The following is a 144,179-nucleotide window of genomic DNA, read 5'->3' on the forward strand; positions in this document are numbered from 1 at the left end:
GCGTGGACGCGACACGGCGGGCACGCCTTTTAATCGAGAGCGAAAGTACAGCAAAGGGAATCCGTCACCATGACGGCTTTTCCCGTAACGAAACTAGGAATTGACGGACTTCGTCCTCGGTCCCGGGCGGCGGTCTCGGGCGCCTTTCCGTGCATCGCGCCGCGGCATCGTGGCGTCCCAGATCCGGCAAACGGGCCTGCCGTCTCGTTTCCGGACGGCGAAACTCTGTTGAGCTTTAAGGGGGCGCCCGCGTCCTAAGCGGCGTCAGGCGACCCGACAACGGTCGGTCGGTCGATCGTTCGAGAGCGAAAGTACCTACGCGGGCGCCGAGAACGGCGGCGCCGGTGTCGGAGGTAGCCGACACCCTGGTCCCCGCCCAGGGGCGGACCTCGCAGTGCGCGAGATATATCATTCAAGTGTCCACTAAGGTCTAAGATGGCTTACAAAACGGCCGCAGCAGTCCGCCGCCTGAAACCAGTCCTCACGCCCTGCCGGTCGTACGAACTGAACACGGACTCCTAATCATATGCGTAACAAAAGCTGGAGCGAGCGTGGCTGGAAACGGGTCCGAACGCCTCTAGGGCCCGGTCATCAGCCGCGGCGAACGAAACAGAATGCGCGGCGGCCTTAAGCAAGTCGCCGACGCGATGCGGTGCGCGAGCGGGGAACGGGTCCGAACGCCTCTAGGGCCCGGTCTTCAGCCGCGACGAACGAAACAGAATGCGCGGCGGCCTTGAGCAAGTTGCCGATCGCAGAGAACGTTTTCATTGAGAGACTGTGGCGAAAAAAATCGTTGAATTCCTTGCGGTGGAGTCGGTGTGACGCAGCCGGTCAGGATTGGCCGTTAAGGTGTAGCGAAAGTCGTCAATTGCCACGTCAGAATGCGCGGCGGTCTTGAGCAAATCGCCGACCAAAAGCGATGCGGGGCGCAAGCGTTCGTACGACTCTGGCTTCGTGTTGGGAACCGCGGGTGCGATCGGCCCGTGAGTCCCGCATGTTGTCGGGACAGTCCGTTCGCCTTGCGCAGTAAAGGAGAGTGCGTTCTCTCGTTAGTCTCCAAGGTACAACGCCGGTCGAGGGCGAGGCCGGCGCGGAAAACGATCTTGCGGGGTTTGGCAACCCTGGCCTCCTCCGCGTCGGAGGACGCGGTAGCGCGACGAGCGAGCCACCGGTAGAGCTAGCGGCGGACTGTGGTCGGTTTGTATCGCCTTCGGGCGGCAATGGTGACCCTACCTCACCCTAACCCTGCCGGGAAACGACCTCGTCCCGCGAACAGTGCGGGTTTTCCACACTGAGAAAGTGTCTCTGGGTAATGCAGGCTCTGCCCAGTGCTCTGAATGTCAAAGTGAAGAAATTCAGCCGCGAAACCGTGGCGAGACTGTGGCGAAAAAAATCGTTGAATTCCTTGCACTGGAGTCGGTGTGACGCAGCCGGTCAGGATTGGCCGTTAAGGTGTAGCGAAAGTCGTCAATTGCCACGTCAGAATGCGCGGCGGTCTTGAGCAAATCGCCGACCAAAAGCGATGCGGGGCGCAAGCGTTCGTACGACTCTGGCTTCGTGTTGGGAACCGCGGGTGCGATCGGCCCGTGAGTCCCTCATGTTGTCGGGACAGTCCGTTCGCCTTGCGCAGTAAAGGAGAGTGCGTTCTCTCGTTAGTCTCCAAGGTACAACGCCGGTCGAGGGCGAGGCCGGCGCGGAAAACGAACTTTGCGGGCCGTGGCAACCCTGGCCTCCCCCGCGTCGAAGGACGCGGTAGCGCGACGAGCGAGCAGTGCTCTAAATGTCAAAGTGAAGAAATTCAGCCGCGAAACCGAAATACGGTTAACAGTACGGGTTCTCCGCACTGAGAAAATGACCCTGGGTAATGCGAGCTCTGCCCAGTGCTCTGAATGTCAAAGTGAAGAAATTCAGTCGAGCAAGCGAAGGATGGGGCCGTTCATCAGCCCGGAATGGTGAGCAAAAGTAGATGCAGTTAAGTAGAAGTGGGAGACGGTCGCTGATCTTGACGGGATGCAGGCAGCGTTCCCCACTCCACTGCGCGCTGTCGCGGTCGTCTATCCGGAAGGGCCCCCGGATAGACGGACGCAAGCCCGCGGCGGAGTCGGGCGAACACACCTATTCAAAACGGTGCTGCCTGCGCCCGCCTTGATCAGCAGCCGTTGGTTTAAGTAGCAAATATTTTCGTTTTTGATTTCGTGCTTGAAAGTGTGTCCCCGCGCACGCCCCGTTAATTTGGGGCGCGCGCGGGGACTTTTTTTTCGTCAGAGTCCGAAAAAGATCGCCACGGTTCTTGGGTGGTTTTCGGTCGGCGATCGGGCCTCGCTGCGCGCTCATTGTTTTCGTTGGAGTCCGAAAAAAAATCACCGGGGTTTGGCTCGGTCTTCGTCGGCCGAACTTCAATTATTTTTCGATCTCGACCCTGGCTTAAAGTGGAGAGATCTCGGACTTGGAAAATATTCGACAGAAAAACTTCAACTTTTTCGAGGTGGGTAGGACTTAACTGTTTTATACGCGTGTCTGATTTTTTTTTTCGATTTCAGGGGTGGAAATAATGTCAACACCTATCCTCAAAGTGAAAATTTCCTTCCACGAAACGATAAAACAAACAGCAGCTTCGTTCACCCGTATTTATTTCTAATCAGACAATTTTTGATAAATTTAATTTTTTCGCGCATCTGCTGAAAACTCAGGCAACACTCGCTCTTGTAGTCGTGTACAATTTTGCTCAGCAGACGACCATCTTTTTCGTAAAATGCACGCAGCCGAACCTCGTTAAGCAGTCTTCTGACTTGCTGCTCTGTTAAACGTGACTTGGCACCTCTCTGGCGTTTGCAAATGGTGCTCGCGAGACCTTCAAGTTCACCGCCTGCGCGATTGAATATTCAGACGGTAATAGCGTTTCGAGATTGAAGATATCACTTTGTCGTTCATTCACCTTCATTACAATCAATGCCGTGAGCACAATTCGCGGCCGTCGTACTTGGATCGCTCGCCGCAAACTTGCCGCCCTCTGGTTTCGGAGTATTTGCAATACCGGTCGCTGATTCACACGAATCTTGATGCGTAACTGATTTCGAATCGATTGCGTATTACTTTTAGTCGACTGCACATACCTTGAGCTGATCCGCGTTTTGACGCGGCCAAATCCGAATATATGCTCTCGAGTCGGCTGGACATGGCATTCGAGAGTAATTGTCTGATAAGGATCGATCCAGCGACCGCTTTTCGAGCTCTCCCGATCCCATCGTAATGTAGACAGGCCACTTCCGTGCTGTGCGAAGAGGAGATCGATACCTGACTTTGACCAAGCTCGTCGGCCGAGCTCGCCAAAGTCGCGACGATTTTACGTAAGTGCTGGTACGTCAGTGCCACTTGGTTGCGAAGAAGATATTCGATAACGAGCACCGAAAGATTTTTGTACGGCTCGCCGTTTGAGTTTCTGAGCGCGACTGTGTCTTCTTCGTAATCGAAACTCGGGTTGCTTTGCTGGCAAATCTGAATGGACAACAGGTCGTAGATCTTTTTGTAACACGTCGGCGACATTGTAACGCTTACGTTCTTAAATCGGTCGTAGTCGCGTTGGCTCATTACGAACAGGCCCTGCTGCGAGCTGGATTTGTTCTGGTCGACTTGCACCACTAAACTTGTGGTGTCGTCGACCGAAGCGAGCGGGCGACTTAGCTCTCGCGCGGTTACTCTTCTGAAATACGACAGTCGTGTCCCTGACGCCATTCCTATGCTGATTACCGTCGCTGCCAAACAATCGCGGATATTTTCTTTTGTGATCGGTCGGGTAAGGTCGTCGTTAAACGCCTCGGAGTTTATCATTCTGAAAATAATCAAACGGTAAACTTTGAACCGTTTAATATCACCATGACAGTACGAACCTTTTCAAATTTCCCCAATTTCTGTCAATAGCGTCCATGTCGAGCGACAGACGCTTTTCGTTTTGTCGTTTTCGTCTCTTGTTCGTGGCTCGCGAATATGTGGCGATGATCCGCAAGACTCTGACCACGTTCTCCGGCGACACTATTTTGTCCAGTATCGCGGGAAAATGCAAACGCGCGAACTCCAAAAATCCTTTCAGTGACGTTAACGTGTTGAAAATGGTGCTGGCAGACAGCTCCTCGTCCTGGTTGCCGATAAATTTCAACAGTCGGTCGGGCTCATCAGCAACAAACTTCCTGAACGTCGATTTGACTTTGCTCACCACCATATTCGTAATAAATTCGTCCAGCAGTTGTAGTTTGCGATGCCTACGATACGCGGAGAGCAGCTGAAGGAAACGAATCGCAATTATTTTATAAATCGAAGCGACCCGGTTCGCGGAGATACTCACGGTTGCAAAGTCCGTTTCAAACGATAACTTTTTAAAATTATTTCTGTAAGCGTCTCCACCTACGGTGAAACCGTCACGTATTTTATCCAGGTGTGCGTTTCTCCAGTGCCCCGACACGTAAGCTCGGCTTATCGATCGCGAGCAAATAGTACACCACGATCGTGAGCGATGTCGCTTCGTCGGTACCGCGCAACGTGCTGACCTGAAAAAAGTAGCGATCGTTCGCCCCTGTTCACGGTAATTGTACCGTTTACAATCTCACTCTTTTGCGATTTGAGCTGCCGTCAGCTTGTGTACTGTTCGCAAGTGTCTAGATAAATATCCTTTTGTCCATTTTTGGCAAATGCGGCACCTGTCTTTTCTTACGCGTTTTACTGGACCAATCTTTATGGGACTGCTCGCGATACATGACAATATTAGCGGAGTTGTATGTGATAAATGACGAAAGACTCACCTGATCGCTTCGAAATTCGCAGTGTCCATACCCTTTATCACTGAATCGCCGATTTCATGCGAGAGAATCGTAACAGAGCAGCGTTACACGCCAAGGTTCACCAGGAAATGCGCGCCGCTACGAAAATGAGGCCAATAAATTTTCCAGTGGCATTGTTACGTCACACAGATGGCTAGATTCATTATTTTGCGAAAACTGACTTGTAGCCGATCACTGTAGCGTAGCGCGCAAGCGCCGAAGATTGGATACAGCCTCTTGAAGGATCGGTATTGCCTGGGTATGGTTTTAGTGGTTTCATGGCGACACCCACGTCACAGCGTATTTCTAGTTCGAATAAAGTCTACCGCCTCGTACGAAGATCACAATAGATTTGTACACGAGCAGCGAATGCGACCGGCATACGACAGAGCATGGATACTGCCTCTTGAAGGATCAGTCTTGCCTGGGTATGGTTTTAGTGGTTTCATGGCGACACCCACGTCACGGCGTATTTCTAGTTCGATTAAAGTCTACCGCCTCGTACGAAGATCACAATAGATTTGTACACGAGCAGCGAATGCGACCGGCATACGACAGAGCATGGATACTGCCTCTTGAAGGATCAGTCTTGCCTGGGTTTGGTTTTAGTGGTCCGTTGGCGACACTGCAATTACAGTTCCAGGTTCCAATCTACAGTGCTGAATTGAGTTTGAGCGTGATTAGAAGGTGTGCAGCGCGTGAAGGATTGTCTTTTTCGTGATGTGACGTCATCAGAGGCGACGGCGACAAATGGCGACACTTCAATTTATAATGGCGACACTACAATTACAGTTCCAGGTTCCAAACTTCAGTGCCGAATTGGGTTTGGGCGTGATCAGAAGGTGTACAGCGCGTGTGGGATTCTCTTCCCGTCATGTGACGTCATCAGAGGCGACGCATGGCGACATTTTATGTCATAAAGGCGAAACTGCAGGTACATTTCCAGGTTCCAATCTACAGAAATACAGCTCCAGGCTAAGGGATGTGGCTGATATGGACACCAGTCAGCTTTCTATTTACTGTACGGCTTTTTTCACAACCTAAAGTGGAACTATGAGCGACACAGATCAAATCGCGCGGCGCCAACCATATGATAAAGTCTCGCCCATACGTACCTATCCCATAAGACAACTCTGCAACATTTGCGGGTGAAAAAATTTAATGTCAGCCAAAATATAAAAAACGATATCGAAAACAATATCAATTACAGCTCCCGTGTCCTAATAAAATTTGTTTGATGAATCTTAGTTTTGTTCTCATCTGATCAAACGTCAGGTAGCACACCATCATGAAATGTTTGACTACGCAGCTTTTTAGCGGGCCGGTGTCGCGGAAAAAATCTTTCAAGCGGTCGTCAGTCACGATTGCGGTGATTTGCTCCGTCGAAAGGGTTGACTTGCCTCCCCGCTGCCGTATGCAAATCGTTTCGACAATATTTTTGCTTTCCGTACCTTTAAATATGATTAGATATGAAAAATTCACATGGTAAACGCATGCATGTCACGGGAAAACTTGTAACAGAGATATTACCGCGATCATAGTTCAATCGAAACTTGGGACTCACCCGATTGGAAAATAATTTCTTCCTCGCCGTTCGCGATAATTTCTTGTTGGAGCGGGTCAGCGTGTTGTACAGCGGCGGCGTCTTCCTCCTTCACAACTGGCGAAACGGCATCTTGATGAGTAAATCGAATTAGATGGAGGTAAATATAATTTTATTTGACTTCCGAGGCTAACCTTTATCAGTGCGCAGGTGCGCCAAACGGATTTTCATGGCTTTTCTGCGCGACTCGGTCACCTTATTCCTCCTCTCTTGTCGCTCGAAACGATTAGACCTTGAACAACACGACACAGTTATTTCACGGTGAAAATGCCATCGATAAATAACAGCAGTCTCACTCTAATATCCTCTCTCTCTTCCAATTGTGCACTGTTCTCAAGTGCCGAGAGCGCTGTCCTCCTGTGAAAAAACCGCAGACGAAACAGGTTTCTTGCCTGATTCTCTTCGGCGTACGAACCCTTTAATTATTAGTCTGAATTATTATTTATAGACTGATAAGCTGCATAATAACTCACTTCGTGTCCTCTGTTGGTGTCTGCGCCGAAGATATCGAGGTACTTTGTCTATAAAACAAAAGTTTCGCATCGATACGCGGGTTTTTCTACGCTATTGCAATGCAGGCATTGGATCGTTCCTAATATGTACGCACGCCCCTATATAGCAAATTTATATCTTGTAGACTATAATAAAGTGCTTACCGGCGCATGCAGTATAGTATATTAGGCAGTAACATGAAGAAAAGCTTACCCGATGTCTTGGGAATCCATCACACTCGTTTGATTGACGGTATTCCTTTCTGCGCGTCCCGCTCAAGCGACTCTTCAATACGATATGAGCGCGCGACAAGAATTCAATGAAAAAAGTTTTTCTCGTGTCATTATTACGTCACAGAGTCCCTCTGGCCGCGCTCGGCTGAGCACGGCTCGCTCAACGCGTTTTTTGCCTATAACTCTTCACGTAGGGGACCCAGCCTCAATATCGACACATGTCCGTGACCGGCGCGACAGGACAAATCCGGCGCAACCGTAGATATCCGGATCAGACAATCCGGAGCACGGCCAGAATCCATTTTGTGCCGAAAAAGGGCGATTTCAGAGGCCGATTGTGAAGAATATCCCGGTTTGAGGTCTTTATTTTCGCTATGCGTGCTCTGAGCCAGTTAGAAATCACAGCCGTACCTCGTTCATGGATACCTGACGCACGCAACTCCGTATCGGCGGACTCTGCCGCTCGGCACTCGGCCTCGCCGAGGTCCGAAAAACGACCAAGTCCAAAATCCTTACGTGCCGGTGAATTCGGCCTCTCGGTTATCGCACAAGCATATCGTGTCGAGCAGGCGCCGAGCAGGCGCCTCTCCTATAGTAGTCATTTTCCAGAAACCCTGGTGAGTTTTTTCGACTTAGTCGTTTTTGAAGGTCGCACCCGGGCCGGCGGGCCGAAAAATTTTTGCCGAAGTAAAAAATTTTTTTTCCCGGAAAAAAAAAAATTTTTTCCAGAAAAATTAAAAAAATTAAAAAAAAAAATTTTCGAAAATGTCTCCCACGGACCCCACACACGAGGTTTGAGGCCGATCCGACCAACTTTGCCCGGTCCGGGCGTAAGGCGCTGTGTTAAGCTATAGGCGAGGTGCCAAAAACGCCTAAGTCCGAACTCCCGTAAGGAATGCATGGGGCGCCTATGCGAAAAACGATCAAGTCCGAAATTTTCTTCGGAAAAAGTTGATATTTTTTGCCGGCCAAAAGTCCCTCAAGAGACCACACACACGAAGTCTGGAGCCGATCCGAGCAAGTCCGGCCGATCTACCGTAAGGCCCCGTGTTAAAGTATAGGCGAGGTGCGAAAAACGACTAAGTCCGAACTCCCGTAAGGAATGCATTAGGCGAAAATCGTAAAAAAGTTAAAGTCCGAATTTTTTTTTTGCCTCTAAACCACCTGGGGCTGTTCTTTAGACTCCGTAGAGACGATCGGTGAAGGAATTATATCGATCCGTCAATTCACGCGGCCTCCAGAGCCGGTCAAAGGTCCGATTTCGGCGCGCTTTAACCGGAGATATCTCTGCTCCGGTAGCTCCAATTTTGACAAACTTTTTTTTTCCGGATTCGTCTCGTGGCGCCGCTTCCAACGAGGGGTTCCGCGTGGGTCTGGCCCCAACAGGGGCCGAGCTATTCGCGAAAAACGCGTATCTTGGCTCCTGAGCGTCCTAGAGCTACGTGCATAGTCGCAATCGACTCGTGATGCCAAAGCGAGGGTGAAATTTTTAATTTTTCTTACGGCCTTGTAGATCCCCGAAAACGGTGTTTTCGTGTTCTACGGGCTCCGTCGAGTCCATCAGTGTGCATGAAATCGAAATCGAAAAAAAAAATTGAAATTTAAATATAATATTTTCCTTCAACCGGACATATCTCAGCTCTGGTAACTCCGATTCAGGAAATTCTTTTTTTCGAGCGTTCTTCTCTTTGCGCTGATTCCAGCGAGGGGTCGTTCGATCGTCTGCCACATTCACGAGTCGAAATATTCGCCCAAACGTACCGAAAAAAATATTAATTTAATTATTTTTCAGTTTATACCGTGTCTAAAATCGTTGGTTTTCGGGCATTACTCGCCTCCCTCTTGTCTGATAGAGACGAAAATGGTACCGTTGCGTTCTGCTTCGGGAGTCGGTCACTCGAACACCGGATTCGACATCGTGGGCCCTCGTGGGGGGACGCTAGGGACCCCCCAATATCAGATTTGTGACGAATTTGACGGTTCCGAAATCGTTGCTTTTCCGCCCATTACTCGCCTCCCGATTGTCATATAGAGCCGAAAAAGGTACCGTTGTGTTCCGGAGCGCGCGCCGCTTCGAACGGTGGCAAAAAATCGGAGATCGAATAAAAAAAATTAAAATTTAATTATATTATTTTCCTTCAACCGAACATATCTCAGCTCTGGTAACTTCGATTCAGGAAATTCCTTTTTTAGAGCTTTCTTCTCTTTGCGCCGATTCCAGCGAGGGGTTTTTCTAGTTTCTGCTGCATTCACGAGGCGAGATATTCGACCAAACGCACCGAAAACAATATTAATGTAATTAAATTTCAATTTTACCGTGTCTAAAATCGCTGATTTTCGGGCTATAACACGCCTTTCGCTTGTCCGATCGAGACGAACGACCCCTCGTTGCGTTCTTCCCTTCGAGACGATGACTCGAACACCAAATTCGACCTCTTGGGACCTCGTTTGGGGTCGCCAGAGCCTCTGCAAGAAATTATAATTCAACCGGAGATATCTCAGCTCTGGTAACTCCGATTCAGGAAATTCTTTTCTTCGAGCATTCTTCTCTTTGCGCTTATTCCGGCGAGGGGTTGTTCAAGTGTCTGCTGCATTCACGAGCCGAGATATCCGACTAAACGTACCGAAAAAAATGCCCATACTTTAACGTGGCGCGGCGAATTTTGTCAAAGTACAAATTCCCGTAAGGAATGCATTGCCTGGTTTTCGGCCAGTACCTCATCTCTGGGACGGCTCAGAATAACGAACGACCCACCGATGTGTTCGTAATCGTGCCCTTATCACGTCGATGTGCGATTTCACACGACCTGACTTAGGGGGGGACCGCTGGCGGCCTCCAAAGTCGGCTTTGTTTCTCTGTGACGTCACATTCGGCGAAAACTCCCATGAGGAATGCATATGCGGCCTTTTCCGGCCATAACTCACCTCCCTCTTGTCTGATAGAGACGAAAATGGTACCGTTGCGTTCTGCTTCGGGAGTCGGTCACTCGAACACCGGATTCGACATCGTGGGCCCTCGTAGGGAGACGCTAGGGACCCCCCAATATCAGATTTGTGACGAATTGGTCGGTTCCGAAATCGTTGCTTTTCCGCCCATTACTCGCCTCCCGATTGTCGGATAGAGCCGAAAAATGTACCGTTGTGTTCCGGAGCGCGCGCCGCTTCGAACGATGGCAAAAAATCGGAGATCGAATAAAAAAATTAAAATTTAATTATATTATTTTCCTTCAACCGAACATATCTCAGCTCTGGTAACTTCGATTCAGGAAATTCTTTTCTTCGAGCGTTCTTCTCTTTGCGCCGATTCCAGCGAGGGGTTGTTCTAGTTTCTGCTGCATTCACGAGCCGAGATATTCGACCAAACGCACCGAAAACAATATTAATGTAATTAAATTTCAATTTTACCGTGTCTAAAATCGCTGATTTTCGGGCTATAACACGTCTTTCGCTTGTCCGATCGAGACGAACGACCCCTCGTTGCGTTCTTCCCTTCGAGACGATGACTCGAACACCAAATTCGACCTCTTGGGATCTCGTTTGGGGTCGCCAGAGCCTCTGCAAGAAATTATATTTCAACCGGAGATATCTCAGCTCTGGTAACTCTGATTCAGGAAATTCTTTTCTTCGAGCATTCTTCTCTTTGCGCTGATTCCGGCGAGGGGTTGTTCCAGTGTCTGCTGCATTTACGAGCCGAGATATTCGACTAAACGTACCGAAAAAAATGCCTATACTTTAACGTGGCGCGATTTCTCCAAGTCCAGAGTCCCGTAAGGGGTCGCCAGAGCCCCCGCAATTAATTATACTTTAACCGGATATATCTCAGCTCTGGTATTTCCGATTCGGAAAATTCTTTTTTTCGAGCGTTCTTCTCTTTGCGCCGATTCCAGCGAGGGGTCGTTCAATCGTCTGCCACATTCACAAGTTGAAATATTCGCCCAAACGTACCGAAAAAAATAATAATTTAATTATTTTTCAGTTTATACCGTGTCTAAAATCGTTGGTTTTCGGGCCATTACTCGCCTCCCTCTTGTCTGATAGAGACGAAAATGGTACCGTTGCGTTCTGCTTCGGGAGTCGGTCACTCGAACACCGGATTCGACATCGTGGGCCCTCGTGGGGGGACGCTAGGGACCCCCCAATATCAGATTTGTGACGAATTTGTCGGTTCCGAAATCGTTGCTTTTCCGCCCATTGCTCGCCTCCCGATTGTCGGATAGAGCCGAAAAAGGTACCGTTGTGTTCCGGAGCGCGCGCCGCTTCGAACGGTGGCAAAAAATCGGAGATCGAATAAAAAAAATTAAAATTTAATTATATTATTTTCCTTCAACCGAACATATCTCAGCTCTGGTAACTTCGATTCAGGAAATTCCTTTTTTAGAGCTTTCTTCTCTTTGCGCCGATTCCGGCGAGGGGTTGTTCTAGTTTCTGCTGCATTCACGAGCCGAGATATTCGACCAAACGCACCGAAAACAATATTAATGTATTTAAATTTCAATTTTACCGTGTCTAAAATCGCTGATTTTCGGGCTATAACACGCCTTTCGCTTGTCCGATCGAGACGAACGACCCCTCGTTGCGTTCTTCCCTTCGAGACGATGACTCGAACACCAAATTCGACCTCTTGGGATCTCGTTTGGGGTCGCCAGAGCCTCTGCAAGAAATTATATTTCAACCGGAGATATCTCAGCTCTGGTAACTCTGATTCAGGAAATTCTTTTCTTCGAGCATTCTTCTCTTTGCGCTTATTCCGGCGAGGGGTTGTTCCAGTGTCTGCTGCATTTACGAGCCGAGATATTCGACTAAACGTACCGAAAAAAATGCCTATACTTTAACGTGGCGCGATTTCTCCAAGTCCAGAGTCCCGTAAGGGGTCGCCAGAGCCCCCGCAATTAATTATACTTTAACCGGATATATCTCAGCTCTGGTAACTTCGATTCAGGAAATTCCTTTTTTAGAGCTTTCTTCTCTTTGCGCCGATTCCGGCGAGGGGTTGTTCTAGTTTCTGCTGCATTCACGAGCCGAGATATTCGACCAAACGCACCGAAAACAATATTAATGTAATTAAATTTCAATTTTACCGTGTCTAAAATCGCTGATTTTCGGGCTATAACACGCCTTTCGCTTGTCCGATCGAGACGAACGACCCCTCGTTGCGTTCTTCCCTTCGAGACGATGACTCGAACACCAAATTCGACCTCTTGGGACCTCGTTTGGGGTCGCCAGAGCCTCTGCAAGAAATTATATTTCAACCGGAGATATCTCAGCTCTGGTAACTCCGATTCAGGAAATTCTTTTCTTCGAGCGTTCTTCTCTTTGCGCCGATTCCAGCGAGGGGTTGTTCCAGTGTCTGCTGCATTCACGAGCCGAGATATCCGACTAAACGTACCGAAAAAAATGCCCATACTTTAACGTGGCGCGGCGAATTTTGTCAAGGTACAAATTCCCGTAAGGAATGCATTGCCTGGTTTTCGGCCAGTATCTCCTCTCTGGGACGGCCCAGAATAACGAACGACCAACCGATGTGTTCGTAATCGCGCCTTGGTCACGTCGATGTGCGATTTCACACGATCCGACTTAGGGGGGGACCGCTGGCGGCCTCCAAAGTCGGCTTTGTTTCTCTGTGACGTCACATTCGGCGAAAAATCCCATAAGGAATGCATATGCGGCCTTTTCCGGCCATAACTCGCCTCCCTCTTGTCTGATCGAGACCAAAATGGTACCGTTGCGTTCTGCTTCGCGAGTCGGTCACTCGAACACCGGATTCGACATCGTGGGCCGTCGTGGGGGGACGCTAGGGACCCCCCAATATCAGATTTGTGACGAATTTGTCGGTTCCGAAATCGTTGCTTTTCCGCCCATTACTCTCCTCCCGATTGTCGGATAGAGCCGAAAAAGGTACCGTTGTGTTTCGGAGCGCGCGCCGCTTCGAACGGTGGCAAAAAATCGGAGATCGAATAAAAAAAAATTAAAATTTAATTATATTATTTTCCTTCAACCGAACATATCTCAGCTCTGGTAACTTCGATTCAGGAAATTCTTTTCTTCGAGCGTTCTTCTCTTTGCGCCGATTCCAGCGAGGGGTTGTTCTAGTTTCTGCTGCATTCACGAGCCGAGATATTCGACCAAACGCACCGAAAACAATATTAATGTAATTAAATTTCAATTTTACCGTGTCTAAAATCGCTGATTTTCGGGCTATAACACGCCTTTCGCTTGTCCGATCGAGACGAACGACCCCTCGTTGCGTTCTTCCCTTCGAGACGATGACTCGAACACCAAATTCGACCTCTTGGGACCTCGTTTGGGGTCGCCAGAGCCTCTGCAAGAAATTATATTTCAACCGGAGATATCTCAGCTCTGGTAACTCCGATTCAGGAAATTCTTTTCTTCGAGCGTTCTTCTCTTTGCGCCGATTCCAGCGAGGGGTTGTTCTAGTTTCTGCTGCATTCACGAGCCGAGATATTCGACCAAACGCACCGAAAACAATATTAATGTAATTAAATTTCAATTTTACCGTGTCTAAAATCGCTGATTTTCGGGCTATAACACGTCTTTCGCTTGTCCGATCGAGACGAACGACCCCTCGTTGCGTTCTTCCCTTCGAGACGATGACTCGAACACCAAATTCGACCTCTTGGGATCTCGTTTGGGGTCGCCAGAGCCTCTGCAAGAAATTATATTTCAACCGGAGATATCTCAGCTCTGGTAACTCTGATTCAGGAAATTCTTTTCTTCGAGCATTCTTCTCTTTGCGCTGATTCCAGCGAAGGGTTGTTCCAGTGTCTGCTGCATTTACGAGCCGAGATGTTCGACTAAACGTACCGAAAAAAATGCCTATACTTTAACGTGGCGCGATTTCTTCAAGTCCAGAGTCCCGTAAGGGGTCGCCAGAGCCCCCGCAATTAATTATACTTTAACCGGATATATCTCAGCTCTGGTATTTCCGATTCGAAAAATTCTTTTTTTCGAGCGTTCTTCTCTTTGCGCTGATTCCAGCGAGGGGTCGTTCATTCGTCTGCCACATTCACGAGTTGAAATATTCGCCCAAACGTACCGAAAAAAATATTAATTTAATTATTTTTCAGTTTATACCGTGTCTAAAATCGTTGGTTTTCGGGCCATTACTCGCCTCCCTCTTGTCTGATAGAGACGAAAATGGTACCGTTGCGTTCTGCTTCGGGAGTCGGTCACTCGAACACCGGATTCGACATCGTGGGCTCTCGTGGGGGGACGCTAGGGACCCCCCAATATCAGATTTGTGGCGGATTTGTCGGTTCCGAAATTGTTGCTTTTCCGCCCATTACTCGCCTCCCGAATGTCGGATAGAGCCGAAAAATGTACCGTTGTGTTCCGGAGCGCGCGCCGCTTCGAACGGTGGCAAAAAATCGGAGATCGAATAAAAAAAATTCAAATTTAATTATATTATTTTCCTTCAACCGGACATATCTCAGCTCTGGTAACTTCGATTCAAGAAATTCTTTTTTTCGAGCGTTCTTCTCTTTGCGCTGATTCCAGCGAGGGGTCGTTTAATTGTCTGCCGCATTCACGAGCCCAGATATTCGACCAAACGTACTGAAAAAAATATTAAATTAATTATTTTTCAATTTATGGCGTGTCTAAAATCGTTGGTTTTCGGGCCATAACACGCCTTTCGCTTGTCCGATCGAGACGAACGACCCATCGTTGCGTTATTCTACTCGAGACGATCACTGGAACACCAAAATCGACCTCTTGGGACCTCGTTTGGGGTCGCCGGAGCCCCCGCAAGAAATTTTATTTAAACGAAAATATCTAAGCTCTGGTAACTCCGATTCGGAAAATTCTTTTTTTCGAGCGTTCTTCTCTTTGCGCTGATTCCAGCGAGGGGTCGTTTATTTGTCTGCCACATTCACGAGCCGAGATATTTGACCAAACGTACCGAAAAAATGCCTATACTTTAACGTGGCGCGATTTCTCCAAGTCCAGAGTCCCGTATGGAATGCATGGGCTGTGTTAAAGGGTCTGCTCCCGCTGTTTAACCATAGAATCACAGTTATCCAACACGCGTCATCAATCTAGGCGCCCATCATGATACTGTCTACACAACAAATCACGACTTCTCCATATAAAATGCTATCATGTCGCAAAAGTGCTAACGAACGGCTCCACGAACTCACGAAGCCACCGAATTGGTTGTGAGACACTGCATGAGCCTTTTAACGATCCCTAGTGTACCGAATACGACCCTAACCCTAACCCTAACCCTAACCCTAACCCTAACCCTAACCCTCAACATCGCAGCTCTAAATGCATTTACCATATTCAGACAAGTATAACCTGATTATACGAGTGGGCAAGGTTCAAAGCAATGAGGTTTGATCGATATCTTGCTAACTGCCTCATTTTACTCCACATGATGAAAAGATAGACAATGCAACCCCACAGAGTCACAGAAGAGGCTTGATGAAATGTGGCATAGCTTTTCGAAGTTCATCCTCGCAATCAACAAACACGTTGCAGAATATGAAGTGGTGTTACTTACTAGGAATGTTGTGATTTGTGGTGACGTTCACGTTCGCATTCTGTGTTTGAACCCCCGAAATTTAGAGTTTCACGCCCACAAACGAACCTTGATAAGTTGTGCACTGTGAATCTTTTTGATAGTTTCTGCACTGTGAACCTTTTTGATGGATTACAATTTTCACTTCGTTCTTTGTATGAAATGTATTGCATTTCACCGGCGGGCCACTCTATGCATGGCGTTGTCGCAGCATAAAACGACTCAACACCATATGTGCATGCACCTTAACAATCTGAAATACTTTTACTTGCTTTGTTCAAAAGTTTGCTCGAAATACCCTGCTTACCGTTTGTGAATATTTAGTGATTCTCTGCTGGGAGCTTGACTTGCAATTATAAAACATCAAGATCCAAATACGCTGCATGTAGGTAGCCACTCCTTATGTCCAGACGCAAGGGATAAGAAAGTTGTGAAATGTTGCTCCAGATGTTGCAGACCGATGTGCCCAGAATACAGCGCGACCATGATCATGAGCAACAAATGCAGTGAATGAATCAGGGTATTATTTGTAGTGTGAACTGTTCTGTACTTTTATTTCATTTTATCATCGACTTCTTTACACTGCTTTTCGTCGGTTTTCACATTAAAATACAGCAGAAACTCTAGACATGTCATCATTACACCAATGACAGATATGAGGAAAAATCGAAAACAAAAATTTTCAATGTATTTGTAATAGCAATACGGGTCAAAATGACCCCTGTTATGCATTATCGTAAGTTTTCTCGTGTATGCATTCTAGGGTTAAGTGACATTGATTCTTGACATTGTTAACTGCACCGCAATTTCTCCAATGGAAATATAAACTGTCAAAAATGTCCTCTAGCAAGCACGCCATCCCAGCCAATACGGCTCCCTGGGATACGATGTGTTGCCTGCAGGTTTATTTTTATGCAATGGGAGTATTGACTGAATATGTTGCCTTACATTGAATCGTGTGCTCAAGATACCTGAGAATCGTATTGCTAAAATATAAATGCACAATCCACCTGTAGATTGAATCCTTGAAATCCATCCGATTATGATCCCAGGTCGTCTACAAAAAGTTCAATTCTGTTTTGTGCAGTGTAATGACGTACCCGCGTGAACAGTCCATCTCCGACTTATAGTCCGAATAGATTGCAGACGTGATTGATGAACTAGGACAGTGGTTCACAACCGTCGGTCCGCGGACCGGTGCCGGTCCGCCAGGCATATAAGAATTTTATACTTTAATTTCAAGATGCCATGTTGAAGGCTTGTTCATTATTAAAATATATAAAACATCAAATTTTAAACTAATTCATAACTCCCTGCGGTAACATTAGGGCTGGAAACATGTTCAATTTTACTTAAAGTTCAAGACGTGTCATTTGACGACAAGAAAGTGACAAGTACACAGAACAGATACGAGCCGACTCATCGCTAAACAGTAGGGATGGCGTGAACCTCTGAAAGGCTCAGGTTTGTGTGAACGTGAACCTTTTTAAAAGGTTCTGTGTGAACGCGAACGTGAACCTCATGACGTCACGTGATGTCATATTGCCCATTCCAACCCTATCTTTCAATGAAATGATAGCCTAAATCAATGCACACGATACCTAGCGACAACTCGGGCCACATGATGCCACAATGCTGAAGTACATATTGGCGTTTCAAACGTCGCTTGATGTATCAACCGCGGTAATCAAAGGATATAATAATCCCATAAAATCAATACATTTCGTCGCTTTGCCAACAATTTCAACGATGACTTACCGGACAATGTATTCGGAGTCTGAGTATTGCTGCATTGATATTCAGCAGAGTGTAAAACTGGTTTCTATACTGGCTACCGACAATCCAAAGAACAAGTTATACAGCAGTAGCCAACACCTTAATCGCACGGATTTGGTTTTAATGATACAATAAAGATATGAAGTCAAGATTGACCCCGTACACCCGCTAGATTTTTTACATCAAAAAAACGATATCAATGTCATTGATTGTTTGAATAAGCATCCTTCGCTGACTACGTATTTCGCTCGAGATGTTGTGTGATTGCGGGTCAAGCTCACAGCAGAGAGTCACTAAATATTCACAAGCGGAAAGGTGGATATTTTGAGAAATTTTTTGTAACAAAGCAAGTAAAACCTTTAAAATTGTCAAGGAGCATGCTCGTTCAGTAATGATTTTCTATGCTGCCAGCGCCATGCATAGAGTGGCCCGCAGTTGAATTGCAATAAATTTGAACCACCGATCTTATAATGAAGTAGAAATTGCTTTTTATCAAAAAGGTTCACAGTGCAGAACCTACCGAGGTTCTATTGTGAACGCGAACCTATAAATTTCAGAGGTTCACACACAGAACGCGAACGTGAACCTGACGTTCACACTATCCCTACAAACAGCACAGTTTGATCATCAGTTTTCGATTCATTCATTTTGTGCAGCACCGTAACGGGGGAACCCGAAGCCGCCCAATTGGAGAGGGGAATAGGGCTCAAAATTATTTAGCAAATGAACATAAATCATAAATCATAGCATATTTGAAATTTTTTCCAGCATTTTTCAATTTCTTTTCGCGCATTGCCCTTCTCTGAGAAATACGGAATGATTTATAGGTATTTAGCCGTCAGCCATTACGACGCCACGACGCACCAACGCATAATGCAGTTTGGGTTAACATGGAACTCCGATAGGTGGGCCAAAATTCAGCCACGAGAAAACCGCTTCACTCGTGAATGATCGATAATTTTCGCTATTGGCGCGATTAACGCTACGTAAACTCTCTGCTTACGCTGAGCAGACTGGATGTGCTCACAAGTACAGGTGAAAACATCCACCCAAGTGTAGGGTCTTGGGGTGAAGCCCCCAGACGTTTGACTTATCGCCCTGTGGGCGCCCCAAGACCAGCGTTTTTGGGTTGGGCTGACGAAGTGCTTTTTCGGCCCGGATTTGCGGATGGCCGGTATAGCTGCTGTAATGTGTTTTCTTGGGGAACGCATTGTGTTTGTATAGGTAGTTGCCAGAGTAGCCTGTTTCTAGTGGCAGTAGGCAATGAGCAATGTAGCACGAAAAGGTGCTTGGTTCGACTCCGATACGATTCTTCTCTCGATATTGTCAAAGAGAAGAATATTATTAGAATTGGCGTGGTCGGTTAAGCCCACGGCGTTCGGCGCGAAAGACTGTATAAAGGTCTCTTGGCGGTTGCAGGACAAGGCAATTTTACCTCCACTCGGCAGACTCACTGCCAAAAATCACACGGATGCCATTATGAATAATAATTAGATACGATCAAAACCCTCTGAATTTCACTCTCTAGCACCATATAATTGCAAAAAACGGTTGCATACTTAACATTTTGGCTTCATTTCAATTTTGAAAGTTCACTGGTCCGCCAGATATTTTTTAAAATTTTACCGGTCCGCGAAGTGAAAAAGGTTGAGAACCACTGAACCGGGATATTGATTTATTCAGAGGTACTTGTTTTTCAGGAAGTCGGGGAGGATAAGGCGTTGCATGCGACTGCGCTAATTGCGTACGGAAGTCTACAATCTTCATCATCAAAATTGAAATTAGAACTGTAGAAATACCGCGTTTCATCTAAATGTTTAATTGATGCAATTTAGCGATGCTATATATATTGTGCATATTGCATTTCACAATTAGGTAACCCAAACAGTTGCAAAAAAATTTCACAACTCGACGAAAACAATGGTAATAACGCAAACGTCACGACCATCCAAAGTATTTCCGGGAATGAAGGTATCTCGGTGATTTGAATGTGCAGATGCTTTGCTACAGTAGAGTTCAAACCGTCATCCGGCTTATCTTGTTGCTGTTATAATGATCGATTCGCAAGGTAGAATTGAATTGCGTGATAAAATAAATGTATTCCATCGTCTTACAGCTAAAAGATAATTGATTATAATAGAAGTTACATAAAAAGCATGAATATCAAAATATGAAAAATAAAATTGTTATAATCGTACGTGTGCATTGTGTACTGTGTAGTGTCTTCACATTTTTTGTGATGGATTATGATAGAATTTAAATACTTCAAAAAACCCTAAAAAACATCAAATGGAAAATTTTGTTGAAAATAAATGTAGTGTAGTGGCTGAAATCCATAGTAATGTCAATTATGTAGGATTCACAATGCTCCATGGTGATTCTGTGATCTTTCTCCATATCTTTAGAACAGTTGACTTCAGGAGAGTCTTGAATGTTAAACTTACCTAGATGAGAACATCCGTTAGCAAGATATTTCATGACCTTGATATTATCCTGTAGAATGGCGGTCGCTATACTTCAAACCAACGATTTGTCTTGCTTCTATGATCAATAACAATGTTTTCTGCTACCTTGGTGTTTCTAAATGCTTTAAGCATAATATAATTGGCTCATCCCTCTAGATGTGCTCGTTTTATGACGTGATCAATTGATTCTAAATGACTTAATGTACCATAGGTAACTGAAAAAGAGGCAAATCGTCAATCCATAACAATCGAAATTTCCGATAATCTTATGAATGTGATTCAGTATTTCCTATTTACTGAGATATTATGATCTGCTGCTTGACATTCCATAAATTACTCTTAATGTCCATTGTGAATAATTTGCGATTTTACTGAAATCATCCACAGCTCATAACTCAAAGTATTGGTAATGACCCCTAATGAGTATTTTCATCTTAGACTTGGAGAGTGGTGGCTGGAATTTCCGTGATTTTATGTTGTATTGGGCTGCATTTTCATGCTATGAAATATATAGAATTGATTTGAAATAAATAATAATCAGGCATTTGAGCCTTGCATTTTTATTTGGGTTATCGGAATATGGAGAGACGATGTACTTTACCCGAATGCGTACAATGCGACAAAAGGTTGTGTAGAGTAGAAATCAGGATACATGCCAGACAATCGTTTCATATGCCAGAACTTAATTCGAGTGTGAAATAGATAGACTTTGTGAAGATGTGAGATGTGTTTTATGCGCGTGTCTATTTTTTTTTTCGATTTCAGGGGTGGAAATAATGTAAACACCTATCTTCAAAGTGAAAAGTTCCTTCCACGAAACGATAAAACAAACAGCAGCTTCGTTCACCCGTATTTATTTTCTCTGCTCTGCGATCGGCGACTTGCTCAAGGCCGCCGCGCATTCTGTTTCGTTCGTCGCGGCCGAAGACCGGGCCCTAGAGGCGTTCGGACCCGTTCCCCGCTCGCGCTCCGCATCGCTTCTGGTCGGCGACTTGCCGTGTCGCCGTGTCGCGTCCACGCCGCGTCTCTATGAGTCCGCTCTCCGATACGCCTCATGGCTGTATGACAGGTGTAGGGTCACTAAGCACCGTATCCCTCCGTCTACGACATATCGGGCAAGCTCGCTCTCTGAGGCGCCGGGGACGTACGTTCGCGCTGACGCGTCCTTCGACGCGCTGGAGGCAAGGGCCGCGAGGCCCAGCGTTGGACGAGGCATTTGGCAACTGTTCTCGACGCCCAACGGCGTTCTTTACGCCGACGGGATGGGAAAGGACTGGTTTCGGGCCTTCGCCGTCAACCTTAGTTAGTCGCCCTACTCGCTCCCCGCCGCGTACTCGCCCGACGCCGGCCTACCCCCTCGACCGACGCCTGAATTTTTGCTGCCATAGCTCATAATTTGGCTCCGCCGGCTCGCCGGAGTGCGACACACCGGTCAGCCGGCTTCTCGACGCCGGATTCTCTCCTCAGCAGCGCCGACAGGCTCCGTGGAAAGGGTCGGGGTTCTAAGCCCGAAGAATAACGTTACGCGCCCGTCGCCAGTCAGGCAGGCGGGACGCGCGCCCTTCCCATATTAGTCTCTTTTCCGAAACCCAGGTGAGTTTTTTCTACTCAGTCGTTTTTAAAAGGTAGGACCCCGGAATAAACCGGGGTCCAAGCCTGCCAAAAACTCTCGCGTGTCGGCGGACTCTGCCGCTCGGCACTCGGCCTCGCCGAGGTCCGAAAAACGACCAAGTCCAAAATCCTTACGTGCCGGTGAATTCGGCCTCCCGGTTATCGCACAAGCATATCGTGTCGAGCAGGCGCCGAGCAGGCGCCTCTCCTATACTAGTCATTTTCCTGAAACCCTGGTGAGTTTTTTCGACTTAGTCGTTTTTGAAGGTCGCACCCGGGCCGGCGGGCCGAAAAATTTTTGCCGGCCCAAAAAAAATTTTTTTCCGGAAAATAAATTTTTTTTTCGGAAAAAATAAAAAAAAATAAAAAAAATATATTTCAGAAATGTCCCCCACGGGACCCCCCACACGAAGTTTGGGGCCGATCCGACCAAGTATAGGCATTTCGCCTATGCTAAGGTATGGGCCCTATGCTAAGGTATAGGCGATGGTCGAAAAACGACTAAGTCCGAAAAATTCCTCGGAAAAAGTCGAAGTTTTTTGCCGGCCAAAAGTACCCCGGGAGACCCCGCACACGAAGTTTGGAATCGATCCAAGCAAGTATAGGCGGTCCGCCTATGCTAAGGTATAGGCACTATGTTAAAGCATAGGCGAGGTCCGAAAAACGACCAAGTCCGAAAAATTCCTCGGAAAAAGTCGAACTTTTTTGCCGGCCAAAAGTATACCGAGAGACCCCTCACACGAAGTTTCGGGCTGATCCGACCAAGTATAGGCAATTTGCCTATGTTGTGGTATGAGCCCTATGCTAAGGTATGGGCGACGGTCGAAAAACGACTAAGTCCGAAATCCCTATACTTTAACACGGGGCGAAGATCGTAAAAAAGGTAAAGTCCGAATTTTTTTTCATCTAAAAACCACACGGGCGCGTTCCCCGCTCTATTTAAAGACGCCTCGCAAAGGAATTATCCCGATCCGACGAACGACTCGACCTCCAGGGCCGGTCAAAGGTCTGATTTTGGCGGGCTTCAACCGAAGATATTTCGGCTCCGGTAAGTCCGATTCCGAAATTTTTTTTTCCCGGATTTGTCTCGCTGCGCCGCTTCCGATAAGGGGTCCCGCGTGGGTCTGGCCCCCACAGGGGCGAAGCTATTCGCGAAAAACTCGTATCTCGGCTCCTGTGCGTCCTAGAGCTACGTGCATAGTCGCAATCGACTCGTGATGCCAAAGCAAAGGTGAAAATTTTACTTTTTGATACGGCCTCCAAGCGCCCGGTAAACGGTGTTTTCGTGTTTTACGGGCTCCCCCGAGTCCGTCGGTGTGCGGGAAATCGAAATCGAAAAAAAAAATTAAAATTAAAATAAAATATTTTCATTCAACCGGACATATCTGAGCTCCGGTAAATCCGATTCGGAAAATTCTTTTTTTCGAGCGTTCTTCTCTTTGCGCTGATTCCAGCGAGGGGCTGTTCCAGTTTCTGCTGCATTCACGAGCCGAGATATTCGACCAAACGCACCGAAAATAATATTAATTTAATTAAATTTCAATTTTACCGTGTCTAAAATCGTTGACTTTCGGGCTATAACACGCCTTTCGCTTGTCCGATCGAGACGAACGACCCCTCGTTGCGTTCTTCCCTTCGAGACGATGACTCGAACACCAAATTCGACCTCTCGGGACCTCGTTTGGGGTCGCCAGAGCCTCTGCAAGAAATTATATTTTAACCGGAGATATCTAAGCTCTGGTAACTTCGATTCGGAAAATTCTTTTTTTCGAGCGTTCTTCTCTTTACGCTGATCCCAGCGAGGGGTTGTTCCAGTGTCTGCTGCATTCACGAACCGAGATATCCGACTCAGCGTACCGAAAAAAATGCCTATACTTTAACGTGGCGCGGTGAATCTTGTCAAAGTACAAATTCCCGTAAGGAATGCATTGCCTGGTTTTCGGCCAGTACCTCCTCTCTGGGACGGCTCAGAATAACGAACGACCCACCGATGTGTTCGTAATCGTGCCCTAATCACGTCGATGTGCGATTTCACACGACCTGACTTAGAGGGGGCCGCTGGCGGCCTCCAAAGTCGGCTTTGTTTCTCTGTGACGTCACATTCGGCGAAAACTCCCATAAGGAATGCATGTGCGGCCTTTTCCGGCCATAACTCACCTCCCTCTTGTCTGATAGAGACGAAAATGGTACCGTTGCGTTCTGCTTCGGGAGTCGGTCACTCGAACACCGGATTCGGCATCGTGGGCCCTCGTGGGGGGACGCTAGGGACACCCCAATATCAGATTTGTTGCGAATTTGTCGGTTTCGAAATCGTTGCTTTTCCGCCCATTACTCGCCTCCCGATTGTCGGATGGAGCCGAAAAAGGTACCGTTGTGTTCCGGAGCGCGCGCCGCTTCGAACGATGGCAAAAAATCGAAGATCGAATAAAAAAAATTAAAATTTAATTATATTATTTTCATTCAACCGGACATATCTGAGCTGTGGTAACTTCGATTCAGGAAATTCCTTTTTTCGAGCATTCTTCTCTTTGCGCTGATTCCAGCGAGGGGCTGTTCTAGTTTCTGCTGCATTCACGAGCCGAGATATTCGACCAAACGCACCGAAAATAATATTAATTTAATTAAATTTCAATTTTACCGTGTCTAAAATCGTTGACTTTCGGGCTATAACACGCCTTTCGCTTGTCTGATCGAGACGAACGACCCCTTGTTGCGTTCTTCCATTCGAGACGATGACTCGAACACCAAATTCGACCTCTCGGGACCTCGTTTGGGGTCGCCAGAGCCTCTGCAAGAAATTATATTTTAACCGGAGATGTCTCAGCTGAGTTCAATGTCCCGTAAGGAATGCATGGGCTGTGTTAAATGGTCTGTTCCCGCTGTTTACCCGTAAATCACAGATATCCAACACGCGTCATCAATCTAGGCGCCCAACGTGATACTGTCTACACATCAAATCACGATTTCTCCATATAAAATGCTATCAAGTCGCAAAAGTGCTAATGAACGGCTCCACGAACTCACGAAGCCACCGAATTGGTTGTGAGAAACTGCATGAGCCTTTTAACGATCCCTAGTGTACCGAATACGACCCTAACCCTAACCCTAACCTAACCCTAACCCTAACCCTAACCCTAACCATTTTCAAGCGACGCAGGAACGAACGATCAATACTCCATGGAAACTCTGAAATCATGTTTGATAGAAGCTGGGAGCCAATATGTTATCATCAGTATCTCGTACGGACTAAAGACTCTAGGCCTACTGAATACACTCAGATGTGAAGCAAAACGCTTTTGAGAACCGTCTCGGCACACCAAACATATCAGGCTAAACGTATCAGGATTCTATTTTCGAGCATATTGATTGAATACATAAACACTTCTTCCCTGCTCAAAGCGATTTTCAGAGTCCGGGCTTACCGGTATTGACTGTCAAGCCATGTTACCATTTCAAAAGATTTCACATCACACCAAACCTTTCGTAATAAACTGATGCAGCCAGAGGCAATCACACACACACCTTACACACCTTAATTGCGTATTTATCCACCTCTGCAAGGAATCAATTGTGTTTAATGTTAAGTTCAAGTTTGAAGCATGGATATCAAAAACAGTAATAAATGAATTTATTTACAACAGCTATCGAATTCAATCAGACATCTATGGTCGCTCAATACTGTCAACTAGTTTTTTAAACTCTGATTGCATGTCATATGCAAAAACCATTAGTGAAGACTGCATGCGATGCGACCATCATTGGAACGCAGCCCTCTTCCTTAATGTTCGTGGCAGTGTTGGGATTAAGTCACTGCCTTCGAATCACAAGTCATCTCGAATCATTGCACATTTTGACTCGAGTCAAGTCAATTCACTTGATTTTCATAGGTGACAAGGGTCAAGTCAGGTCACTCGATTTTTGGAGGTGACCCGAGTCACGTCGGGTCAAGTCACGAGTCAATTAACTGGTGAAGTCAAGTTAAAATGTCAAAGTACTAGACATGATTCAAAGTCATTACACGTCAAAAAAGTTTAAAAAAATAAAAATTACAAAAAAATGTCATTTTCACTCCACCCTAAACGCATGCCTATTGACATTCCAACATTTGACGACAAATGACGATACTTAACCTCACATCTTCACAAAGTCTATCTATTTCACACTCGAATTAAGTTCTGGCATATGAAACGATTGTCTGGCATGTATCCTGATTTCTACTCTACACAACCTTTTGTCGCATTGTACGCATTCGGGTAAAGTACATCGTCTCTCCATATTCCGATAACCCAAATAAAATGCAAGGCTCAAATGCCTGATTATTATTTATTTCAAATCAATTCTATATATTTCATAGCATGAAAATGCAGCCCAATACAACATAAAATCACGGAAATTCCAGCCACCACTCTCCAAGTCTAAGATGAAAATACTCATTAGGGGTCATTACCAATACTTTGAGTTATGAGCTGTGGATGATTTCAGTAAAATCGCTAATTATTCACAATGGACATTAAGAGTAATTTATGGAATGTCAAGCAGCAGATCATAATATCTCAGTAAATAGGAAATACTGAATCACATTCATAAGATTATCGGAAATTTCGATTGTTATGGATTGACGATTTGCCTCTTTTTCAGTTACCTATGGTACATTAAGTCATTTAGAATCAATTGATCACGTCATAAAACGAGCACATCTAGAGGGATGAGCCAATTATATTATGCTTAAAGCATTTAGAAACACCAAGGTAGCAGAAAACATTGTTATTGATCATAGAAGCAAGACAAATCGTTGGTTTGAAGTATAGCGACCGCCATTCTACAGGATAATATCAAGGTCATGAAATATCTTGCTAACGGATGTTCTCATCTAGGTAAGTTTAACATTCAAGACTCTCCTGAAGTCAACTGTTCTAAAGATATGGAGAAAGATCACAGAATCACCATGGAGCATTGTGAATCCTACATAATTGACATTACTATGGATTTCAGCCACTACACTACATTTATTTTCAACAAAATTTTCCATTTGATGTTTTTTAGGGTTTTTTGAAGTATTTAAATTCTATCATAATCCATCACAAAAAATGTGAAGACACTACACAGTACACAATGCACACGTACGATTATAACAATTTTATTTTTCATATTTTGATATTCATGCTTTTTATGTAACTTCTATTATAATCAATTATCTTTTAGCTGTAAGACGATGGAATACATTTATTTTATCACGCAATTCAATTCTACCTTGCGAATCGATCATTATAACAGCAACAAGATAAGCCGGATGACGGTTTGAACTCTACTGTAGCAAAGCATCTGCACATTCAAATCACCGAGATACCTTCATTCCCGGAAATACTTTGGATGGTCGTGACGTTTGCGTTATTACCATTGTTTTCGTCGAGTTGTGAAATTTTTTTGCAACTGTTTGGGTTACCTAATTGTGAAATGCAATATGCACAATATATATAGCATCGCTAAATTGCATCAATTAAACATTTAGATGAAACGCGGTATTTCTACAGTTCTAATTTCAATTTTGATGATGAAGATTGTAGACTTCCGTACGCAATTAGCGCAGTCGCATGCAACGCCTTATCCTCCCCGACTTCCTGAAAAACAAGTACCTCTGAATAAATCAATATCCCGGTTCAGTGGTTCTCAACCTTTTTCACTTCGCGGACCGGTGAAATTTTAAAAAATATCTGGCGGACCAGTGAACTTTCAAAATTGAAATGAAGCCAAAATGTTAAGTATGCAACCGTTTTTTGCAATTATATGGTGCTAGAGAGTGAAATTCAGAGGGTTTTGATCGTATCTAATTATTATTCATAATGGCATCCGTGTGATTTTTGGCAGTGAGTCTGCCGAGTGGAGGTAAAATTGCCTTGTCCTGCAACCGCCAAGAGACCTTTATACAGTCTTTCGCGCCGAACGCCGTGGGCTTAACCGACCACGCCAATTCTAATAATATTCTTCTCTTTGACAATATCGAGAGAAGAATCGTATCGGAGTCGAACCAAGCACCTTTTCGTGCTACATTGCTCATTGCCTACTGCCACTAGAAACAGGCTACTCTGGCAACTACCTATACAAACACAATGCGTTCCCCAAGAAAACACATTACAGCAGCTATACCGGCCATCCGCAAATCCGGGCCGAAAAAGCACTTCGTCAGCCCAACCCAAAAACGCTGGTCTTGGGGCGCCCACAGGGCGATAAGTCAAACGTCTGGGGGCTTCACCCCGAGACCCTACACTTGGGTGGATGTTTTCACCTGTACTTGTGAGCACATCCAGTCTGCTCAGCGTAAGCAGAGAGTTTACGTAGCGTTAATCGCGCCAATAGCGAAAATTATCGATCATTCACGAGTGAAGCGGTTTTCTCGTGGCTGAATTTTGGCCCACCTATCGGAGTTCCATGTTAACCCAAACTGCATTATGCGTTGGTGCGTCGTGGCGTCGTAATGGCTGACGGCTAAATACCTATAAATCATTCCGTATTTCTCAGAGAAGGGCAATGCGCGAAAAGAAATTGAAAAATGCTGGAAAAAATTTCAAATATGCTATGATTTATGATTTATGTTCATTTGCTAAATAATTTTGAGCCCTATTCCCCTCTCCAATTGGGCGGCTTCGGGTTCCCCCGTTACGGTGCTGCACAAAATGAATGAATCGAAAACTGATGATCAAACTGTGCTGTTTGTAGGGATAGTGTGAACGTCAGGTTCACGTTCGCGTTCTGTGTGTGAACCTCTGAAATTTATAGGTTCGCGTTCACAATAGAACCTCGGTAGGTTCTGCACTGTGAACCTTTTTGATAAAAAGCAATTTCTACTTCATTATAAGATCGGTGGTTCAAATTTATTGCAATTCAACTGCGGGCCACTCTATGCATGGCGCTGGCAGCATAGAAAATCATTACTGAACGAGCATGCTCCTTGACAATTTTAAAGGTTTTACTTGCTTTGTTACAAAAAATTTCTCAAAATATCCACCTTTCCGCTTGTGAATATTTAGTGACTCTCTGCTCTGAGCTTGACCCGCAATCACACAACATCTCGAGCGAAATACGTAGAAACCAGTTTTACACTCTGCTGAATATCAATGCAGCAATACTCAGACTCCGAATACATTGTCCGTTAAGTCATCGTTGAAATTGTTGGCAAAGCGACGAAATGTATTGATTTTATGGGATTATTATATCCTTTGATTACCGCGGTTGATACATCAAGCGACGTTTGAAACGCCAATATGTACTTCAGCATTGTGGCATCATGTGGCCCGAGTTGTCGCTAGGTATCGTGTGCATTGATTTAGGCTATCATTTCATTGAAAGATAGGGTTGGAATGGGCAATATGACATCACGTGACGTCATGAGGTTCACGTTCGCGTTCACACAGAACCTTTTAAAAAGGTTCACGTTCACACAAACCTGAGCCTTTCAGAGGTTCACGCCATCCCTACTGTTTAGCGATGAGTCGGCTCGTATCTGTTCTGTGTACTTGTCACTTTCTTGTCGTCAAATGACACGTCTTGAACTTTAAGTAAAATTGAACATGTTTCCAGCCCTAATGTTACCGCAGGGAGTTATGAATTAGTTTAAAATTTGATGTTTTATATATTTTAATAATGAACAAGCCTTCAACATGGCATCTTGAAATTAAAGTATAAAATTCTTATATGCCTGGCGGACCGGCACCGGTCCGCGGACCGACGGTTGTGAACCACTGTCCTAGTTCATCAATCACGTCTGCAATCTATTCGGACTATAAGTCGGAGATGGACTGTTCACGCGGGTACGTCATTACACTGCACAAAACAGAATTGAACTTTTTGTAGACGACCTGGGATCATAATCGGATGGATTTCAAGGATTCAATCTACAGGTGGATTGTGCATTTATATTTTAGCAATACGATTCTCAGGTATCTTGAGCACACGATTCAATGTAAGGCAACATATTCAGTCAATACTCCCATTGCATAAAAATAAACCTGCAGGCAACACATCGTATCCCAGGGAGCCGTATTGGCTGGGATGGCGTGCTTGCTAGAGGACATTTTTGACAGTTTATATTTCCATTAGGGAAATTGCGGTGCAGTTAACAATGTCAAGAATCAATGTCACTTAACCCTAGAATGCATACACGAGAAAACTTACGATAATGCATAACAGGGGTCATTTTGACCCGTATTGCTATTACAAATACATTGAAAATTTTTGTTTTCGATTTTTCCTCATATCTGTCATTGGTGTAATGATGACATGTCTAGAGTTTCTGCTGTATTTTAATGTGAAAACCGACGAAAAGCAGTGTAAAGAAGTCGATGATAAAATGAAATAAAAGTCCAGAACAGTTCACACTACAAATAATACCCTGATTCATTCACTGCATTTGTTGCTCATGATCATGGTCGCGCTGTATTCTGGGCACATCGGTCTGCAACATCTGGAGCAACATTTCACAACTTTCTTATCCCTTGCGTCTGGACATAAGGAGTGGCTACCTACATGCAGCGTATTTGGATCTTGATGTTTTATAATTGCAAGTCAAGCTCCCAGCAGAGAATCACTAAATATTCACAAACGGTAAGCAGGGTATTTCGAGCAAACTTTTGAACAAAGCAACACAGTGCACAACTTATCAAGGTTCGTTTGTGGGCGTGAAACTCTAAATTTCGGGGGTTCAAACACAGAATGCGAACGTGAACGTCACCACAAATCACAACATTCCTAGTAAGTAACACCACTTCATATTCTGCAACGTGTTTGTTGATTGCGAGGATGAACTTCGAAAAGCTATGCCACATTTCATCAAGCCTCTTCTGTGACTCTGTGGGGTTGCATTGCCTATCTTTTCATCATGTGGAGTAAAATGAGGCAGTTAGCAAGATATCGATCAAACCTCATTGCTTTGAACCTTGCCCACTCGTATAATCAGGTTATACTTGTCTGAATATGGTAAATGCATTTAGAGCTGCGATGTTGAGCAGATTGTAAAAGCGGACTACAGGCCATCGACAGGATTTTCGTTTACAAGTATATGTTCAAACCATTTGATCAATCAAGTCAACACAAATCTTTGTCTGTTTATAAAATCTGATGATCTCAGGCCTCTTTTTCGGGTCCATTTCTATTTCAATTTGCTGCGGGTCAAAATGACCCTGTTATGCATTCTCAGGGTACTCAATGAAATATACATTTTTCTTGTCAAAGGTAAAATTTTTCAGAACAACTTTTTTCTCATCATGTATACATATAAAAGACGAACAAAGTCAAGAAAATTCTGGATTCAATTCGCAATATGTGGTTAGCGGTTACAATGAATAACACCGTCTGGGTCATTTTGACCCCTGTTATGTATTCTAGGGTTAAAAAGTATTACTACAGCTTGTTTGATAGAAATTATATTTTATTGGCACTAGGATCATCTCTATGAGTGGAAAATTCATCAAAACCAGGGACTAACGTTTCTTCTTCAAGGTAGCCTAAAATAGGTGACGATAAGTGCACTACTATAAATCTAAGATAATTAGACTAGTTTGAGCGAAATGCCGGTAATCTAATTTGAATCTATTTTGTGAAATGATTCTCTGCTCTAATTCCAACCGAATTTGTTGACGTTTGCTATTATCATGCTCATAAGAATAAATCATGATTTGATAGTAATGGAACTGGATTCAATGACCTAGATTTTGCGGATTCAGTAATTTTGATTCCAATCTAATTTGGAAAAATGTATAATTATACCGGCAATTTTATTGTATTTTAACAGCTTGTTTCATGAAAAGTATATTTTTAATGCCACTAGGATCATCTGTATGAGTGGAAAATTCGTCAAAAATAGGTACATGCGTTTTATCTTCAAGGTTGCCTAAATTAGGTGACGATAAGCGTACTACTACCATGCTTGGATAATTAAATATTTCTAGTTGTCTAATTAGACTAAATAGAGCTAAATGCCAGTAATCTAATTCGAATATAATTTGTGAAATGATTCTTTGCCTTGATTTAGTGAAATTTTTATAAGTTCTCATTTCAACACAAAGCCTATCTCTAGTTTTCCTGTAAATGCCACTGAGAGAATTGTATTGTGCCAAACGAGCCAAGCTTGTTGGACAGACCTTTGTTATTATCATGCTCATGAGATTGAATCATGATTTGATTGTAACAGAACTGGATTCAATGACCTAGTTTTTGCGGATTCAATTCTAATTACAATCTAGTTTGGAAAAATGTATAGCTACTATAGTTTCAATGTATTTTTAGAAAATTACTGTGATAATTATATTTCTACTATAATTTGGAAATAACGGTGTAGCGTAATCTACATTCTAATAAATGTCGGGGAAAAATTGTAACTGTAATTCCAGTTTGAATTCCAATTTGCGAAAGCAGGATATCTTTTAGATGACCGATTCTGACTGGAAATGAATCTGAAATATTATCGATTTGAGGTAAAACTCTCGAGCACATTTGGGTACGTAAGCTGTCACTCGAGATTACCTAATAAAGGATTCGGCAACCAGTCACAGTAATAATATTTGAAATTCACATACTCTGTTGCCTTTCAACCATTCATTTAATCTATTGCTACGTGCCACCCGAGTCAAAAATTGACTGGATCACTCCAACTTCTGTTCGAGTTGATTCAATAAATAATTGGACAGTTAATAGAAAAATTATGCGACAACATATTACGACCATTAACTCTATCTATTTCACCTCCAGCCAGGGCCGTAACAGCACTTCGCCAGCCCCCCCCAAAAACTTTGGTCTTGGGCCCCCATAGGGTTATAGGCCGAACTTCTGGGGGGCTTCGCCCCCCAGACCCCCTCCGGCGATGCACTGTTTAGCGCTGTTTATCATATACATTGGGAGTTAGTTTAGTGAATCAGCTTTTCTCGCCTAAGCGCGCAAAGCGCGCAAAATTTCTAGAATTCATGATTGAATCGGTCAGTATGATCGGGAATTGCATATATTGTTGTTGATTTTTATCTTCTTTCTGCTCACGTAATCAGATTTGCCGGTAGAGCTGAGTGAGGTGTGTTTGAAAAGGTAGGACCACTCAATAATAATTAAACATATTCAGGAACGAAACAACACCTCGTCAGGCCCCCAAAAACGTGGGTCTTGGGATTCCCATAGTGTGAGAGCCCAAGACCCCACGTTGTTCGCATTTGTCACGAAATCATCTGTACTGTATTGTGAGCCAGCGCGAGGCGCGAAAATTTTCGATAATTTATGATAAAATCGGTCAATCAGATCGGCGATTGCATATATATTATGCTATCAATTTATTGTCCTCTCTACTCAAGTAATTATATTTACCGGTAGAGCTGAGTGAAGTGTATTGAAAACGGGAGGGCCCGTAAATAATAATTAAACATCTTTGGGCGGGCGGACCCGTTGATATGACTTCGTTACATGATGTTACTTCGTGACTTCCAGTCTGCTATATCAAAAAATATAGAATCGCCTAAACATAGGCTTCTAAACTAAGAGACGCACACGATTTCAAATTGGTATTTCTTCACTGGCATAAATTTTTTCCCAGCGGGATGGTATTCGTCTTGTGAGCTTCAGATTGCCAAGACAGGAACATTTGACGCCAGTCATTTAGGCGCCTGTGGACAATTAAACCTATGTGTATTTCATATATAGAACGAAGTCTTCGGTCAGCATAAGGCCATAGACCTTTTCGGCCAAGGGTTTCTCGCTGCCGATCGTTCTGGCACACTTCTTGGAGTCGCATGTTATATGGCCTAAAACTTGATGGTATGTCTTGGTGGGTCGTGGCGCGGTAATGGCCCAATAGCCAATAATAAAGCTAAATGGCTACTTGAATTCGCGCGCAGCGCGAAAATTTTTTGAAAAAATTGCAGAAATTTTCAAAAAATGCTAATTAACGAAATAATTTTGGGCCCCCTTCGAGCTTGGGCCCCCACAATTGGGGGGTTTGGGGTGCGGCAGTTACGGTGCTGCCTCCAGCAGCTGATCAATCCAGACCGACTAATTTTCGACCGACGCCGTATTAACATATAAATTCTTCAAGTATCTCATCAAATCTCAATTTTATAATATAACAAATATTTCTCCCAAGAATATGAGATCTGATTGGTCCGAACGCAGGAGGTAATCATGCGTTGAAGTGACGCACTACTGCCTAAGATCAACTTTACTATTGCACATTAGCGGAGGTGGTCAGTAACCAACTACTTCTACTTTATCAAAGTACAAAAGTACGTTTGCTCACTTTCACTACTAACCGAGGTAGTTATTACTTGAGACCACTTTTACTTATACTTGACAATTTTCATTTTTTCAATAAAACTAGGAGTGACGTGACAAGTAAGTTTGGACTCGATCTCGAATTATGCGTGAAAAACGCTATTATATTCTTGCAGAATGAACAGGATATTTTTAACGAACCGCAGTATTATGCCCCGTGTGGCATCGTAATGACGTCACTATACGATATCACATCAATTATTAATCTATATTAATTTAATTGATGCACAGATCGCGTCACAATATTTCTAGACTGTTGTTTGAAACCAGATGTGCATGAGAATGGATCGACGATGTAATAGAAGGATAAATCTCAACTTTCGTTTTAGAACGGTCACACTTTGCAACATCTACTCACCTCCAATAAAAATCTCAAGTCGATTCGCTGCAAGGCATCTCCTTCTGGGTCCACTAAAATGAGAAATAATTTACGAAGTATGAAATAATGTACTTGTTAGTAAAAGATGAATTGTGCTGTGTTGCTGAACCTATTGTGTGATATCCGAAGCGAGTGGAAATAATAAAAAATATATATAACTGAATTGCGTCATACGACACTCGACGGTTTATTTATGGTAAGTAGGCGTACGGAACCTGCGCTTATCTACTATTTCAAAATCAAATTCCTGTTCCGATGAGAGAATAAAATCCAAGTATAAATCCATATTTAATTTTGTAACGTGTCAATATCTACGTCCAATCATTTAAAGGGTCAAACTTGATCAAAAAGTTCCATGAAAATTGAAAGTTATGAGAAATTCTATGTCAAAGTGCACAAGCAAATCGATCTTCGGGTGAACCATCAATGAACATCCCATCAAAAGCCAGGCAGAAGAGATGACCCATGACCTCAATACCATAGAGCTGCATAGAGCGGTGTACTACAATCGTGATCTCATCCATCCTAGTTCCTGTTCGAAAAGGATGTGAAGGGAAAATTGCTGCGGCCAAAATGTTTTTAGCACTCTCTACTTCAATTTCAAACAACATCATATTTAGAGCGTTATAGTTATAGCAGTGGGCAGTAAAATGAGAAATCACACACAATATGATGTCGTGACAGTAGAATGCATATTACGTATATCTAATCCAATTTGATATGTAAATGAGTGAAAGTAACTTTTATCTTCAAAAACAATCCCTGTAATATGCAGGTAATTATTTAAGTATTATCAATCTATTCAAATCACTAAATTTATATTCGATTTATATTCGCACCGGTTCCACGTTCTGTGAGATACTTTCACGGAACGAATATGAACTCGCATATTCGTTTTCGTATCAAAGGTAAATCGAACAAAGTAATCCTGAATTCTATTTTAAGAATTATAGTACTTGATTGATTAGGTTGGACAAAACGATTTCGGAATCAATGCAATGTTGCTGGTTATAATTCATTTCTACCTAAAATAATGCACAATGCACATCAATGATGAAATGATTCGTATCAACACCAATATAAAAAGCGGGATGCTGTATGACATAAAACCTCGAATCCTGCAGAGAGGTGGTTAGTAATAAAGTAGCTCTACTTTATCAGACTACTCAAGTAGTGCTCTCCACTTGCATCGCTTAATCAAGGGGTCACCATTTTACACTACTTCTGTTTCTACTTCTTGTCACAGTTGTTAGTCCAAACTACTTACTTTATACAATATCTGGGTTGTAACCAAGTCACATGGTTCCGAGTCACGAGTTAATCTGACTTTTGTGGTTTTGACTCGAGTCGAGTCGAGTCATTTTCAATTCATCACCGACTCGAGTCCGAGTCCAAGTCACCGTTTTAAGGGTCAAGTACGAGTCATAGTGTTATCACTCGAGTCGACTCCAAGTCACAGTATTGAAGTCATGTTCAACTTATGTTTTCACTCCTGCTTGGGTGATATCGAAATCCTTGCTTGCCAAACATGCTTATTTTGTCCCTATCGTAGTCTTGGCACATGTTTATTAAGGCAGATAACGGACAGTTCCTGGCCTCATTTACCGATGCTACAGATAGACGAGACAGGCTGCCAATACGATACCTTTACTAATCTTAGAACTTTAAATCCAATATCTGTTAGTCTGATATATCACAAATGCAAGCAATCAGTTTATATTACTAGCACATCGACGACCGCTCACAAATAGCTTAATAGATAATTAACGAATTCACGTCTACATACTATCTGATAGAGAGCCTACGAATTCACGTCTAGATACAAGCTGGTAGAGAATCAACAAATAAACGTTTATGTAGAGGTGCGGTTTTGCTTTCACATTAAATCAGGTGGTTGACCAGAAAAATGTCAACTTTCCTGCTCAGCTCCCGAAGTAGTCGCTGGAGCGTTACTTTAGTGCTGATTTACTGTTATCTTAGTCGAATTTTCCCTACATTTACCAAACATTCTCAAAAATGAGGGCAGAATCTTAAAAAGGAGACTTCTTAAAATTGTTAGATTATCTGAAAGAACTTAAATTTGGCTCAATTCCAACCAGTAGAAAGCAATGCTAAGAGAAAATATTTTGAATTAATTACAAAGAGACTTTTGAAACCGGCTACCTCATGATATTGTTAGATTGTGTAAAAGTATGATTCATAGCAAATTTGACTCAATTCCAACTAGAAGAAGCGAAGTTATTAGAGTGGAATATTTTGAATATGAAAAAATAGTCGACTTACTACTAGTATGTAATTATATTATATGAATTCATTTCTCACTAAAAATACTCCATGTATTTTCAAATCCAATATTTTATCCTCTCATATCATTGATTCCACTATTTAAAATTAAGCCAGATTCAGTGTTCTTTTTATGCAACGTAACAATTTATCAAGTAGCCACCATGTAGAATAAAAAAGAAGTTATTTTTGATCGGCCCTAATGTACAAACATCGCACAACATTAGCCATTCATTATTACTCACGTGCACAATGCACATATCTAACAAAACGTCAAATGGACGGAGGGTATTGTGTGTTTATACAGTCAGCAGATCAAATCAATGAGTTACACTTGAAAAATACTAAAATGGAAAGGAGATTCTCATATATGTTGAGGCGGCATGGCCTTAGAATAATCCACATCCACTGGATACACGTTCCACTGGTGCATTAGATGAAGGACTTGAAAAGCAATTTTGAACCACACTGAAGAGCATTAGATACTCATCCATTCTGGTCGCCCCAAAACACAAAGAATCATCGCCTTCAAATCTACACATGAGCTTATCAGTCTCTTCCAAGTAGGCTACTTGACCATCTGAGTCATTTCATTGGCTCTAATTGGACTTTGCTTCGATTGTTTGCTTGTATAATTGAAAAGTCTTGAGTACTATTACCTCTTCACCACGGGATTATTTTGTACAATGCATCGTTCTTTGCTACTATGTACATTTGTCCATTATTTTTACGGCGGCATATCTGATATCAGACGAGTGCAACGAAAGCAGTGGTGACAAATAGCGGTGTCGACAGAATTCGTCACATGCGTTGATCTAACCATTGTAATTCCCAAATTTCTTCACCTTCAAGTCATATAAAATAAGCCGAGTCAATGACTTGAGTCGAGTCATGCGTAATGACTCGAGTACAAATCGAGTCAATCCAAATATTGACTCGAGTCGAATCGAGTCATTTTTCAATTTTAAGAAAATGACTCGAGTCAAGTCGAGTCACAAAAAAATCGTGACTCGAGTCTGACTCGAGTCGAGTCATGACTCGAGTCATTACAACCCTGTACAATATTGACTATGAAAAGTATCGAGTTGTTCCTAGCTTCGTATTCATCATCGTTTTCAGTGATATTCTTATAGGAGCCGCCTCAAATAGCCCATGTATCACGGTGACTGCATGAAAATATCAAAGATTCCACTCACTTGCAGTGTCATTAGTCATTTTGCATTAGCCGCGAAGACATATCTTGCAATTTCGAAAATAGGTATTTCCTATAAACTGCTAAAAGTATGCGGCCCTTCGATCAAATCTAGTTTTTGGAACTACTTACTTCACTACATTCCAGAATAATACATTTTATACTTCCACCTCAAGTCAATTTGTGATTTCTTGGAAATTACTACTTCTACTTGTATATCAGCATCAGCTTACGGCGCTATTTATCGTTCTACATGAGTCTTAACTCTTACTACTTTGACTACCTCTAATCATTCATGAACTCGTGTTAGCAACTTTCAAAACCAATCGGAGTCCGCTTGGTCACCAGATGTCGTAAATAAGCTACATGAAGTATTAAATTTGTTCCAAAGTTATATAAGTATATGAAAGTGGTTTACAAGTTTCTTTGACTTATCGTCCCCTTATCAAGCTCGATATATCTTCATCACACCCCATAATGGTAGAAGTACTATCAGCAGCGGAGTACTTGTGCTTTTCTGTGGTACTTATTATAATATACTTGTTTTGCTTACTCAAGTAGTTTTGTTTGTATAAATCAACAGTCTTTTTTTTATAGTGAAAGCTAATTTTGCATACATTACATTGTCATGTGAAAAGTAGTTTTTGACGTATTTCAACGACGCCTTGCTTCGAAATTGATAAAAGTGATATGCCAGATCACAATCAGCAACGTGTGAGAGATCATGCCTGAATTTCGTACAACAATTAATCTTATTAAGAATGGGATATCGAATTAAACTAAAATTCATGGATAACATTCGTTATCACGTAGCCCTGGAAATGGCGCTACGTCCAGCATGAAAGTGAAGCTTCAAGATTTCTAGCTGAGCTAGTAACGAAGTAGACTTGTTACGAGAATTGACCATTTCGTTCGAAATGATCGCGCATATTTAATATATCCAATAAAACGTATCTGAGATACGATGCTACCAAACAATGACTGACATTTTAAAACTTCCAATTCAGTGTCGAAATCACTTGCAATCTTCTGGGCTTTCCTCAGTTCGTCTCCTGTCAGCATCTCATGATCCCACTTGTATATCAATGTTACATTCTTCAAATTGGAGTTGTTGATGAGCGACGAAATCTGATCGAGTGAAACAGGATCCCATAATATGCATCTGACATATTCGATCTGCAGTGAGAAATTATGACCATTATTATTGCGTGTTACAATGATGCTTACCACTATTGTTGGCCATGTCACTAGAGGCCATCATGTATTGCAATATACTTTGGATCAACAGTTTGGACGGTATAGTCTGGTCCGCTAGGCGATTCCGAAAAATGGCCGTATTATCCGACACATTTCTAATACATGTTGAGATTTTTAGTTGGAAACACTTCCATTCTCTCAAGACAGAAAATGTCGAGCACTTTCTGTTCATCTCAAATTATAACCATCCAACCGTGGTGTTGAGGTTACACTGTAGTCACCATCAGCAACAAGTCACTGCCATGGACACTAGTGTTACCATAGGTCATCTTTTTTGAGTTTTTCAAAGTGTTCTAGGAGCACTAGGGGTGGTCAAAAAAGACTTTTTTCAATAATTTCATCTGCTCAGTTGTCTAATCATCAGGCTACCTAAAAAAAATTACTCACCAAATTTGACTCAGCTCCAACCAGTAGAAGCTGATGTCAGTCAAATTGAAATTCCTATCATTTTTGAAATAATAGTATTTACGGTGACCAATTTCGTCACACAGACACGACCAAAAATCGTGCTCTAGGTATACGCCCGGAGTAGCAGGGATGTCTCTTCCCTTGTTTTGATCTTGATACAGGCCTAGAGTGGGGTTTCGATGAAGACATCGCCAATAAACGAAAAAAATATATATGACAGGGACTACCCGGAAATTGGTCCACTTTATTAAAATAGACCCGTCAGAACGATGGTGAGATAATCTTCAAATAGAGTAGGCCTACTTTACACAATGAAATTAACGACCAGGAAATGAAAATAAACTGACGCAGGTAAAGTCCAGGTAGATATATTTCTCAAGTGATCTATGTTCTTGGTCGGTCCAATGTAAATATCTTCACGATACAATTTGATATTATATATTATTTCATTATTTGCTTTGCACCACTCCTACAGTACTATCACATGCAAATTATAAGACTTATGGGCATGGTAACAGATCTTCTTCCTATAAAAAGTTATCGTCCTCTATTCATGTCATCCTCCTCCTTCATGTTCGGTTACTATGATCTAATTGTATCCATATATCGTGATGAAACACCAATGCCTTTTATAGCTCTATGACAAGGGGGTCCTGGTGATATTGAATAACCAGAAAATAACTAATGTGCTTTATAAGCTCACTGAGTTACCATTTGGTTTCCCCGAATCTCGCATATGTGAAGCATCAGAAATGTTTTTCAACTTATAAATACTATTCAGGGACCTGAAGTGCAATCGGTACTATTTTCAACGCCTGGATCAGTCAATGTCCAACATCAGAGAAATATCCGAACATTGAGCAGCTGAGGAATGCAACTGATGTCTCTGTGGGTGAGGTCGTGGGAATGGCGACATGTAATCTTTAAAAAGCTTGAATCAAGGCAGAGAGTATGCCCTGCATAACCGGGATAGATTTCGTCAAATCTAAATTTGTCGGAAAAAAATACTTCTAGATATGACTATCATTTGAGAAATATATTTACCTGTATTTTAACAGCTTGTCAGTTCATTTTCTTTTCGTGGTCGTTAATTTCAGTGTGTTAAGTAATTTATTTGAAAATTATGCCACCATCGTTTTAACATGTCTCTTTCAATTAAGTGGACCAATTTCCAGGTAATCCACGTCATATATTTTTTTCGTTCACTGGCGATTTCTGCATTCAACCCCCACCCTACGACCTTGTCAAGATCGAAACAAGTGGAAAGACATCCCTCTCACTTCGGGCATATCTGAAACACGATTTTTGGTCATCTCGGTGTGACGAAATTGGTCACCGCAAATACTATTATTTCAGAAATGACTGAAATTTCAAGTTGAGCGACCTCGGCTTCTACTGGTTGGAATTGAGTCAAATTTGGTGTGCAACGTTGTTTTTAGTAACCTGACAACTAGGCCGATGAAATTTGAAAAAAAATGTTTTTTTTCAACACCCCTAAGGAGCACGCTCAAATGACCTCTTTTTTAAAATTAGTCCGCTTTTTTGAAAAGTTTGGTAAAATGTACGTAAAAATTAAACTGAGAAATTTGAAATAAGTACTGATGTAACGCTCCGGCCGCTCTGCCAATTTTTTTTCAAATTTCATTATCGTATTGCAAGTCTGATTTTTTTTTTGAATGGTGTCCTCTTTTCAGATCCCCAAAATATGGTAACCCTAATCGACACTCAACTCTGAGAAGGCGAAAAAGTGCTCAGTGAGTTCACAGTATCATGCAAAAACGGACCATAACGTAGTTATCTGTAGAAGTGGATAATATAATTATGACACCCTAATATCATTAAAATGCCTGTGGTCGCACTCCTTTTGCGCTTATGAGTTAACATCTCCTTGGCTTCCAGAGAAGCCCAAATCACGATATACAAATGATGAGCCAAATTTCAATGTCTACGTTTACGGTTAAATCACTTGTATTCCCCACAACGCTTACACAGGATTGTCGGATTCCGACTAAAACAAAGCAAACATAGCAATTCGCCAACGTATATCTTCGGTCCGGTCATTCATCGTAATTTCGCCAATTCGGTTGTTTGCGAATAATAAAGGTATTGATGGAATATGGAACCGTGATATAAGGTGATTATTATATAGCGCAGGCCTGGGCAAATTGCGGCCCGCTGAGCGACTCTGTGCGGCCCGCGAAAGGCTGCTTGAGATTTATTATATCAAACCTACTTTTCAGTGTGGCTGCGTGGACTAAAACCATACGATGTATCAAATCGACCGGAAATTCGTTTACTATCAAGCCTGTTCATTAACATACCGTGATTACGCAGGCTATACATACCTCACATGCCTAATACAGATTGAAACTAAAGTCAATGTAGCATGTTATGCCTTTAGAATTAAAGTCCTAAGAAGTCACCAAACCTTCTTTGGTGCCATTGTCACATTACGCATTACACGGTCTGTGTTTCAAATAGTTACGCGATGTGTTTCCAAATCAATAATTCATGAAACAAGTGAATCATGACCCATGATTTCTATGAATATATCACCACCCATAAAGGATGTCAAAATAAAGAAAGCCGAAAGTTTAAATTCAAAGGTGGTTAATAACTGCAACCTTGGCTAATCAACAAGGCTATTTCGGTAAGCTGCACACTTCTCAGAAACCAGCTACCAAGACAATAAGCTATATATTATCCTTAGGACCTTAACTACCACACCTCATCCCCCCCCCCCCAATTGCGTGGCGAGCTCGACGGGCGCCCACGTCACGACGCACCAAGATATATGAACTTTAGGTCAACACGGGATTCCGAGAAAGGAATAAAGCTCGACAGCGAGTAAACCTTGGCCGAAAAAGATTGACCTTATGTTGACCGAAACCACAAAGTCCAATTTTCCATAGTCCAAAGTCCAAATATTTGCCAATGAAGAAATGCCAATCGGGGTCGTCTTTTTAGTTTGGTACGCATCGGTGATTTTGATATCTTTTCACATAGCAGACGTGAGGTCACGAAATAACAACATGTAACGAAGTAATTATACCAATGGGCATTCCCGAATATTTCCAAGACTACCACTCAGCTCTAGCGGTAAAACTGAGTAGGCCACTACGTGGGCTGAGAGAGGTTAAAAAGGTTAAAAAATATAGTAATATATTTACAATTACCAATATTACAGACCGATTGAATGATGAATCATGAACAAATTCCGCGCTTGGCGCGGTTTGGGCATGCAAGACGTCTCGGGCATCGTGCATCTCGATGGGAGATGATGTTGATAGATAACCGCGGATACGGGTTTAAAGAAAGTTCAAAATGTATCATTTTTGACATTGCTTCGAAATATGACGGCAAATAAGATATTTTTGGGGTAATTAACCGTCACTTTGTCATTCCTCCATATCAACACATCCACTTAGCACCAATTCGTATAATACACTGCTTGCAATTTGGAAATAAAGTCAATACGCTGGATATTCTAAAATTTCTGACTCGGCCCGCCAACATATTTCTGCTCCTCATTTGGCCCGCAGAGAAAAATAATTGCCCACCCCTAATATAGCGTATAAGCTTTATAATCAAGTATTCAAGCGAAAAACCAGGGCATGGATTTTGAGGAAATATTTTGGAATCATTTGTCTGGTCCGACCCGCGAGTGCTGTGAAGGTTTGAATCGGACCCGCGACGCCAGTTGAGTGTGACACCCCTGCTTTAGATGAACAAATCTCCAGGAGCCACGAACTCCGCAACTGCGGTGGATATCTCAGGCATGGAATATTAAATAATTCGTGTGGAAGGGTCTAGTCCTATGCGGAAGAATTCAATGATAAACGTGCGATGATGGGAGAAGAACGTTCAATATATTCAATGCAACTAATATTGGATGATAAGTACTACCGTCTTTCGCTGACAAGCTTCTAACGTCTTCCTGAATTCATCTGCTTTCCCAACGTAAAACATTGCATGGATATGAAGGGGAACCGAAATTGCTCTCCCGCGCTCCAAAATTAGTTTGTAATCGTCGACGGGTATCTCGCCATTCACGGCAATATCCAGGACATCCAACTAAAATGCGAAAAATTGATTTTTCAGACTTGAAGATAGCCATGGAAGATATCATAGGGTCCGAAGTCACATAATATAATAGGTATATATAAATACGTTTGTAAATACTCTATGAAACGAATCAGGAATCATACTTGATACTTTTTCCAGCAAGTCTCAATCATCGACCAATCGATGTTTTCTTTTGTGCGATCAAGCACGATCTTGCTTATCTGAATACAATATTGGTTTCATTTGATAAGATTACTTGATTGTTGCCATGTTATCCCATTTGAATAATTATTTATATAGTTTCAATACAATAGTAATTAGTATAAATTCTTCGATTCTCCATAATGCATGTACTACATCAGTTTTGGTCTCATCCAAGAACATGCTTTTTCCTAAATCTACTTATGAATATGATATGCATTGTGCAAACGGATGATATAGAAGATGGTGGTCAAAGTAGTCATCGTCGGTAGTCAAATAGACCTAACACCTTCAATTTCTACTCAAGTAGAGGTATAAGAATCAATATGCAGGTACTAAAAAAGTCAGTAGTCAAGGCCTAGTTTTGACTGAAAAATGATAACCGCAAATAGAATTGAAAGTATTCTAAAATCATAACCACTTGAGTAATTAGTTAAGTAGGAATAATCTACTTAAGCATTACGACAAGTGGAAGTACTTTGTTACTGATCACCTCTGGATATAGATAGTAAGGCACTGTGGCTATGTAACGTGGCCACTCGTCTTAACCCGAACTTACCTATATACTTGACACGGAGAAGCATACCTTATTTGAATTGTTAACTGCCAACTTTCCAAAACCATTATATGTTGCATGCATTGTTGATTTTCACCTCCGACAACGCCAAGGCTTGAGCGTACAATTTCAGTTATGAAATAGATTAAAACTCATCCGTGAAGTACTTTATACTTTCCCGAATCAAAATTTATGAAAACTTAACACGAACTACTTTCTCCGTATCAGAATACAAAATACAACAAGCCATTAGTCTTGTAAAATAGGGTTAACATAATCTGGAATCGGGTAAAAATGGTAAAATTTTTCCACTTCGTATTCGGTTGACTATAAACAAGGTCAACTTTCGCTCAGCTCACGAAACACCCGCCTGAGAGTTAGTTCATGTTATTTTATGATATCTCGGTCGAATTTTGCCCCGTGTTTCGAAACCGAAAGACGACCACTTGCGTAAGTACTTAAAGTATGAGAGCTTTATTAACCCCATCCATCAAAAGACTGCTTTTCAGAGTACAAAACAGGTTATGCCTACTCACATTACCAGCCCAATTGGTTTAGATTTTAAGCTACTTCCATTTCTACTCGAACAGCACCTTCACAAATACACGTTCTTCTCACGCATTTGATTTCTAAAAGCAGAAATTCAAAAGTTGCCACCACTGATAAAATGTAAAATATTTGCAAAACAGTGACTAAAGACACCTTTAAAAACTTTTTACCTGAGTACTTTCCAGGCCTTACATTTTCTACTTTGAACAGGTGTTTTAAGAGCTAACTTTACTTGGGATTGTGTTTAAATTCAAACCTATACTTCTGCTTGGACTTGATTCGCGACGCTGACAACATTCACCACTTCTGCGTATACTCCAGACCGACTCGCAATATTGACAGCACAAGTTATAAATTGAAACTTGCATCTTACTGCACTGCGCATTCTGCCTTTACTAAAAATATCAAATTCAATATCTAATAAGATTTTTGCAATATATGCTCTTATTAAAATAAGAACATATCCACTCTACTGAAAGTGAAGCAGCGAGTCATGAAGAGATGCCTTGTACCCCCAAAAGGAATTGGCCACCTGCACACTACCCAGCCGTAACTATTATTTATTCAAGCCCGCACAAGAAATCATTCGGTTACTTATTTTTGTCAGATATTTAAGTACTGATTACTGGATTACCTACTGAAAGATGAAGTATGTCTGAAAGTAGAAGCAAATCGAATAGTCAAATCCGTCTACCGTGATTCAAAATTAAAATCTACAGCAAGCACGAAACCAAATGAATAGCATAAAAAAATATATCTGCAACTGACCTTTTCTACTTTACACTCCAATAACTCCCGCAAATCAGCCAACTCGACATACAGTTCCTTAATCAATTTGACAAATTCTGTATCGAAGAGTTTGATAAAAAATTCTACTGCTGCGAGGGAATGAACGATTTTCAATGATAGAGCGGAATCCTGCGAAAATAAATTGTTTTGAGTTAGGTCACCATCCCCCAACAAGAAGCCCTAAGATATTTGTGTGAATGGAGAATTTTATTAGCAAAATTCAAAATAAATATCAGTGACTTGCAAACTGATAAATCAAAGTCAAGACGAGAAATTACTCCAACACCTCACACCGTAAGGTTTAGAATACGATGCCTTTGAAAATTGTCAATTTGGAGCGCCGCCAAAGAAAAATAACCGTCGTACAGAGCACTCAAACACAAACTCAATTACAAAGCATACATCAGCATGTAGCACAGACTAGGAAATTAAATCAATGGAAAAACAATCAAGGAATCAAGCCAGTCAGATTTTTTTCGGCTTGCGTGTCTTACGATCACTCAAGGTTCGCTTTACTATAGTGACTACTACTGCCTACTCTGCGTGCGTTATGAGAACATATCTTTTCAAACGAGTCGCCTGAAATTACGCACATGAACCACGTAACCGCTACATGCATTATATTGACCGAAACTTCTGAGAAATATATTAGGCCGTCCATATCTATTTTGCACCAAGCATGACGAAATTTTGACTCTGCACCTCAATTTCTCCGTTTCGGTTTCTCTCTTCCTCCCTTATTATTTGGAGTACATAATACTTTCTATTTGATAATTTATAATTATATTATCGAAAAGTAAGTTGGTAAGTCATTGACAGAACAAGCAAAAGCAGAGTGTCGGAAATAGGATTTACTTGTTTAAGTGCTACAAGTACGGAAGTACTGGAGTACTTCGGAAAAGTAGAAGTAATTGGTCATTGACAAATTCTTGGTTTGAATTAACAGAATATTTAAATTCGCTTCAACTCTTAATCACCGTGTCATTGTATTGGTTATTTGAACTGACCAAAGTTGAAAAGCGTTAGATTCAAGGCTATTTGATTTGAATAAAACAAGCAATTCGATTCCAAATCGCATCCCTTACAACGTTTTTTAATATATCGAAGCAGAAGTTTGTCCAGAATATACGTTGAATGCCACTCCCCACCCCCACACACAATGATTCAGGAAGAAGATCTTCAATTATTCAATACCAGACTTCAAAATATAATAAAAAGTTGTCTTGCTTGTTCAAAACAACAAATGGCAAAAACCCCATCCCTCGATTTAAAATGCCCATCAAACACAAAATTGCCTAGGGCTATCCAAGCAGTGTCCGAGTGTCCCAGTGTCAGGTTGGACAGACGTGGGCTAATACTTGGCTATCCACCTTCGAAAATGTCCCGCTCGGATATCCTAGGACATACATACAGAAAAACATTTCGGACAGTCCACTAAAAGTCCTAATTAAATTTTCAATGGATATCATAATTAGGGCTGGGCACAATGATTCGAGTACTCGAATCTGAATCGAGCATTAATTTTAATGATTCGAGTCGAGTAGTAAAAGACGAATTTTTCGAGTACTGGAATTATGCCCTTCTCGCCACTGAAGGTTAATTTGTCAACGAGAATTATAGTTTCGATACTAATTTTCACTGTTGAAGCCTTGAAACCTTGTTTGGTGGTATCGTAGCATACAAAACATATTGTACAAAGCTACGAGGTTACTTGACGCAGCACATTTCCGGAGTCATGATTATCCCACAACATAGTCACCAAGTGGAATGAAATCAATATGGTCACAAAAATACCAAAGTATCAGTTATGAGATGAATAACAGGCATTATATTCTTTGTGGTGACATTAACGAGACATATTTGGACTTTGACATATTCCATTCTGTTATGACGTCACTATGGGTGATACTCGATTACTCGACTCGACTCGAAGCATATTACGTGATTCAGAATCGAATCACTCAAGTACTCGATTTTGCCCAGCCCTAATCATAATCTGACAGTGTGCGGATATTTCCATGTTGTATCAGCTAAAAAGCCAATCACTCAAGTTCTTGCTGATAAGGGCATATTTTTTATCCTTTCAAAATATTTCAAGAGTACAGTTCGAAAGAAAATCGCACATTTGCACACCGATATTCGGGATAGTCCATTGAAATTGCGAATCAGAATTCCAATGGATAACATATTCGGACAGTGTGAGGATAGCTCCATCTTGTTTCAGATATAAAATCAATCTCTCATTAACTCCCGACGCTGATATGCACATATATCAGTCTTTCAAAATATTTCAAGAGAATTTGAAGGAAATTCGTCACTGGACGTGATTCTTCATAGCGACGTCACCTAACCGGATTATGCAAGCTGTCATAGAACGGTCAATATTCACTGTCGATCCTACATTTCAAGCTTTTAAACTTTTTCATTTTTGTGCTCTTTTAGCTGTCGTGTTACTGTTTGTTCCTGCGGTGAACATTCGCAATTCCGAAAGATGTTACGAACTTTCTGCGTGCGTCATGCCATGAGATATTTAGCGTTTTTCACTTGAATGCGCTCAATGGGTCGGCAGAAATGGCGACTGCGCACAGTGAATCTGACTTGATCGCCATATAATTGACAAGGACTATATGCTGGTATATTGGATAATTATTGGTATACTGCAGTGCTTTTCAACCTGTGTGACGGTTCGCACTTGTGCGAATGAAAAAAATTGTAATGCGTATGACGAAGGTGGTGCAAACGGTGCGAATGAAAATCCCAGATGAGTGCGAATGACGAAGGTGGTGCGAATGGTGCGAATGAAAATCCCGGATGAGTGCGAATGGAAATCGCGTATGATAATCGTTAATTTTTCTGACCTGGAATAATTCAAATAAACTTAATAGGAAATTCAAGGGCAGTGTAACTTTTTTGTTGCGACGCAATTGTAAAAACTTGTTTAACTTAAGACCCACCACTAATCAGAGCTCTCACAAGCCGTAGTGAATGAATATTTTCGCTTTATAATTATTACGTAACCAAAAACCTGGTTTGGAAGCTTGTGTAGTTGCAGACATACAGTATATCAGCCCTTCCGAGCCTAAAACAGGCCGGAAAATGACGTCAAATTGACTTCCTGCTTTCTTTAGCTAAACAATCTTTCGTAATAACTGTTCGATTAGTGCAAGGCATGGGGATAGTAATAAATTACAGACTCGCATTTGCAAGTTATTTGAACGCAAATTTTTACCCCTTCAAGGGTTATTAAAGTATGGACCTCAATGGTTTAATTTTGGGTCGACAATGCGCCAGAGCTATCTTTTAATATGTATGTAATATTTGTGGAATTTATTGCAAAAAATCCTGAGATATAGTTTTTATAAATCGAAGGTCACGGTGATTGGTACTGTAGCCAGTAAGCGAGACACGTGGAAACTATGGCTTCATCATGATAAGATTTGTCCGACTGGTAAACATGGTCGATGACCGTTGGGAGAAACTGGTGTAGGGACTAGGGATGTGCAACGAGCAAGTTCAAGTCTATGAGACCTCATTCATTGCAAGGCCAACCCCTTCTGCGTCGGGGTACATGAAGACGTAAAGTTCTGGCCAAAAAACCACTGATTGAAATACGGTGCGTAAACATCAGCGGCGACAAAACCTTGGCCGAAAATGACCGATGCTGGATGGCCAAACCATTCGGTATGGATATGCTTCGTTGTCGGCACGGAATGGTCCCGTTTTTGCAATCTGACAAATTTATTTTACCCCAATTTGAGATTGCGTGCGTGAGTTCATTTGATCTTCCCTCATACTCGCGAGACAGAAAATGGTAAATCGAAAAAAAAGTTGGAGCAACTTATCACAAGGTAGCGAGCTCTACTGTGCCTACTCTCCTTCGTCGTTTAGACCTTATTTTCCCAGACATAATGCAAGAGACTCAACACAAATAAGTGGGTTTTTCACCCTTTCGACATACTGGAGCCTCCAAAACAATTTTGTCAGTTCTCAAAATCGATTTCTTCCAGCGCGCATTTTGTAAATTGTGAAAAAATACCTTGTACTTTGGATAGGAGTGCAGAACAAATTTTAAGACCTGGCCATCCATGCAGTAATAGACGTTCATGTACAAAACCCAACACCTTGTTTGGCCGAGAAGGGTCTTAGTGAAATTGTTGAAATCAAAAGGAGCGAAAATATTAGCCTTTTTAAGGAGACACTTGATAGCTTAAGATACATAGTAGCCAGTTTGTTGGAAATCTGAACAAATAAAATTTGTATTTTCATCTTTTTTTTGTATACCAATTTTCAGTTAGTTTATGCGAATGAAATTTATTTTACAAAAATAGTGCGAATGAAGCTCAAAAAGGCTGAAAACCACTGGTATACTGTATTATCGACTTCGATAATGGTACATCCTCTTTCGTACTTTTATTTCGAGAATGTAATAAACTTTACAATTTTCGTAACGCATGATGTTTTAGCGATGTTACCCCGCTGAATACCACTCAACGATTGACATTCGTGCGTGGCGCGGCACCATGCGTGAAGTGAATGAGATCATAAGCCTTTTTCATCTATATGTGCAGTGGCGCATTGCGCAGCGAGCCCAGCTCACGTGATTGAAATTCCGTCTGGGAAGTTTGAACTATGATTCTATGAAGTGAATCGCTGTCTGCGGCGAAAAGCATTTTCGACATTTGCTGTGTGCCACTTAGCTCAGTGATCACTTAACCATAACCATAACCACTGGTTGTAGCAGTGTAGTCAGACAATGACATGGTTATAGTCAGAAGTGGCGTATCTGAACAACTAAAATGCGCTTGGTTATTGAATCCCTTAAGTTATTGTGATGACATGTTCGGTAGGCCTATTATTGTTCAGAGTCGCTACTGTTATAGTATAGTACGTCCTTTTATTGTAACCAAACCTGATTTCTTGCTCAACATAAGGTAAGAGTTACTGTTTTGTGATTTATGACTGGAAATGGATAGGAAGGTAACATTTGACTGACCACAAGCTATCAGAATTTTTGCATTAGACCCGTAACCCAAATTGAGTGATTGACATCCGTACTCAGTCGTGGTTGCTGGTATTTCAATCATGATATTAATATACTTGGCTTCCGAATTGTAGTATTGAAGTACCGATATTCAATTCTACCCAGCCCTATATATATGGTTATCGTATGAGTACTATATTGTAATATACTAACATGGATAGCTCGGCGTTGGATGCGGGGAAATTACGACGGATACGAAGATCTACCAAATATGATTCTGATTAAAGTTCTCATTCGGGTGGTTACAAGAAGATTCAAAGAAAACGAACATGTTCCACTGATACCAGTGACACGGATCATGCTGAAGCTCACGCGAAACAGTTCGAAAAAAATCTCGGCATCTTGAAGAAAAGTGAAGGAAGAAATCTGCCAGTAATCTCATGATTTTACTGACAGTGCATCACCAATTCACCAAATGCAGGTTAGAGCTTAATTCCTACATGTGGTATCAAAACAGCAAAAAATCTGCAGTTATGACTGTTTGATTTGTAAGAAGATTATTTAACTTCTATAGCCTAAAGCTGAGCCGAGTATACAGAGTAGAACTGAGTACTGTATGTAAGTTATGAATTAATTGAAATTGTTTATGCTCTTGCAATGATTACTGTAGAAATTTCCAATTTGATAACTACACGATAATGTTAGAGCTGGCGATCAGAACACACAATTCAATTACACGGGTCTCAATCGAAAGTTACTTTCGCACAGACTCCATTAAAAAAAAAACTGGTCCGGGCACTGGAACGCCCTCAAAGGGCCAAAGTCGGTATTGTTTCTATCACTGGTATCGTCGGTAGACAATGACCGTTCAATGTCTCATACTGATTATGACATCATTGAGCACCTTGGCAAAGTCGCGTGCCGTGAGTAGTAGTATAGATCGGTCGCATGCGGCCATTGTGGCTTATGGGTGCGGTCGCACATCGTATGGAAAACTCGTGGTGACACATCGTACTTTCTGACCCCCCGCTCGGTCGCACATCGTAATGTGTTCTTATGGGTGCGCTCGCACGTCGTACTTTCAGGTATAGGCTGCGTTGGCATGTCGTATTGGAAACTCGTGTTGGCACATCGTACTTTTAGGTATAGGCATCTGTCGCACGTCGTACTTTCGCATGTCGTATTTCGCGTATAGGCGGTGGTGGTGATTCGCCATGTGTTCTTATGGGTGCGGCCGTGAATCGCCGTTTCGGGTATAGTCAACTCTCGCGCTGTGTTGAAGAAGTATCAGGAATAGTAAATAGTCACGTGATTGATTCTTAGTTAATGTGTATATTACAAATTATTAAATATGACCGATTCGAGTTAATCCCAACGTTTACGGTGAGTACGACAATGATATAACGTTATTCTTATGGCGGTGGTGGCATGCGGCTATTGTATCGTGTTCTAACTCAAGTCTTTTCGCGCTGTGCCTATTGATTCCTACGTAACCTGAATAGCACGCCGACTTTCAGATCGGGTTATTCGCACCTTGTATACCGCTGTTTCGCACCTACAGAATAGTCTGCTGTTCACAGTCTCGACTTCACCGCAATAGCGCGATTTTCGAATCAGTCGCATGGTAATGTTTTGCTATTTAGTATACCACAGAGCGGTGTAGACGACGATTCGAATACCAACAATAACCGCGTTCACATACTAACACTCCAAAAAGGTGTGAAATATTTCCTACGACCACTCACAAGATAGCACATCAGAATAGTCATCTCTCGTGGTTTGATGTTACAAAGATAGGAATCACGCACAAGTAATATTTTGGTAATAAGTTTGTCACATAACCGGCGTAGACGGTGATACCAACAATAGCCGCGTTCACAAACTAACACTTCAAAAAGGAGTGAATTAGGTTGCAAACCCCGCGATCGCTGACAAGATATTGTCTCGGACATAACCATCTTTCGCGACTTGCTGTTACATACATCCCAATCACTCACAAGATATTATTTTGGTACTTAGTTTGTCACAGAACCGGATTTCACTGGTAAAATTTAATAAGTAACGAATAACAGAGCCAGCGTAGACGGTGATTCGAATACCGACAAATTTTCACTTAGTTCTGCCCCAACCTCTGTGAAGTTGACGCTTATTCAAAAAAGGTGTGAGATAATTGTAAAATCCTACGTCGGTGACGCGATAATGCATGAGACATAGCGATCTAGTTATAGTACGGTGTCGGAATCCATTCACGAGATGTTCTATAGGTAAATTGAGATAATCCGAAACGAAATATTTTGACTTTGGCGTAGTGTGAATTGAAATAGGATTGACAAACATGACTATCAACTTTCCCACAGTCCCATATTGATATTATACGCACATTGATTTGAAACAAGTAATGGAACATTGCAACTCTATTCGCAATCCGACTTTTCGTTTGTCAAAGCGACATTTTAACATCTTACCATATTCAAAAGAATTATTTACAACATTAACAAGTGTTCAAAATCCAGTTTTCACCTACTTGATTATATCACTGCAACTCACAAATTTGAATTAATTCATCCTGGTTGTATTCGTATGATCGGTCTTTTTAATTCAATTGTAAAGGTCGTTACTATTCTGAAGACAAAGTAAGCTATTTACTAATCGACACATAAATGACTTGACATAAACATATTATATTTTGAGTATACGAGATTTGAATGTCTGAACAATAACTGAGAAATAATTTATCACAATAAAATACATATATTACAGCGTAAAAGATGTTTGAATGTCAGCAACTCTGTACGGTCATAGTTACTACCACTAATTCACCCGACCAACTCGTCATGATCATTCCTGGAATCAACACAAATATGACCACTGACTTGAGTTAACCACAAAACAGCATCAAGTTTTAAATCCACTCGTAGCTTACGTATTATTTGAATGTTGGTTATTTTTTGTTGTAATTGAGCTAACGAAATAGTGTTACGTCTCGACATCTTACCATCTTACCATATTCAAAGAATCAACCACGAAAACATTGTCAAGTAAATCCGTTAACCGACCAACTCAAACAGTATCAATACGAAAAACAACCAAACATACACGAATCCATACAATCACTAAAACCTAAAATCCATAACAAACTCGGTTGTATTCATATCCCAACGCATCTTTTTTATTCAACTTGAAAAGTTATCACTATTCTGTAAGATAGAGGAATTACTACACGATATATTCTGCAAGACAAACTAATTATTACTCGGTATATTTTGTAAGACAAAGTAAATACTACTCGGTGTGCGGTTTGGGATTAACATAATATGTTTGAGTAAACGAGATTTGTCAGTCTAACCGTCGTAGTTGAGAATTCATTTCTTACAATCGAACGCCGGTGCTACATTGAAAGTTATCATGTTGTAAACATCCTTATTGACACATTGATTTTACATATGTAATAGTTGATCATGACTTGATTATTAAATTATTTGCGTTAATTAGATCTGCATTGTGGTAAATGTTATGACAGCAACAAACTTTTCAGAAACATTGTTATTAACATATTGATTTGTAAAACTATGCGTGTCTGAAATGTTTTTAGATATTCCGTGTTTGTACAAATCACTTTACGTATTACGGATATCAGAAAATATTTTTACAAATGTAGTTGTTTCCAGTAACCAACACTAAAGATGGCACAACAATTTCGTTATCCAACCATTGAACACCCGATGCAAAATGCTTTATTGGTCAAATTCGTGACGGCTAATTGAAACGACTACGTATAGAGTCAGTATATTACAATTTCATGTCGTTACTATTGAATCCAGCAATTGATACAATTTGTTGTCGGAGTTGTGACAGCGCATTGAAACATACACAACTTACAGAGTGTGAAAATATCACTTTGGGTATCGAGTACCGTTTGAAGCGTGCGATCAATACATAATTCCGTTCGCACTCTCTAAGACGTTGTGAAGTCTACAGATTTACACTTCAAGACTTTGATCAACACATATGCAATTTGGAATATCTTTACTGGATGCATCCTATTCGACTAGACTTGAGTAATACACAAAACTCATAGCATTAACAAAATCGCAATAGGCGCTACACTGAAATCTACGAAATGTTTTTCTATTGTTGTTAGTGATCATAAATTATCATTTGAATAAGTAATTGTAATCATAAAACCAAACTTGCGAAAGTCATTACCATAACAAAAGAATATTGTAGGTTGCTTGCTAAATGTATGCCGGAAATATTTGTAGAACGCTCACGACCAAAGAAATTGGAAATTTTCCCATTGTCATTCGTCAAAGTAAATGTCGTCACAATAATCAGTCACTAAAATACCTTACTTGTATGTGATTGAATCGCCGACAATTAACTCGGTAAATCAAACCCCTGAGAAATTTCATTCAGTCATTGGATAGGAAACAGCGGCACTTAATCGGTGTGAGTCGTTTTTTCTAAATACTAATCATATCTGTCCACCCAAGAACAATTTTCACTCACTTGGGTAACGAAACCAGTGTCCAATATCAATACAAGATATTTTCGTCACACAAAAATAATCAACTTCACTCGATATTCCCGTACTACGAAACTGTACAATGGTTTCATATTTTTTGTGTGACATGGAATTAATACCGATCGAAGTGACCGTATTGGAAATAACTTTTAAACAAACACACTCTACGTGGTTAACATTCTCGTCGATTCTATTGTGATTAATGTATACTTCATGTGATCTGGATTCATTTCGATATGGCTAAACATTCAACCTCGACGGATACGAATTGTCACACACTCAAGTAATATCATACCAAATAGTTATTTACAAGACACAGAAAATTTGTTTTGGTCGTTTCGATTTTATTACTAGAAATACTAATCACTTCGCTTAATACAATCTAGATTTAAACTCCATCGAACCTTTGGTGTCTATCGTTTGCTGGATACGAATTATGTTGATCTAAGAGTACACAATTTTCACTATCTTGGGTTATGAACTCAGTGTGTTAGCGATCATTCAATATTTTGTAGTATCAACTAGCTACCTCGTAGGATACGAATGATCATCCTCACAACTCTTACAAAAGTACGAAGGATATTCACATCACACAAAGTAATCGACTTTACTCGATTTCCTCACACTACGAAACTGAATGATTGGTTTGACTCTACAAACTGTTCTGATGTCACAAGAACTTTTTCATACGAATGGTTACGTATCTAAATATTCAAATAATCCAACACACAACTATAGTACTTACAGAAATATCATAGTTCTTGTAACAAAGTTGTATAAGTATAATGTTTGTCGTAAGTCCTACATAGCCATAATATCCGTCCGAGTTTGACTTTTAGAAAACATTATACCGACATCGCGGCATCTTTCAAAATTAAAACCACGGTGACTGCTTCAGAGACCTACCAATGATATTGCAGTAATACAGTTACTTCCACAAAAGAGTATGTATTCGACTCACTTACCACAAATCTAACGCACAAAACAATTTACTTTACTAGCGAGAAGCGCCGAGCCTCACATCCAAACAACTAGAAAGTTGAACTATATTAAAAAACGTCGCTAACCTTTGTGCACCAGCTGTAAATCACACAAGCAACATGTTTCAAGATTCTGGTTATTGAAAAACGTTAAAGTGTTTCTCCTGCACCAAGTCGTTATGTTGACGAAAGCGTATATTGTAATACCATGATCGATTTTCATTCGTTGGTCACAAACTGTCACTACTCTAAATAATTATTTTTCACACAAAAGCATACTTGTCACCAATCGTTTTCATCGAGCACGAGTTCAAGAAGCTTACTTACTACGACATGAATTGTTATTTTTATGTTGTGTAAATAGGTAATAATTTATTTTAGTAACACTACATCAACATCATCGAGTTGTGCGAATAGATTTACATGTGGTTTTAATTGAAGTACACAGCACGAACTAACTGTAGACTCCTCTCTGTTGTACAGCTACTCGGTAATCGAAATGCATTAACATGTAAACAACGATCTTGTTTCGTCACACCAAAAATATGTTCACTGTCGCGATACTCCGCACAAGACGTGCATAGCCTTTTCACACTCGTAATAGTATACCAACGTCAAGCGATAACGTTTAACAAGACCAACGACACTGAACCCAAGCCGTTTACCTATGTAAAATTACCACTTTCACTTGCCAGTCCATCGTTTACCTGACTAAACATATTATTTTCCTTTGGAGATCTGACGTTTACCCAGAGTAAGAAACCATTTTCACTTGTAAATATTTTTTTCCTCGGCTAACAAATCTTTTTTCACTTGGAAATATATTTTTTCTCTGGTTAACAAACCTTTTTTCACTTGGAAATATATTTTTTCTCTGGTTAACAAACCTTTTTCCCTGAGCAACACGCCATTTTGACTTGGTGGTCGTCGTTTACCCGAGTAAAAATATCATTTTCTTTTGGAGATCCGGCGTTTACCCAGTGTAACAATACATTTCACTTGGAAAAATACTTTTACCTAGAGTAACTAATCATTTCTCCTGGGTAACAAACCCTTTTCGTCTGGAAAACTATCATTTGCCTGAGTACCAATACAGTTTTCAGTTGGAAATCTATCTTTCACCTGGGTAACAATACCAATTTCGTTTTGAAAACTGACAACCACACCGGTCAATTTGATATTTTTGTATATTGTTACAACGGACAGTGACAAAAATACACCAACAACGACTCCGATACATTTGTGTAATCGCATATTCACTTGTTCTGGTGCATCCCGTCAAAACCCTCAGTTACCCACATGTAATGCACTATACATCGATGCGAATGTTTTGGAAAATTATGCAATAGGCTTCGATAATTCTGTGATGTCCTGGTTCGTGCTTTGGATTTTCCAGAGTCAAAATGTCTGAATAAAACACCTCCTTGACGATGGTTGGTATGTGGATAACGGTGTTCGGAAAACGGTTGGATTTATGTCACCCATCGCGATAACAACTCCAGGTCGAGTTTTCCTCCCGCATGTTTGCTATATTGTGTCTTTATTGGTCAATGTATGTCTCGACATTCAGTTTGAAATCGGAAATGATAAAGTATGTAACCGGATCCGGATATCAACTCTGAATCGATAAACCAATGGACAATATTCAAAGTAAACATGTTACACCCTGTGTTTCCACGAAAAAATACCATCCAGACATACGTCGCGCTTGTTTGCCCACACCAGTATACGCGCAAATGGAGGTGTGTGACATTGCATGCAATGTGTTGGTATACAAACATCGATCCACAGACATTATCATAGCCGGTGGTTTTGATGTAGATCGAATGTCACCCGATAACAATACCAATAAGCCACATTGCAATGACTCTTAGTCTGCGCTATTACATCGATATTTCGACACCGTTCACTGATTTAGTCGATGGTTTTATCGCGCTGTAACATTGCAAGATAGTCATGACCCAATCTCCCGACAGACCACCCAGATCAATTGGATACATTGGTCGATATCCAGCGTGTTGTCGACACCGAAGTTCTCTTGTTGTACAGCGTTTGACCAATGCGAACTATCGAATCACGGATGCTCGAAATGATTGCGATCAGTCTTTCAGTCACGATGCATGGATGTCGCTACTCCCACATAACGACTCCAGATAATTATCGTGAACAGTGATTCTGAAAATCTCGGACTGATACTGTGATCCAATAAGGTGTGTTTCTGTGAAGACTGCAATCGTACACCACACTACCTTTCGTGATTTAACACGCAATCATAAAACACAGCATCGTGAGGGTCCAGTTCGTCCGGCGGCATTTCGAAACGGTCATCACCACAAGAGATCGGGGTTGCACTCGTCATATCGGTAGCATTTTGACACTGTCATCATCGCGAGTTTATTGACATCGATTCAGTTGGTCATGTCAATCCGTTTCACAATCTGTCGTTTTTCAACTCCCCGCACCATAGTGTTACGACACAGACAAGACGCAGCGGTGGAAATGATAAAACACGGAAGGCACACTTTGGTGTTATTTGATATGGATTTTACACCTGAAGAACCTTACATTCGAGCGATGCATTGGAACGACGCTTGTATTATTGACGTCGAAGGAACAGAAATGTATCGAATTATTGGTTTCGTACATATCCAACAAAAACTAAGGTATATGATTGTGCATGGTTCGCATATTCGACTGTGATCACAATATTGATATATTTTGTATAGTTCACTTTCACCGTCGTGCGAATAACCCATGTCACGGTTCCATGTTTGTGTGTCTGTATGTCATGCTTCAGATTGACTCAGAGTCATTGCAATCTGGCTTATTGGTATTGTTATCGGGTGACATTCGATCTACATCAAAACTACCGACTATGATAATGTCTGTGGATCGATGTTTGTATACCAACACATTGCATGCAATGTCACACACCTCCATTTGCGCGTATACTGGTGTGGGAAAACAAGCGCGACGTATGTCTGGATGGTATTTTTTCGTGGAAACACAGGGTGTGACATGTTTACTTTGAATATTGTTCATTGGTTTATCGATTCAGAGTTGATATCCGGATCCGGTTACATACTTTATCATTTCCGATTTCAAACTGAATGTCGAGACACACATTGACCAATAAAGACACAATATAGCAAACATGCGGGAGGAAAACTCGACCTGGAGTTGTTATCGCGATGGGTGACATAAATCCAACCGTTTTCCGAACACCGTTATCCACATACCAACCATCGTCAAGGAGGTGTTTTATTCAGACATTTTGACTCTGGAAAATCCAAAGCACGAACCCGGACATCACAGAACTATCGAAGCCTATTGTCCAATTTTCCAAAACATTCACATCGATGTATAGCGCATTACATGTGGGTAACTGAGGGTTTTGATGGGATGCACCAGAACAAGTGAATATGCGATTACACAAATGTATCGGAGTCGTTGTTGGTGTATATTTTGTCACTGTCCGTTGTAACAATATACAAAAAATATCAAATTGGCAGGTCTGTTTGTCCGATTTCAAAATGAAATGGTTTCGTTACTCTAGGAAAAGCTAGATGGCCAAGAGAAAATGTATTGTTACACTGGGAAAAAATAGATTTCCAAGTAAAAAAAGGATTGTTACCCAGGGAAAAATAGATTTCCAAGTGAAAAAGGATTGTTACCCAGGGAAAAAATAGATTTCCAAGTGAAAAAAGGATTGTTGTTGAGGGAAAACATATATTTCCAAGTGAAAATGGTTTTGTTACACTGGGTAAACGATAAATCTCCAAAGGGAAATGGTAATTGTACACAAGTAACGGTCGACCGCCTGGTGAAAATGATATTTTTACTTGGGTAGGTATCGTATGTTCAGTGTCAGTGATGTTGTTAAACTTTGTTGCTTGACGTCGGTATCCTGTTAGTGTATTATTATGAGTGGGAAAAGGATTTACACATCTTGTGCAGAGTATCAGAGTGTTGCGACAGTAAAGATATTTTTCGCGTGACGAACCAAGATCGTTGTTTAAATGTTAATGCATTTCGATTACCGAGTTGCTGTACAATAGAGATGAATCTACATTAGACTGTTCTGTGTACTTCGATTAAAACCACATGTAAATCTATTCGCACAACTCGATGATGTTGATGTAGTGTTACTAAAATTATTACCTATTTACACAACATAAAAATAACAAATCATGTCGTAGCAGGTTTCTTGAACTCGTGCTTGATGAAAACGATTGGTGACAAGTATGCTTTTGAGTGAAAAATATTTATTTAGAGTAGTGACAGTTTGTGACCAACGAATGAAAATCGATCATGGTATTACAATATACGCTTTCGTCAACATAACGACTTGGTGCAGGAGAAACACTTTAACGTTTTTCAATAACCAGAATCTTGAAACATGTTGCTTGTGTGATTTACAGCTGGTGCACAAAGGTTAGCGACGTTTTTTAATATAGTTCAACTTTCTAGTTGTTTGGATGTGAGGCTCGGCGCTTCTCGCTAGTAAAGTAAATTGCTTTGTGCGTTAGATTTGTGGTAAGTAAGTTGAATACATACTCTTTTGTGGAAGTAACTGTATTACTGCAATATCGTTGGTAGGTCTCTGAAGCAGTCACCGTGGTTTTAATTTTGAAAGATGTCGCGAAGTCGGTATAATGTTTTCTAAAAGTCAAACTCGGACGGATATCATGGCTATGTAGGACTTACGATAAACATTATACTTATACAACTTTGTTACAAGAACTATGATATTTCTGTAAGTACTATAGTCGTGTGTTGGATTATTTGAATATTTAGATACGTAACCATTCGTATGAAAAAGTTCTTGTGACATCAGAACAGTTTGTAGAGTCAAACCAATCATTCAGTTTCGTAGTGTGAGGATATCGAGTAAAGTCGATTACTTTGTGTGATGTAAATATCCTTCGTACTTTTGTAAGAGTTGGGAGGATGATCATTCGTATCCTACGAGGTAGCTAGTTGATACTACAAAATATTGAATGATCGCTAACACACTGAGTTCATAACCCAAGTGAGTGAAAATTGTTCTTGGGTGGACAGATATGATTAGTATTTAGAAAAAACGACTCACACCGATTAAGTGCCGCTGTTTCCTATCCAATGACTGAATGAAATTTCTCAGGGGTTTGATTTACCGAGTTAATTGTCGGCGATTCAATCACATACAAGTAAGGTATTTTAGTGACTGATTATTGTGACGACATTTACTTTGACGAATGACAATGGGAAAATTTCCAATTTCTTTGGTCGTGAGCGTTCTACAAATATTTCCGGCATACATTTAGCAAGCAACCTACAATATTCTTTTGTTATGGTAATGACTTTCGCAAGTTTGGTTTTATGATTACAATTACTTATTCAAATGATAATTTATGATCACTAACAACAATAGAAAAACATTTCGTAGATTTCAGTGTAGCGCCTATTGCGATGTTGTTAATGCTATGAGTTTTGTGTATTACTCAAGTCTAGTCGAATAGGATGCATCCAGTAAAGATATTCCAAATTGCATATGTGTTGATCAAAGTCTTGAAGTGTAAATCTGTAGACTTCACAACGTCTTAGAGCAGTGGTTCCCAACCGGGGAGGAATTCCCCCCTTGAGGGGAATTTTGCAATTTTTAGGGAGGAAATACACTCTAGAATTGTAACGGATTTCCCAAATTTTTCATGTCCGAACTGTCGCATAGTCAACCAGTTATATTCGAACATATGCTCCTTATGGCTGTTTTTTTGTTTGCTGGAAGTATGTTCAAATGCTATTTGAAATCTCTTTTTCACATACAAATCCCCCCCTTTTTAAAACTAGTTCAGATGTGCTGCAGTTCGCAAGACAATTTGTAGGCCAGCGACGGCCTTTCAATCAAATATATCCTAGGCGAGCAAATGTCGTGCCGAATCTATCACAACAAGGCCTCTAGTGAAAGTATTTATCTTATATTTTCAAGTCAACATTTTCAGAGAGTGACAAAATATTCCAACGTCATCGACTCAAGTCAAAGAGATCGCTAGCCTTGCTTTATTTTTAGTGAACAGCTACCCGATCGAAAAAAAGACATGTTTATACACTTCGAGTCATTTTCAATTTATCATTGAGTCAAGTCCGAGTCCAAGTCACCGAACAGAGGGTCGAGTCCGAGTCATGGTATTATGACTCGAGTCCGAGTCCAAGTCACACTCAAGTCAACACTGTTTGGTGATATTGAATGATTTGGATTTATGATATACTAATTTTCCTCACTTTGAGCAGTTTCTTGTCGCATTGTCCAGTACCAGGATTAATAGACGAAATTCCAATAGGATGGTCACTTTACTGTTCTTCGAAACTACAATGAAATGTCGGTCTTGGCCGTCTTATAGTCTCTAGTCGTATGGCTTGGTTCGAGTCATGCACAATGACTGGAGTCCAAGTAGAGTCAATACCCAGATTGTCTCGAGTCGAGTCGTTTCCGTATTTTGAGAAAATGACTCTGATCATGTCGAGTCATCAGAAAATGGTGACTCGAGTCAGACTCGAGTCTAGTCAACCCTGCTATATGTGAAAGTACCAATAGTATTGGCCAAATGCATACGCAAGCTTAAGCAAAATATCGCGAGGCCAGTAAATTTATGAATACTGATTTCTCACAGCAGTTATATTAGCGATTGGTGCATGGTAAGCCCAAAACACAAATGGAAATGTGGGGGTCTGTTGAGTCAAGCCTTCCAGAATTTGTTTGATTGAGACGAATACCATTGTTTTTGGAGGTCTACAAAGTGTTGTTACAGCACTGCTAGAAACAAACACTCGGTACCACCTGTCTTATTCTCTCAATCAACAGGTGTTTGCGCGGTAAAAATGACATTTTTTAATCATCGGGCAGATTTTTCCCAAGGGGGGAATTTTGGCTTAAATTTCGGCCAAGGGAGGCACGAGATGAAAAAGGTTGGGAACCACTGTCTTAGAGAGTGCGGACGGAATTATGTATTGATCGCACGCTTCAAACGGTACTCGATACCCAAAGTGATATTTTCACACTCTGTAAGTTGTGTATGTTTCAATGCGCTGTCACAACTCCGACAACAAATTGTATCAATTGCTGGATTCAATAGTAACGACATGAAATTGTAATATACTGACTCTATACGTAGTCGTTTCAATTAGCCGTCACGAATTTGACCAATAAAGCATTTTGCATCGGGTGTTCAATGGTTGGATAACGAAATTGTTGTGCCATCTTTAGTGTTGGTTACTGGAAACAACTACATTTGTAAAAATATTTTCTGATATCCGTAATACGTAAAGTGATTTGTACAAACACGGAATATCTAAAAACATTTCAGACACGCATAGTTTTACAAATCAATATGTTAATAACAATGTTTCTGAAAAGTTTGTTGCTGTCATAACATTTACCACAATGCAGATCTAATTAACGCAAATAATTTAATAATCAAGTCATGATCAACTATTACATATGTAAAATCAATGTGTCAATAAGGATGTTTACAACATGATAACTTTCAATGTAGCACCGGCGTTCGATTGTAAGAAATGAATTCTCAACTACGACGGTTAGACTGACAAATCTCGTTTACTCAAACATATTATGTTAATCCCAAACCGCACACCGAGTAGTATTTACTTTGTCTTACAAAATATACCGAGTAATAATTAGTTTGTCTTGCAGAATATATCGTGTAGTAATTCCTCTATCTTACAGAATAGTGATAACTTTTCAAGTTGAATAAAAAAGATGCGTTGGGATATGAATACAACCGAGTTTGTTATGGATTTTAGGTTTTAGTGATTGTATGGATTCTTGTATGTTTGGTTGTTTTTGGTATTGATACTGTTTGAGTTGGTCGGTTAACGGATTTACTTGACAATGTTTTCGTGGTTGATTCTTTGAATATGGTAAGATGGTAAGATGTCGAGACGTAACACTATTTCGTTAGCTCAATTACAACAAAACATAACCAACATTCAAATAATACGTAAGCTACGAGTGGATTTAAAACTTGATGCTGTTTTGTGGTTAACTCAAGTCAGTGGTCATATTTGTGTTGATTCCAGGAATGATCATGACGAGTTGGTCGGGTGAATTAGTGGTAGTAACTATGACCGTACAGAGTTGCTGACATTCAAACATCTTTTACGCTGTAATATACGTATTTTATTGTGATAAATTATTTCTCAGTTATTGTTCAGACATTCAAATCTCGTATACTCAAAATATAATATGTTTATGTCAAGTCATTTATGTGTCGATTAGTAAATAGCTTACTTTGTCTTCAGAATAGTAACGACCTTTACAATTGAATTAAAAAGACCGATCATACGAATACAACCAAGATGAATTAATTCAAATTTGTGAGTTGCAGTGATATAATCAAGTAAGTGAAAACTGGATTTTGAACACTTGTTAATGTTGTAAATAATTCTTTTAAATATGGTAAGATGTTAAAATGTCGCTTTGACAAACGAAAAGTCGGATCGCGAATAGGGCTGGGCACAATGATTCGAGTACTCGAATCTGAATCGAGTAGTAATTTTAATGATTCGAGTCGAGTAGTAAAAGACGATTTTTTCGAGTACTGAAATTATACGGTCCTCGCAACTGAAAGTTAATTTACTGACGACAATTATAGTTGTGATACTATTTTCCACCGAGGAAGCCTTGAAACCTTGATAGGTCGTGTCTCAGCATACCAGACACAGTACAAAGCTACGAACGTTACTGGAAATAACACATTTCCGAAGTCATGATCATCCCACAACAGTGCAATGAAATCGATATGGTCGAGAAAATACCAAAGTATCTTTAATGCGACAGATAACAGGCATTACGTTCTTTGTGGTGGCATAAAAGGTACATATTTGGACTTCAACATAGTACATTTTGTTGTGACGTCATACTGAGTGATACTCGATTACTCGACTCGACTCGAATCAAATTACGTGATTCAGAATCGAATCACTCAGGTACTCGATTTTGCCCAGCCCTAATCGCGAATAGAGTTGCAATGTTCCATTACTTGTTTCAAATCAATGTGCGTATAATATCAATATGGGACTGTGGGAAAGTTGATAGTCATGTTTGTCAATCCTATTTCAATTCACACTACGCCAAAGTCAAAATATTTCGTTTCGGATTATCTCAATTTACCTATAGAACATCTCGCGAATGGATTCCGACACCGTACTATAACTAGATCGCTATGTCTCATGCATTATCGCGTCACCGACGTAGGATTTTACAATTATTTCACACCTTTTTTGAATAAGCGTCAACTTCAGAGAGGTTGGGGCAGAACTAAGTGAAAATTTGTCGGTATTCGAATCACCGTCTACGCTGGCTCTGTTATTCGTTACTTATTAAATTTTACCAGTGAAATCCGGTTCTGTGACAAACTAAGTACCAAAATAATATCTTGTGAGTGATTGGGATGTATGTAACAGCAAGTCGCGAAAGATGGTTATGTCCGAGACAATATCTTGTCAGCGATCGCGGGGTTTGCAACCTAATTCACACCTTTTTGAAGTGTTAGTTTGTGAACGCGGCTATTGTTGGTATCACCGTCTACGCCGGTTATGTGACAAACTTATTACCAAAATATTACTTGTGCGTGATTCCTATATTTGTAACATCAAACCACGAGAGATGACTATTCTGATGTGCTATCTTGTGAGTGGTCGTAGGAAATATTTCACACACTTTTTTGGAGTGTTAGTATGTGAACGCGGTTATTGTTGGTATTCGAATCGTCGTCTACACCGCTCTGTGGTAAACTAAATAGCAAAACATTACCATGCGACTGATTCGAAAATCGCGCTATCGCGGTGAAGTCGAGACTGTGAACAGCAGACTATTCTGTAGGTGCGAAACAGCGGTATACAAGGTGCGAATAACCCGATCTGAAAGTCGGCGTGCTATTCAGGTTACGTAGGAATCAATAGGCACAGCGCGAAAAGACTTGAGTTAGAACACGATACAATAGCCGCATGCCACCACCGCCATAAGAATAACGTTATATCATTGTCGTACTCACCGTAAACGTTGGGATTAACTCGAATCGGTCATATTTAATAATTTGTAATATACACATTAACTAAGAATCAATCACGTGACTATTTACTATTCCTGATACTTCTTCAACACAGCGCGAGAGTTGACTATACCCGAAAGGGCGATTCACGGCCGCACCCATAAGAACACATGGCGAATCACCACCACCGCCTATACGCGAAATACGACATGCGAAAGTACGACGTGCGACAGATGCCTATACCTAAAAGTACGATGTGCCAACACAAGTTTTCAATACGACATGCCAACGCAGCCTATACCTGAAAGTACGACGTGCGAGCGCACCCATCAGAACACATTACGATGTGCGACCGAGCGGGGGGTCAGAAAGTACGATGTGTCACCACGAGTTTTCCATACGATGTGCGACCGCACCCATAAGCCACAATGGCCGCATGCGACCGATCTATACTACTACTGCCGTGTTCCCCGTGATTCTCGGGGTATAGCGCGCCGTATCAATTGCTGTAACGCGAATAAGTCGTAATGTGAATAGTTTGTGTATTTTATGTCGTCGTGCATTCAAAAATTTGGATAAATACAAATTATAGCACAAAAGCCTACACGTATATCGTAGAATTTACTATCAACCCGTATTTCTTAGTACGCAACAGGCTGATCTACGAAACAGTTTGTTTCATTCGGCACAGCGGTTCATGCATTTCATTGTAATATAGATTCAGCACGACTTCGCCAAGGAGCTCAATGATGTCACAATCAGTTGGAGACATTTGATTTGTCATTGTCTACTGCCGCTACCTTTGTTGGAAGCAATGGCGATTTCGGACTTTGAAGGCAATTTTCGGGGGGTTTTAGTGCCCGGACCAGATTTTAATTTATATTTTCTGAATCAGAGAGAAAGTAGCTTTATATTGAGACCTGTTTTATAAAATTTTGCGCTCTGTTCGCCAGCTATAAGATTACCTTTATTTGACTGCGTCTAATCAACCCATGCCTGTTATTGTGTGTTTGAGGTGCCACTGACTGTTATCTATCTGTTCAGATACGTTGTCCCAGCAAGCAGCTCTTCCCAGAGCGATTCCTCTACCTTCATTCTGCTGGGAAGTTCCTACTGGAAATGGTGAGTATATAGTATATTTATTTGATTAGCACGGAGTTTCCCAATAGAGTGGCAAGTGATTGAGTTGAGCAGAACTGGGAAGTAAGCTCTGAGTGCACTGAGTTTATGCGAGACATTATGTATCGTAGGTTGAACTAGTTTGCCGTCTCTGTGAATTGTTTACTATAATCTTCCCGTTAAGGTGCTTGTTGCAATATTCCTACGACTGTACCGGAAAGGACTACGAGATTGCAGTCAGATCTGTGTTGTGCCATGCACCATCCAAAAGCAGAAATCTGCAATACGAGGTAGATGCAATATTGATTGTCTAAATATATCGCCCAGAGGGGATAATGGTTATATTGCGTAATCATAGGCGTCGACTTTTATTTCTACATAGGGTGATCAGATGAAACAAAGGAGGGGTTTGAAATCTCTTAAAATTTACCAAGTTAGCATCATTCATTACGGTTAAGTACATGCATCCTCTGATGTTTCAGTATTAGCGCTAAGCAATTACGTTCGTTGACGTCTGTTCGTAGCCAATTGCGCAGATTCAGGTTTTACCTACGTGTCAGTTTTTTTTTCGTGTTCTTGGTCGTTAATTTTAGTGTGAAAAGTAGTTTATTTGCAAAGTATATCACCAATACTTGAACGTGTCTATTAGCTATTTCAATGAAGTCTACTAATTTCTAGCTAATCCGTGTCATATCTTTTACTCGTCAACTGGCGATGTCTTCGTCCAAACTCTACCATAGGTCCCTGTAAAGATGGAAATGAGTGGAAAAAAGCATCCCTACATTTTAGGCATTTTTGATCATGTCTGAGTGGCTAAATTTTCCACCGTAAAGACTATAATTTAAAAAATGATGGAAATTTCGAATTGGATAACCTCAGCAGCTACTTGTTGAAATGAGTCAAATTTGTTGTGCAAAGTATTTTAGGTAACCTAATTTTTTGAGCACCCTTAGAGTCCACTGTTCTATAATGGTCATAAATTTTAATATTCATGATTTGTGCGTTTATGCATAGTGTGCTGTACTTTGTCAGTGTTTGAATGTATTTTTCAAGGCTTTCGGACTGTGTAGCATTTTGGAGGATTGTTTCATGTTCGCTTGTAATGATTTTCTTGCTAATTATTTTAGGACAATGCAGAACAAGTCCTCATCCTGTTTCAGCCTTGAGCAGACGATGACGAGAAAGAGGATGCTGTATAAAGTCATTTTCCTACCAACTTTGACCTCGTTGCAAGTTAAACATGTATGAAGATTGAAGATATTTCCAGCTAGAGAGATTGTTGATTGCAAGTGTGCATTGTTTGCTGTTACTGTTTCCACTCGCAACTTCGGTACGATACTTCAACTTGTCACAATAACTGATTATTCACATGTTGATTTGAAACAAAAGAAGCCTTGAACAAGTTATCTGGGTATTTTTTTTGTCGCAATTGAGTTAATGGAAATAGTATTACGCCTCGAAATTTTAACATCTTACCATACTCAAAAGAGTCAATCATGAAAACCTTGTCAAGTAAATCCGTAAACCTTGTCAAATAAATCCGTTTGTAACTCGGCCAACCAACTATACAGTACCCGTACAGAAAGAAAACAAGATTATGCGAGTACATACAATCGCTACAATCTAAGCAAGTTCGGTTGTAGTCATATACCACCAAATCGTCTTTTTTGTTCAACTGTAAAAGTCGTTACTATTCTGTAAGATAAAGTAATTACTACTAGGCATATTTTATAAACCAAAGTAAATACTACTCGGTGGGCGGTTTGAGATTAACATATTACATTTGAGTATACGAGATTTGAATGTCTGACCAACGTAGTTGAGAATTCATTTCTTACAATCGAACGCAGGCGTTATATTGAAACTTTTCACGATGTAAACATTCTTAATAACACATTGATTTTGACATATGAGATTTTGTAATAGTCGATCATGACTTGATTATTAAATTATGACATTATTAGACCGGGGTTGTGTTGAAGGTTATCACGATACAAACAAACTTTACAGAAACATTGTTATTAGCATATCGATTTGTGGAACTAGATTAACATGTCTGAAATGTTTTGATTGGGAAGATTAAGCCGTGTTCGTAAAAACCACGCAGCGTATCGCGGATATCAGAAAATATTTTACAAATGTAATTGTCTCCACTAACCAAGACTAAAGATGAAACAACAATTTCCTTTGTTAAACAATAACCGGTACAATACTTTATCATCGTAATCAGTAGTGAGAATTGAAACACTTTCGCACATTATCCGGTGTCAAGATATCACACTAGGTGAATTGACATACCGCCGCTTGATTAATGCTTAATCCGTTCGCACCATTTCACATACTTTGATCATTACAAAAGTAAATTGGAATATGTTTACTAGATGCATTCAATTCAGTTAGAAATGTCTGGTACACAACAATCGTAATATCAAGGAAGTACTTGCTACACTGTACTTCACGTGTTTTGCATTGTTGTTCATTTGTAGTATTAATTGTTTTTGAACCTCCAAATAATAATTCCCGACATGAAACCAAACCGCTGAAAGTCGTTACCATCACAACGAAACAATTTGTACGATGTTTGCCAAATGTATCCTATAGTTAGGTGTACTAGAATCACTGGTCCAACACATACACCGACAATGCAATCGAAATTTTCCCCATTGTCATTCGTCAAAGTAAAGGTCGTCACAATACTCAACCCATAAAAGATCTTACTTGTATGTGATTGAATCGCAGGTAATTAACCCACTAAATCAAACCATAAGGAAATTTCACTCACTCATCGGATATGAAACAGCGTCACTTAATCGGCGTAGATCGTTTTACTAAATGCAAATCATACCTGATCAACAGAAAACAATTTTCACTCACCTTGTAATGAAACCAAGTGGTGGGCCTTCGTTCAATATTTTGTCTGTGTCAAATACTTTGTAATAAACACAATGGAGTGGTTGAGCTTTACATCATCAAGCTGTCATTAATAAATCAAGATTTCGGTAGACTTGTAAATGTATCGTTTAACTAACCGAGTTGTATACACAGTTTGATATTTTTGTCATTTAGTGATTGCTGAACATACCACTTCGAAATACTGCGTTGATCTCAATTCCCTTTGTCCTGATAATCGAAGTACTTTTGTTTTGAATTCATAACAATCGGCTTTTCTATGACATAATAAATTAGAAGATTTAGAAGATTGGTTGCATATCACTAAAAATAAGATACCACACATATTATTACCGTTACTCCATTCATCGGTATTTTTTCCGTTGTCGATTTTCAAACGAGTAAAATTTATTACTTGAGTTGCTCTGCTTACTATATTTAAATACAAACTCACCCGTCTTTCAACAACAAGCAATGTTAAAAAAGTACGCAATCAAACACAACAAGTTTTACGATACTAATTATTATCCCACATAACCCATTTCTTACCGAAGACATATGAAATATATTCATGTTACGCGAAAAGATTCGCTCATGCTACAAACCTGTACAATGATTGGTGGTGCTTTCAAACTGTTTCGATACCTCAAGAACTTTATTGTCTGAATGGTTGTTCATGTATCGTAATAATCAAGTAGTTCAACACAGAACTAGTATTAACAGAAACACCAGAGTTGTTTACACAAAAGTTTGTCTGTGTACAGTATGCGAATACCATGTGTAAGTCCAGCACAATTGTGGTATCCATACGAGTTTAGTTAACACAATTTACGACACCGAGGTCGCCTCATCTTTCGTAAGACAACAAACCAAGGCTTCAGGATATGTCCATGTCATAACAATAAATCAGCTACTCCAACAACAGAGTACATATGTTTTCTAGTTACGGTGCTTACATCTTACACACAAATCGACCTACTTTGCTAACGAAAAGCGCTGAGTCATCACATGGTTATCCTCACAACAATACAACTAAAACATACTATCTTACAATATTGCCGTTATAGTTTGCACACCAACGATACATCGTACAAGTAGCAAGTCTCGAGAATCCAGTTATTCAAAAAACGTGAAAGTGTTTCTACGCCAAGTCGGTATGTTGACGAAAGCATATATTGTAATATCATGATCGATTTACATTCGTTGGTCACAAAATGTCACTACTCTAAATAATTATTTTTCACTCAAAGCCTACTTGTCACCATTCGTTTCATCAAGCACGAGTTCAAGAAACCTGCTACGACATGAATTGTTATTTTTATGTTGTGTAAATAGGTAATAATTAATTTTAGTAACACTAAATCAACATCATCGATTTGCGCGAATAGATTTACATGTGGTCTTGTAGTTTTAATCGAAGTATACAGCACGGTCTAATGTAGAGTCATCTCTACTGTACAGCTACTCGGTAATCGAATTGTATTGAAATTTAAACAACGATCTTGTTTCGTCGCATCAAAAATATGTTTACTATCGCGATACTCTGCACAGGCCGTGTAAATCCTTTTCACACTCGTAATAGTATACCAACAGCTACCGGCGACAACGTTTAACAATACCAACGACACTAAACATACGATACCTACCCAAGTAAAATTACCATTTTCACCTGGAGGTCGGTCGTTACCCGAGTAGAAATACCATTGTCCTTTGGAGATTTATCGTTTACCCAGTGTAATAAACCCCTTTTCCTTTGGAAATCTATTTTTTCTCTGGGTAACAAACCTTTTTCACTTGGAAATATATTTTTTTTCCTGGGTAACAAACCTTTTTGGCTTGGAAATATATTTTTTCCTTGAGCAACAAACCATTTTCACTTGGCGGGTCGTCGTTTACCTGACTAAAAATATCATTTTCCTTTGGAGATCTGGCGTTTACCCAGTGTAACAATACATTTTCTCTTGGTCATCTAGCTTTTCCTAGAGTAACAAAACCATTTTCATTTTGAAATCTGACAAACACACCTGACAATTTGGTATTTGTTGTATTGACGATAGTTTGAAATAGATTACAACGAACAGTGACGGAAATATACACGGACTACCGGTTTCAGAGTATACCCCCTTCAGTCGTATCACATCAATATCATCGGTTACCCACATATAATATCCTCTTGTACACCGAAATGCATGTTTTGGAAAATTGGACAATAGACTTCGATAGTTCTGTGATGTCCGGGTTCGCGCTTTGGATTTTCCAGAGTCAAAATGTCTGAATAAAACACCTCCTCGACGATGGTTGGTATGTGGATAACGGGGTTCGGAAGACGGTTGGATTTATGTCACTTATCGCGATAACAATTCCAGGTCGAGTTTTCCCCCGCATGTTTACTATATTGTGTCTTTATTGGTCAATGTATGTCTCGACATTCAGTTTGAAATCGGAAACCCTGATAAAGTATGTAACCGGATCCGGATATCAACTCTGAATCGATAAACCAATGAACAATATTCAAAGTAAACATGTTACATTCCACGAAAAAATACCATCCAGACATACGTCGCGCTTGTTTGCCCACATCAGTATACGCGTAAATGGAGGTGTGTGACATTGCATGCAATGTGTTGGTATACAAACATCGATCCACAGACATTATCATAGCCGGTAGTTTTGATGTAGATCGAATGTCATCACACCCGATAACAATACCAATAAGCCACATTGCAATGACTCTGAGTCCGCGCTATTACATCGATATTTCGACGCCGTTCACTGATTTATTCGATGGTGTTATCGTGTTGTAACATTACAAGATAGTCATGACCCTATCTGTAGACGGACCACCCAGACCAATTGGATACATCGGTCAATATCCATCGTGTTGTCGACATCGAAGTTTTCTTCTGAGACTGCAGTGTTTGACCAAGGTGAACTATCGAATCACGGGTGCTCGAAATGATTGCGATCAGTCTTTCATTAAATCACGATGCATGGATGTCACTACTCCCACATAACGACTCCGGATAAATATCGTGCAAATGTCGGACTGATATTGTGATCAAATAAGGTATGTTTCTGTGGAATGAAGACTGCGATCGTACACCACAATAGAACACTACCTCGTGATTTCACACGCAATCATAAAACACACTTTCGTAAGGGTCTAGCTCGTCCGGTGACATTTCGAAACGGTCGTCACCACAAGAGATCGGGGTTGGTCTCGTCATATCGGAGCATTTTGAAACGGTGTCTTCACAAGGCTATTGACGTCGATTCAGTTGGTCATGTCAATCCGTTTTACAAAGTACCGTTTTTCAAGTCCCTGCACCATAGTGTTACGACACATACAAGATGCGGCGGTGGAAATAATAAAACACGGAAGGCACACTTTGGTGTTATTTGACATGGATTTTACACCAGAAGAACCTCACATTCGAGCGACGAATTGGAATGACTTTTGTATTATTGACGTCGAAGGGAAAGAAATGTATCGATTTATCGGATTTGTACATATCCAACAAAAATCTGGGTATATGATTGTGCATGGTTCGCATATTGGACTGTGAACGCTCTATTGGTATATGTTGTACAGTTTACTTTCACCGTCGTGCGAATAACCATGTCAAGGTTCGATGTTTGTGTGTCTATATGTCATACTTCAGATTAACTCAGAGTCATTGCAATGTGGCTTATTGGTATTGTTATCGGGTGTGATGACATTCGATCTACATCAAAACTACCGGCTATGATAATGTCTGTGGATCGATGTTTGTATACCAACACATTGCATGCAATGTCACACACCTCCATTTACGCGTATACTGATGTGGGCAAACAAGCGCGACGTATGTCTGGATGGTATTTTTTCGTGGAATGTAACATGTTTACTTTGAATATTGTTCATTGGTTTATCGATTCAGAGTTGATATCCGGATCCGGTCACATACTTTATCAGGATTTCCGATTTCAAACTGAATGTCGAGACATACATTGACCAATAAAGACACAATATAGTAAACATGCGGGGGAAAACTCGACCTGGAATTGTTATCGCGGTGGGTGACATAAATCCAACCGTCTTCCGAACGCCGTTATCCACATACCAACCATCGTCGAGGAGGTGTTTTATTCGGACATTTTGACTCTGGAAAACCCAAAGCACGAACCCGGACATCACAGAACTATCGAAGTCTATTGTCCAATTTTCCAAAACATGCATTTCGGTGTACAAGAGGATATTGTATGTGGGTAACCGATGATATTGATGTGATACGACTGAAGGGGGTATACTCTGAAACCGGTAGTCCGTGTATATTTCCGTCACTGTTCGTTGTAATCTATTTCAAACTATCGTCAATACAACAAATACCAAATTGTCAGGTGTGTTTGTCAGATTTCAAAATGAAAATGGTTTTGTTACTCTAGGAAAAGCTAGATGACCAAGAGAAAATGTATTGTTTCACTGGGTAAACGCCAGATCTCCAAAGGAAAATGATATTTTTAGTCAGGTAAACGACGACCGCCAAGTGAAAATGGTTTGTTGCTCAAGGAATAAATATATTTCCAAGCGAAAAAGGTTTGTTACCCAGGGAAAAAAAATATATTTCCAAGTGAAAAAGGCTTGTTACCCAGAGAAAAAATAGATTTCCAAAGGAAAAGGGGTTTGTTACACTGGGTAAACGATAAATCTCCAAAGGACAATGGTATTTCTACTCGGGTAACGACCGACCTCCAGGTGAAAATGGTAATTTTACTTGGGTAGGTATCGTATGTTTAGTGTCGTTGGTATTGTTAAACGTTGTCGCCGGTAGCTGTTGGTATACTATTACGAGTGTGAAAAGGATTTACACGGCCTGTGCAGAGTATCGCGATAGTAAACATATTTTTGGTGCGACGAAACAAGATCGTTGTTTAAATTTTAATACATTTCGATTACCGAGTAGCTGTACAGTAGAGATGACTCTACATTAGACCGTGCTGTATACTTCGATTAAAACTACAAGACCACATGTAAATCTATTCGCGAAACTCGATGATGTTGATTTAGTGTTACTAAAATTAATTATTACCTATTTACACAACATAAAAATAACAATTCATGTCGTAGCAGGTTTCTTGAACTCGTGCTTGATGAAACGAATGGTGACAAGTAGGCTTTGAGTGAAAAATAATTATTTAGAGTAGTGACATTTTGTGACCAACGAATGTAAATCGATCATGATATTACAATATATGCTTTCGTCAACATACCGACTTGGCGTAGAAACACTTTCACGTTTTTTGAATAACTGGATTCTCGAGACTTGCTACTTGTACGATGTATCGTTGGTGTGCAAACTATAACGGCAATATTGTAAGATAGTATGTTTTAGTTGTATTGTTGTGAGGATAACCATGTGATGACTCAGCGCTTTTCGTTAGCAAAGTAGGTCGATTTGTGTGTAAGATGTAGGCACCGTAACTAGAAAACATATGTACTCTGTTGTTGGAGTAGCTGATTTATTGTTATGACATGGACATATCCTGAAGCCTTGGTTTGTTGTCTTACGAAAGATGAGGCGACCTCGGTGTCGTAAATTGTGTTAACTAAACTCGTATGGATACCACAATTGTGCTGGACTTACACATGGTATTCGCATACTGTACACAGACAAACTTTTGTGTAAACAACTCTGGTGTTTCTGTTAATACTAGTTCTGTGTTGAACTACTTGATTATTACGATACATGAACAACCATTCAGACAATAAAGTTCTTGAGGTATCGAAACAGTTTGAAAGCACCACCAATCATTGTACAGGTTTGTAGCATGAGCGAATCTTTTCGCGTAACATGAATATATTTCATATGTCTTCGGTAAGAAATGGGTTATGTGGGATAATAATTAGTATCGTAAAACTTGTTGTGTTTGATTGCGTACTTTTTTAACATTGCTTGTTGTTGAAAGACGGGTGAGTTTGTATTTAAATATAGTAAGCAGAGCAACTCAAGTAATAAATTTTACTCGTTTGAAAATCGACAACGGAAAAAATACCGATGAATGGAGTAACGGTAATAATATGTGTGGTATCTTATTTTTAGTGATATGCAACCAATCTTCTAAATCTTCTAATTTATTATGTCATAGAAAAGCCGATTGTTATGAATTCAAAACAAAAGTACTTCGATTATCAGGACAAAGGGAATTGAGATCAACGCAGTATTTCGAAGTGGTATGTTCAGCAATCACTAAATGACAAAAATATCAAACTGTGTATACAACTCGGTTAGTTAAACGATACATTTACAAGTCTACCGAAATCTTGATTTATTAATGACAGCTTGATGATGTAAAGCTCAACCACTCCATTGTGTTTATTACAAAGTATTTGACACAGACAAAATATTGAACGAAGGCCCACCACTTGGTTTCATTACAAGGTGAGTGAAAATTGTTTTCTGTTGGTCAGGTATGATTTGCATTTAGTAAAACGATCTACGCCGATTAAGTGACGCTGTTTCATATCCGATGAGTGAGTGAAATTTCCTTATGGTTTGATTTAGTGGGTTAATTACCTGCGATTCAATCACATACAAGTAAGATCTTTTATGGGTTGAGTATTGTGACGACCTTTACTTTGACGAATGACAATGGGGAAAATTTCGATTGCATTGTCGGTGTATGTGTTGGACCAGTGATTCTAGTACACCTAACTATAGGATACATTTGGCAAACATCGTACAAATTGTTTCGTTGTGATGGTAACGACTTTCAGCGGTTTGGTTTCATGTCGGGAATTATTATTTGGAGGTTCAAAAACAATCAATACTACAAATGAACAACAATGCAAAACACGTTAAGTGAATTACAGTGTAGCAAGTACTTCCTTGATATTACGATTGTTGTGTACCAGACATTTCTAACTGAATTGAATGCATCTAGTAAACATATTCCAATTTACTTTTGTAATGATCAAAGTATGTGAAATGGTGCGAACGGATTAAGCATTAATCAAGCGGCGGTATGTCAATTCACCTAGTGTGATATCTTGACACCGGATAATGTGCGAAAGTGTTTCAATTCTCACTACTGATTACGATGATAAAGTATTGTACCGGTTATTGTTTAACAAAGGAAATTGTTGTTTCATCTTTAGTCTTGGTTAGTGGAGACAATTACATTTGTAAAATATTTTCTGATATCCGCGATACGCTGCGTGGTTTTTACGAACACGGCTTAATCTTCCCAATCAAAACATTTCAGACATGTTAATCTAGTTCCACAAATCGATATGCTAATAACAATGTTTCTGTAAAGTTTGTTTGTATCGTGATAACCTTCAACACAACCCCGGTCTAATAATGTCATAATTTAATAATCAAGTCATGATCGACTATTACAAAATCTCATATGTCAAAATCAATGTGTTATTAAGAATGTTTACATCGTGAAAAGTTTCAATATAACGCCTGCGTTCGATTGTAAGAAATGAATTCTCAACTACGTTGGTCAGACATTCAAATCTCGTATACTCAAATGTAATATGTTAATCTCAAACCGCCCACCGAGTAGTATTTACTTTGGTTTATAAAATATGCCGAGTAGTAATTACTTTATCTTACAGAATAGTAACGACTTTTACAGTTGAACAAAAAAGACGATTTGGTGGTATATGACTACAACCGAACTTGCTTAGATTGTAGCGATTTTATGTACTCGCATAATCTTGTTTTCTTTCTGTACGGGTACTGTATAGTTGGTTGGCCGAGTTACAAACGGATTTATTTGACAAGGTTTACGGATTTACTTGACAAGGTTTTCATGATTGACTCTTTTGAGTATGGTAAGATGTTAAAATTTCGAGGCGTAATACTATTTCCATTAACTCAATTGCGACAAAAAAAAAATACCCAGATAACTTGTTCAAGGCTTCTTTTGTTTCAAATCAACATGTGAATAATCAGTTATTGTGACAAGTTGAAGTATCGTACCGAAGTTGCGAGTGGAAACAGTACGCGATTGTGTAAGTGTGAAGACAGCGAGATGGTGATCGTGTGAATAAATTAATCTGAAACGCATTGGAGTGAAAGTTTACCCAGTCTGTCTGGCGATCCTACTTCAAATCGCGATTTGACAAAGTAGGTTGAAATATTCCGATTCAACTCATCGCATTGCAACTCGATCGTGTTATGTGCAAGCGGTTGTCAAGTGTGAAATATTTACAACAGGTGCGATTTCATTGATTGACTTGATTGTGTGTAGTAACACATTAAAATATCGCGATAGCATAGTGAAATTATTTACTGAAACTCTATTTGACAAACGGAAAACTGTGAATAGAGTTGTAAGGTTTCATTACTTGTTTCAAATCAATATGCGTATAATCTCCAACTATGACTGGGTTGAAAGTTGGTAGTCATGTTTTTCAAACATATTTCAATTCACACAATGTCAAGTCCAAATATTTCATTCTGGATTATTTGGATTTACCTTTAGTACGTCTCGCGAGTGGATTTCCGACGCCGTACTATAACATTCTTAATAATACGGGTTCGAGGATTTTCATGATAGAGTTGACAAGTGATAAGATGTGTGTTTTTGTTAAGGGATTGATTTCAAGTTGATAAAGACAATAACTGTATAATGCACATACTTGTGATTCTTGATTCTTGTAGAGTCATAGTTGGTATTGATTCTATAGACGTGAAAACAGCAGCGCGGAATGTGCGAATAATCCGACGCGGCCGAATGTTAGCGTCAGTAATATTCAGGTTACGTTTGATTCGATAGATCGTGTTAAAAGGATTTCTCAAAGGATTTGAGTTGTGTCGAATCAACACATTCAAATACGAATCAACTTGATTTGTATATAGTGAGTTTCATTTCAAGTTGACAAATTTGCACATTGATTGAATATTCTCATGGTTTGTATCACGCAACTAAAGTCAACCACTCTTCCGAAGTGTCAAACATATAGCGATCGCGTGCAAGTGCCAAATTGTTGGTTTTCGAATCACAGTCTGCGCCGGTTCTGTTATTCATTACTTATTACTTGATAGTAAAAACCATCGACATATTAAACTGTAGCGATTGGGATGTAAGTAATGACAAGACGCAAAAATGGTTATGTCTTAGGTCTTATCTTGTGGGCGATCGTAGGATTTTACAAATATTTCACACCTTTTTTCGAAGTGATAGTATGTGAACGCGGTTATTGTTGATATTCGAATCGCCGTCTACGCCGGCTCTGTGGTAAACTAATTACTAAAGTAACACCATGCGACTGATTCCTGGATTTGGTAAACTATTTCGCACTGACTGGTCTAGTGTAATAATCGATAGTAGCACACGACTGCACGGAAACAATTCAGCGCGCAGGTCATTCGAAATATAGGTCGCACTGCTTCATCCTCACAACAAGCCACGTTTCCGTTTGTGCGGTTATTGTTGGTGACTCGTACATATTCAACACCACACGAGAGATGCCTGAAAGTACGAATCACGAGCGCGCCCATAAGAACACATGGTGAATCAGTAGAGACCGTGTAATAATACACGACGATATACACATTAACAAAGGTTCATTCATATGACTATTTACTTGATACATATTCAACACGAAGTACGACATGCCAACAACGAAGCCGGGTGCGCCCGCTGTCTATGCTGAAAAGGGTTACCGTGCGACCACAAGACACAATAGCCGCTCGCACCCCGCCATAAGACATAAAAGCCGCTTGCCACTCCCGGTTTTCCAGCCGCTCGCCACCCCGCCTATAAGAAATAAGAGCCGCTCACCACCCCCGCCATAAGACGCAATAGCCGCATGTCGCCCCACCATAAGACGCAATAGCCGCTCACGACCCCCGCCATAAGACATAAAAGCCGCTCACCACCCCCGGTTTTCCAGCCGCTCACGACCCCCGCCATAAGAAATAAGAGCCGCTCACCACCCGCGCCATAAGACGCAATAGCCGCTCACCACCCCCGCCATAAGAAATAAGAGCCGCTCACCACCCCCGGTTTTTCCAGCCGCTCACCACCCCGCCCATAAGAACCCCAGGCACACCCAGACCGATCCTATATACTACTATCGTGTATATACCATGGGATCTCAACTTCCCTCGTATAACGGGCCACATTTTAACAGCGAAAGAGGCTGCGGGCCGCAGTACATTATCACCACGTATTTGCGAGCTACTATTTCAATTTAGGCTACTATAGCCCCATTACCAGTCTTATACGGGCATTTAGTAGATTTTTATGCATTATGAAACATTGCAGTTACTGTTTTTTGTGAGAATATCTAACTTCCAGTGGCGCAAGTTAATCCGATCATGGAGCGTACATTGCATACGTTGCCAAGTCGGTGTCTGCACCTTAAACCCATGGATATCTAGAACTCCTAGTTCTAGATATCCCTGCTTCAAACCCTTTTACAAGAGAACAGAACTCTCTGTTTCAATGCGTGAGCGAGCAAGTATAAAATTACGGTAACTGTTTCGTAACAGAGGCCAATAGCCCTTTGAGCTCGCAGTGATAGCAGAAGAAGTCAGGCGTTCGGGGACATTTCTGAGCAAACCAATCGACTCTTCTCCTTTCCTTCCATGGCTGGAGCCCTACACCAATAGTTACAGAAGTCAGCTTTATAAAGTTGATGTTTTTTACTGGTCCGCCCCCCCACGTTTGCCCGTCTGCATTTCCTCTGGAATTATGTCCAGTCTGATAAAACGCACTTGGATAATTTTCTATGCCAGGTGTGTGCAGTCGGTGGATTCGTCCAATGCTAGAAACTTGTTTCAGAACATGCGATAAAAGATCGACTGACTTTGCTGTTACTCTTCTGGTGACTGTTGAATCAGACAATTTAGCTTCGAAATTTGTCAGGTGATGTTGGACTTGCTGCAAAGATCCGGAAACAGCGAATATTCGCACAGTACGTTAATGTTTTATTGAAGTCACACCTTCTCTAACAGATTCTTTGGTTTAGTGATATTCCAAGCAATTATGAGCAATGCGTCTGTTACGTATTCGGCAATTTTAACAATGCCTCGCAACATGGATTGGTGGGCTTGAAACCTAGCTAGCAACGTTTTATCCCAGATCAGACAGTACAACTCCAGAAGAAACTATCGTGGTACCATTTTAAGGCTCTACGCTTCGTTACAACAACTGTTCTTCGACACATGTGACACATCAGTCATCCATAACAATACCGTTCCAGTTGTAATTGCGTTCCTACTGAAAGATGTCGCGGGCCGCAAAATAATCGTCTGCGGGTTGAGAACCCCTGGTATATACGATCTAAAAGGGGTTGAAAGTTAGTCATCCTTGCTGCTCAAGTGAAGGTGGATCTGAAATGGTGACTATTTGAGTACTTTCCAAAAGTAGAACGAGTCGCACGCTTGCAGGTTACTGCAATAGGTAAAGGCCGCTTTTAAAATTGCAGTATGTACCATTGCGAAAAATATATAATGGCACTCCAATTATAGTGCGATTTCTAAATTGCATTCACTATTACTACATTATAGGGGCTATCTAACTGGTTATGTCTTGGAAAGGTAAGTAGAAGTAGTCACTAAAACATGCAGTGAAAGTAGGCAAAACTTGAGCTGAAGTGCCTTGTTTGTTATACTGCATCTTGAACAATGTGTGACAGATCTGCACATAGAGGATGTTGGAACGACCGATTGACCAGAGTAAAACATCCTATTTTTCTTGTATCTCTACTCGTATTACCGCTTCACCTTGAATAGTTTCCATCTTAAATGTTAATGTCAGGTCTTTCCCTAATGTGCATTATTTTTACTGTTGTTGAAGAACTTCAACCTGCCACTTTTTGAATTTTTGTTACCATCCCATTTCTAATGTGTTCTCATATTGTGAATGTAATTTTTCAACTTGTTTGTTTCTTTGTTTTGGGGTATTCATGGTGTTTGTCGACTACTATGGTCATTTACACCAGGTCGATATTTTTCTTATTTTTCCGTAACTGCCGACTTATAGCACGGCCCACCTCTAGGCTTTTTTTAAGACACCGCTGACGCGGATGAGGTGGCGAGGAGGAGCCAAGGTAAACCTCCAACACTTAGGTATTGGAAATCGGAAGTCGACCTCGGTCGGACTCGAACCCGCACCCATTGGTGTTGCAGCCGCGGATTATACCACTGCGCTATCTCGCCACATTATTCAACTTGATTTGACAGTTATTGCTTTGACTCGATGCTTGACTTCTTTTACTTCACTGCAATTTTAAAAGTATTGCTATGTCTTCTTGCATAATGATTTTCACAACTTGTCAACCTCTGTATTTCTGATACATTTGTGTATGTGCAATTTTGCATGTGTAATGCGGTGCGTGTCTTCTAATTGCTTCGCCAGGTAATTGCTTCGACCTATCATAATTTTTCAACACTTGCCCATGTTTCGTATTCTGTAATCCTCTCAGTGTGGAGTGTACGTGCTTCTTTACCTTGATTGATTGACAGTTGTTGCTTTACCTCAATGCTGTGCTTCAATTTTCTGCAGTTTTTATTATTGCTTATAATGATTTTCAAAACTTGCCAACCTCAGGTATTTCTGATATAGTTGTGTATGTGTAATGCGGTGTGTCTTGTTTTTATTCTCATTGACGAAATTCAAGGTAATTGCTTCGAACTTTCTTTAATTTTTCAACACTAGCCCATGTGTGGTATTCTTCCCAGTGTACATACTTCGTGGTCATCTTATTTTTTGCCCGATTGATCGACTGCTTGTGATATTTTCAAGTCCACCTGCTGCCTTATGGTATCTCTCTAACTTAAGTGAGTAATTGATTTTGACGTGATTTACAGCAGTTGTTAATTTAACTTGTTGCTGCTTTTTATTGCTGACAATTTGATAATATAAGCTTTTGCCTGAAAATCAATCTTGTGTAAGTATATTTCTGCGTTGCCTAACCTGTGGTATAAGGGGATATGGAGTTTCAGGAGCTAGATATAGCTAGGTAGTGTTCAGAGGGTTGCTAAGTGGATAGTCCATGGATATCAGTCTCAACCAGACTTTGTCCCTACAGTGGCCAGGAAATGACTTGATGGGATGATCAATGGACGTGCACTGGATAACACCAAGATTCGACATTCTCGGTGCGACCGGATGACACTAGGATGAATCTGGGCCATATGACAAGTTATCCGACGGATATCCGCTTGCTGTAATGTGTTTGCTGGGTGATCGAAAATTCTGAAGGGAATTGAAAATTAAATACAGTGCAACAAAAAATCTTTAGGTTCAGCAGGCTAAAAAGTGACTTATGAAATTATCACAAGCTGGAAGGTTACTATTCCCTACAAAATTATCGCATCTTCGAAACGCTCATAATTACGTCATGAGCTACAGCTTGGCGATACGACACTGCGAGGTGATCGCTTCACGTGCCTAGTGTTGCGTGAAGTCAATCAAATGAGCGAACGTTCAATCCAATCAGAAGTATGGACTCGTTATCAAACTTGATTCATCTTGATATCCAACCTTGATGTTGAAATGACCTGTGATGTTCCCGCCACTTATCTTGATGACATCTTCTTCGTTCTTCAATTCAACAACCCATCCATCTACAGTCAGCTTGACAACCTGAATATTGTTCCGATGTGAACTCGAGATCGTGCATTTTATCGATAATTCACCAAATATCGTGATGTCATATCGCAGATACAGTGACGAAAGAAGCATCACAGATCATGATGTGTTATACGTCATCGACACAGGTCACTGATTTTAACGGGTTATTGTCAGTTGCGCCGTGTCAGGACATTTCCGACTCGATATCTCCGCCAACACTCGTTTATATGAGGTAAGAAGTATATTGGTGAGATCAGGAGAACAAACTCTACTACTGAGACGAATACATTTTGGTCAATCTAGTTGCTCTTTGAAGCAAATCGTAAGAATAAATATCTCTTGTGATCCACACGCGAAATTAGAAAGTTTACTAGTGTGAGCATGTAACTCATAAATATTCCATGGACATCATATTGACTCCTATATTACAAGGGAAGCAAAACATTGCATTCCAAAACGCTGTTATGTTAAGTAAAAACTTATTCGATGCACACTTTGTTGATAAGGGCTTGTATTTACCTGTTGCGTACTGACAATGTCTACATGCACTCTCCAGAATTGTGACGATGCTAGCAATGTTACTTGTTACTCACGCAGTGCAATTTTTAGCGGCACGCGGCGTTTGATTGTGTAAATGGGACACAATTTGTCAAAATATTGATGCACAACTTGATCGCCGCCAGACGGACGGGTATCGATCACACCAATACCAAATTTCATTACATTGCAATCATTTCATTCATTCTCAATTCAGTAAAAAGCGGATTATTGTTCACGAGGTCAGCGCTCTTATTGTTGTCACTACGCTATGTGATCCCCCGTTTCACCAAATTCTATTACATAGCTCGATATTAGTGACATAGTGCGGATATTAAAACATCATATCAGTGGGTAAATACTGTACGGCATAGGGATGGAAGCAGAGTGGGATTGTTAGAAAATATTCTTCAGAATTCACTGGCTATGTGATAAAATTGCTAAGTTGGTTGAAACAACGCTGTAAACCAAATTTGGCTTCAGGACAAACTTGTAGAAACAAGATTCTTGCTGTAAAAAGTTTTGAATTTATAATTAAAAAAAATTCAAAGTTTTTCTTTCAACCCAATAAAATTGTTAGGCAATCAGTATTGATGATGCATACAAAATTTGGCTCAATTCCAACCGCTAGGAGCGAAGTTATTGCCGTAGTAAAATTTCCAATTCCATGATTTTATAGGAAATAATTATAACTTTCAATACAACATCCATTGCAGTACAATATTTAAACTCAAATACTTTCCGGCACTCTAAATGGATTTAAATGGATTTAGACGCAAAACCTAATCTGTTTAACTCCCTTCAGTGTGCCGTTAACTCTTGAAAGAGGCAACCAAAAATTTTTTCGAGTTTAATAAATATTCTACTACAATGGATTTTGTATTGAAATCTATAGTCAAGTTCTGTACCACGAATCAGTTATTTGAATAAATAATTAAAGAGCAAGCTACCATAAAATTAATTTATTCGAATTCAAATTTTTTTCTACCGCAATAACTTCGTTTCTAGTGGTTGGAATTGAGCCACATTTGATGTGCATCGTCTCTACTGACATCCCAACAATTTTACGATGTTGACAGAAAAATTTTAAAATTTGATTTTTTAATGATCAATCCAAAATTTTCTACTACAAGAAAATCGCTTCTATTGGTTGCAATTGACCCAAAGTTTGCGTGCAACGTTATGGTTGGTTGTCAACCTAACAATTTTATAACATAGCCGAAGAAATCTAAAGGTTTTTTGAAAAGCCCTGATGCAGAGAATGTATGTATATTGCGTTCTATCACGACTATTGCGTCACCAACGACGTGCGATTGTCACGTCACAAGTATCCGCATACCCACATAAAATTATAGTGACTTGTTAGTACACAGCTAAATCATAGAATCGATCTCACTTCCCAATCCAATTTTCCAGATAGCGATTCAATCCGACGATGCCCGAAAAATGAATGTAGCGCTGTTGCTGGGACTTTCCGCCAATCCACTACCTTCACCTGGAACCATTGAAAAATTTTACGAAACGTTGAAGAGAACTAAGTGTGAAAATTAATATGAAATAAAGTGACAAAAATTAAATCACTTGTGCCTTAATCTATTTAGGTTACTGTCGGTGGATCCTCGACATAGCCTACATTACAAAGCGATATCCTTAGATCATGCTATCGGTAATATCCCATTCGCTGTCGGTTTGAAGTTTGTACTCCCAGAATATGAGTCATGTCCAAATATACATAATTATATAGCGCCCTATAGTCGATATGTAGTCCATTATCGCAGATACTATAATAGTCCTATTCGTGATTCAAATATGTCAAGCTCGTCACGAAACGTATATTTTTTCTTGCATGGCGACAAGTCACACTTCTCGAGGTGATTATCGTTTTCGCGCATTCGATATCGTTCCTGCATCCGATAAATTCATATATATCAAAATCAAAATCATTCCATATTCCGATGGACGAACGACCAACTTATACACACGGCTCATCGTGGAGCTAGCGAGATTGCAATCAAATTGAACGAATTGCTTTCGGAATGGTATCGGAATTAATTATGACTAGCGCGCATTTTTTTACCTGATTTTTAACTGAAAAATCAAAATTTTGACATTTTTCAACTTAAATAACTTAATTTCGAAAAAATATTGCCACTATGTATGCAAATTAGGTGTTTTCGCACATATTGTCTTAATTGTACTACTTATCTTCATTTTTGGTTGGAACTGTTTTCCTTACGAAGTAGTTTGAACTGAAAAAAAATTGACTAAAAAACTGACAAATTTTTACAGGAAAAAACTACATTTTAACGGAATCTGGACCTAGGAAGAATTTCTAGTTACATCACGCGTTATGATAGAAATAAATGAAATGTGTTGTAGTACATTCAAAGATACTTTCCTACATTCCCGGGTATAAAATATCTGTCCATACTGAGTAGCTTGTCAAGAACGGAGAAAGAACTTTCACCAGCAGCAGTTGGCAACACTGAAGTTGTGCGTACACTGTTGGTGAGAGAGCGTGTTGCTTCATTCTAAAAATGTTGTCTATATCGCAATTTTTATTTTGTGTCCTTCTTGATATAAGAACCAAGGCCCATGCAGTCTTTCTTCCGTTAGGATATTGCGGTACGTTGAGCATAACACCATGTCAACCTATTTGTTTCATTTGACCGCTTATGATTGACAATGAACAGACAATGGGCCGTCTACAATGGTAGGCCTACAAACTAGGCTACAAGATGTAAAATGATAAGTTCACCGACAGTGCAAACATCTACGATACAAACGCATTGCAAAGAATTTTGAATCGTAAACAACTTTGACAATTTTTATACCTGACGCTACAATTTTAACAAACTATTGACCTTTTTTGCAATGTCAAAAATCGCCCTAATAGTCATAAAATATGTTGAATAGTCTTGATTAGTTGGTACAGTACTTCGTTACTGTCCACCTCTGATGTAGATACCGAATATCAGTACCAGCAGCACAAGAGAAAACGAATTAGCACAGTCCGTTATTACACACACTAGCATTCACATCTGATACATCAGACACCTTTGTCTTACAAAACTGATCGCTTGGATGAAATTTTGTCGCGCGAGAAAACATAATCAGCATTGATCAACTGAAACCCTGACGTTCGATGAAGCCGTATATTGTTACTTTTATTGTTATCGCTAACAATATTACTTTTTTTAGTCAACTCTCCAAATTAATTTTTGAATAGCTGGTTCGTGGTACAGAACTTGAATATAGCTTTCAATACAACATCAATTGTAGCAGAATATTTATTAAACTCGAAGACTTTTCGGGTGCCTCTTTTCAAGAGTTAACGGCACACTAAAGGTATCTAAACATATTTAAAAGTAAAACCAAAAAGGCAAAGTATGACGCAACAACCAAAATCACAGACCATGAAATTCGCAGTGTACCAATTGCATCAATAACAAACTATGAAGTATATGGACATACGGTACTATAGTGGCAGCGCAATTTGTAAATAAACAGTTACACGCACGAAACCACACGCACTAATTTGAAATTTGTAGGTTATAGAGGAAATCGTTTTGTCTGCATAAAATAGGTTTGTATACCCCTGAAAAAAGCCCAAATTACGGTATTTATTCCCTAAATATTTCACTTGGTAATAAGTAAATCTTAGCGTTGTTAATTTTATACTGCGCATAAATAGAGAATTGGCTATGAAGAAGGCTCATGTCGTCCTCGGTCATTCATTCGATATGAGCATGACCTGCTGTGAGATCTTTGTTCGTCAAAAAAACAGTTTGTCAAGCCTAAAAATTGTACTTTTGCACAACAGAACGGCTTGAGTAAGTAATGCAAGTAAGCAGAATTTATTTGAGTACTTCGGAATAGTAGGTGGTTAATATGACAATTCCACTTATAAAATGATGAAAACTTATCCTAACATAGAATTACCATACGTCTTCCTTTTTGAGGTTTCTGAAAATTTCCTCCGAGGACGCTCTATTTTGGCTGATATATAGCCTGAGGCTATACAGTTTTTTATAGGTAGTTTAGCCGTTCTACGCATGCGTGTGCGGTATGACACCTTTTTGCATGTTTATTTAACTGTATAGCATATTCGTCCCTCCATTAAAAATATATGGCAACTTTCAAACAGCTATCAGAACGCAATGACGTAATATATGCCTCGTACTGCCAAAAATCAACTTGACTTGGATTGTGACTTGAATCGTGACTTGACTTGACTATAGTCACCTCGAAAAATCAAATGACTTGACTTGACACGAGTCAAAATGTGCAATGACTCGTGACTCGAACATAGTGACTTGAGCCCAACACTGATTGGATTTTAAAAAGGTAAAGTTATTTTATGATACGCTTGTATGACTTTGATGCGTGGAATCTTCATAAGAAATCGTCATTAACGTAACTGTTGAATCCATTTTTAACGATTGTTCCTACTTCCGACGCTACTAATCAATATGCATAAGTTGCGAAGCCACCCCTTGCTATTTAAAAAGTAGCCACAACCGATAATCCACCGAATATTTGCGGTCCCTCCTCCGAAACTATTTACTTGAGTACTTTTCCGGCCTGTCGCTTGCTACTTCCACTTGAAGTAGTTATACACGACTTCTAAGCAGTTGATTTTACTTGTGATTGCACATTAGGGGTGTTTAATCGTACCTGTTACTTGATAAAATTGTTGGGTTACCTAATTATAGGCTGCACACCAAATTTGGTGCAATTCCAACCAGTAGCTGCATTGCTACAAGAGAAGATAATTTTGTATTTATTACATAAAAGATATGAAAAAATCAAAATTTTCTGTTCACCCCATCATATTGTTAGGTTTTGTACAGAAATGTTGTTCAGCAAAGTTGGCTCATTTCCAACCGGTGGAAGCGGACTTTTTGTCGGTGAAAAATTCGGATTTGAATAAAATAGCATTTACGGTGGAAAGGTTATCATTTTATTCATATCCATCCGTCCTTCATGGGATTTTGAAATGTAGAAAGTAGTTTTATGATACGTTTGTATCACTTTGATGTGTGAAATCGTTATATGAAATCGAAATCGCCATCAACGTAACTGTTGAATATATTTTGCAATATTGTTCCTACTAGTGACGCTACTAATAACTTTGAGTTATTTCGAAAAGTATGCACAACCGATAAATTATTTGCGAACCATCGACTTGAAATACTTTTCAAAACTACTTATTCTTGAGTACTTTTCAGGCCTTCCATATTCTACTTTCACTTGAAAGAGTTTTAACAAGTCTTTGAAAGAGCTAATTGTACATGTAATTGGTTAAAAATTTAAACCAATACTTCGACTTCGACTTGATTAGCAAGTCTGACTTCTAAGACCAGTGGTTCCCAACCTTTTTTTTTGGTGTCTGGGCCAAATTTACAATTTCCGATGACGGTCGGGGCCGCACGCATACCAGGGCAATGAAACGGACGAAAAATAGTCATCAAAATGTGAAAATTGGCATTGTTCCGATCAATCGCTCGACGACATTGGCCATTGTATAGTCATCGTGTTGCTGCGCTCACATTGTTCAGACAATCGACCTTTGGTGACTATTTCGGACAAGTTTTATTGCCCTGGCGAGATTTCAATTCCTATTTTTGGAATCAGTGCGGCGCTAGCTTTCGATAAACCCATACTTACCAAATCAATCGGACGCTTCGGTAGTGAGAAAAAGGACCTCCGAATATGGTGCTTTCTAGGCCGTTTATTGTGAGTCAGTTTTACCGCCTAAACGCACCAAGCGCGAAAATTTTTTGTAATTCATGATTGAATCGGTTAATATGACTGGCAATTCCGTATATATTGCTATCAATTTTATCCTCTCTCTGCTCACGGGTACGGGTGCTTAAAGGTAGAGCCGAGGGGCGTGTGCTCGACTGGGTAAGATCCTCAATAATAATTAAATATATTCGGGCGTATACCCATTGACAGGAACGAAACATCACTTCCTCAGCCCCGCCCCCAACAAAAAATCTGGGGTCTTTGGCTCCCATAGGGTGATAAACCGACCCCTATCGCTTTGCTCGCTTTTGCCACGAAATGAGTTGCATTGTTAAGCGAGCCAGTACGAAGCGCGAAAATTTTTGATTATTCATGGTCAAATCGGTCCATATGATCGGGAATCGCAAATATGGGATGAGTACCCAAAGTCAAGATAATTTACAGCATGAAATCACGCCCAGAGCGAAAAATTTTTGAAAAATAATTATGAATTTTCAAAAGATACTCTATAATTTATGCTAATTCACGAAACAATTTTGGGACCCCTTCGAGCTCACCCCTCCCCCCACCAATGGGGGGTCTGGCGTACCGCAGTTATTGTCCTGTCTATACCTGTATCTATAGCTATTGCTCGTTCAACTGCAAAGCTGGGCACATTACATTGAAACAACAGTACGTAACGTTAGCAGTCTATTCACGACTGTCCTTCAATCCTAAATCCAAATTAAAAACTCCAAGCCAAGCAGATGCATTTAATAAAATTTATTTTTTGTCATACGTCGATTTCCTAATATTTTAGGGGGCCGCAAGAAGGCTAGCTGGGGGCCGTGGTTGGGATTCACTGACTTAGACCACTTGTGCGTGCAATCGGCACTCGACTCGCAATATTTGAGACGCAAATTCAGTAGACATTGGGAATAGAAGTTTTGAAATGATACCTGCGCCTTACTGCACTACACATTTTCTCGTTACTATAAGTATCGAATTAAAAATCTTGTCCGCCTTTCGTATTAAATATTCCTATCAAAACTAAGGCATTACTAAAACACCATATCTCCACTACTTATATTGCAACAGATGCCTTGAATCCACAAATCAAATTTGGTACCTGTACACTTAACACCCAGGATTATTATAAATTCAAGCGCGCACAAAAATGCCTTCCGTTACTTATTTTGTTTGATATTCGGATATTGATTGCTTGATTACCACCTGGCAGATAGAGTACAGATTAAAAAAAAAGAAAATCAAATAGTGGGATCGGTCAACCATGACTCAACGTTGACGTTTACGGCAAACTTAAAACTATATAAATTGTATAGGAAAAATACCTGTAACCAACCTTTTCTACTCTATACTCCGATAACTCCATCAAACCATCCACTCGGACGACCAGTTTTTCAATCATTTTGACAGATGTTACACCGAGAAGGTCAATAATATATTTCAGCACTCCCAGAGACATAACTTTTTTGAGAGATAAAGCGGAATCCTGTGAAAATAAAGTGTTGTCAGCTACGTCACAATCTACCAACAACAAGACATAATATAGACGTCCTAGCATGATGAATGAATCATGACTACTGCGGACAACGCGATGAGATCGCGTTATCAAAACATATCTTGCAAAACCAGTCGATTGAATTTGCACGCATGAACCACGAAACCGCTAAATGAATTATGTTGACCGAAACTTTCGTGGAAATACATTACTCCCTCCATATCTATTTTGCTCGAAGCATAGCAACCCTCCCCAAAAACAGCGTCTAAAGTACCTCATCTCGGTCTCCCTCTCTCTCTCTCTCTCTCGCTCTCTCTCTCTGTCTCTTATTGGAAGTACGTAATACTTTGTTTCATTGTATTGCAATCGTGTGGTTATATGAGTTAAATGAAAAACATTCAGTTATTTTAATTGAGACAAATTAACTATTCGATTCTAACTGGCACTAATTTCACTGATAGGGCAACGAAACCATCGCCGATATCCACCTACTAGGATCGGATATACATGCATTAGATATCGAACTGGTTCTGGCCTGGATCCCCGGCGATAAGCGCATCCGCGGTAACGAAAAGGCTGATGAAATAAATCGCAAGGCGGGCAGCCGTGAGACCTCCCACACGGAATGAAACCCTCCAACAAAAATTACTGCGAAGGAAATGAAATCTCACATTGCCGGTAAATCTCGGGAAAGTGGATCACTCACACGAATGCACATGAAGACGACTCGCAATATAAAAATATTATTGGAGTTATCAGGGACGTGAAACCAATCATGGATTTGTCTCGCAGAGAAGCCGGGATTCTAATTAGATTGCAGACTGGCCCTTCTAGGCTGAACGGCCATCTCCGCAGAATGAAATGTCACGAAAATGGCCTTTTTGATTTGCGCGGGATCGAAGAAAACGTGGAACATTTTCTCCTTCGCTGCCCCAAGTATGACCGTGCCAGGATGAATCTACTTCTGACCGCTGAGCGGAATAAAGTATCATTAACGCCCAAGTCCCTGCTAACAGATAACCATACTATACGACCTGTCATCGAATTCACCATAGCAAGGGGAAGGGTTAGCCTATATGAAGTCATGAACCATCGGTATAGGCGTGAATAATCGGTAGTTATTGTCCTGGGGCAAAAAGCCAGGTAGCTAAGCCCCCCTCCCCTAATCCCTACCTCCCTAGTGGTAGGGCACGTTAAGGATGGTGCCAAGTACCGCTTACTGCCACAATGGTGTTTTACCTAAATCAAAGCAAAACTATTTCCAAAATATACCTTGAACCGCCCCCATCACCACCAACGAATTTTTCGATGAACAGTTCAGAATATTTAAAACGTATTGCCTGTCTGTTGAAAATTGCGATGCAAAAAAAACGCAATCCTTCGATTTTTAATGGATGTAATCTAAAATCCGGAATGTACTTGAAAATCAAAGTACAGTGCCGACAATTTTTTTTTTAAAATTCAACAGGCCAAAAACTCGTTACTTATAAAATCATCACAAGTTGTTAGCTTACTGATGTCAACAAAAGCATCTCGTCCTCGTCCGAGCGGGTTAGTGTGATGGTTATGCGTCTGGCTTCTCGAGCGGTAGGTCGTGGGTTCGATTCCTGGCCGGGTCATACCAAAGACTGGAAAAATGCTAGGCGCTCAGCAATCACGGATATCATGGAGGAGAAAAAAACGCAGACGTGGGCGCAGACTAGATGACTGTCTATACTAGACCGCAAAGTCATCGCGTCATGTACCAAGTGTTGTTTACAGCTTGAGTCAGTAAAATGACTGTAATTTCTGTCCAATCATTAGTATGGAATCGTCAATCGAAATTGAATCATCTTGATATCCAACCTTGAAGTCAAAGTGACCTTTAACCCAGTGACCACTTATCTTGATGACATCTTCTTCGTTCTTCAATTCAACTTCTAACTCGCTTCGAGTCAGCTTGACAACCTGAATATTGTTCACGTGTGAAGCTTGAGATCGTGCCTATTGATTGAGATTGAGATTGAGATTGAACCTATATCACCGAAAAACACTCGTTTATTCAGCTGCGCACTAATTCATGTCGACATGCACACTCCTGAATTTTGACGGTGCTAGCAATTTTACTGGTTACTCACGCAGTACATTCTGTAGCGAAGCATTTGATTACGTAAAGGTGACGTAATTTGTCGAAATATCGATGCACAACTTGATCACCGCCAGACTGACCGATCAAACCAATATCGAATTTTACTACATTGCATTCATTTCATTCATTGTCAATTTACTAGAGAGCGTATTTTTGTTGACGAGGTCGTGACATTAGATCAGCGCTCTTATTGCTGCCACTACGCTACCTGGTTAACTATTTCACTAAATTCGAATACATGGCTCGATAATATTGACACAGTGTGGATATTAAAACAACATATCAGTGAGTAAATACTCTACGGCTTCGGGATGAAAGCAGAGTAGGACTGTTTAAAAAAATTAAGGAGTTCACTGGCTATGTGAATAAATTGTTAGTTAGACTGGTTGAAACAACGCTGTAAACCAAATTTGGCTTCAAGTCCAACCAGTGGAAGCAAGATTATTGCTGTAAAAAGTTTTGAATTTATAATTAAAAAGAAATTCCAAAGTTTTTCTTTCAACCCCATAAAATTATTAAATTCCATGATTTTATAGGAAATAATTAAAGCCTTCAATACAACACCCATTGTAGTACAATATTTAAACTCAAATACTTTTCGGCACACTAAAGGAATTTAAATGGATTTAGAAGAAAAACCAAATCTGTTTAACTCCCTTCAGTGTGCCGGTAACTCTTGAAAGAGTTAACAAAAAATTCTTCGAATTCAATAAATATTCTACTACAATGGTATTAGTATTGAAAGCTATATTCCACTTCGTTACCACGAATCAGCTATTTAAATAAATAAAGAGTTGGCTACCGGTACCGTAAAATTATTTTATTCGTATCCAAATTCTTTCTACCGCAATAACTTCGCTTCTAGTGGCTAGAATTGAGCCACATTTGGTGTAAATCGTCTCTACTGACAGCCCAACAATTTTACCTTGTTGACAGAAAAATTTTAAAATTTGATTTTTTAATGATGAATCCGAAATTTTCTACTGCAAGAAAATCGCTGCTACTGGATGCAATTGACCCAAAGTTGGCGTGCAGCGTTGTTTTCATGAACCTAACAAATTTATAACATAGCTGAAGAAATCTGAAGGTTTTTTGAACAGGCCTAATACAGAGAATGTATGTATAAAGCAGGGGTTCTCAACCCGCGGCCCGCGCCACCTTTCATTAAGAACGCATTTACTACTGACACATTATCTTGTATAATAATTTAGCAACTTAGCTCTCTTATCGTACCGTCTCTATTGTCGTTTGAATACTCATTCTTCGATGTGTTATGGTTTCTTGAGATATTCTCGAGTTTATATATTTTTTAATTGGCATTCTTCTTTGGACTCTGGTTTAAGAGAATTCCGCTGAGTTTCCAGTACACTTTTAAAGAGTGTTTCACTCACTGTGAATGGTTTGAACAGAAGCAAGAAAAAGGAACGGGAAATTAAACGGTGACAACTGTGTTTGTAACACACTGCGTGAAAAAATGATTTTACTTTCTCAGATACAAATGGAAATCCGATTTGTCATATTTGTCAAAGAACAATTGTCGTAACGAGGTGTAGAAGCTTAAAATGATATAGCGAATGTTTCTTTCGGAGTTATGCATATCACCTAATTTTGAAAAACGTTGCTAGCTATGTCTCAAGCCGAACAATCCTTATTTCGAGGCATTGTTAAAATTGCCGACGACGTTACAGACTCATTGTAATATCGCTAACCCAGGTAATCTGCTAGAGAAGGCGTAATTTCAAAAAAACTATAACATACTGTGCGAATATTCGCTGTTTCCGCAACTTAGCATCAATGATACCATCACATGACAAATTTCGAAGCTACGGTTGTCTGATGCAACCGTGATCAAAAGAGTAGCAGCAATGTCAGTCGATCACTTATTGCACGTCGCCGCGTAGACCACATTAGCCTAGCATTGGACGAATCCATCGATTCCACAGACGTTGCATAGCTAATTATCTGGGTGCATTTTATCAGAGTGGACATATTTCCAGAGGAAATGTTGGCAAGGTAGATGTGGGGAGGGGTTTCCTCTAAGCTTCGCAAGTGCGCAATTGCGCAGTGCTGACACAGTCACTGCGCACAGAAAATCTAAGCTGCGCACAAAAAATCCGAAGTGATGACCTTCTTGTATTTAGTCGTTATGCACTGCTGTGCAACAGACCGTGCAGTGAGTTGGTGAGTGCGCGCAGACTCGTGAAAAATTATAGGGAATATTGACCAGCGGAAAACATCGACTTGAAAAAGCTGACTTCAGTAACTATTGCTGACCCTGAAACGCCAGACTTCTCTTATCACTGAGAGCTCAATGTGATATTGGCCTCTCAGTAGCGAAAAAGTTACCATAATGCGCCGCTGGGAGATACATATTCTCACAAAAAACAGCAACTGCGAACTTACGAAAGCTGTCCATTATTGCCATAAAATGCATAACAATATACTAAACGCCCGTATACGACTAGCAAATAGGCTACAGTAGCTTAAATTTAACAGTAGTCAACAAATACATGGTAATAATGATCTGCGGCCCGCGGCGTCTTTTGCTGGCTAAATGCGGCCCGTTATACATGGGAGGTTGAGAACCCCTGGTATAAAGCTTTCTATCACGACCATGGCGTCACCAATCACGTGCGATTGTCACGTCACAAGTCTCCACATACCCACATGAAATTATAGTGGCTTGTTAGTACACAACTAAATCATAGAATCGATCTCACTTCCCAATCCAATTTTCCAGAAAGCGATTCAATCCGACGATGTCCGAGAAGTGAACGTAGTGCTGTTGCTGAGAAATTGTTGCTACGCAAATCCACTTCCTTCACCTGGAATGATGAATGAAATAGGAATACAATGTCCGCCAATATCATGTCAAACTAACAGAGCTTTGCACAGAATTATTCAGGTCAATTTTGGAAGCTGAATATGTTCAACATCATCGCGATCCCCATAACAAAGGAAATGGACCCTAGGTTTAGAGCCACGATCACTTACAAATCCATTCAAGCGGCTTCAATCAATTCTAGGAGTACACTGCACCCTATAATTGATATTACGATTTTATTTCAGCGAATGGTGGCTAATTTTATTCAATTTTGATTTCATTTTTGCGAGCGAGGCGGTCACAGTAGGATCAACTGTAATTTGTAATTGAGCTGCATGCATATTTATATTTTTTCATGTTATTTTAATTGTCTTTGAAGCATTTCTATTCTGTGTGATTTTATAATTTGATCAAATTTTACTAATTACAATTTCAATTGCATTGTTATCGAAGCCTGATGATAACAAAATAAAATAATTAGCCCATTAACATGGGTGTTCTATGCGTACCTCGTTAAATAATTCAGTCATACGAAACTGTTTCCCATAGGCCAACTTCAGCTCCAACAGAAAACCTTGTGAATTACAATATAAGCTTTTGAACAAAATCTTACTACATCATAAACGGACGAAAAGCAAATAAACTCTTCTGTAACCTGTGCTGAACCATTTCCTACACCACGGTCAGTGTTTTTTTAAATCTCTTTTCAGTACTGAGGCTTGCTGCAGCAGAAAAATTCAAGTTTTCAACCAAGACTCCATCACGTTAGATCACACATTTGTAGAGATGTCATCCCAATCTTACTTCCTATCTTAATTTAATTTGCTGGGGCCAGAACCTTTCCTAAGCCTAATGTTCATCAAATACAGTCGAACAGTTTTGAGCAAGTGAAAATTTAACTGCGAACCAAACTTTTGTAATTGGTAGTTATCAGGAGCTTCTTTACTATTGCATTTATTTTAATTTTACACACCTTATCGGTATCATCCTTATTGCCTTACCAATTACATTTCATTCACCTTACTCAGCTGTGAGTATTCGGTTGAGTACGGTACATTTCATCGACTGTCTTGTATCCTATTCGCTATAAGTCGTTGCCAGTCGCTCGACCTTTTGATTAGTAGTCGCTTAATTTTTTTTTCCTTTTTTGTATTTTTCAGAGCTCATGATTAGTTATAGTTCGAATACGTTCAAGTTTTTTTTTTATAATTGAAGTACGTAGTTACGTAGTACCATCATGAATGAAACATGATTAGCTTGAGATTGTTTCTAAATACGTCGCAACAGTTGTCAAAGAGCACCTCTGTACTGAATCAGTCAGACTTTTACCAGTAATTGCATTAATAATTGTACTTACATATTTAATAGTAATTGTAATTGTAGTCAGGGTTCTAAAGACTTGAGTCACGATTTTCCGATGACTCCGCATGACTCGAACCAAGTCATATGACTTGAGACTCAGACGGGCAAGATCGACATTTCATTGAAATTTCAAAGAATAGTAAAGTGACCACACTATTGGGATTTCGTCAATGGGTACTGGTACTTCAAAATGCGACCAGAAACTGCTACAAGTGAGGAAAATTTATATATTACCAAGCGAACCATTCGATATCAACAAACTGGGTTATAATAAGTGGGTTATCAAGACTTTAACTTGGAAGCTGAGACGTCAACACAAGGACTTGGACTCGAGTCGTAATATCATGATTAGGACTCCACACTCTGATCGCTGACTTGGACTCGGTGGTGAGTATAAAATGACTCGACTTCATTCGAGTCAAAACTATGAAAATGAGATTATCTTGTTACTTGGAGCCTTCGTGACTAGGCTACAACCCTGATCGTAGTTGTAATTTGACATTTTGACAATGTGGTGTGAACGGAACCACGCCAAACTTCCACCTAAATTATATTCACCGACACTTTCGTGAAATTATACTGGTCACTACGTATCCACTGCGCACGAAGCGCGACGAAAATTCTCTGCTTTACTAAACTTTTATGAAAATCAAATGAGTATACTCCTTGAAAACAGCTCCGAAATTCCTCAGGCTATCTTCCTGATTGGAAGATTGAACTACTTGTACTTGACAAACTGAAAATAGCGAAGTAGATCACAAAATATTAAAAAGTAGAAGTAAAAGTAGCGAAAATCAGATCTACTTGAGTAAGTACCAGAAGTAGAGGAAAACTATATTAGTACTTCTAAAAAGTAGAAGTACTTCGTTACTGACCACCTCTGCATATACTATGTATGTTCATAGTTCACTGAGCAGGTTGCTACTATATCGTTCCCATCGAATATGATTTCGAAAATTGCAATGGTTCCCGCAATAGGCCTAACCGACGCGGAATTATCACCCCGAATGGATTGCTACGAACACTGCATCGCCGCGAAAAGATGTGAATATTGCTTCATATCATAGGGGGTTCAATATGAGATAAATTCCAGATTAACACATAATATAGTTTAAATGAATCATTTGAAAAAGTATGACTCACTCGTATTGGATTTTCCAGACACCTTGCCATGATGCTGTAAATCTTGTCATCGATACGGCAGTACTGTAAATTCAAAGAACCAAGGCTTTGATTCCTTGCTGCGAGCGATCCAACGATGTGAGCTTCATCGCGATTCAATGAGATGAAGGATGCGTCGATGACGGAAAGATCTTTCATAAGATTGTCGTTGCCCGATTCGTAGATTGCTGTATATAGTTCCATGCGAACGTAATTATCTTTGGATTTAGTCGTAACGTGAAGTTGTGAACGGATCGATTGAGATAAAACTTTTTGCTTCTGTGTTTGATCCGAGACTGTCAAGCAATACACAATGTCATTGTACCGGTGTTCGTAATGTTTCTTGCCTAATGGTTACGTAACAATTGAATAATTCACATGACTGTGATGAGGCAGGGTTCAAAAGGAGTCATCGAACTCAAGTGTCTAGTTCACAATAACAAGAGCATTTCATGCGCATCAATATCGCATGTTCGACTAAGATCGGCTCCAGAATTCATATCTAAGTGTTGGAGGTTTATTTGGACTCACCCTCCGGAAGCTGTATCTTTCAAAAAGCTTAGAAGTTGGCCGTGCTACAAGTCGGCGGATGCGAAATCAAAAATGCAAAAAATCGGCCTGGTGTAAATGACACCTATAGTCGACAGACACCATAAATACCCGAAACAAACAAACAATGTCACATAGTGGTCATCGATGAGCCCTGGTAGCGCTCACGTTCAATAATCTGCGAACTTATGCAGATTTTAGATATATAAGTTTTATTTAGCCGACTGAATGTAAAGACTTATTTACCGGCCGTGTATGAATTTGATATCTTTCGACTATTTCACCCCTTCGATTGTGACAATACCATCAAAGTCATGATAACCCATAAGCGACCCATAATAATCAATCGGTGCTGCGGCAGAATAGCCGCGGAAAACCATGATGACTCACCGCTGTGAAAATCGTTACTAGATTTCATGTAAACGATGCCTGTAACGAATCTTCGAACCACGGACCATCGCTTCTCATGTAGATGTTGGCCATCAAACTGACAGAACATTTTGAGCTTCATTTCAGAGATAAAACTAGCTGCCAGAAATTCCTGCATGCTTTGATGACAGAAGAAGAAAGTAAAGTCGCCTTCCATCAAGCGACGGCTGAGCATGTTAGTGCCAGGAACTTTCGTCATCAAATCTTGTACTTCGTCCGCGGAAAGTTTAAAGTGATCAAGATCTGTCTTGTAGAATACGACTCGCCCCTCTTCCATTCCTCCAAACGCCATTGCTTTCAATTTGTTGATAATCGAGAGGATTTCCTTATGGTTTCGGATATTTTCTACACTCTGTAAGACTAACATGATTCTGCTGTACAGTTCTGTCACGGTAGACGGAGGAGGTCTATCTGGATCAATTCCCATCACCACTGCTATCAAAATCAGGAAAACCGGGACCGATACTAGTTGCAATAATCGCGGTGACATAATTTCAATTCTCTTCCAGAGATGCTGCCCGTTCTTACAGAGCAGAAAAGTGAACAGTTTATAAGCGTCCTGGAGTGTGAGGCCATTAAGTGTGATGATATCTTCCGGACGTGCGTCCGCTGGTAACTCGGAGACTTTGAACTCACGTGACGAGACAATGATTTTGACGTGACGAAGGATTTTGCGGGATAAGATGTTGTACATGATGATCGCAGAGCTCGCTTTCTGATACGGTTTTATGTTTCGGAAGCCACTCTCCTCAAAATCCCACGTCATTTGATCAAGCCCGTCAAAAATGATAATTGCTTCACTTTGATTCTCGACCAGCCATTCGAAAGCTTTTTCCTCTTCAGATTCATTTTTGAAGAGACCGTCGAATAGAAACTTGGATGTTTTTATACTGTTCTCTTCTACCATGTTCTTTAATTCAATGTAATATATCATTTTTCGTTTTAGTTGGGAAGGAGCGCGTTCACCTTTTTCATTCACAGTGGAAATTTCAAGCGCTTTTCGAGCAATTCTACGCATTAGAGTAGTTTTGCCCGATCCCGCGGATGCTACGACAGCAGTGTAACCCACTTCATCGCGTGGACGTAATTCCTCTGTTTTGGATATCGATTCCATTAACTCTTCGATTGTGATCCATTTACCGTCGTCGCCTTGTTGGCTGTGAAACCCGATTTCCTCTATCAATTCACTTTGCGAACTTCTTATAATTTCACGAGAGGTTTGGGCAGCTGAAAGATTTTCTTCGCGAAAACGGCCTTTATAGTAGTCGGCAACTTTGACTTTTTTCATCTGCGGGAACACTTCGAAGTCTGGTTCACAAAGCATTTCATTCTTAAAGTCTTCCGTAATCCCGTCAGCCGTTTCTTGTTCAGTATGATGGTTTATAACCCCTATCAATCTCCTGTAGTTTACGTCTGCAGAAACAAGAGTTCGGGTTATGAATCAAAATGTTGTCAAAATTGTAATGTTAGGTAAAATAATTGTCAACATTGTCTATGAAGTTAAATTTTTATGGCAAACTGCATTTCGTTGGTGTCGCAGAGAGGTGTGCATCGTCTGTACTGGCGGCCTATTTATATAATAAATCCTAAACTTTCTACAGCAAGAATTTGACTTCTGCTGGTTGGAATTGAGACAAATTTGGTGTTTTAGCACACCTAACAATTTCATCCCGTAGCCAGTGAAATTTCATTTTTCTACTGCTTTAAACTAAACTAAACCATAACTTTAGTACTAATGAAGCAATCTTTCTGAAATTTCGACACAAGGTGCTATGTTCAACATTCAAACTTTGGTGAAAATTTGGTGAAATTTGGTCAACGTTTTTTGACTTTCATCCGATTTTATGATTTTTTAAACTATTGTTTTTGGAATCTTTTTCTAGCAAAATTATTTGGTGAAATTTTTTTTTGTGCTTATAATAGATTCAAATTACCCCAAATTTTCGAATAAAACTCTTTTTTTAAACAAGGGTTATTCTCTGGAAATAACATTTAAAAATTGAAAAAATAAATGAAATTGTTTGGACGTTGATTGGACGATTTTTACTGCCTCAAAAATGATTCATAAACTTTCAAGGCATGTAAAATAGAAAATTTTGAGAAAAAGCCAGTTTAATTTCGGAACATGTAAAAGTCACATTATCACGCTGAAAATCCAAAATTTCACACAGTTGATAGTCTAAAAAGCGCCAGGATGCTATATTTCCTCCTGTATTGCCATGTATACTGCTTTTGAAAGCCTTGTCCATTCGTTCACAGTTCTGAATGAGTAGATTTCCATTTATTGACTTCCCATTTCCCCCCTTGATTTCCCACGTTTTGCAATAGTCGCTCAATAGTCGACCATAAAGCGGTGAATGGCTCGAACAAAATCCGATTCCGTGGTCAATTGCATGTCTTGACAAATGCCATGACACATTAAATGACACTGTGATAGATGTGACAATCCAATACAGCCTCTAACAGTGATCAATATCAGCTTTGATTGGCAAAAAACAGTCACCAAACCCAGTCACTGAGAACCACTTTGTGGCACATAGGTGCATCCAATCATGATAATACTTGGGTATATGAAGGATGACATCTAATACAACATATATCAACGATAATAAAAACTTTTGATTTTTTTCAATTTCTTGGGTAGCTTAGAGTGAACATTTAACACCCAGCTAAGTCAATTCTATTTACCAGCTCATCTACAAGTTCACAGGAGAAAATGGATTCCGTGGCGAGGTTTCAATCCCTTAATTTGGACAGATTTGGGTAAAACATCACAGATTTCTATTTCAAACGTCTGTTAACTAATTAGCCGAGTCTGAAAACTTCAAATACAAAATGTTTTTGTATATTCATATTGAAATGAACCCGAATATTTTCGGCTGACACTCGTCAGGGGTAATCGTCAGCAACTAGTAGAGAATTGGAAAGAACATTGTATATCAACAATCGTATCACAAAATATGACGTCACCAGCATGAAAGAGAGAGCGTTCAATGTACTATTTTTAGGTGGTACACGAACTCCTTTTGTTGACAGAGTTTTGGTTGGTGTATTTTGATAAAAGTTGATTCCAAGGCACACAAATGGAATTGTGAGCGGCCTCGCCCTACGATTCGAAATCGGTCGTCTCGATAATTATTGGCACAAATCGGATTATCCAACAGATGTTTGCCGATGGCAGAATTAATGGCCTTTGATTGATCAGCATCAATTTTAAGTGGATGAGTTAAGGGTGAGCTTTTCGCTGAGCGAGTTCTGATAAATCTGGGGACATGTTGGTTTATGCGGTCCTGCAGACGTCTTGACGTTCTTCCCACGTAGCCACAATCACAGTGGCACCTATATTCGTACACTACATTACTTTGTTGAAGTGCAGGAAGCATGTCTTTGCGTGTTGAAGGGAGCAGTTGTGTTGTTGTATAAATCACATTGGTTTTGACCGTGTCGTAACACTTACTGACAGCAGAAATCAATTGTTTTTCAAAGCGGGTGGAAATGGGGCCAATCCACGGTAGATGGATATAAACATCTTTTATTTTTCGTGCGGTGGGCTCTGTTCGTTTTTCTGCGTTGAATTGCGTTAATTTCCTCTCCATGCCGCGGCTGATGACGTGTTCAGGGTAACCGTTATCCAGTAAGATTTTTCGGATGTGGTCAAGTTCTAAACTCAGTTTGTTATCCGAACATATCATCAACGCTCTATGCACGAGTGTGCCTATGAGGTAATTGCGTTAATTTCCTCTCCATGCCGCGGCTGATGACGTGTTCAGGGTAACCGTTATCCAGTAAGATTTTTCGGATGTGGTCAAGTTCTAAACTCAGTTTGTTATCCGAACATATCATCAACGCTCTATGCACGAGTGTGCCTATGAGGTAATTGCGATAATTTCCTCTCCATGCCGCGGCTGATGACGTGTTCAGGGTAACCGTTATCCAGTAAGATTTTTCGGATGTGGTCAAGTTCTAAACTCAGTTTGTTATCCGAACATATCATCAACGCTCTATGCACGAGTGTGCCTATGAGGTAATTGCGTTAATTTCCTCTCCATGCCGCGGCTGATGACGTGTTCAGGGTAACCGTTATCCAGTAAGATTTTTTGGATGTGGTCAAGTTCTAAACTCAGTTTGTTATCCGAACATATCATCAACGCTCTATGCACGAGTGTGCCTATGAGGTAATTGCGATAATTTCCTCTCCATGCCGCGGCTGATGACGTGTTCAGGGTAACCGTTATCCAGTAAGATTTTTCGGATGTGGTCAAGTTCTAAACTCAGTTTGTTATCCGAACATATCATCAACGCTCTATGCACGAGTGTGCCTATGAGGTAATTGCGTTAATTTCCTCTCCATGCCGCGGCTGATGACGTGTTCAGGGTAACCGTTATCCAGTAAGATTTTTCGGATGTGGTCAAGTTCTAAACTCAGTTTGTTATCCGAACATATCATCAACGCTCTATGCACGAGTGTGCCTATGAGGTAATTGCGTTAATTTCCTCTCCATGCCGCGGCTGATGACGTGTTCAGGGTAACCGTTATCCAGTAAGATTTTTCGGATGTGGTCAAGTTCTAAACTCAGTTTGTTATCCGAACATATCATCAACGCTCTATGCACGAGTGTGCCTATGAGGTAATTGCGTTAATTTCCTCTCCATGCCGCGGCTGATGACGTGTTCAGGGTAACCGTTATCCAGTAAGATTTTTCGGATGTGGTCAAGTTCTAAACTCAGTTTGTTATCCGAACATATCATCAACGCTCTATGCACGAGTGTGCCTATGAGGTAATTGCGTTAATTTCCTCTCCATGCCGCGGCTGATGACGAGTTCAGGGTAACCGTTATCCAGTAAGATTTTTTTACTAGTTGCTGACGATTACCCCTGACGAGTGTCAGCCGAAAATATTCGGGTTCATTTCAATATGAATATACTATTTAACTGTATATTGAAGTTCTGTACCTCCAAGAAGCTCTTCAAAATGTTTTGGTAACATTTCAGAGTCATAGCGTAATTGAACTTACTACTGCAACTGCCTTAGAATTTTCGTTGCAAGTTTGCGTCAATTTTCGTTACATGACGACTGAAAAAGAAAAGGTTCACAAATATCTGGGATGAATTTCTGGTGCACAACAGCCTCTCATTTTAAGCAAATATTGTTTAGGCGCCATTTCAGGAGTATTCGACTTCTACATTTAGAAACTTTTGTGCGCAAGGTATGTCACAAGAAAACATTGATGGCACAGAACTCTGAGAGGACTTTTATCGGTTCGAAGTCCCCCAGTATGCAATATATGTACGGTAATTGAAATGCGGCAGTGAATAGCAAAATGGTCTAACACCGCTTCTTTATCCCATTTCCATTCCATGTTAGCAGATTAAGTTATTTTGCGAACAGACCACTCATCCTAATCGGCAATGCCACAGATGCGGAATACATATGTATAGAATGTGAAAATCGTTTCGGGAAATATATCATGACGAATTGCTGATAAGCAACTCAAATCAGCAAAGTATTTTGTGCGCAACACAGTAGGTTTAGACTTCGCATTGATTGAAATTGCTTGAAACGCTGATGGTGGTGCGAGGTTCCACACCTGAATGAGTTGTTCATTTAACTGCAGAGATATAGCTCATTGATGAACATTTTCCTGGACATCATGTATTTTCTTACAACAACCATACATACGACAGTGCGAACGGGAAAATATTCAAATGAACTCACCTTCACGGCGTGATGTACCTTGATCAAGCACCACTTCGAGTTTAGCATGGTCTTTCATTGTAAAGTGCACATCGCCACAGGTTCCTTGAATGAATGCGGCTAGGGTGGATTTTAATTATTATTAGGATACAGAAAATACCAAATATGGCAAAATATTTAGCACTCTGCAGGCCTGCTACGTCTAAAGCAGAAAAGTTAGCTTTTTTGAGATGTCGTAAAACTGATAGACATTGCTGATGACAAGATATGCGGATGAACTGATGATGAATATGGTAGGCCTAATCAATAGTCATAGCTGTGATTTGCCATCGCATCGAAATGATGGTGTTAAAATCGTGATTATATATAAAATACACACGGTTTTGCATACTATATTCAAATATCTCCCTGCCAAGTATGAGCAAAACCATCCATTTTTACGCCATGCCGTAACAGACCTTTCAGTGCCAAGCAGCAAAGTATTGGTCCCAGTTTTACAGCAAATGTTAGGACTGACCAGGGCTCAACCAACAGAACCTGGCCAGTTTACCACGAAGTCATAAATTCGGGGGTAATATTCCTGCAGAACAGTGGTTCTGAACCATGGCTCCAGCAACCCTGCGTTTCGATTTGAATTCAAAAGGGTGCTGAAACTATTGGCAAAGCGATATGAGGGGGGTGGGCGTGAGGGGCGGTATCAGGGACATTGAAGAAAAATTGTGTCGCAGTAGTTGGTGTATTTCTAATGGAGACATATGAATTAAGATTATATATAATTATATAGTATAAGGCAGGGGTGTCAAACTCAAATCGCGTCGCGGGTCGAATTCAAACCTTCAAATCGCTCGCGGGCCGCACCAGTCAACTGAATCATAAATCATGCCCTATCTTTTCACTTGAATACATTGATAAATACGGTAGCATAATGTCCAATTCATAATTGGGTGGGTATGTCTGGATAACATTCTTTTCATTCGCTTTAAATAAAATCATCAAAAAGAATTCGTACCGCGAATTATGAGCACATTGTGTTGAAATCACGTAGGTTTACCGCAACAAAAATACTTCTAAGAATTTGATGTAAGCATATATATGTAAGCAAATATATGCGAGTAATCAATCCATCTGGAAGTACTAGCTTTTTAAAAGAACAACAACACATTGATTCAATGGCCTTTGCACCTAACAGGTGTAGCCTGTGTAGGCCTACATTGTACAATGCCCGCTGCTATAGCAATCAATGACATAATTTTGTTCACGTACAAACGGCAAACCAACTCAGCAGAGAATCGCGTGCTGTTGTGCAGTGCAGACTCTCGCTAATTGGCAACGTGCTTCTCGCGACTGGTAGCGGGTAACACTGACAATACAAAATACCGGCCATGATGGCTGAATGTCATTTGCAATTGAAACCAAACATGATTTCAAGCTTCATTTTGGCAGAGATATTTTTCAAGGCTTGTTGTACCTATGCATGATGAGCACCCCCTATTTTAGGACAAAAAAATCCGTAAAATTTTGCGCATTGTACATAAAAAAAACTACGGTATCCCATGTTTATAATATTTATCAAATAAATAGATAGCTAAGGATTCAGGATTTCCTTACCGGTAGCTTTGGTTGATGATGATGAAGGAGCATCACTGATATCAGAATCTTCATATTGACACCTTTCCGCCATGATAACTATCACATGATATTAAATAACAACCGCATCATACAATACTGAAAATCCAAAAAAAAAAAATTATGTTAAATCGTAAACTCCATATGCATGACACATAGAGACTCAAAAATAAGATTGGACTGTTCAAGTCAGCAACTGCAAACGGTCACAAATTCACAAGTCCTATCATCCATGTGAAGTTCGATTACCATTTAGTAACAAATCACATCAATCAACCATGCAAGAAGCAGTCAATTTTTATTATGTTCATGTATTTACCAGGAGTCCAACTCCAATCAAACAAGACCCAGGCCTAACAGTCGACAAATAAGCTTCTACTTCAGGAATAGGCCTACCGTAATTTTCAAACTATAGTATGTCCCTATGTATAATATGCACCCTTAAAATGGCATGCAAATTCTGGGAAAAGCCTGTACTCATGTATTGCACGCACCCTGCATTCACAGTATAGTTGTACTTAAGTAAAAGGTGTCATTCTGGTTTGCACGCTCGCTTCTAGCAAATTGGCAGCGCGTTACACTTATATTACGAATTACTGGGCATGATGGCCGAAAGTGATGCGCGATTGAAAAAAAAACATGAAGGTGTGATTTCCAAGTTTTTTGTCGAACGAGATTTTTTTTAAGGCTTGTTGTATCCATGTATAATACGCAGCTCCTACTTTAGGACGAAAAATCGGTAAATCTTGCGCATTATACATTGAAAATTACAATTCCAGTAGAATTTCATAATCCCTGGCATAATACTGTAACGGTACTTCAAAACCTATTATTCTCGAAGCAACTATACAATATCAGAGTACAGTTCTACATCAAAAACTGTTTTAGCGGGTATGATCCATGACTGGCAACCTGTCATTCTTCTCATGACTCCCTGTACCACTTGTGTCATTCATGTCAAGCCATACAGTTTAATTAAATCTTAAAATAGTTCGACCATTCCGAAGTGTAACTTACTTACCAGCCTGTCTGACGTTAATCAATTTAATTGGTTATACAAGGTTCTGGTTCAAACGAATCCGATAAAATCATAAAGCTCTGTTTGAGTAACGAATTACACTATGCAAAGATGCGTGAAAATAACACGAGTGTGTCAAGCAGACGATTACAAATGAGCCATTAAGCATCCAATCTGATCAGTAATTGTTGCAATGGGGTTAGCAGTTAACATTGAGTAGTTTACATCGCGGTAATCCTTTGCTGATTGTAACTGTGATGTGGGCTACATTACTGCAATTCTTGATTAAAGGTTACAACACCTTATTGGAAGAACGTCACTATTCAAAATTATAGGCATATATATTGTATCGTCGGTAGTAGGGAGAATTGGCCCATGGATCTTTGGGGACTTTGCGGGCAAGGAAGATCGCGAGGAAAATGACCAAAATCTCTTATGCAAGTGTTTTTATGTACTAAACTATCATTTGGAACTACGTAAAACAAGTTTCCTAAAAAATGTCCAAATCTGAACAACCCTAATATACAGCAACACCATGAAATTCGGCACTCCAATTAAAACTGGAATGAAATAAAATGTAACTTGTAAAGCCGATAATATTTAATTCAGAGAAAGATAACGTGCGTTAGCCTGTCTAATTGACAATAGCACAGATAACACGGTGACCCATTCTTCAAGAATCCTTGATCTAGCCGTTTGCCTACCTGTGTGTAGGACATCACACAACGATTAATTTCTAAATCATACCAGCACATCTAATACCTACCGATGTATGGCCCAATAAGAAGAGTTGAGCGGTTCACAAGTTCAAAGCTTGTCATTGAGACACTGTGCAATCCTTTGATTTGTCTATATTTATAGGATCTGTAAAACGTAACGCTGAGCCATTGTCCCTATACCAAAATATCGATCATGTATGCGCAGGATGTGCAATAATAACTTTTTTTTCAAATTTCACTGGCTATGACTACCTGAAAAAATTTTTGGATCATGGCAAATTTTGTACAATTGCAACCTGTTACAAGATCAGAAATATAAAGAATTATTTCTTTCTCTCAACAACATGAAATAGTTAGGTTGCCTAGAGGAACGCTCCACACGAGCTTTGGCTCCGATTTCAACCAGTGGAACCAAGTGTATTGTGGTAGAAAAATTTGGATTTGAAAAAACAGTACTAATAGACTCTAGGTCAGTGGATTCCAACGGGGGAGGAATTCCCCCCTTTGGGGGAATTTTGCAATTTTTAGGGAGGAATTCCACTTTAGAATTGCCACGGATTTCCCAAATTGTTCATGTCCGAACTGTCATGTAGTCAACTAGTTACATTCGAACGTATGCTCCTTATGCCTGTTTTTTGTTTGCTGAAAGTATGTTCGAATGCTATTTGAAATCTACTTTTCACATACAAATCCCCCCGTTTTTAAACTAGTTCATATTTTCTGCAATTTTGTAGGCCAGTGACGGCCCCAATCAAATGTATCCTAAGCGAGCAAATGTCGTGCCCAATCTATCACAACAAGGCCTCTAGTGAAAATATATATCTTATATTTTCAAGTCAACATTTTCAGACAGTGACAAAATATTCCAACCTCATCGATTCAAGTCAAAGAGATCGCTAGCCTTGCTTTATTTTTATTTAACAGCAACCTGATCGAAAAAAGACATGTTAAACTCGGTGCAATGTCGCCGAAGCGTAATGGGTTTACTAAATTTCAATGAGCTCTAACAGGGAGTCTCATCACGTGTACGTCATGTATCAATGCTTTAACCAAGTCCCGAGGCTCCAAGTCACAAATCAATCTCGCTTTCATAATTTTGACTAGAGTCAATTCGAATCACTTTCAATTCACCATTGAGACAAGTCCGAGTCCAAGTCACCGAGCACAGGGTAGAGTCTGAATCATGGTATTATGACTCGAGTCCGAGTCCATGTCACACTCAAGTCAACACTGTTTGGTGATATTGAATGATTTGCATTTGTGATATACTAATTTTCCTCACTTTGAGCAGTTTCTTGTAGCATTGTCAAGTACCAAGATCACTAGACGAAATTCCGATAGGGTGGACACTAGGGTTGGATTATCCGGATAACGGTTAACCGGTTACTCGGTTAACCGCGGGTATTTTCACTATCTGATATCCGGATATTTTTCTATCGGTTAACCGGATAAAAAAGAATCGCTGCTAATGCATTTTACACGTATTATTAAGCTTCAATAAGTCGTATTCAGTGTTGGCGCGGCCGATTGACGAAAAGCCTGCTGCCAAGTAGCGAGATGCGTCTGTTCACATTGCACAATGTAATGTGACGCGATCTCCTGCTGAGAAGATCGTTAAATTAGGTCATTGATTGCCGCGCGCTCGGCTATCGTCTCTGGCCTGATTTATCGCGTCTTCAACAAGCCGATAGTTCCACTGGATTGAAGAATCGCATCTGCAATAGGCAATGTGCAGTGTACACACTATTCCATCGCTGGCCCGCACAATCCCATCTTCATTGGCTTGGTGCTCACGATATTATCGTTGACCTACACAATCGCATCTGCAATAGGCCTAAGAACAATATGATCGCTGGCCTAACCATCTCGGACCCAGCATACATTGACTCCTATCTCTCGATGGCTTGTTGACGATATGCCGTTAAGTGTATTCTAATTAGTGATTCTGAGACTGACACCGCGAAACTGAATGACATCGAATGTTGGCAAAAATGTCCGTGCGTGCAAGCGTAATTGATTTCCGCTGATGATTAATTCGAAAAAAAAAACGAAACCCCCTGATTTTATTTCAATCCCCCTACATTTTCGGCTGGCTGCGTGCCTGATCACGTGAATTAGAGCGAGGTATCATGACGGCATCAATTCCAGTATCAGCTAGTCGTCCTTCTAGTACCTCAAACCTAAACATAAGGATGGTCAAAAGGATGTAAAGCCGTTGAAGTTTCCGGCGTACGACCTGCCAACCTTTTGACTCTCTACGAAGCGCTGCTTTCTATTCAGCCCACTTCTGTGGAAGCTGAAAAAGCATTCAATGAACGTGGACTCTTTGTTACAAAATTCCGGTCCCGGCTACAGGATCCCACAATTGATGCATCTGTGCTTTATAAAGAGGGCATTGCACAAGCAGTGAAATTAATTTTGCGTGGTTTTTCTCGTATTCGCTCATACTGCGCGCGTAGGTAGGTACTCTACAATAACACTGTGTAATGATTTTGCGATCCGTTTTACATGCAGACCTCATGAAATCGATTGTCTCACTTAGCAGTTATTATCCGGTTAACCGGTTAGATAAATTCCAAAATATCCGGATATATCCGTTATCCGGATAGTGAAAATTATTGATATCCGAACTAACCCTAGTGGACACTTTACTGTTCTTCGAAATTACAATGAAATATCGTTCTTGGCCGTCTTATAGTCTCGAGTCATATGGCTTGGTTCGAGTCATGCTCAATGACTGGAGTTCAAGTCGAGTCAATACCCAGATTGTCTCGAAGCGAGTCGTTTCCGCATTTTGAAAAAATGACTCGAGTCAAGTCGAGTCATCAGAAAATGATGGCTCTAGTCAGTCTCGAGTCTGGTCAACCCTACCATATGTGAAAGCACCAATAATATTAGCCCAATGCATACGCAAGCTTGAGAAACAAATCGCGAGACCAGTAAACTTATGCATACTGAATTTTCGCGGCAGTTATATTAGCGATGGGTGCATGGTAAGCCGAAAACACAACTGGAAGTGTGGGGGTCTGTCAAGTCGAGCCTTACAGAATTTGTTTGATTGGGACCAAAACCATTGTTTTTGGAGGTCTTAAAAGTGGTATTACAGCACTGCTAGAAAAAAACACTCGGTACAGCCCGTCTTATTCTCTCAGTCAACAGGTGTTTGCGCGGTAAAAATGATCTTTTTGATTCATCGGGCAGATTCATCCTAAGGGAGGAATTTTGGCTTAAATTTCGGCCAAGGGAGGCACGAGATGAAAAAGGTTGGGAACCACTGCTCTAGGTCATGGGTCACCAACACGTGGCCCGTGGGGTCATATTTTTCGGCCCGCGAATTGATTTGAGATTTCGGTAGAAAGCTAAAAAAAAAACATTTTGAAATGCTGAAATTGACGTGCAATGGCCGAAACACTGCCACGACTGAGACGACTAGAAAACGGCTTAGGGTAGGGGTTCTGAAACTGGGAGGCACTTCCTCTTGTGTGGGCGTGAAAACATCTGAAGGGGGCGTGGAGCTGTGGTCAACTAAAATATTTTCGCGCTCGGCGTGATTTACCTCGAATTCATGATTATAGTTATTGATCTGTTTATAGTCCCGAATTCATATTATAGAGATCTCTCATCAACATTCTCTCAAACTATCCGTTTGCAAGCATTATGGATGCAGTCAGTCATTAAATGTATAATGTGATATCGCAGGATTCACGTTAAAACGGAATTCACTGCTATCACCGATCGTTGTGCACACATAATGAGAAAGGCAGTGGTCAGCAGAATGAAATATAAACATCGGTCGACTGAATCGCTCATTAAATACCAAGCTGCGTATCATTGAATTCGGTTAATAAACTGCTTTATTAGTCAACAGATATGAGCTTCATCGAATTCGATACGGCTAGACATCGGCAGCATTATAAAACAATATATACGTATTTGATGACCGTTACCATCAGTCACCATCACTTGATCGTAAGATGCTGATAAAAATTATCCATGATTTTGATTACCTACGGCGTGACTATTAGGTAGATGAAACGAGCTCACTCAACATGATTAATTTCATGTAAATCATTGAATGGTTCGTATCGCTGGCTTGCCTCGTAAATTCTGTATGGTAAAACACGATCGCAATGACTGAAATTGTGGAACAGCAAAAATGTAGTGATATGTCAAGTAATATTTTTCAATGGTACGGCTGCAATCATAGTCTCTCGAATATGCTTGGTATTTGCTCAAATAAGCAATCGAGTTTTGGATTCCCCACTAATTATATTACAGTGCGCGAGAATCCAACAGGGTACATTGGATATACGCGGTGAATTTTTTGCAATACAACGATTCAAGCACCTATATTTCCTAGCAACTGCTTTCGGTGCAACAAGATTTTAGATAGTAACTTTTAATATATATATTTATCGGAAATAGATATCTTGAATGACTGTTTAATCATTTCTTTTTATCGAGGCACATGTGATTCAATCCACGTCCAGCAAGTTATGTCTGAATAAATAATGACGCGTACGTATCTTTCAGTCAATGATATATACGTTGGAGCAGGTCAACGTGCGATATAATTTGTTTGTTTCCTTTGAATTTGCAGCACTGCGTGGATACGGGCGGATTGGCTTTGCTAAATATGTAGGCCTACTATGGGACAAATTCAAACTCTACAGTGTTGACTTCACGGCGGTTCATAATTCGTAACATACATCGGTGAAATCGAAGCTGCGATTACAGAATGATAAGTTGTGTAACTAATTGAATGCTAAACTGAGTATCACTGTTTGTGCTGGCTTTATAAATCTAAAAATATTTCAAATATTCGAAAAAAATAAACGCGGACTTCGATGAGTAAACGCTCACTAACAAGCAAACGAAACATCAAATTGGTAAAAGTTCATCTGCAAACCGTATAGGATAGTTCGCAGTATTCCAAATGGTCGTTGCGTTGACGCACATTTCTAATCCTCGCATAGAGTATGTTTACACGACCCAGATAACGGAATCCAAGCAATATCCCCAGTAAATGCAATATTGCTCTATATGTCGTGGAGGCAGTGAAATGTAATTGATAGAGGTAGCTTGCCTACAGTAACAAAATTAGAGATTTTAAGATTCGTCTGTAAATCAGTGACTGTTAACATGGGTTGGATCTAGCATTGGGATTCAACGAGCCTGTTTCGGGGGTAGCATGCGTCGTGACTGTATTCTGGAAGCCCGCGATGTATGATATATCAGCAAAAGATCTTTGTAAAAATAGCCGAACTCAAACTTGTGTGGGATTCACGTGATGATAAATAAAGTTCAGTATGTTTGACGGTACATTTAATGACGCCATCATTCCAGACGACACTGTAGTCCTGTAAAATTTTCAGTCAACCTAGAAAAAATTCTAATAAAGACGTATTATATACCGTTGGACAGATAATTTTATCAGCTTTTCAATGATGGGTTTTGTCATTTTTTTCACTTTAGGAAAAAAAGTAATGACCAAAAACGTGCCTGGAGGTAAAGCACTATTTTGCCTTACATTAAAATACAATTATAAGCTAAAACACGATACCTTCGTAACAGAATACACCACAATAAATTGGAATATCACTCTCATTAAAGCAATATGCCTTTGAGATATTGACTAACAGGACCTCTTTTGGGCGATGAAACGAATTTGACACCGACGTGGAAATTTGAAGTTGCTTCGACTTGCATACTGTTGACACTGTTCGATGCCATATCGGTCGGTAATATGAAAATCATCAGGAAATCCATCGACATTTATAGAATTAGGCGCGTGGTATTGAGCGAATTAACAGTCTTTATATAACACTGATGATCCTTGCGAATAGACTTTGATTGAAATAAACTCTACAGGGATTCTGTAAGAAAGTATACCGTTCACAAGTGACAAATGATACGAATGAATTTTCTTCTTACCCAGTCACTGATCATTGTACTGTAGTGAGTATTCAAGATGTCTGTTGTTAAATCTCTGTACACTGCGACGGAATGAATGTCACTTTTCATCGCCGCAATGCTTATGATACTAAAAACCCCGTTCCAGTCGATGCCGTATGATCGAATCGAGTTAACCAATGAGGCAAAATCACACTTTCGAACATGGTCCACGTTTTGATCACGTACATAGGAATCTAGTACTCCGTGGATGAATTTTTCCATTTCGCTCAAGGTGGGAGTTGGTAAGTTATGATAGTACAGAAGATTATTCTCAATAATCGCGCTAGTTACCATAACAGATGTCTGTAACAATAACTGCGAAGAGAACCTCGATAAGGTGTGAAACGCCGCGCGGTATAGAGAGGGAAAGGGTTGTTACACAATAGCAATGAAAAGCGAATCGCCTAAGCGTGCGAAAATGAGGCCTATACAAAGATATCACCACGTGCCGTACTTTATTGATCCAAACATAATCCGCGGGTTGGAACACATAAGATTGAGTTATAGCAAACTACGTATTTGGTGACCTGAGTGAATTCAAGAGTAAGACGGCGGTTAACTACTTAATAGGTAAGTTCTCTGATATGACTACTTTAATTTATAATTATAATATGTTATTCGTTTATCCATCAGACAAAGACAAGTACCAGAATTAAAACAAAGAATTGGAACGGTGAGTTATTACTGTTCAGAACGAAAGGAGTATGATGTAATGATTTTTTTGTTGTTGAACAGACGAAGTGGAATCGCAGGTTAATAAAAATACTCCTCAAGTCTACAGGTTAGTCATCTGGTATAACACAATATTAGCGACATAGTTTGACGTGTTACTTGTTTAGCATAAAAAGTCAAGGAAGATACCGAAAAATAAACCACATTGTAAGTATAACTAGTTTAATATTCACAAGTGTTGAATGTAACCACGCGTTATCAATTTTACAGATGAGTTGATGTCTGAGGAATCACGATGATGGGAATGTGGCGCCAGAGAACGACGATCAACAGCAAGAAATTACGTCCCAGAACTGGCACGCGGTGAAATCGTATGTAGTGAACAGAAGCCATGTGTATAATATTCGCAACTTGAGTCGTAGGCGGGTGGGTGTTTTCCAAGCTGCCGAGTCGATCTGTCTGATAAATCCACAGTTCTATACATACCCTACCGATGTTTTGTTGATTGGTTGTGGCGGTATTAAGCTGCCGATATGGCTTGAACAATAAAAGTCTGTCATGACATTTGCACGTCGAAAAAATATGAAACTGTACAATGACAGTCTCTGTGCTTTTCGCTGCATCGCCCACTCACTAGGAAAAAAAACAAAGGAAATGGCTCAACAATTCACATCGGTATGTGGTGTCAGTGTGGAAGCTTGCGTAACTCTCGACATGTTGAAGGATATCGAGGTCTTGTTTAATGTGGCCATATTTGTGTACACCAAAACTGAGGGTAAAGCTAGTGCACTCCGGCGTAGTACCTATGAAGCGAGAGCTGTTTACTTACATTTAGAGGATCGCCATTTTTGTCTCATTACCAACGTGAACCGTTATGCGGAGAGCTATCAATGTGATAGTTGTGAAAAATTATTTGATTCACAACATGAATTGACTAAGCACAAATGCGTAACGGGTCCTGCTGAAGCGTTCCCCGTTTGTGTATATATAACCTCCTCTGAACATATTTGAAAAGCTCGATCTTGAAGGAGTATTCGTTCTCCACCAGCTTCGTTATTTCAAATAGCGTATTGCGTTCATTATAGAGAGTGTGTATGATACCAACAATTCCTCAAAAACTTTGCGAGAGCATCAGAACATTCCCATCGCCGTTAGCATATCGTCTAATGTGGAAGGTTACTCAGAGTCGCATGTAATTGTCTCGAGCGGTGATACAAACGATTTGTGCTCGCAAATGATTGATCATTTTCATGATATTCAAAGTGAATAATTCAGACTGTCACTCACAGAATATCGACCCTACCTGGACATGCTCAAATCTAAAATTACCGAAATGAAAACGCACGATCCTTCAAAACACCCAATACCCCTTGACCGTTTACAAGTGGAGTTTATGAGTTATTTACGTCAAATTCCTGTGTTATCATTCAATGGTGGTCGGTATGACTTGAACTGGCTCAAAGCGTACTTGTTTGATTTTCTCGTTGACGACAATCTGAGTGTACTGAAACGCGGTAACAAATTTCTCTCAATGACGACCAACAGACTTCAATTCTTGGACATTTTGAATTACTTAACGCCCGATTTCTCGTATGATTCATATTTGGAAGCCTTCAAATGTAGCACCGCTAAAGCTCACTTCCCGTACCAGTTTCTGACTAGTTTGGAAAAGTTGGATAACTCGAGTCTTCCTAGCCACGACGAGTTTTACAACCCGCTAAAAGGTTGCAATATAGCAACATCAGAATATGAAAACTGTTTGAAGGTTTGGAACGACAACAAAATGACCTCTTTGCGTGATTATCTCAAATGGTGCAACGCGAACGATACTCACTACCTCATAGAGGTTTTAGAAAAACAATTCCAATCATTTAAAAGTCAAATAAATGTTGATATATTCAAGGATGCGGTCTGCCTGCTCGGGGTTGTATCGAGACATCTTTTTAATAGCATCCCGCGTGATTTCACAATGTTCAACGACAAACATAAAGATCTGTTTGCGCTATTCAGGGTTAATTTAGGGGGTGGACCATCGATCATTTTCCATCGATACCCAAAACCAGGTGTAACTCGAATCAAGGAACATGTTTATAAGGAAAATGCATAGATTGCGCAACACATAACAAGTTTGACCAGCGACTCACTCTATCTGTATCCTTTAAGTCGATCAAGTCCTACCGGATTTGCGGTACGTTGGCAACCAATCGACGTCGAGTGTACTAAATTCAAACCTGTCAAGACCGCGCCAAAATGGTCAGAGACTGGAACCACGTGGATGAATTGGTATTCCCATATTCATAAGGTACATGTTCACCACGCTTTTAACGGTCCTGAAATTCATTTGGGTACGCACAATTATCGACCTGATGAGTTTTATCGTAATTCGGCCGGACAAGGGATAATCTTATCGTTACTTAGATGTGATTTTCACGCCCACGATTGCAGATTCGGACGTAATGACCCAGTACGTCGAGAGCGAGCTAAACGCGTTCATAATTATTATGAAAGTATAAATTATCAGGTTGTATGTAAATGGGAATGTGAGTGGAATATTGAGAAGAAGAGAAATCCTGATATTATGCGATAACTCGATGGTATTCAACCACAACTGGCTCGTGCCAAGTCTGTCAGCCCACAGAAATTGATGGAGATGGTGATGAATGATACTTTCTTTGGTTGTTTGCTGATTGATATTTGTACACGACCACATTCGAAAAAGCGATTCGCTGAACTCCACCCGATATTCAAAAATACCACAGTGTCTCGCGATACCGTGAAAAGTCACATGAATCAGCTTGCTGTAGATCGGAAATCACCCAGTAGACCCACTGACATGTTGGTTGCGTCGTACTGTGGTAAGAAAATCTTGCTAACCTCCGACTTGATCAGATGGTATGTAGATCATGGGTTGGAGGTATCAAAAATTTATGAGGCTGTCGAGTTCGCCAAGAAGACCTGTTTTGCTACCTTTACAAAAAATGTCTCACACTGTCGACGTGCTGGGGATCGCGATCCTAACATGGAGATTATTGGACTAACGCAAAAACTCGCTGCGAATTCTTGTTATGATCGTGAGTTAATGAATCCGCGTAAATGCGAACAAACCACGTTTTGTGATAAAAGTGAATTGAACGCAAATGTGATGGATCGTTTTTTCGTCAAGTGTGAACAATTAAACACAGATCTATTTGAAATAACGAAGCACCCTCAAAAGATCGTGCAAGATTACTGAATTCAAGTATCGTTCTGGTTGTATAATAATGTCAAATTACGGATGTTGTCGTTTTTTATGATTGTTTATGTAGATATTTTCACACCGACTGCTTCATGCTACTTTTGGTGGATATCGACTCGTTTTTCATCGCACATTCAGCACCACTCGATGATATTCTCATCTCCGAGAAAAGGAACGATTTTTTTTTGCGATTACGAGAATTGGTTTCCACGTTATTTTTGCGATGAGCATCGAAACGAATTCCTGACTGATCCGATTTCTTTTGACCGCTCGAGACAATGCTGTAAAGATACGTATGCTCAATATCTTCATCAACCTGGTTTGATGTAAGTGAGATACGACGCCGATGCATCTTTCCACGGTCTCAATCGCTTTCACAGTGGCCAAAGATAAAATAAATCACGGCGTTGAATGTTATTATGGTGTATTTGTATATATTTTGTGTGACTTTAATTTATTTGTATATTTTGTTTGTTTGATGTGATTTATTTGTATTTTGTGTCCATGTATTATTTGTTTTCCAGATGGATAACACTATTACCTATCTAAAGTCTCTCATGTCGTTAGATTTACATAGTTTACATATGGAGATGATTACCTTGGAGCGGGAATTACCACAGTTCATGATTCTTGGTTCTACCAAACAACTCGCAACGTCAATGATACCTGATCGAGGAAAAGCAGATCACCAAAACTTGTGCTCCATGGTGAGGTCTATAGCTTGGTATAGTAACACTGTCAGATTTTAAAGTCCTATGAATCCCCTCGTGTTATGAATCCTCCTTTTGATTTATTATTTTACAGATTGGGATCAGCTGCTTGACGAGATGAAACGTTCGTAACACTACAACTTCCACTACGAAATTACGAGGGACAGATGAAGATTTCATAACCCGTGGAAAATTGTTAAATCGAACTCTACTAGGATTACATATTCCACTAGAACAAGATGACTACAACAGTGGATATTCCCAACCTTGTTGATATACAAACACATGCACTGTATCGGGTTTTCAATAAACAACAAATGATGGAATTGATCCACCCATTCACGTGTATTGTGAGTGGTCCTTCAAGGAGTGGGAAGACTACTTTTGTTTTAAAGCTGATTCGACATGCGAGTTCAATGATTAAACCTAGTGTGTCCAGGGTCGTATATTGTTACAATAATTATCAGGAGATGCATAACGTAGAATTCTACAAGGGTCTAGATATTTTAGAAGAGTTAAAGGTTTGCTCTGAAGACACCTTGATTATAGTGGATGATTTTATGACTGAGACAGCGAAAATTGCTGACTACTTTACAAGATTTTCTCATAATTCAGCTAAGCCGATTTGTTACGTCACACAGACCTGTATCACAGGGGTAAAGGAGCAGGTGACTTGAGTCATTCAAGCTCGTATATGGTGATTTTCAAGAATCCGCGCGATCAACAGCAGATCAGTTTTCTTGGTCGACAAATCTACCCAAACTCTAGATTTTTACCAGGGGCTTATCGTGACGCTGCTCGGCAACCTCATAGTTATTTGTTCCTTGATCTGACGCAAGAAGCACCTGAAAATCGACAAGTTATGACCAATATATTCCCTGGTGAAACCCTGGCCAGATGGTCTAAATAGCCAAGCACGGAGACTACTTCAAACTCAAAATGACGAAGGTTCCAGCTCGGACACGGCGGCATATACCCACACTAGAGTTCCTACATAAATGTAAACCTGAGATACGCAAGCAAATTATATCGGGAGCCAGTAAAGAATTGATCGAGTGTATATGTGAATGCACAAATAACATTTTAAACGGCAACATCCCTCTTTCACAGTATAAAAGAAAGCGACTATCAGCTCATAAATGTAGTTTACGTCGGCTTGTCAGGAAAGACATGCCTATTCGACAGAAGAAACGTATGGTTAACCAGAATGATGGTATGTTTATGACTCTATTATCAAGCATCCTACCCGCCGTCACTGTTTAACTCGGTAATCTTTTCCAAAAATGACTTCTTTCAAAAAAATCTTCATAAATCAGAACCCGGTCAACGAGGTTGCAGTTCAGAAATTGAATTTGGATATCGACAAATGTATGAGCGACATATTACAGATGAACATACCCCAGGAACGAAAATTAGCCTTATATAACGACGCACTAAATCGGTATCAAACAAAACACAGCACAATCACTGTCAACCGATGAAAATCGATATTTCGGAACAAAGGAATCTATTTTCAGCTAGTGAGTTAGACGCACTGCGACGCCTGATCAAGGGTGAACCATCAAGGATTCCTAAACCCCACTCACCATCACCGAGTAGACAACGAAAAAAAGTAAAGACTCAACATGCCAAGACGAAAAGTGGTCGTACACCCAAGACCCCGAGACGATACGGATAGGAGCCATACTAAATATTTCACGCCATGGCTACCTGGTAGTTACCGCGGTGCATACGTATTTTCTAGAGGGCGGAATAGAGCCAAAGTCAACGAGTTTCTTTCGAGCAAGGACGCGTACACGAAACATTTTCCATATCGAAAGAAATTTAAGAGACCTAGAGTGATTACGTCTGGTCTCGGTGTTCAGTATCAAACCGATCTAATGCATATGCAAAATCTTTCAAAAGAAAACGACTATTTTAAATATGTGTTGGTGACGATCGATTGTTTCAGCCGATTTTTATATCTGTATCCACTCAAGGACAAAACCTCACAAGGTATTATTCGTGGACCCAAGGAAATATTTAGGGATCGTATACCTCATGTTATTTAAAGTGATCAAGGTTCTGAGTTTACTAATCTTGCGTTTCAGACTTTCTTAAGAGAGAACAATGTGCGACATTTTCATACAAATAGTGAACTGAAAGCATCGATATGCGAGCGTGTTATTCGTACTCTGAAGCAGGTGTTATGCCGTTATTTCACTCATAATAATACTTTGAATTATGTCAGTGTCCTGTCTGGGATATGCCAGGGGTATAACACTACTTTTCACGTTGCTATAGGGTGTCCTTCAGCGGATGTTAATTATTCAAATCAAGAACAAATTTTAGGTTATACGGTGACATGACCCCTAAAAAACCCAAACTCACTATTGGCACACCAGTCAGGATTTCGAAATCACGAGGTGATTTTTTAAAAAGTGCCTTGGCGAGTTGGACCAAAGAAATCTTTTTCATATCTCAATGTCGTAAAGGGGACCATCCGACTTACCAATTGAAAGACTACCATGGTGAAGTTGTAGACGGTCGCTTTCAGCGTGAATAGTTACAGCATATAACTAAAAATAATAATATTTACAATATCGAAAAAATCCTGTCTACTCACAAGAAAGAAAAGAAAACACAATATCTTGTTACATGGTTTGGTTATCCGTCTAAATTTAATTCCTGGGTTTCGGAAAGTTGTTTCCACGTGTGACCATCATTCTGTCCATCGTCATTATAATCAGACAGGCGATGGTTATGGATATTTTAGTGGTGGAGTTCAAGCCGGTTCCGGTATCGGGAGTTTGTTTAAATCACTTGGTCGTTTACTGACACCTATTGCAAAATACGCCGGAGGTCAATTGTTACGGACTGGCGGTGAAATAGCAAGAGATCTATTACGGGGTAACTCGATCAAGTCTAGTGTTGTCAAGAGAAGTAAACAAGCTGGCGGTCGAGTGATTGATAAAATTTTAACCCCCGAGGCTATAAAAAGGAAAAAACCAAAGTCAAAGAACACTTTGTCCAAACGTCGTCGTAAACAACAGTATATATTCGACTAAGAACTATGTTGGTGCACGCGGGCTCCAGAGAATTTCATAACTCCGGATTAAACATATTTAGTATACCTCACACGCAAACCAGTATTGAGGAATCGCAATATGTCATCGTCAAACCGCATAGCTTAGGTAATGTCATGTAACTACAATTACCAAGGACGGATCGATATATGGATCTACAAAACACATTCTTGAGATTAATTCTGAAGCTCACTAAAGGCGATGGAACTGATTTAGCAAATGATACGCAAGTTGGTCTGGTCAATAACATGATGGATTCTCTTTTCAAACGAATCGATGTAACTATTTCAAATGAGGTTATCACAAATTCGGATAATTGTCATGCGTACAAAGCTTATATCTCTCGGTTGTGGAATGATACTCACGGCGCCTCGGGGAGTTTTGTGCAATGACGGGGCCTCGGAGAGTTTTGTGCAAGGGCAAGGTTTTTATAAAGATGTCGCTGGCTCTATGGATGTTCTTGGTGCAGCGAATACTGGATATGGTAAACGAAAAGACCTTACAAAAAACAGCTCCCCGCTAGAGTTGATCGGAAAAATTCGAATCGATATTTTTGAACAGTCTAGATGTATGTTGGATAATGTCGACATGAAATTAAAGTTTACACGTAACGAAGATAATTTCTGTCTGCTTGTTGATGCGGCGGATGTACAAATTGTTTTATTCGAAATGGAAGTGTATGTCAAACAGATGAAGATCGCTGAAAGTGTAAGCTTAGCACACAAGTCTGTACTACAGACGAATACTGCAAAGTATCCCTTGATACGCTTACAAATGTCGACTCATACATTCGCGGTGGGGTTGTCAAAAATTGATAGAGAGTTAGTTACCAAAGAAGTACCATGCCAAAGAAGATTGTAATTGGTTTAGTCGAGACCACGACATTTAACGGTGTTCGAGCCAAAAATCCATTCAACTTTAAACACTTTGATGTTCAAAATCTTTCGTTAAGAGTGGATGGGCGTCAAATTAAAGGACGCGAATTTCATTTCGATTTTGATAAACATGGCGGACTCGAAGGTTATATGACACTATTCTCTCAGACAGGTCGCTGGGAATCCGAGAGTAGTATATAGGATCGGTCTGGGTGTGCCTGGGGCTCTTATGGGTGCGGTCGCATGCTAACGCGAAAACCAGGGGTGGCGATTCGCCTTTTTAGACCCCCCTCTCGGTCGCATGATAGCGTTACGGAGATAGGGATCGGTCGCATGCTAACGTTTTCGGGTATAGGCGGCGGCGGCATGCTAACGTGAAAACTCGTGGTGGCATGCTAATGTTTTTAGGTATACGTGCGGCGACATGCTAACGACGATAATGTGTCTGTCATGTATTCTTACGCGATCTCTGGTGATTCACCATGTGTTCTTATGGATGCGCTCGCACGTCGTACTTTCAAGTATAGACATCTCTCGCATATCGTATTGAAAACTCGTGTTGACACATCGTGCTTTTAGGTATAGACATCGCTCGCACATCGTAATGTGTTCTTATGGGTGCGCTCGCACATCGTACTTTCAAGTATAGGCTGCGGCGGTGACTCGTATTGAAAACTCGTGTTGGCATATCGTACTTTCTGGGTGTAGGCATCTCTCGCACATCGTACTTTCGCATGCCGTACTTTCGCGTATAGATTGTGTTGGTGATTCGCCATGTGTTCTTATGGGTGCGGTCGTGATTCCTACTTTCAGGCATCTCTCGCGCGGTGTTGAATAGTCACCAACAATAACCGCACAAACGGAAACGGGGCTTGCAAGAGGATTAAGCAGCGCGTGCGACCTATATTCCGAATGACCTGCGCGCGGAATTATTTCCCGTCCAGCCGTGTGCTATTATCGATTATTACACTAGGCCAGTCAGTGCGAAATAGTTTGCTAAATCTAGGAATCACTTCCGAGGTAATATTTTGGTAATTAGTTTACTGCAGAGCCGGCTTAGACGGCGATTCGAATATCGACAATAACCGCGTTCGCATACTAACACTCTAAAAAGGTGTGAAATATTTGTAAAAATCCTACGACCACTCACAAGATAACACATCAGAATAGTCATCTCTCGTGGTTTGGTGTTACAAAGGTAGGAATTATAAGTAATATTTTGGACGACAATGATATATCGTTATTCTTATGGACGCGACGACATGAAAACGTTACAGGTATAGGCTGTGGTGGTGATTCGCCATGTGTTCTTATGGGTGCGCTCGCACGTCGTACTTTCAAGTATAGACATCTCTCGCATATCGTATTGGAAACTCGTGTTGGCTCGCTCACGCGGCGAAATTTTAGTAATCAGTTTGTCGCAGAACTTGATTTCGCTGGTAAGATTTAATAAGTAACGACTAAGAGAACCGCCAGTGTCGGTAACTTGAATAGCAACAAATTGCCACTTATTTCCGTCCTAACCCTAATCCTTTGTGAGGTTACCGCATACTCAAATAGGTGTGAAATAATTGTAAAATCCCACGAACGCTCACAAGGGTAAGGAATAACAGAACCACAACGGTAACGACTTGAATACCCACAAATTGTCAATTGTTGGTATACCTCGAATCTTTTTAAGAGTATAATCCTTTTGAAACTGAATATTACTTGACTTGACCAACTTTCAACTCCGTTTCCGGATCATTCACACATTCCACGCCGATGTTTTAACAATTATAGAATCAATACCAACTATCTCTAACCCGATAATATTCAATCATTTTGGTAATTTGTCAACTTTAAATCCATTCGTCAGATGTACTACAGGTAAACTGAGATAATCCAGAATGAAATATTTTGACTTTGACATAGTGTGAATTGAAATAGGATTGACAAACATGACTACCAACTTTGATCCAGCCACATTTCAAGATTATACTTTGAAACAATCCTTGAAACATTACAACTCTATTCGCGATCTGGCTTTCCGTTTGCCAAAGAGACATTTTAACATCTTACCATACTCAAAAGAATTATTCACAACATTAACCAGTGTTACAAATCTAGTTTTCACTTATTTGATCATATCACTACAACTCGCAAATTTGAATTAATTCATCTGGTTGTATTCATAGGACCGATAATTTTTATCCAACTGTAAAGGTCGTTATACTATTCTGTAAGACAGAGTATTTACTACTCGGAGATTTGAGTGTCAGAACAATAACTGAGACTTAAATTATCACAATTGAATCCATATACGACCACTGACTTGAGTTAACCACAAAACGACATCAAGTTTTTAATCCACTTGTAGCTGACAGATTATTCGAATACATCGATGGAGAATATCATTGAACTCGTCGGTATTGTTACTTCAACAAATTACACCGACTGCGAAAGTTAATATCGAATGGTAAGACTTGATCACATATTTGTTGTGACACAGACATGACAAAGAACATGATCGGGATTTTATAAACTAGTCATATTACTTTTAACATCTATCAATATCAGAATACAAGTCATCAAACTTTTTGTTAAATGTAACATAGCACTTTTGGAATCGGATTCGTTGTAGTCGTACAAATTGTATTAAACCCAACATCAAAACAAAAGGACTTTTTTAGTTCATTGAAATCAAATCATTCGTCTTCGACTTGTGCTTTTTTAGATTGCACGCGACAATTCGTTTCGAGTGAGTTGTAACCAAAGTCAAGATATCTTTGTGTCCACAGATATGGAGGATGAAATAGCTAACACAATCACGAATCGACGTTTCAGAGCATTTCACGGATGTAATAAACTTGTTAGTGTCACCTATCTAAAAGTACGCACGCGTTCGATTTCCATACCGACTGTTGCGATGTTTAGGATTCACTTACAATAACCACGGGTGAGGATTTAACATCAACGTCGTTACTGGTGGTATTCACAACAGAGAATCGAAACATTACACAGTGTGAAAATATATCTTTGATATCAAAGCATTATCCCAAGTACACGATTAATAGTCAATTCCGTTCACACTTTCTATAGAACGTGCTAAATGTAAAATATCACGAGGTTGCACTCTAAGACTTTGATCATTACAAAAGTAAATTGGGATATGTTTGCTGGATGCATTCAATTCAGCTAGAAATGTCTAGTGCACAACAATCGTAATATCAAGGAAGTACTTGCTATCACTAAACGTGTTTTGTATCATTGTTCATTTGTAGTATTGATTGAAATTGTTTTTGAACACTCAAATAATAATTCCCGACATGAAACCAAGCCACTGAAAGTCGTTACCATAACAAAGAAACAATTTGTACGATATTTGGCAAATGCACCCTATAGTTAGGTGTACTAGAATTATTTGTGTAACACATACACCGACAATGCAATCGAAATTTTTTCCGTTTTCATTCGCTAAAGTAAATGTCATCACAATACTCTGTCACTAAAAGACGTTACTCGGACGTGCTTGAATTCTAGGCATAGTTCTGATTTACCCAACACAAAACCCAAGGACAACCCTAGTTTCAGTCGAACACAGATATCCAAAATATCGCACACTTCGCTATTCCTAAAGCGCAAACACCCGATACAAAATATTACTTGTTGTGTTGTTGCGGCATCATCTTCACAATATCACCCTCAATACAAATGATGTTTATGTGTAACATGCTATTGATTTGAATCACACCCACCTGGCGGAAGAGGATTTAATCAATCTTTACAAAATGGATATTGACCAACATCACATCATCGGATTGTATCTGTTTTGCTGGATACGAGTTATGTTGGTTTAACAGTAAACAAATTTCACCCTCTTGGATTATGAACTCAATGCGTTAGCAGTCATTCAATATTTTGTTTGTGTCAACTAGTTACTTGGTATGTTACTCCAAAACTCTTACAAAAGTACGAAGGATATTAACATCACACTAAGTAATTAACTTTACTCGATATTCTCGCATTACGAAACTAAAGAATGGTTGGTTAGACTCTACAAACTGTTTCGATATCACAAGAACTTTATTGTCTGAATGGGTATTCATGTATCTTAATAATCAAATAGTTCAACACAGAACTAGTACTAACAGAAACATCGGAGAGTTGTTTACACAAAAGTTTGTATATGTGCACAGTATGCGAATACCATGTGTAAGTCCAGCACAATTGCGGTATCCATCCGAGTTTAGTTAACACAAATTTATTACAACGGAACCACGTAAACTTTCGTGAAAGAAAAGCATACTCACTTCCAGAGGGTTATGTCAATGCCATAGCAGTACCCCAACAAGAAAGTACATATGTTTTCTAGTCACGGGCCTCCCATCTTTCACATAGATCAATCTACTTTGCTAACGAAAAGTGCTGAGTCATCACATGATTACCCTCACAACAAAACAGCTAGAAGATATTATCATACAAAAATATTCCTAACCATTTGCGCACCAGTGACAAATCATACAACAAACATTTTTTGTGAGTCTAATTGTTGATCAGTGTCAAGTCCACCTGTTGAAACGTACATTAAAACAACACAGTCACAATTCAATTAAAACCACGGATCTATTTTCATTCCGTCACATACAGAAAAATAAATTTTCTTTCCCCAACACATACTTGTAACCAATCGCTTTCATTAAACACACAACTCCATAAAAGTATTTACTTTCTACAACACAGACATTCCGATGTAGTCAAGAAATATTTTTATTAATCAAAATCATCGATTTCTGTTCACGGCGTTAGTGTGTGCATTTCATACCTGTGGGTCCCGTATTAAAATGGACACGACACGACTGAATGTAAGGGGGGTAGAAGTCTATCACATCGATTTACATGTGGTCTTCGCTACGGTTTCAAAAAACGAATCATCTATTTTGCATTGGTCGAGACCGAGCGAACCAGTTACATGTATTCGCGGTAATGATTTTGCTTGTCATATGCGAATGATAGGGTTACTGTCAAATCTACATACAACAACCTTCTGACGATCATAATAGCAATTTCATTTTCCGCCGCGTCGTAACTGTATACCCCCAACTCGGCTTTTTTGTTCATCGACAGCTGCGTTTAACAAGACCAACGACACTGAACCCACGGCGTTTACCTATGTAAAATTACCACTTTCACTTGGCAGTCCGTCGTTTACCTGCTTAAACATATCATTTTCACTTGGAAATCTATTTTTTCCCAGAGTAAGAAACCTTTTTCACTTGGAAATCTATTTTTTCCCAGAGTAAGAAACCTTTTTCATTTGGAAATCTATTTTTTCCCAGAGTAAGAAACCTTTTTCACTTGGAAATCTATTTTTTCCCTGGGTAACAAACCTTTTTCACTTGGAAATATATTTTTTCCCTGGGTAACAAACCTTTTTCACTTGGAAATCTATTTTTTCCCTGGGTAACAAACCTTTTTCACTTGGAAATCTATTTTTTCCCAGAGTAAGAAACCTTTTTCACTTGGAAATCTATTTTTTCCCTGGGTAACAAACCTTTTTCACTTGGAAATATATTTTTTCCCAGAGTAAGAAACCTTTTTCACTTGGAAATCTATTTTTTCCCTGGGTAACAAACCTTTTTCACTTGGAAATATATTTTTTCCCTGGGTAACAAACCTTTTTCACTTGGAAATATATTTTTTCTCTGGTTAACAAACCTTTTTCACTTGGAAATATATTTTTTCACTGGTTAACAAACCTTTTTCACTTGGAAATATATTTTTTCTCTGGGTAACAAACCTTTTTCACTTGGAAATATATTTTTTCCCCGGGTAACAAACCTTTTTCCCTGAGCAACAAACCATTTTCACTTGCAAATATATTTTTTCCTGGGTAACAAACCTTTTTCACTTGGAAGTATATTTTTTTTCCCTGGGTAACAAACCTTTTTCGCTTGGAAATATATTTTTTCCTTGAGCAACAAACCATTTTCACTTGGCGGGTCGTCGATTTCCTGACTAAAAATATCATTTTCCTTCGGGGATCTGGCGTTTACCCAGTGTAACAATACATTTTCTCTCGGTCATCTAGCTTTTCCTAGAGTAACAAAACCATTTTCATTTTGAAATCTGACAAACACACCTGACAATTTGATATTTTTGTATATTGTTACAACGGATAGCGACAAAATATACACCAACAACAACTCCAATACATTTGTGCAATCGCATATTCACTTGTGCTGATGCAACCCATCAAAATCATCGGTTACCCACATGCAATGTGCTGTTGTACATCGACGTTTATGTTTTTATAAAATTGGACAATAGGCTTCGATAGTTCTGTGATGTCCAGGCTCGTGCTTTGGATTTTCCAGAGTCAAAATGTCTGAATAAAGCACCTCCTTGACGATGGTTGGTATGTGGATAACAGTGTTCGGAAAACGATTGGATTTATGTCACCCATCGCGATAACAATTCCAGGTCGAGTTTTCCCCCGCGTGTTTACTATATTGTGTCTTTATTGGTCATGTATGTCTCGACATTCAGTTTGAAATCGGAAACCCTGATAAAGTATGTAACCGGATCCGGATATCAACTCTGAATCGATAAACCAATGAACAATATTCAAAGTAAACATGTTACACCCTGTGTTTCCACGAAAAAATACCATCCAGACATACGTCGCGCTTCTTTGCCCACATCAGTATACGCGTAAATGGAGGTGTGTGACATTGCATGCAATGTGTTGGTATACAAACATCGATCCACAGTCATTATCATAGCCGGTAGTTTTGATGAAGATCGAATGACATCACACCCGATAACAATGTCATACCAATAAGCCACATTGCAATGACTCTTAGTCCGCGCTATTACATCGATATTTCGACACCGTTCACTGATTTACTCGATGGTGTTATCGTGTTGTAACATTACAAGATAGTCATGGCCCTATCTCCGGACAGACCACCCAGACCAATTGGATACATCGGTCAATATCAATCGTGTTGTCGACACCGAAGTTTTCTGCTGCAGCGTTTGACCATGGTGAACTATCGAATCACTGGTGCTCGAAATGATTGCAATTAGTCTTTCAGTCACGATGCATGGATGTCACTACTCCCACATAACGACTCCAGATAAATATCGTGAACAGTGATTCTGCAAATCTCGGACTGATACTGTGATCCAATAAGGTGTGTTTCTGTGGAATGAAGACTGCAATCGTACACCACAATAGAACACTACCTCGCGATTTCACACGCAATCATAAAACACATCATCGTAAGGATTCAGTTCGTCCGGTGACATTTCGAAACGGTCATCGCCACAAGAGATCGGTATCATTTTGAAACGACATCGTCACAAGTCTATTGACGTTGATTCTGTTGGTCATGTCAATCCGTTTTACCAAATACCGTTTTTCAAGTCCCTGCACCATAGTGTTACGACACAGACAAGATGCGACGGTGGAAATAATAAAACACGGAAGGCACACTTTGGTGTTATTTGACATGGATTTTACACCAGACGAACCTCACATTCGAGCGATGAATTGGAATGACCTTTGTATTATTGACGTTGAAGGGAAAGAAATGTATCGATTTATCGGATTTGTACATATCCAACAAAAACCAGGGTATATGATTGTGCATGGTTCGCATATTTGACTGTGAACGCTCTATTGGAATATGTTGTACAGTTTACTTTCACCGTCGTGCGAATAACCATGTCAAGGTTCCATGTTTGTGTGTCTATATGTCCAGGGGCGTATTCAGGGGGGGTAATCGGTGTCCGGTACCCCCCGTTTCCAAGCTCGATTATCCCCCTTCCTAAATCTATTTCCATTGATCCAATATTTCTTATTGTACTAAATCGGTAATCCCCGTATTGCCGCGCAGCATCATCACGCCAGCGATCGATCAAACAACGCAGTGCGGTGATGCGTTTTTCTCGTATTGTTCTCTCGTCTACGGAAGCCCGAAAAGCGTATCGTCGCATGGCTCTCTTGCCTCATCTGAACGCTATTATCCAGTTACATAGCACTCGCATTAGACGCCATGAAATTTCGATGCCGCGCGAGTTGGTTTTTCGTGTTAGTTTACTATCAACAAATGTTTAGAACGGAAGTGCTGTCGATTAGCGAGTCCCTGATCGCTAGCGAACAATTAAATACGCCGCTTAACAAGGCGTATTACGTAACCTCGGCGACGATTTGCGCAGGCAAAATGTCCGAGTTAGACTCTGTTCTATAATGGCACAGGTTTCAGGTTGTTCAAACCTTTCTCGTCTTTTACAACTCAAGCCTTGACCGTTGACACACATCTTCTGATGGTTATGTTTCGATATTAGCGGAATTCACTTACGCACGCACGGCGCACGCACAATCGCACATGTCTGCGGACATTCGATGTCATTCAGTTCAGCAATGTCATTCTAATTACAATCGCTAATCAGCGAACACCTAACGGCATTGTCACCAAGCCATCGAGAGATTGCAGCCAGGGATATCCCTGGCTCGGCTCGAGACGCGATAGTTGGCCACTGGCCAGCGATGATATCTTTCGTACCAGGCCTGTTGCAGATGCGATTATGTGGGCAAGCGATAATATCGTGTGCGCCAATGCAGATGCGATAGTGCAGGCAGCGATGGTACAGTACGCACCGGGCCTACTGCTGATGTGATTGTTCATTTGTTCAAGCGAGTGAAACTAGGCTTCTTGGAGACGCGATAAATCAGGCAAGCGTCCCGAGCGCAGGCAATGCTCAATGTAATGTTGTAATAACGAGAAGTTATAATCTTTGCCTTGACAATTCGCAATTGTCACTTTTGCACCGCAAACGCATTTAGGAGTGCATTTTGATCGCGAGCCTAAGCCTGCGCCGGGCCGCTGTCATTCACGTGACATTTACCATCTCCACGCACCAAAAATACTACACTATCTTGACAGACAGTAGATATCATATTGATTTAGAACAACATTAATCCAGATCATGTGTAAGAACAGGCTGGACAGTTGACATAAACGAAAACAGACTATAATTCATTTGCGTGTCTTTACAGTCGAGTGTTCGTATTTGAGCGCGAATGGAGAGATCTCCCGCTGTGCTGTAATATGATCTGCGCGCACTGTCGTGATAACATCCCCGCTTTGGTAATTAAGGTCAAGATATCTGGCTGTCTCTCTTTCCGCTGTTACCATCACTTACGCCCCGGGTTATAATGATATGTTTAGTTGTACTTGGTTTTGTATATGCGAATGAAGAAGTCACAAACACGAGTAAGATTATCTGACCATGGTTATATCTGCATTTGTGCTTGCATTTATCCTGATCAATCGGTTAGAACGAGGAACACCCTCTCCTTTTAAAAACACCCCCCTTTTCTAAAGGTACCCCCCCCCCCCATTTTTTCCGGCTAGATACGTCCCTGTATATGTCATACTTCAGATTGACTCAGAGTCATTGCAATGTGGCTTATTGGTATTGTTATCGGGTGTAATGACATTCGATCTGCATCAAAATTACCGGCTATGATAATGTCTGTGGATCGAAGGCTTACTCCCCGATGTTTGTATACCAACACATTGCATGCAATGTCACACACCTCCATTTACGCGTATACTGTTGTGGGCAAACAAGCGCGACGTATGTCTGGATGGTATTTTTTCGTGGAATGTAACATGTTTACTTTGAAGATTGTTCATTGGTTTATCGATTCAGAGATGATATCCGGATCCGGTTACATACTTTATCAGGGTTTCCGATTTCAAACTGAATGTCGAGACATACATTGACCAATAAAGACACAATATAGTAAACATGCGGGGAAAAACTCGACCTGGAATTGTTATCGCGATGGGTGACATAAATCCAACCGTCTTCCGAACCCCGTTATCCACATACCAACCATCGTCGAGGAGGTGTTTTATTCAGACATTTTGACTCTGGAAAATCCAAAGCACGAACCCGGACATCACAGAACTATCGAAGTCTATTGTCCAATTTTCCAAAACATGCATTTCGGTGTACAAGAGCATATTGTATGTGGGTAACCGATGATATTGATGTGATACGACTGAAGGGGATATACTCTGAAACCGGTAGTCCGTGTATATTTCCGTCCCTGTTCGTTGTAATCTATTTCAAACTATCGTCAATACAACAAATACCAAATTGTCAGATGTGTTTGTCAGATTTCAAAATGAAAATGGTTTTGTTACTCTAGGAAAAGCTAGATGACCGAGAGAAAATGTATTGTTACACTGGGTAAACGCCAGATCCCCGAAGGAAAATGATATTTTTAGTCAGGAAAACGACGACCCGCCAAGTGAAAATGGTTTGTTGCTCAAGGAAAAAATATATTTCCAAGCGAAAAAGGTTTGTTACCCAGGGAAAAAAATATATTTCCAAGTGAAAAAGGTTTGTTACCCAGGAAAAAATATATTTGCAAGTGAAAATGGTTTGTTGCTCAGGGAAAAAGGTTTGTTACCCGGGGAAAAAATATATTTCCAAGTGAAAAAGGTTTGTTAACCAGTGAAAAAATATATTTCCAAGTGAAAAAGGTTTGTTAACCAGAGAAAAAATATATTTCCAAGTGAAAAAGGTTTCTTACTCTGGGAAAAAATATATTTCCAAGTGAAAAAGGTTTGTTACCCAGGGAAAAAATAGATTTCCAAGTGAAAAAGGTTTCTTACTCTGGGAAAAAATATATTTCCAAGTGAAAAAGGTTTGTTACCCAGGAAAAAAATAGATTTCCAAGTGAAAAAGGTTTCTTACTCTGGGAAAAAATAGATTTCCAAGTGAAAAAGGTTTGTTACCCAGGGAAAAAATAGATTTCCAAGTGAAAAAGGTTTGTTACCCAGGGAAAAAATATATTTCCAAGTGAAAAAGGTTTGTTACCCAGGGAAAAAATAGATTTCCAAGTGAAAAAGGTTTCTTACTCTGGGAAAAAATAGATTTCCAAGTGAAAAAGGTTTCTTACTCTGGGAAAAAATAGATTTCCAAGTGAAAAAGGTTTCTTACTCTGGGAAAAAATAGATTTCCAAGTGAAAATGATATGTTTAGCCAGGTAAACGACGGACTGCCAAGTGAAAGTGGTAATTTTACATAGGTAAACGCCGTGGGTTCAGTGTCGTTGGTCTTGTTAAACGCAGCTGTCGATGAACAAAAAAGCCGAGTTGGGGGTATACAGTTACGAAGCGGCGGAAAATGAAATTGCTATTATGATCGTCAGAAGGTTGTTGTATGTAGATTTGACAGTAACCCTATCATTCGCATATGACAAGCAAAATCATTACCGCGAATACATGTAACTGGTTCGCTCGGTCTCGACCAATGCAAAATAGATGATTCGTTTTTTGAAACCGTAGCGAAGACCACATGTAAATCGATGTGATAGACTTCTACCCCCCTTACATTCAGTCGTGTCGTGTCCATTTTAATACGGGACCCACAGGTATGAAATGCACACACTAACGCCGTGAACAGAAATCGATGATTTTGATTAATAAAAATATTTCTTGACTACATCGGAATGTCTGTGTTGTAGAAAGTAAATACTTTTATGGAGTTGTGTGTTTAATGAAAGCGATTGGTTACAAGTATGTGTTGGGGAAAGAAAATTTATTTTTCTGTATGTGACGGAATGAAAATAGATCCGTGGTTTTAATTGAATTGTGACTGTGTTGTTTTAATGTACGTTTCAACAGGTGGACTTGACACTGATCAACAATTAGACTCACAAAAAATGTTTGTTGTATGATTTGTCACTGGTGCGCAAATGGTTAGGAATATTTTTGTATGATAATATCTTCTAGCTGTTTTGTTGTGAGGGTAATCATGTGATGACTCAGCACTTTTCGTTAGCAAAGTAGATTGATCTATGTGAAAGATGGGAGGCCCGTGACTAGAAAACATATGTACTTTCTTGTTGGGGTACTGCTATGGCATTGACATAACCCTCTGGAAGTGAGTATGCTTTTCTTTCACGAAAGTTTACGTGGTTCCGTTGTAATAAATTTGTGTTAACTAAACTCGGATGGATACCGCAATTGTGCTGGACTTACACATGGTATTCGCATACTGTGCACATATACAAACTTTTGTGTAAACAACTCTCCGATGTTTCTGTTAGTACTAGTTCTGTGTTGAACTATTTGATTATTAAGATACATGAATACCCATTCAGACAATAAAGTTCTTGTGATATCGAAACAGTTTGTAGAGTCTAACCAACCATTCTTTAGTTTCGTAATGCGAGAATATCGAGTAAAGTTAATTACTTAGTGTGATGTTAATATCCTTCGTACTTTTGTAAGAGTTTTGGAGTAACATACCAAGTAACTAGTTGACACAAACAAAATATTGAATGACTGCTAACGCATTGAGTTCATAATCCAAGAGGGTGAAATTTGTTTACTGTTAAACCAACATAACTCGTATCCAGCAAAACAGATACAATCCGATGATGTGATGTTGGTCAATATCCATTTTGTAAAGATTGATTAAATCCTCTTCCGCCAGGTGGGTGTGATTCAAATCAATAGCATGTTACACATAAACATCATTTGTATTGAGGGTGATATTGTGAAGATGATGCCGCAACAACACAACAAGTAATATTTTGTATCGGGTGTTTGCGCTTTAGGAATAGCGAAGTGTGCGATATTTTGGATATCTGTGTTCGACTGAAACTAGGGTTGTCCTTGGGTTTTGTGTTGGGTAAATCAGAACTATGCCTAGAATTCAAGCACGTCCGAGTAACGTCTTTTAGTGACAGAGTATTGTGATGACATTTACTTTAGCGAATGAAAACGGAAAAAATTTCGATTGCATTGTCGGTGTATGTGTTACACAAATAATTCTAGTACACCTAACTATAGGGTGCATTTGCCAAATATCGTACAAATTGTTTCTTTGTTATGGTAACGACTTTCAGTGGCTTGGTTTCATGTCGGGAATTATTATTTGAGTGTTCAAAAACAATTTCAATCAATACTACAAATGAACAATGATACAAAACACGTTTAGTGATAGCAAGTACTTCCTTGATATTACGATTGTTGTGCACTAGACATTTCTAGCTGAATTGAATGCATCCAGCAAACATATCCCAATTTACTTTTGTAATGATCAAAGTCTTAGAGTGCAACCTCGTGATATTTTACATTTAGCACGTTCTATAGAAAGTGTGAACGGAATTGACTATTAATCGTGTACTTGGGATAATGCTTTGATATCAAAGATATATTTTCACACTGTGTAATGTTTCGATTCTCTGTTGTGAATACCACCAGTAACGACGTTGATGTTAAATCCTCACCCGTGGTTATTGTAAGTGAATCCTAAACATCGCAACAGTCGGTATGGAAATCGAACGCGTGCGTACTTTTAGATAGGTGACACTAACAAGTTTATTACATCCGTGAAATGCTCTGAAACGTCGATTCGTGATTGTGTTAGCTATATTCATCCTCCATATCTGTGGACACAAAGATATCTTGACTTTGGTTACAACTCACTCGAAACGAATTGTCGCGTGCAATCTAAAAAAGCACAAGTCGAAGACGAATGATTTGATTTCAATGAACTAAAAAAGTCCTTTTGTTTTGATGTTGGGTTTAATACAATTTGTACGACTAGAACGAATCCGATTCCAAAAGTGCTATGTTACATTTAACAAAAAGTTTGATGACTTGTATTCTGATATTGATAGATGTTAAAAGTAATATGACTAGTTTATAAAATCCCGATCATGTTCTTTGTCATGTCTGTGTCACAACAAATATGTGATCAAGTCTTACCATTCGATATTAACTTTCGCAGTCGGTGTAATTTGTTGAAGTAACAATACCGACGAGTTCAATGATATTCTCCATCGATGTATTCGAATAATCTGTCAGCTACAAGTGGATTAAAAACTTGATGTCGTTTTGTGGTTAACTCAAGTCAGTGGTCGTATATGGATTCAATTGTGATAATTTAAGTCTCAGTTATTGTTCTGACACTCAAATCTCCGAGTAGTAAATACTCTGTCTTACAGAATAGTATAACGACCTTTACAGTTGGATAAAAATTATCGGTCCTATGAATACAACCAGATGAATTAATTCAAATTTGCGAGTTGTAGTGATATGATCAAATAAGTGAAAACTAGATTTGTAACACTGGTTAATGTTGTGAATAATTCTTTTGAGTATGGTAAGATGTTAAAATGTCTCTTTGGCAAACGGAAAGCCAGATCGCGAATAGAGTTGTAATGTTTCAAGGATTGTTTCAAAGTATAATCTTGAAATGTGGCTGGATCAAAGTTGGTAGTCATGTTTGTCAATCCTATTTCAATTCACACTATGTCAAAGTCAAAATATTTCATTCTGGATTATCTCAGTTTACCTGTAGTACATCTGACGAATGGATTTAAAGTTGACAAATTACCAAAATGATTGAATATTATCGGGTTAGAGATAGTTGGTATTGATTCTATAATTGTTAAAACATCGGCGTGGAATGTGTGAATGATCCGGAAACGGAGTTGAAAGTTGGTCAAGTCAAGTAATATTCAGTTTCAAAAGGATTATACTCTTAAAAAGATTCGAGTTATACCAACAATTGACAATTTGTGGGTATTCAAGTCGTTACCGTTGTGGTTCTGTTATTCCTTACCCTTGTGAGCGTTCGTGGGATTTTACAATTATTTCACACCTATTTGAGTATGCGGTAACCTCACAAAGGATTAGGGTTAGGACGGAAATAAGTGGCAATTTGTTGCTATTCAAGTTACCGACACTGGCGGTTCTCTTAGTCGTTACTTATTAAATCTTACCAGCGAAATCAAGTTCTGCGACAAACTGATTACTAAAATTTCGCCGCGTGAGCGAGCCAACACGAGTTTCCAATACGATATGCGAGAGATGTCTATACTTGAAAGTACGACGTGCGAGCGCACCCATAAGAACACATGGCGAATCACCACCACAGCCTATACCTGTAACGTTTTCATGTCGTCGCGTCCATAAGAATAACGATATATCATTGTCGTCCAAAATATTACTTATAATTCCTACCTTTGTAACACCAAACCACGAGAGATGACTATTCTGATGTGTTATCTTGTGAGTGGTCGTAGGATTTTTACAAATATTTCACACCTTTTTAGAGTGTTAGTATGCGAACGCGGTTATTGTCGATATTCGAATCGCCGTCTACGCCGGCTCTGCAGTAAACTAATTACCAAAATATTACCTCGGAAGTGATTCCTAGATTTAGCAAACTATTTCGCACTGACTGGCCTAGTGTAATAATCGATAATAGCACACGGCTGGACGGGAAATAATTCCGCGCGCAGGTCATTCGGAATATAGGTCGCACGCGCTGCTTAATCCTCTTGCAAGCCCCGTTTCCGTTTGTGCGGTTATTGTTGGTGACTATTCAACACCGCGCGAGAGATGCCTGAAAGTAGGAATCACGACCGCACCCATAAGAACACATGGCGAATCACCAACACAATCTATACGCGAAAGTACGGCATGCGAAAGTACGATGTGCGAGAGATGCCTACACCCAGAAAGTACGATATGCCAACACGAGTTTTCAATACGAGTCACCGCCGCAGCCTATACTTGAAAGTACGATGTGCGAGCGCACCCATAAGAACACATTACGATGTGCGAGCGATGTCTATACCTAAAAGCACGATGTGTCAACACGAGTTTTCAATACGATATGCGAGAGATGTCTATACTTGAAAGTACGACGTGCGAGCGCATCCATAAGAACACATGGTGAATCACCAGAGATCGCGTAAGAATACATGACAGACACATTATCGTCGTTAGCATGTCGCCGCACGTATACCTAAAAACATTAGCATGCCACCACGAGTTTTCACGTTAGCATGCCGCCGCCGCCTATACCCGAAAACGTTAGCATGCGACCGATCCCTATCTCCGTAACGCTATCATGCGACCGAGAGGGGGGTCTAAAAAGGCGAATCGCCACCCCTGGTTTTCGCGTTAGCATGCGACCGCACCCATAAGAGCCCCAGGCACACCCAGACCGATCCTATATACTACTTCCGAGGCACCTTCAAATATTTCACGCAAAGATTATGTTAATGGATACACTCTTTTTGTGTTTGATTTGACGCCCGATAATAGTTCGGGATGTTATCAACTTCATAAGACAGGAACTGCGCATCTGGTTTTGACTACATCGAAGCCTTTACCGACCTCCGTAAACCTTGTTATGCTTGAATGAGTTTCAACATCATCTACACTTGAATCAAAAAAGACAAGTCGTCGAAATATGAATACGTCTGAGATCAATGATATTCTCTATTACCATCCTGATACACGAAGTCTATATCTAGGAACTTATCCAGTAGACCAGTTACCAAAGAAACCAATTAGCGGAAAATTCGCTATCATCATTAATTACGACGAATCGAGTTTGCCTGGGTCTCACTCGGTGAGACAGAGAGATGACGATACTCATTTTCATGATTCACTAGGTTTCGGACCACTAAAACCTCAGGTAATTGATTTCCTGGAGCCGGATGAATTTTCTGTGACTGGGAAACAGTTACAGAGCATAACTTCGGATGTGTGCGGAGATCATGATATAGCATTCTTGTTAAAAAGAGCTGAAGGATTTTCAGCCAAGGAATATTTGAATAATTTTGGCGATGATAAAAATGTTAATGATACGATTGTGCGTGCTTTTGTGAAGAGTTTGATTTCACCGTTATAAATGAATGTATAAATGTGTATACATGTGATTCTTGTCGCAACTGTGAACAGCAGACTATTCTTTAGGTGCGAAACAGCCTTATGGAAGGTGCGAATAATCCGATCTGAAAGTCGGCGTACTATTCAGGTTACGTAGGAATCAATCGATAGCGAGGAAAGTTAAAACACGATCGGTCATTTGTCACGACTAAACTACGACGTCTTCAAGTAGCACCGTGTGAGCTATCCCTATACCTGTAACGCTATCATGTCGCGTCTATATCAGCTACGTTACCGTGTTGTCGCGTCCATAGGAATAACGATATAATGAAGTCGCAGTCACCGTAAACGTTGGGATTTACTCGAATTGGTCATATATAATAATTTGGGATATACACATAAACTAAGGACCATTCACGTGGCTATTTACTTGATACTTCTTCAACGCCGATCGAGAGATGCATATACCCGAAAGTACGAATTACCACCACGGGACCGGTTGAGCGATCCCTACACCGATAAGGGTTACCGCGCGAGAGATGGCTATACTAGCCCAGACACCGGTTGATCGATAAGGTCACCGGTTCGACACGCGTTTCGAGGCACCGGTTGAGCGATCGCTATACTGAGAAGGGTTACCGTGCGAGAGATGCCTATACCTGGAACCGGTTGGGCGATAGGGGTGTCGCCAACTCACAGATTTCAACCGCCAAAGTCATCAGCGAGGGGTCACCTCATCAGCGATCCCTATACTTACAAGGCACCGGTCAAGCGGAAGGGGGGAGTCAAAAAGGTCACCAGTTCAACACGAGTTTCGCGGCACCGGTCGAACGGGCCCATAAGAACCCCCGCCAGGTCACGAGCGATATATACTACTACTCACAATGTTGCGTCCTCGTTTTGCTCTACCATCATCGGCCCATTCAACCAAGCTATGTATTTCGCACCTTCGCGGGTGACAGATATGACCAACATTACGCACGCTGAACAACAGAACCTTGGTAGAAGAGGCCGGATATGTGTAGGAGGATGATGAATTAATGTGTCTTTTGTACAATTAATGCTTGTACAAGACACGAATTGTAATATTGCATTCAGATGCCATAAGTGCAATGGGTCGTCGCATGGAAGCGTTCAAACGTATCTTCCTTTAGTTTCATGCAATGTTACTATTTGTGCTTCCGTTTTCGTTATTCATTTCGTTTATTTTTAATTATAAATACTACTGCTACAATTGCCCCGCAAGGGTGGTGCAATTGCCCCCGGGTACGGGGCGATTGTAACATTTAAGCAGCGATTTTTGCGATCCAAAATTTCCATGATTGATTGTTAGTTGACTTCTGATTTAGTTTTTATATCAAATATCGAGTTTTGGCTTTTTTATATAAACTTTGGAAGTGAGAAAAACACGTAATGTTGGAAAATACAAAAAGTGTTTCAATGGTCCCCGGTCTAACCTACTCAGCGTAAGCAGAGAGTTTACGTAACTGATCGCGCCAATGGCGAAAATTTTCGATCATTCACAACTGAAGCGGTTCTCTCGCGGCCGAATTTTTGGTACACCTTTTGGAGTACTATGTCAACCTAACTTCATTATGTGTTGGTGCGTTGTGACGCGGTAATGTCTAACGCAGAAATACCTATAAATCATGCGTATTTCTCAGAGAAGGTCACCAAATAAGCAAGACATTTAGACACACTAATTCGTGCAAAGCGCGAAAAGAAATGAATATTGTGGAAAAATTCAACTAAATACGCTGATTTATGCAGTAGGGGTCTCAGCTTTCCCGTGGCCACTTACTGGCCACAGATTTTTCTGTTGCCAGCCACGAATATCTCGTGGCCGGCCATCAAAAGGCGCTGTCTCGTGGCGAGCCACATTGAAATTCGTGGCTGGGCATACGAATTCATCGTGGCCGGCCACGAGTTCATGGCCAGTTTGTGATTTTGGCGCATAGTTGGATCAAAGTCCACTTTGACTATATACGAGTAGATTTTCTTAATTTACACTACGAACTTGCTGGTGGCTAGGTTTGTAGACGAATTCCACTAACATTGCATGCGACAATATTCGACCACACCTCAACATCACGGGCCTATGTGACTCTGTGGCAAGTGCCCGGTTCAGACGATTGAAATTTCAAGTCCATAAGCCCATCTCCTTTTTCATGTATCAATGTAGGTCACGGCAGGCACGATAGATTTCCGCAAGGCTTGTCACATTCAATATGAATACCCCGCTTTTATCTAATGCAGAAACGTGTGGGGGAAGTTTCATATCAACAACAGTTCTTTGACTCGTTGGCAAAAGCCCGGCTCAGAGGATTTAAATGTCAAGTCCATAAGCCGACCTCATTTTTCATGGGTCAATGTAGGCCACGGCAGGCGTAGTAGATTTTTCGCAAGGTTTGTGGAATTCAATATCCCGCTTTTATCTGATGCAGAAACATGTTTGGGAAGTGTCACATCAACAACAGTTTTTTGACTCGTTGGCAAGGGCCCAGTTCAGATGATTGAAATGTTAAGTCAATAAGCCTGTCTCATTTTTCACGGGTCAATATAGGCAACGGCAGACGCATTCGATTTTTCGTTAGGCATGTGGCATTCAATATCCCATCACAGACCTATCGTTTAGTTTTCCCGTTCAAAATCCTACCACATGTGGGTGAATTATCCGTCAAATTTTTTGCCGCACATCAACATCTAGGACTCACTGTCGAAATGCCCGAGTTATTTTCCATTGTTTAGTTATAACCGTCCCAAATGCTGTCATATTTTCAAAATCGAAGATTCTCATCCCTTACGTCGCTATGCCCACTGCGTATGCACAATCAAAAACACGATCAAGGTCCAATGTAAGGAAAAGGATGAAGTGAGCGAAGCTGCAGAGCGAACTCTGACATTAGGATGATGGGTAGCCTAAGCTGGATTAAGAGACAACTAATCGATCGTCTCGACACCCACGTATCTGTTTATCGCATTGTACCTCCTGTGTCTTGAGCGTATAAAATAATAAAACTTCCAAATAGGCCTATGCCACACTTAGAATTTGGATTTCTTGATTGTTCCTATACATCGGCTGAGAACCAACACTAGCCTAATGCAGCGGTTCTCAACCGGGGGTCCGCGAAACGTTTTTGCTATGTGAAGATAATTACTTTTTAGCACATTTTCCCATAAAGCTAAGCTCACCGTGCACTTTTTTGCCTTTCCGAAATTAGGGATAAATGTCACCGATTTGTTCCTAGTGGTAGCAAGTGTGAGATCAAAACACCGTAGTCAGGTGATTATTATGTGGCCTTGCTGTATTGAGGAAATATTTAACGGACGTATTTTCTTCAGAACAAATCAATATTTGTGACAAATGTGCTGGATAATGCAAGCATTTTTTAATCTACTCGGAATGGCTTCGCAAACCGGATAAAATCATTTGTCGGACCATATGTTTGACACCCCAGGTGTAAACTCATTTTAATTGGCAAATTCATAATAGACTACTGCTGCAAACACATTGCTGTGTATAGATATATTGTTGAGGTTTGTTAAAAATTGTTCTTTTTTAATGATCTATATAAAAAATTGATTAATACTTTATCACGGAATCCATTTTCTCCTGTGATAACTGTATATATACATAACCACTATTTCAGAATATATAGAAGATGAGCTGCTATATAGAAATGACTAAAGTAGAGAAGTGACAGCCTACCTTTATTGAAAAATATGTTTCTCAATGTTGGTGCCAGATATGCCGCTATCATGATCAAAGGTATCGTCGGAAGCGTTCGCCGCCAGCTACCTTTGTGAAAATTGAATTTTCGGCGCCTTTGAATGCGACTGAGTTTACACGAGTCATAGATTTTTGTATATCACATACATGTACCAAGAGTTATGTTTTACAAAATATTCGACAAGCAAGGCCCGGTGGTAGCATGTGCTTTATGCGGCATCTAAGCTTAGAAAGGTTACTTCATAATAATAAAGTTTGGTTCAGCCTTCTAGCTCGAGAATGATATCAAATAATGAC

General features: G+C 40.2%; 3 protein-coding genes across 5 annotated transcripts; all 3 read right to left on the minus strand.

Moving 5' to 3' along the window:
• Positions 1–2,613: 2,613 nt before the first annotated feature.
• On the minus strand, positions 2,614–5,088 carry LOC145447256 (uncharacterized). 2 transcript variants are annotated; one of them, XM_080325673.1, is made up of 8 exons: positions 4,794–5,088; positions 4,602–4,733; positions 4,340–4,541; positions 3,888–4,276; positions 3,556–3,829; positions 3,114–3,495; positions 2,936–3,055; positions 2,614–2,866 (listed from the first exon to the last, which is right to left on the minus strand). In XM_080325673.1, exons 1-8 carry the CDS (start codon positions 4,820–4,822, stop codon positions 2,619–2,621), a joined length of 1,776 nt encoding a protein of 591 aa, XP_080181799.1. In that variant the 5' UTR covers positions 4,823–5,088; the 3' UTR covers positions 2,614–2,618. The 2 variants fall into 2 exon arrangements, with proteins under 2 accessions (XP_080181799.1, XP_080181800.1); XM_080325674.1 differs by lacking the exon at positions 4,602–4,733.
• An 864-nt stretch (positions 5,089–5,952) lies between these two features.
• On the minus strand, positions 5,953–7,223 carry LOC145447257 (uncharacterized). Its single transcript, XM_080325675.1, has 6 exons — positions 7,120–7,223; positions 6,888–6,935; positions 6,711–6,830; positions 6,549–6,646; positions 6,376–6,486; positions 5,953–6,262 (listed from the first exon to the last, which is right to left on the minus strand). The coding sequence occupies exons 1-6, from the start codon at positions 7,137–7,139 to the stop codon at positions 6,012–6,014; spliced, it is 648 nt and encodes a 215-aa protein (XP_080181801.1). The 5' UTR covers positions 7,140–7,223; the 3' UTR covers positions 5,953–6,011.
• An 18,622-nt stretch (positions 7,224–25,845) lies between these two features.
• LOC145446992 (uncharacterized) lies at positions 25,846–107,320 on the minus strand. Of its 2 annotated transcripts, XM_080325410.1 has the most exons (15): positions 107,177–107,320; positions 105,590–105,688; positions 99,834–101,285; positions 98,877–99,190; positions 96,268–96,372; positions 93,265–93,366; positions 91,261–91,410; positions 85,564–85,662; positions 83,541–83,642; positions 45,489–45,638; positions 43,558–43,635; positions 43,256–43,423; positions 38,671–38,860; positions 34,189–34,241; positions 25,846–27,148 (listed from the first exon to the last, which is right to left on the minus strand). In XM_080325410.1, the coding sequence occupies exons 1-15, from the start codon at positions 107,247–107,249 to the stop codon at positions 27,056–27,058; spliced, it is 3,228 nt and encodes a 1,075-aa protein (XP_080181536.1). In that variant the 5' UTR covers positions 107,250–107,320; the 3' UTR covers positions 25,846–27,055. The 2 variants fall into 2 exon arrangements, with proteins under 2 accessions (XP_080181536.1, XP_080181537.1); XM_080325411.1 differs by lacking the exons at positions 85,564–85,662; positions 91,261–91,410; positions 93,265–93,366.
• Between the last annotated feature and the right edge of the window lie 36,859 nt (positions 107,321–144,179).

The sequence above is a fragment of the Botryllus schlosseri genome, chromosome 9, assembly GCF_051294905.1.
Source record: "Botryllus schlosseri isolate E-star chromosome 9, Bs_hap1, whole genome shotgun sequence".
Classification (NCBI taxonomy): Eukaryota; Metazoa; Chordata; class Ascidiacea; order Stolidobranchia; family Styelidae; genus Botryllus; species Botryllus schlosseri.

Coding starts and splice junctions, on each gene's coding strand:
- LOC145446992 (XM_080325410.1), bottom strand. CDS start 107,249: ATGGCGGAAAGGTGTCAATATGAAGATTCTGATATCAGTGATGCTCCT. Junction 38,861..43,255: donor AAGCTTGTCAGCGAAAGACG/GTAGTACTTATC, acceptor TTCTCACTGCAG/ATCGAATATGTCAGATGCAT. Junction 27,149..34,188: donor ACTTGAGATTTTTATTGGAG/GTGAGTAGATGT, acceptor CTTGTTTTTCAG/GAAGTCGGGGAGGATAAGGC.
- LOC145447257 (XM_080325675.1), bottom strand. CDS start 7,139: ATGGATTCCCAAGACATCGG. Junction 6,936..7,119: donor ATGGATTCCCAAGACATCGG/GTAAGCTTTTCT, acceptor TTTGTTTTATAG/ACAAAGTACCTCGATATCTT. Junction 6,263..6,375: donor AGAAATTATTTTCCAATCGG/GTGAGTCCCAAG, acceptor TCATATTTAAAG/GTACGGAAAGCAAAAATATT.
- LOC145447256 (XM_080325673.1), bottom strand. CDS start 4,822: ATGGACACTGCGAATTTCGAAGCGATCAG. Junction 4,734..4,793: donor GCGAATTTCGAAGCGATCAG/GTGAGTCTTTCG, acceptor TATCGCGAGCAG/TCCCATAAAGATTGGTCCAG. Junction 4,277..4,339: donor TTGAAACGGACTTTGCAACC/GTGAGTATCTCC, acceptor CGTTTCCTTCAG/CTGCTCTCCGCGTATCGTAG.